A 144,179-nucleotide genomic window follows, 5' to 3' on the forward strand; every position below is an offset into this window, starting at 1 on the left:
AATGAATATGACACCTGCACAAAAGAATCCCATTAAAGGTGTCCTTGCTTTCATTTAATGGCAGGTGTGAGATACTTTTCCAATGATTTGTTCCTGTTATGCCCCATTTCAAGCCATTGTTATTTTTTTAGGAAGTGACATCCTGAACAATGGAGAGGTGTACATCAGTTATCTCTGTCATTAGATCATTCCAGAAATAATAATGATCGAGTGTTTTTTATTGGCTAAAGATTATTTTGCCCTAATACAGACGCCACACTAGCCATTGTTTTCTTCTAACTTCTCTAGACATTTTCTGCTAGCACATCAGTAGCAAATATCAAAATCAATATTGGATATACAATTAGAACTTGGATGTGGATTGTGACTGAGATCCACATGGGGTCCGAGAACCAGAACAGTTTTTCTTTAGCAAAACTGTTTTTTGCCCCTGTGGACATTTTCTTTTGTTTTTCTTTTGACAATGAGAGAGAGATTTAGGATTGTGGCAGAGAGAAGTGTTTTATTGGCTTTCTCCAATTGTTGGTATACTTAATGCGAGTGAGTACTGTGGGTTGTAAGCATGGGTTACAGGTTTGAGCTGCAGTAATAGTATGTGTTTGTGTAACAATCATTTAAACAAGCTTCTGACATGTCATAGCGAGATTTCAGAGGTTTGTATCAGTGGGGGTCCAGGTGCTGAGACCTCTACCAATTGCTAAAAAGAAGGGGCAGATGCACTCAGCAGCACGTGCTCTGCCCCTTCATCTCTGCCTTAAACAGCTATTACAATCAGCCTACAGAATAATGGGAGCCTATGGAACTTCCTAGAATTCCTGAAAGTACCAAAGGTTTCAATAATAATTCTGTAGGCTGCTCGTATTAGCAGTTTATAACAGAAATTAAGGAAAGGGCGTGTGCTGCTGAGTCCTTTTGTTCTAGCGATCGCTGGAGGTTCCAGAACCCGGGCCTCAAATGACACAAAGAAGTTTTTTTAAATAATAGTTACACTTAAAATTTGGCCAGACAAATGGTCTTTTGCCATCACAAAAGAATTCAATAGACCACTATTTGTCACAATTTAAAATGTAAAGGCCCTAATGCACAGGACGATTATCTGCCCAATCAGGCTGATTTGGGCAGATATCGCCCCATCTAATAAGGACAACAATCAGCTGAGCCAGGATCATTGGTTGATTGTTGTCTCTCAGCAGATTTAAAAATCATTGGCAGATGAAAGTGAAGAGAAAATAATAAAGCTATACTTTACCTTTCCAGGTTTCCCAATGTTCTTCCAGCTTCTTCCAGTTTGCTGCAGCCACTGCGGAAGCTTCTGAATCTGTCTTTGCAGTGACAGGTTGGTCAGCCAATGACTGGCCGCGGATCTGTTCAGTGAGCGATTTGTCACTTTAGAGGTGTCTTAGAAGTGCCAGTGGGGAATGTGTGGAGAAGACAGAAGGAAGACAGGAAGCAGAGAGGTAACGTTTTGCTTTAATATTTTCTGTATATGCTGCAAGACTGCACGGACATCGATAATGATGTCCGTGCAACCCTTGCTGCATGACTGCATCAAGCACTCGTCGAGCGCCGATCTAGCAGATTGCTACTCACTTACATAGAATATCAAGCCCTTACTCATGATATTAAAGAGGTTTTCCCACTATTACAGGTAATGGTACAACACAAGTATATGCTATCGGGTGTTGATCCTTATGAATCCATCTTCCAGGAACCTTACTTATCCTCAGAATGAAGAGGCTTGGGTAATAGAGTACTGCCACAGCTCCTCTGATATTTTTTCTAGCACAGTAGCGCTCCCTTGAATGAATCAGTGTTGCAGTTACCTGCATAGCATGGTTCTAGTAGTTCCATTATTCGGGAAAAAGAGGGTTCAATTTTAGGAGCAGTGATCATGAATATTTTTTTATGTGTATTCTTAGGCTTAATCATATGCAGGTACACAGTTACAGGGGGTGTATTCATAGCAGTGAACCCATATGGAATAATACCAGTTTCAAAAATGGCACCTGACCAAAGTGAAATTGTACTTTTGCCTCTAGAAGTAAAGAACAGAATAAAGCCCAGCAATACACATAACGCTGTGTAGTATAAATAATAAAGATGCCCTACTTAAAAACAGTTGGTCTTTCCTTTTTGGTAAAAAGGATTGTCTGTCAGCAGCTCCACTGCTGAATCCATTACTTTTTATCCACTCACCTGGACACTGCTTTGCTTCTGTCTTTTGTTACGATGTACTAAAGCTAAATGGTGTTCCTTTAACATTTCAATAAACTGACCTTTCACAGCTCCCCCTCTTATTCAATCAGCACCACTTAATGGAAAAAACTACTTATGAATGAATTCTTCTACAGGAACTCGTTCTGGGCAACATGCTGATTAACTCATTTGCTTTATAAAAGTTTTCAAGCCTTTCTAAGAGACATATTGCAGATAAATGGATTCTAGCCTGAGAGTGTTACCTAATCTACTTAACTGCAGGAGAATGGAGTATGTTTGCTTGCCACATAGTTAGAGTCTGGTTCACTGAAACTCTTTGCATCCATTAATTAAAGCATAAATTAAATGAATGCAGTTACTTTTGTCTTTCTTTTTAAACACACTTCTGAAACCAATTTTTTTTTTAGCTTGCTACCATGACAATAAGTCACTTAAAATCTAATGATTGGTTATTTGTATGATTTAAGAGTATTTTAGTTTAAAAAAAAAAATGGAAAAAGTGCTAAATCTAAAGGGGGTATCTAGCCGTTAAAAATTAATAGCCTATACTAGGATAGGCCACCAATATTACATAGGTGTGTCCAACGGCCGGCACCAATCAGCTCTTTAAAAAGCCATAGAATCTGTTTACTTGAAATTGATATCACAGAACGGCCAGTGTTACTGAAGATCATCCCCGCCGGTACTGCAGTACCAGCCGGATGATCTTCACTTCTGGTGAATTCAGACACGGGCGCACCCGTGTGCGCCCACATTTCAATTCACCGCTGCACACAATGGAGCGCGTGGCCGAAGCCGCACACTCCATTGTGTGAACTGACATCTTCTACGGACGCTATTCAATGAATAGCGGCCACAAAAAAAATGAAATATCAGTTTTTCGTGCTGCCTGACGGAATCCCAGCCGGAGCATATACAATGTGTATATGCTGCGTCCGGGATTCCATTCATTACAATACAAAATATGTGTTGAATAAATTTTGGTGAAATCATGAATCACACAGTCACTTGTGACTTGTTAACTATTCTCCTCTCTATTTGTTAATTTAAAATGCATTTGACTAAGGCAAACATGTAAATTAGTGGAGGAACTGTGACTGATCCAACAAATCTCAAATGTTAAAGGTGAAGCTTCACATTAAACATTGCTTATGCATTACATGTTATTTATGTACAACTGACTTGACAATAACTCCATTGACCTTTCTAGTGAATACAGTTCAATGTGCGTGTTAAAAGTTGTAGAAATAATGATGGCTCTGTACCCTACATAGCATGTCTATGTCTAAACATGTGGATTACCAGTAGTGTTGTGGACCTCTTAACACATGAATATATGAAAGGAAAGTGCTAATTGTTAAAGCAATGACTTGACAGTGGTAATTAATAGCAACGGGACAATCTATTGTGTGTGTGTTTATCCCAATCTAATTTACACCCATGATTGAATCAGTAGTGGTTAGTGCCCTATATTAAACAATTATTACTGTGTTACTAAGATAGTGTTAACCACTCACCGCCAAGAATAGCTGTGTTCCTTTAATTAAGGATTTTTAAAAAAATGAAATTTATCAACAGAGAATAGACAGGATCTTATGCATCTGGGAGTGAAAGATAATATGGAAACATCAAAACAGGTAAAGCCACATTTTAAAGGGAAAAATCAGAAATTTTGATTGTATCTTAGGGTTTTAGCCCAAATATTACTGTCATGAATAAGAAATGATGACATGATAGGACTTACCGCAGGTAGTAGTGTTGTGCTATCTTCTCACACTGAAAGGAGCCATTATAAAAACAGTGTACATCAACTGCACTAGGCTTTTATGCTTTGCACTCACATACTGCCTTCATGGGATCTATTGCAGATGAAGAACCATTTTCATCACTGTAACATAATTACTAGCATCAGCAGAAACTTGCTGACATACAGACCATGGTGCACACTTATCACTTGAATGGGGCGCTTATGATATCCTGACTGCTCTATAAAAATACTGTGTGAGCGTGTGCCTTGGCATTTGTGTTCTTCAGCATTTTATTTCTAATATTAAAATAATTGTCTTCATTATCCATAGGCTTTCTCCTCTAAATCTCATAGCAATTGATGACCTGGTTCTAGTCCAACAGTATTCACAGTGTTCCTAGATAATAATAGTTTATAAGCATTTCCTTCTAAAATTAAAGTTACTATAAATTCTCTTAGTTATTCTCTTCGGGTCAATATACTTCCATTACCCATAAGTAGGGATGTCACGATACCAGAATTTTAAGTTCGATACCGATACCAGCTTTCTTATTTCGATACTCGATACTAATTCGATACTAAATAAAGTTTGAAAAAAAAAAAAAAACATGTAAAAACAAATATACTGTAATTTCCCCCTGCCCAGACTGCGAATATGATGCCCCTATGTACAACATTTTTATTTATCTGACTTTTTGATCACTTTGGATACATTTTATAGTTCTGACAATTATGCATGCAATGGTTGCAAAATACATGTATGTTGCTTTTTTTTTATTTATTTTTTTTTACTTATTTTGAAATAAAAAAAGGGAAAAGGGAGATTTTTGGAACCTTTATTATTATTATTATTATTATAAAAAAAAAAAAAAAAAAAAACACTTTTTATTTCCCCTCTACCTCGCAGCATACCTCCCTATGCGCTACAATTCCCAGCATACCTTCTTATGCACTACAAGTACCAGCATACCTTCTTGTGGGGAGTTGTGCACAAGGAGGTATGCTGGGAGTTGTAGTACATAAGAAGGTAAGCTGGGAGTTGTAGTGCACAAGGAGGTATGCTGGGTGTTGTAGTGCATAGGGAGGTATGCTGGCATGTTGTGTCAGGAGGCTGCTGCACAACTGCAACTCCCAGCATACCTCTTTGTGCACTACAACTCCCAACCTACCTCCTTGTGCACTACAACTCCCCACAAGAAGGTATGCTGGGGGTTGCAGTTGTGCATTAGCAACCTCCTGACACAACAACTCCCAGCATACCTTCGTATGCACTAAAACCCCCACATACCTCCTTGTGTACTGCAACTCCCCACAAGAAGGTATGCTGGGAGTTGTAGTGGACACTGAGGTATGCTGGAACTTGTAGTGCACAAGGAGGCTGCTAATGCACAACTGCAACACCCAGCATACCTTCTTGTGGGGAGTTGTATTGCACAAGGAGATATGGTGGGAGTTTCAGTTGTGCAGCAGCAACCTCCTGGCACAACAATTCCCAGCAGCATACCACCTTGTGCACTACAACTCCCAGCATACTTCCTTGTGCACAAAGAGGTATGCTGTGGGTTGTACTAGTGCACAACGAGGTATGCTGCTGGGAGTTGTAGTGCAGCAGCAACCTCCTGACACAACTCCCAGCGTACCTCCTTGTGCACAACTCCCTACAAAAAGATATGCTGGGAGTTGTTCCACTGTGCCGGCGGGCCCTGGGGGGACGGCGACAGGATTGTGGAGGGACCCCACTGCAGCGGCAGGTCCTGGTGGGAGAGCTAAAGGGTGCAGGGAACCCCGCTGTATTAGTGGGTTCTGGAGTGTGCGGGAGACCCCCGGCTCCTGGAAGGTAGAGAACTGGAGGGTGCGGGGGACGCCGCTGCACCAGCCGGTCCCGGGGTGGGGAGACTGATAATGGTTAAATGACTGCCCCCGCGGGATCGCGGGCCGTAGTCATTAGCAGTGGGGGCCACTCCATATGCAGCAGACCTCTGCTGCATATGGAGCGGCTTGGGAGGGATTAAATGCCGCTGTCAGTTGTGACAGCGGCATGTACAAATAGCCGACACTAGCGATCGCTATGTGCCGGCTATTTGAATTCCGCGCCGTCGGGAGCTGAGAGCACGCGGGCGGAGGAGGGGACACCAGGGGGCAGTACCCAGAGAACATAGCCGGCGCTCAGTTAGTTGCCGGCCGTGTTCTCTGAACTACACTTCATGTTAAGTTGCGCTATTACGCAACTTAACATAAAGTTTCGATACCAGGAAATGCTGGTACCGAACCGTTTTTCTGCCCGAAATATCGATAGTAGTATCGATATTTCGGTGCATCGTGCATCACTACCCATAAGTAATCATTGAGTTTTCCTATAAAGAGAACAGCCTTGTCCTGTAATAAGATTCTATTTACCTTTGTTTGTATTGGGGGCCCTATTAATTGACACAAAGATTTTCCAAAAAGCGCTACAATGAATAAATTGTCATCCCTATAGAAGTACACAACTTGAAACCTATATTTACTGATGCTCTTTTTTTGTTTTCTGAGGGAGACCATTATTCCCACTGAATACACACTAGCGCAAAGGGCCATTAGCCCAAAGGGCCATTTGCTCTACACCTGAGGGGCGAAACTAGTTGTGGTGGCAGTGTGTTAGGTTTTAATCAGCTACTCCCAAAGTTCTCAGACCGAGTAGTCTGCAGCTATTCAGTAATAATACATAGTACCACCGGCTGGTGGACATAAACATATAAGTATTAGTGGACTCTGGGAGAGTGTTTTTAACTCTATCACAGTGTTTATATTTTTTAAGTATATACTAGTTTATTAAAAGTTGCGTTTTAATTGATTTACCAGGGGTGATCCGGGGCCCTTTGGGCTAATGGCCCTTTGCGCTAGTGTGTATTTTGTTTAAATGTACCCTGGACCCCCTAGGTTATTTTCGGCACCTTTGTTGTTTGTTTGCATTATTCCCACTGGACACATATATGGCATATCCACAGAATATTATAGAAAGGTCCCATGGATGAGGATCCTACCACTATTTGTCAGCTGTTTCTAGGTGATGTAGCCACTTGCTTGTCCTTTTCCATAGCCCCGATTGAAATGAATGGAAAGATCCCTTTCCATGGCCACATCTTCATTAATTCCTCACCTGTATGTAGCGTGGGGGTTGGGGGACTCCTGTTCTGCATATAGTGGTTGTTGCTTTATCCTGTGGATATGTCTTGAATGTCCGTAATGAAAATAACTCTTTAAATTATCTTTATTAAGTAAAGGTCCTATTACATGGGCCAATTAGCTATCAATAAGGCACATATTGCCATGTGTAATAGGGCCAACAATCACCCAACATGTCCAACATGACTAAAAATAATCTCCACATGTAATAGGGCATGCACAATTGTTCCCGCAGCTCTGGTCACATGGTTATCTAGCCGTGTAATAGGCTCTGAAAATGAGCCCCAATCTAAAAGCCCTATCACACCAAGCAATTATTGGATGTATTTCAGTTCCGACCGATAATCGTTGTAATAGCCCATGGTCTGCAGGCCATTGCTCCATGTAATAGGAGTGGCAACAACAGACCGCCGCTATATTCTATAGGCCATCTAAAGATCGGTCAGGTAGTCCCCCCCCTCCCTTCCCAGCTCCCCGCCCCGCCATGTAATAGGGCCCTAAGAGGTTGGCGCTCTTTTAAAGCGTGGCTTGGGACATCTAATACATTTAAACATTCAAAGACAGTTCAAACTGTGACTTGTTGGGCAAGTTTCTAATCACCACACTATAGTCACTGGCCTGTCCTCATTATTAAGTGGTGTTCCCGTTAGTCCATAGAAGTATAAAGCTTAGAAAGTCTATTGTTCAGTGTGTCAAACCTGTTTATGTAAACTAGAATATACAACTGCCAGACAATAGGCTCTTGTTCACTGCTTTAAGATGTGATAATCTGCAATACTAAGATAGCATCAAGCAGTTTACACATCTGAACATATACATGGACGTCCAAAGTCATATGTAGTTCCCACATTTGCATGTTCATGTACATCCTGGTGATTCTAGCTAGAGCTATGCGGGAACATTAGTACTGCAAATTTAACAGCCAAAGTGCAAATGTGATAAAGCTGCGTGACAGCGGCAGGCCAGTCACAAAAATTGATTGGATTTGAAGTTAAGTGACAAAAGTTGGTGTGTAGCCCTAGTCTAAACCTAAATTCCAGGCCATTTATTACCGCAAATATCACAATCAATGCCTATCTGTGTTAACACCATTAAAGGGGTAGTCCACCCAAAAAATTTTTCTTTCAAATCAACTGGTGCCATAAAGTGCCAGAGATTTGTAATTCACTTCTATTAAAAAATCTTAAGTCTTCCAGTACTTATCAGCTGCTGTGTGTCCAGCAGGAAGTGGTGTTTTCTTTCCTGTCTGACCCAGTGCTCTTTGTTGCCTCCTCTGTCCATGTCAGGAACTGTCCAAAGCAGCAGCAAATCCCCATAGAAAACCTCCCCTGCTCTCTAGACTGGAAATAATACAACTTCCTGTTGGGCATACAGCAGCTGATAAGTACTGGAAGACTTAAGATTTTTTAATAGAAGTGAATTACAAATCTGTGGCACTTTATGGCACCAGTTGATTTGAAAGAAAATTTTTTTTTGGTGGACTACCCTTTTAAATGGAAATCCAGTATAAGTATATGCAATTTAACTTGTCATGTAGTTGTTGTATTAATATTACTTTTATTAATATTATTATTAGTAATAACAACTTTAATTTCTTTTCTAACTATCCTATTTTTCTGCTTGTGAGAATTAGAATCTCCAGGAAGATTATGATAGTCTAAACATTTTAATTGCCCCTAGGGAGTCACGCTAAGTCACTGGAACATATTGCTCACAGCTGTGCAGAAATAGCCATCCATGAGCCTCCCAGTCCCTTAATTCTACTTCAATTAAATTGTTTAAGATAATTTAATTATTATTTACATGTCAAACCGTGACTATTTACATTCTGCAATTATCCCGATTAATTAGCCAAGCGGTAAATTGGTGTTTCACAAAATATAGTACTTCAGTTTATATTCCATAATGGGAAACGCTGTATAAGTATATGGTTTCAGAAAATAAAATTGATTTTGCAAAAAAGTACCATATCAAAAGATGATCTTGAACTATGATTTAAGGCTATAAATATAAGGGTTTATTTGAATAGGCGGCACACAGATCCCCTAGAGCTGCTGTATGACGTTTGGTTTGTATGCTTCAAAGCAAATAATAAGGCATCTGATTAATGTAAGAAAAAAAACACATCTGTGTAAAATTGAAGGCATACAGAGGTCGAGTATGGGCCCACAGAATTTTATGGGTGCCATATCACAGATCTGTACAAGACTAACTTGTAATGCAATTATGCACATGAGGCCTAAATCTTTAAGTCTCATTTAACTCTGCTGTAGCAGAAGGAGAGTTAAATTAACTACTACAAATTTAGACAAGTAAAATTCCTTCCAGACAGAAAAGTTTGTCGGCTGTGGGGGCTGCAAATAAGCTTTATCTGATGAGGGGAGAGAGTCTCCTGAAATGCATTATGGTGATGCTATACAATAAATTGTATAGTTTGCTTAAAGTACTGTCTGATGGACTCTTTGCGACAGTGCTGACTTTTGCTAGTACCTTTCTTTTTACTGTTAACTTTTACACATTATTAAACATTTCTAGCTCTCGTATTTTTAATAATAGTAATAATATTTATTTGTATAGCGCCAACAGATTCCACAGAGCTTTTTTATACATACTTTTTTATACATAATACACAGTTAAATAATTAGAATAAATAAAAATAAAATAAGAATACAAAGTGAATACGAGACCTGCTCGTTGGAGCTTACAGACTACAACTTGGGTCGACACCAGGCACAAGTGCTTTTTTTGTCCATGGTCCAGCCATTGTACATAGTTGGAAAAAGCAGGATGAGCCAGTAACAACGCCAATATCTGATTGCAAGTAAATATTTTTTTAAAGTCATGTCAAATAAACACCTACTTTATGTACCTACTTTAATTTCTATCATGTAAATAATAATAATTATTATTATTGTTTAGAAATGCAGTTTTGCAGTTGTCTGTGTCCAGAGTTGTTAGCAATATCTAATAAATTCCAAATTTAGGCTTTCTAAGGATAAGAAAGATTATTTAAAAGTTAAAAAAAAAACTTTTTTTAGCTGAATTCTTTAAAAGTAAAATATTTAAAGCCTTAGGCAACGTCTCACGAACAGTTCATATGGTTGTGTTTGTTGTAATCAGTGCACCGAAATTATGCATAATTTGCTCTCCATGGTTCTGAGTCTAAGATCACATAGAGTCAAGAATAATTACTGCCAAGTTGAGGATGTGTACATGCACCTTGGGATAGCAAACATGTAGTTATAACACAAGAAAAAAAAACATCTAAAATTACTAGGAAATTACTTAGCTACACTTTGTTTGCCTTGGAGGCATATAGATTAACAATGACTAATAGCAGGAACTCCTATAAAGAGCGTACAGAGGCTTTTGTTTAAAAGGCACATGGTATTGCCCAAAATAAGTTCCCCAACACACAATTCATATATTTAGCTGTTATTTAGTGGTATCAGTCATATTTTGACATTTCTGTAGTTAACCTAGAACATAACAGCAATACAGCCACCAGTTCTGAATTCACCTTTAAATGCCTGGAGAGAATTAAAAAAATGGGGGTTTGACAATAGAGATAAGGGAGCCATACCAAGGTCATAGACTGTATCCCTGTTTTCCAGGCAGGTTGTCTCCACCTTCCCCATGGAATCAGAAGACGGCGGGATTCAAATGCCAATGGTTCTGCTTTGTACAAATCCGAACCTCGGCACGGCTCGCTCATCTCTATTGACAACACTATGCACTGGTATAGATGACCATTTTACAGCTTCATACAATCTCTGAGCTATATGAAGCCATAATATGCCACCCATATATTTCTATGCAGCCGTACTGTATGTGAAGCATAGGAACTTCAGACAGTACCTGTAAAAAAAATGAATGGGATCAGTTCAAAGATGTGTTTCCCTTCAGCACTTTTCTACTGCGCCATAGGGAAACGCCACCGGATCCATGTAAACCCAGCCTTAGAAAATTACTACCTTCCCTACAACTGTACTTTCACTGCATACAGTGCTGCATGAGGGGCTCCAATATAACTCTAAAAGTACTAGACATTTTTCTCACCTGACAAGATGTTGAAAGAGGCAGCTTATCTGTTCTCTGTTATCTCTAAGTCACTTGCCCTTGCCAACAGTTCAGATAAAACAAGTTCACACATTCCTACAAAGCTACAAATGACACTTTCAGCAGTACTGTGCTCTGTTGTAGACCTCAAAAATGCAAACATCCTACTCTACTCTGGCATCATACGTTGGCCTAGTATTTTATTGTGTATATAGACTCTAAATTGGTCATGTATGTAAAGATTTTGTTGCTTCCTGTTTCACTTTCAGAACCATCAGCCATGATGGAGGTAACTAGATTTACATAATTATGTGATAAGATAAGGCTTCTTTGACAGATGTCACAGCAAGTCCTACCCTCTATTGTCACCATCATCATTGCAATGAGTGACATTAGTCTGGACACAAGGATTAAACAATTGCTGGTGGATCCATTGACTTCAGATAATATGTACAGCAATGATCCTAAACTTTATTCTACAGAAGTTAGTCTATATGTGAATATGTTTGATCCACTTTACAGCATTATATATTTTATTTGAGGGATAGAAAAGTAGGAAGTCCACATTTTTTGAGCCCCTAAATAACACATATACTAACACAACACAAAACAAACATAGTGACAAATAGACTACTTTTAGTTTGTTGAAATTTCTGGCTTTGCCATCGTATATGTTTGATTGCATTTTTGATGGTATTCCAACATATACACATTTTACAAGAACAATTATCAGCTAGCCACAGTATAGATGATGAGTGTTTGAATAGTTGAGCCCATCTGCTGTGTGTCCCAAGTTGGCCCAAGGTTTGTAGGTATTGTATATTTCCCTATTGACTTCCAGCTAACATCTGGATTGTAAGTGTCATTTCACGCACGGCAGAATCATTGTGCATTTTAAGTGCACAACACCAGATATGAGAGTTTAAAAATCTCCTCTACATGCAGAATTTGGGTACACAGAAACTGACCTACAACCATAGAAAATTGTCAGCAAAAAAACACCACTTGGTCCATCTAGTCTGTCTTAGTATTTCCCTTCTTACTATTTTAGGCTAGATATATGTTTATCCCAGGCAGGTTTACATTCTGTTATTGTAAATTTACCAACCACATTTGCTGAAGGTTTCTTCCAGGCAGCTACTACTCTTTCAGTAAAGTAATATTTTCTCATGCTACTTCTGATCTTACAACCAACTAACCTCAGATTGTTTACCCTTGTTCTTGTTTTTGGACCGATGGTGCTGATTTTACAATCTGCCTCACATCAATCGCTATTAAAGCTTTCCCCTGTTGACTTCACCTCTTCAATGTTTAGAGCTGAAATATGCTCTAAATCTGTGTGTACTTTTTTTGGTCTTGTTTGGCCAAGCAGTTGCCACTTTACACAAGACCACTTTTTATTTAAAAAAATAAAGAAATAAATAAAAAAACAACATTAATTGTTCATATGAACAATCCCATATGACTTAACCCCTTAGGGACCAAGCCTATTTGAGCCTTAATGACCAGGCTCATTTTTCAAAATCTGACCTGTCTCACTTTATGCGCTTATAGCTCAGTGGTGCTTTAACATATGCTAGCGATTCTGAGATTGTTTTTTTTGTTACATATGGTACTTTATATTAGTGGTAAAATTTGGTCACTATCTTTTGTGTTTTTTGTGAAAAACATAAAAATATCATGACAAATTTGAAAAATTTGCACTTTACAAACTTTGAAATTCTCTGCTTCTAAGAAAAGAAAGTTGTATCACATAAATTAGTTACTAGGTCACATTACCAATATGTCCTCTTTATTCTGGCATAATTTCGTAAACATATTTTACTTTTCTTCGGTGTTACGGGGCTTAGAAATTTATCAGCAAATTACCAATTTTTCATGAAATTTCCAAAACTAATTTTTCTAGGGACCAGTTCTTTTTTGAAGTGTGTTTAGGAGGCTTGTATACTTGACACCCCCATAAATGACCCCATTTTGGAAACTAGACACCTTAGAGAATTAATCGAGGGGTATAATGAGCATTTTAACCCTACAGGGGCTGGAGGAAAGTATTTACAATTAGGCCGGAAAAAAATGGAAAATAAAATAATATGTTCGTTCAGATTAAAGTATCTCATTTTCACAAGCAACAGGAGAGAAAAATCACCCCAAAATTTGTAACGCAGGTTCTCCTGAGTACAAAGGTACCCCATATGGGGGCGTAAACCACTGTATGGGCACACAGCATTTTCAGTGCAGATTTTGCTGTACAAGTTTTCATGCGCCAGGTGCGTTTGCAGAACCCTTGTAGTGCCAGGGAAGTGAAACCCCCCCAAAAGTCAGCCCATTTTGGAAAGATAACCCCTCAAAGAATACATCTTGGGGTGTGGTGAGCATTTTGACCCCACAGGTATTAGAGGAAAGTATTTAAACTTAGACAGTAAAAATGAAAAACTAGAATTTTTCCAATAATATGTATGTTTAGTTTGAAATTTCTCAATTTCACAAGGAACAGGAGAGAAAAGGCACCCCAAAATCTGTAAAACAGGTTCTTCCAAGTACAACGGTACCCCATATGTGGGCATAAACCACTGTATGGGCACACAGCAGGGCTCAGAAGGAAGGGAGCGCCAATTAGCATTTTCAGTGCAGATTTTGCTCTAGAAGTTTCTGAGCACCAGGTGCGGTTGCAGAGCCCCTGTAGTGTCAGCAGAGTGAAACCCCCCCATAAGTCACCCCATTTTGGAAAGTGCACCCCTCAAAGAATACATCTTGGTGTGCGTTTTGACCCCACAGGTATTAGAGGAAAGTATTCAAAATTAGACAGTAAAAATGAAAAACTAGAATTTTTCCAATAAAATGTTCCTTTAGTTTGAAATTTCTTAACTTCACAAGGAAAGGGAGAGAAAAAGCACCCCAAAATCTGTAACGCAGGTTCTCCTTAGTACAACGGTACCTCATATGTGGGCATAAACCACTGTATGGGCACACAGCGGGGCTCAGAAGGGAAGGAGCGCCAATTAGCATTTTCAGTGCAGATTTTGCTGAACAAGTTTCCGAGCGCCAGGTGCGTTTGCAGTGCCCCTGTAGTGTCCGCAGAAGAGAAACACCCCAAAAGTCACCCCATTTTGGAAAGGGCACCCCTCAAAGAAGTCATCTTGGGGTGCAGTGAGCATTTTGACCCCACAGGTATTAGAGGAAAGTATTCAAAATTAGACAGTAAAAATGAAAAACTAGAATTTTTCCAATAATATGTTTGTTTAGTTTGAAATTTCTCAACTTTACAAGGAAAGGGAGAGAAAGCGCACCCCAAAATCTGTAACCCAGGTTCTCTTGAGTACAACGGTACCCCATATGTGAGCATAAACCACTGTATGGGCACACAGCGGGGCTCAAAAGGGAAGGAGCGCCAATTAGCATTTGCAGTACAGATTTTTCTGAAGAAGTTTCCGAGCACCGGGTGCATTTGCAGAGCCCCTGTAGTGTCCGCAGAAGAGAAACCCCCCAAAAGTCACCCCATTTTGGAAAGGGCACCCCTCAAAGACGTCATCTTGGGGTGCAGTGAGCATTTTGACCCCACTGGTCTGATTCAAAATTAGAAAGTAAAAATGAAAAAAAAAATTTCAATAATATGTTTGTTTAGTTTGAAATTTCTCAATTTCACGAGAAACAGGAGAGAAAATGCACAGCAAAATTTGTAAAGCAGGTTCTCCTGAGTACAACGGTACCCCATATGTGGGCATAAACCACTGTATGGGCAAGCAGCAGGGCTCAGAAGGGAAGGAGCGTCATTTTGCTTGTGCAAAACCGCAGCTAGTATCGGTTATTAGAATAGCGCAGGTGCTAAAAAATTTTTTTTTTAAATGAGATTACAGGTAATCTGGGGTAGTGACTGGCAACCTGGGAGTGTTTACTTGCTATCTGGGGTGTTTATGGGCAATCTGGGGTGGTACGAGCAGTCTGTGGCAATCTGGGGTGTTTATGGGCAATCTGGGGGTGTTTACTGGCTATCTGGGTTGGTTACGGGCAATCTGGGGGTGTTTACTGGCTATCTGGGGGTGTTTACCGGCTATATGGGGTGGTAACGGACAATCTGGGGGTGTTTACTGGCTATATGGGGTGGTAACGGACAATCTGGGGGTGTTTACCGGCTATCTGGGGTGGTGACGGGCAATCTGGGGGGGTCACAGGCAAACTGGGGTGGTGATGGGCAATCTGGGGGAGGAGTGACAAGCATTCTGGGGTGGGTATGGGCAATCTGGGGTGGTTACGGGCAATCTGTGGTAATCTGTAGTGGTTATGGGTAGCCTGTGGCAATCTGGGGTGGTTACAGGCAAGCTGGGGGAGTTTACTGGCTATCTGGGGTGGTTACGGGTAATCTGAGCAGTTACAGGTAAACTGGAGTGGTTATGAATAATCTGGGGTGGTTACAGGTAATCTGGGGTGGTTACAGGTAATGCGGAGTGGTTACAGGTAATGCGGAGTGGTTACAGGTAATCTGGGGTGGTTAGAAGTAATGTGGGGTGGTTACAGGTAATCTGGGGTGGTTACAGGTAATGCGAGGTGGTTACAGGTAATCCGGAGCACTTGACTTTTTATCCTGTTACCAATGATTTTTGGTGACAGGACAAAAAGTGCCGGAAGCATTTGGAACAAGTGATCAGTGGTATATACCGCTGATCACTTTTACCAGGACCACATCGGCTAGTCCCTGATCATTGCCCCATGCTCTCCGCCACCTCTGGTGGTGGAGAGAATGAGAGTTTGATCTTTTTTTAAGGGTACAAACACACTTGTATCCGCAGCGAGTTTCTGGCTGCGTATTCGCAGTGAGACTCGCTGAGGATCCCAGCCATGTGTACTCAATGGCAGACAAACTCGCAGCAGGGATGTACATCCCTGCGGCGAGTTTGTCCGCAGCTCGCCCGGTTAACTCCCCGGCCGCCGGAGACTATACGTCACCTGATCCCGGCTACGAGGCTCCCGGCGTCTTCACTGCCCGTTCAGCCAATCAGTGCTGCGGTGGGGCAGCGCACTGATTGGCTGAGCGGGACGTGCCTGGAATCAGCGAAGGACCAGGTGATGTATAGTCGGGACCAGGTGATGTATAGTCTCCGGCGGCCGGGGGGTTAACGGGTCGGCCTTTGGACAAACTCCCAGGGATGTACATCCCTGCTGCGACTTTGTCTGCCATTGAGTACACAGGGCCGGGATCCTCAGCGAGTCTCGCTGCGAATACGCAGCGAGAAACTTGCTGCGGATACGGCAAGGGTGTTTGTACCCTAAGGAATTACTCACTGTGAACACTAAGGTTATTCCGGGGGGACAGGGGGGGGGGACATTCATCTCCTCTCACTGTGGATTAACGGTGAGAGGAGATGAAAGCATGAAACGTTACCGGTGGCTGCCGTTATACTGGTAATAACGGCGATAGTCGGTGCGGGGACTGGCCGGGACTGAGCCCACACTCTGCCACAACTTCTCAGCGACCTCCGGTAGCTGAGAGGAGGGGGCTGCGGGCATTACCGGCGCTGCTGCACTATTCTGCGCAATCGCCATAATAAAGAGCTGATGGCAGCAGAATAGAACCCATTAGTGATCGCCGTAAAAATCCGTAGCGGCGGTCACTAATAACATAATACATGTATTCTCGGGGTCACTACGGTTACGGCGATACCACATTTGTATAGGTTTTTTTAACTATTACCACTTTGGCGCAATAGAAACTATCTTCCTAGCAAAAACCCACAAAAACTGTCGCCACATTGCAAGATCCATAGCGTTCTCATCTTTTGCGCGACAAAGCTGGTTTTGGGCTTATTTTTTGCGGGAAGATCTGTAGTTTCTATTGATACCAAGTTTTATATGTATATGACTTTTTGATCTCTTTTATGGCGTATTTTCTAAAGCAGATTGATAAAATACTGCTATTCTGGTACTGTTTTTTTATTTATTTTTTTACAGCGTGTGTCGTGCGATATAATTATTGATATCGTTTTATAGATTGGGTCGTTACGGACGTAGCGATACCAAATATGTATAGGATTTGTGTTTTTGATCACTTTTATGTAATGTTTTATAGTGTATGGGGAATGTAATGCATTTTTATTATGGGGGAGGGGGGGGCTGGGGGGATTGTGTTTGGTGCTTTTTTTTTACTTTTTTACACTAGTGTACATTACTGTACACTAGTGTAACACTTAGATCACAGTATACAATACACTGTACTGCTTCTGCAGTACAGTGTATTGTGTCATGTGACCATCCTGCTGACAGGCAGTAGCACAGCCACCCCTGTCAGCAGGATGGCTTATCCATGGTAAGCCCGGGGGCCTTCATTAGGCCCCCGGAGTTACCATGGAGACGTCGGAGGGACCGGACGACGATGCGGGACCTCTGATCGCGTAAGTGGACCTGCGGCACCGTCCGGTACACACCGGAACCCGTTAGATGCCGCTGTCATGCTTTCACAGCGGCATTTAACGGGTTAAACTGCCCGGAGCGGAGAATCCTCCGCTCCGGGCAGTTACAGGAGGGTGTCAGCTGTCACACTGACCGCTGATCACCCGTCCTGCAGCCGCCGCCGGGCGGTAATTTATTCCGATGCGCCCGCCGTTCTCAGAACTTTTCTGAGAAGCCATGGGAGTGGCCTAAATTTAAAAAAAAAAGTCACATATTTTTTGCACAATGAAGTGACTGTGCAAAAATTTACGACTTTTCTATGTTAAAAGACATACGTAAAAAAATAATGATGAATTCCCCCTTGGTCTAAGGTTTGTCAAGGTGACCATACTGCAACTTATGACATTGTGCAGCAACAAGACAGTCACCCAAAATCTATCCAAAAAAATCTCATGTGCCTTTGCCATCACTGAGCTTGATTTAAGTCGTGTGTGACCTGTTTGTGACTTTTTTTTTACCATTCGGCTATTATTTTCACATTATGACTGTATTAATGTTGTGAGGCAGGAACTGACTGACAAATGACCCAAAGTTTTGGTTGCTGTTGTGTGTCTCTTTAGTGATAAAATCATATAACATCACATAGATTGTTCAGGCTAAGGCTATGTTCACACTACGAAACTCTACGGCCGTAGTTCTCGCCGCAGAACTACAGCCGTAGATTTGTGGAGTGGAACAAAGCATTATTTGCTATGGGATCCCGGCCAAAGCATACACACATCGTATACGCTCAGGCCGGTTCCCATACGGCGCCGCAAACAACTGACAGGTCCATTATTTGTGGACGAAATTCAGTGAATTCCACCCGCAGAAGGACCTGTCAGTTCACACAGTGAAGCGAGCGGCTCCGGCAGCTTGCTTTACTCTGTGCTATGGGAAGCTCTGATGCGGGCGAGTGTTCGTTTATCGTTAATCGTTAAAAATCGCTCAGTGTAATAGGACCCTAAGGCTGAAAAAACACTGGGCGGATCCCTGCCCTGTAATGCCTATGGAAAGCCATACTCGCAGTGGGATGGACTCGCTGCGAGTATGTCAGGAGACCGCTCCGTTAACCCCCGCCGGCCGGAGCATATACATTACCTGTTCCACGATCTGCTTCTGGGGTTCCTGGGTGCACATCCCGCTCAGCCAGTGTGCTGCCCCGATGCAGCACACTGATTGGCTGAGTGGGATGTCCAGCCAGGAACCCCCGAAGCAAGCCAGATCGTGGAGCAGGTAATGTATATGCTCAGGCCAGCAGGGGTTAACAGGGCAGTCTCCTGACATACTCGCTTCCCATAGACATTACAGAAGTTTGGCTTCCTATAGACATTACAGGGCAGGGATCAGCAGCGGATCTGCCCAGTGAGTTTGCAGCATAAATGTTATGAAAAAAAGTAAGCTAAAGTAAGCCTGATGTATAGCCTGGCGTGTGGCCGAAGGCCCTGTTGACTTGAGTGGAGATGATAGTCGTTTTGTGACTATGTTCTGTCGATTTCCCGGACATATAGTCTTCCTGCACAAAAGAAGTATATGTCCGTGAAATGGACAGAACATAGTCACAAAACAACAGTCCTCTCCATTCAAGTCAACAGGGCCTTCGGCCCCAAACCTGGTGCCACGTCGGGCTTAGTTCGGCATACTTATTTTCATGAAGTTATATTACTTTGTAATATAACTTCATGATGCTGAGTTTACACGGAACGATCCCTGCCCTGACATCGTTAATTGTACGATCGGGCCAATTATCGTTTCGTGTTAATGCAGCATTAGAGCAATGTATTAGCCAAAAAAAAACAACAACCTTCTGCTTTAACCCCTTAAGAACGGAGCCCAAAATGGCCTTAAGGACCGGGACAATTTTCAATTTAGCGTTTTTATTTCTTTTAGTTTCTCCAGCTACTGGACTGTGTGAGGCCCCCTTCACACGTCCGGAAAATCTGTCCGGATTTCCTATCAGGAAATCCGGACGGATTTCCGGACTCATAGACTAACATTAGACACGGACACCCTTCCGGATTTTTCCGGAAGGGTGTCCGTTCCGGAAAATAGGACCGGATTTTTTAGATCCTGTCCTATTTTCGTCCGGAAATCCGGCACGGACGCCCCCATAGAAGTCTATGGGAGCGCCGGAATCACGGGCATTTTCCTGATGTATATCAGGAAAGTGCCCGCGATTCCGGACTGGTAGAGAGCCAGCCCCGGCCGCCGTCCGATCACCCGCACACCCCCATCCCCCCCGCACCGCACCGCACACGCTGCCCGGCACTACAGATCCCCCCCCCCCCCGCCGCCGCCGCCGCCTAACCCCCAGTACCTCCGCCGCCCCCGTCCCCCCGCCCCAGCCCCCGCCGCCGCTGCCGCATCTGACCCTCTCCCCCCCCCCCCCCCCCCGGGAACTCACCACCGGGCCGCCCGCCGGATGCTCCGCACCTCCGACCGCCGCCGCTGCCCGGACCTCAGCACTGCACTCTGACCCGGACCCCAACCTCGCGGCCCCGACAGAGCAGGATCCGGGACAGGTGAGATTACCCCTTAGGACTACTACTCCCACCATGCTCTGCTGGCAGGCCATGATGGGAGTTGTAGTTCTGCAGCCTGTGGCCATCCAGGTTGCAGAAGTACAACTCCCATCATGGCTCTGCTGGCAGGCCATGATGGGAGTTGTAGTTCTGCAGCCTGTGGCCATCCAGGTTGCAGAAGTACAACTCCCATCATGGCTCTGCTGGCAGGCCATGATGGGAGTTGTAGTTCTGCAGCCTGTGGCCATCCAGGTTGCAGAAGTACAACTCCCATCATGGCTCTGCTGGCAGGCCATGATGGGAGTTGTAGTTCTGCAGTCTGTGGCCATCCAGGTTGCAGAAGTACAACTCCCATCATGGCTCTGCTGGTAGGCCATGATGGGAGTTGTAGTTCTGCAGCCTGTGGCCATCCAGGTACACGGGTACCTGTGATTTATGTTGGCATACTAGACAATATTATCTCATCAGGAAATCCTGAAGGTTTTTCCTGATGGTTTCCTGATGGTAAAAACGGATTACTGTCAGGAAATCCTGATACTATCCTGATGACATTTAAGGTCTCCTGATCAGGATTTCCTGACAGTAAAAACTGACACGGACGTGTGAAGGGGGCCTGAGGGCTTGCTTTTTTCAAGAACAGGTGTCAGTTTTTCCTGACAGTAATCCGTTTTTACCTTCAGGAAACCATCAGGAAAATCCTTCAGGATTTCCTGATGAGGAAAAAAAAAAAAAAAAGTTATTTCAATATGGTCCAATATGCCAACATACATCACAAGTACCCACACAGCCCCTGGTGTACCCTGCCACTGCGCCCCCCTCGTGTACCCTGCCACTGCCTCCCCCACGTGTACCTTGCCACTGCGCCCCCCTCGTGTACCCTGCCAATGCGTCCGTGTACCCTGCCACTGCCTCCCCCTCGTGTACCCTGCCACTGCGCCCCCCTTGTGTACCCTGCCACTGCGCCCCCCTCGTGTACCCTACCACTGCCTCCCCCCTCGTGTACCCTGCCACTGCGCCCCCCTCGTGTACCCTGCCACTGCCTCCCCCTCGTCTACCCTGCCACTGCCTCCCCCTCGTCTACCCTGCCACTGTTGCAGAACTACAACTCTCATTATGTGATGTAGTCCTGCATATTACCGCACAAACTATGATGGGAGATGTAGTTCTACTGTGCCACTGCCGCGGCCGCCTATACTGTGTAATCCTCTAATCTGTTGCAGAACTACATCTCCCATTATGAACTGCCAATAGGGAACGATAGGGGTTGTAGTTCTGTAATGGAGAGCAACAGGTTGCAAAACTACAACTCCCATGATGGACTGTCAGCAGGACATGATGGGAGTGGCAGTTCTGCAACCTGAATGACCACGTTGAAGAACTACAACTCCCATCATGGACTGTCAGCAGGGCATGATGGGAGTTGTACTCCTGCAGTCTGTGGCCATCCTGGTTGCAGAACTACAACTCCCATCATGCCTGGCTGACAGGGCATGATGGGAGTCATACTTCTGCAGCCTGTGGCCATCCAGGTTGCAGGGCTTGATGGGAGTTGTAGTTCTGAAACCTGGGTGGCCACAGACTGCATAAGTACAACTCCTATCATGGTCTGTCAGCAGGGCATGATGGGAGTTGTAGTTCTGCAACCTGGGTGGCCACAGACTGCAGAAGTACAACTCCCATCATGGTCTGTCAGCAGGGCATGATGGGAGTTGTACTTCTGCAACCTGGGTGGCCACAGACTGTAGAAGTACAACTCCCATCATGGTCTGTCAGCAGGGCATGATGGGAGTTGTACTTCTGCAACCAGGATGGCCACAGGCTGCAGAAGAGGGGGTTCGGGGGGTCTCTTGGGGTGCCGTGGCGCTGCTCAGGTTTAAGAGGGGAGGAGGCAGTGGAACTCCGGACGCTTTCCTGATGTGCATCAAGAAAGTGTCCGGGGCTCGGGCGCTCCCATAGACTTCTATGGGGGCATCCGGGCCGGAATTCCGGATGAAAATAGGACCGGTTCTAAAAAATCCTATTTTCCGGAACGGACACCCTGTCCGTGTAATGCAAGTCAATGCGTCCGGAAATCCGTCCAGATTTCCTGATAGGAAATCCAGGTGGTTTTTCCGGACGTGTGAAGGGGGCCTAAAGGCGCCTTTTGATCTACCATACCATGTACGACGGAACCCCCAAAATATCATTTATGGGGTGAAATTGGGGGGGAAAAAATACCATTCTGCAAATTGTTTTTTTTTTTTTCCCTGTTTACGTAATGCATTTTACATTCAAACTGACATTTTATCTTTATTCTAAAGGGCAGTCTGAATACAGCGATATGCATTTTACATAGCTTTCCTAATGTTTTACTATTTTCATTGACAGTAAAAAAATTTTTTGCAAATAAGTATGATTACAATGGACCTTTTTTTGACTCTTATAGTGTTTCTATTTTTTCACGTACGGGGGTGTATGGGATGTCATTTTTTGTGCCATAATCTCTAGTTTTTATTAATACCATATTTGTGTACATAGGATGTATTGATCAATTTTTATTCATTTTATTTTAAATAAAATTTAATAAAAATAATCAATCCTGGCGTTTTTTTTACCGCTTTTTGTTTACACCGTTCACCATGCGTGAACAATATTGATTTATTTTATTAGATCGGATTATGCACGCTACAGTATATTATATGTTTATTTATTTTTACGTGTTTTTTTTTTTTTTTTTTTTTTTACTTTTATTGGGGGAGGGGCTATAGTGTTTTTTTTAAACTTAAAAAAAATATATATATATTTTTTTTTACACTTTTTATGTCCCCTTTATGTGAGGCTCCCCGCTCCGGTCCCACTCAGCCAATCAGTGCTACCGTGCACTGATTGGCTAAGCAGGACCTAATGTATGCTCTCGGCGGCGGGGGGGTTAACTCACATACTCACAGCGGGATGTCAATCCTGTTGCGACTATGTGTTCTCATAGGGATGAATGGCACTGGACCCGAAGCGGCCTTCGCTGCGACTTCGCAGTGTGAAATCCGCTGCAGATCCGGTGCGTGTGAAAGCACCCTAAGAGGTTAAAGAGGACCTATCACCCCCCACCCCCAGTTCTGGGGTGACAGGCTCCAGACCCCCCGTTAAAGCCCCCTATACTCACCTGATCCCGCTTCCTGATCAGGTCGGGTCACGGAGATATCAGCGCCCGGCGCGCGCGCTCACAGGAGAGTCCGATGCCCATAGAGTATGACGGAGCATCGGACTCCCCATTCACTCTCTATGAGCGTTGGACTATTTTGTGAGCGCGTGCGCCGGGCGCTCATATCTCCGTGACCTGACCGGATCAGGAAGTGGGACCCGGCTGGATCAGGTGAGTATAGGGGGCTGTAACGGGGGGTCGGGAGCCCGGCACGGGGGGTGACAGGTCTCCTTTAACCCCTTTGTTTCCCATAGCAGCAGCTCTGGATAATCCAGCAAGAAGCCGCAGGAGCCAGTGAGTGGATGCGGCCACTGAGAGCACATGCCCTGAGTGGGACAACCCCTCTTAGCTTAGACTGATGAGGCGACAGCACAATGAGCTGCCCAGCACAAGTCTGGAATAGTATCAGTGGCTTCTGTATCAGAATGCTCAGGTTGTTCTGGGAGCAGTGGTGCCTCCTACAGCTCATCGAGGGTTAAATCCCTGGCACTACTGCTCCCAGAAGAACCTGGCATAGTGGGCAACTGATACCAAATGCAGTACATGTGCACATACCAAAAGGACATAAACATCTAAAACAAGTAGACACATAAATTACATACACAATATGCACAAACACACAGGGAACACAAATATTCTCACAGTTAAGTTTTATGCTGACAGCCCCATGGGGTCTACTTGTCTTCATTTCCCCTGTGCCCAGCCTGCAGCCCCCCCCCCACACACACATTGTATACAGGCTGTATACCATGTATACACAGCAGCAGAGGGCAGATGTCACTGAAGGGAGGAGGGGTCGGGAGAGAGAACTGCCGACAGGACCTGAGAACAGCAAGAAGTCTGCCTGATAGTTCCCTCCAGACAGCTCAGCAGCCCCCCTGCCCACCTTGTGTCCCTCAGCTCTGCAGCAGCTGCTATCCACAGAGCAAACACTGTGTGAGAAGGGGAAGGTGACTGCTCTGCCTGTATAGTACTGACTGCTCTGCCTGTATAGCACTGACTGCTCTGCCTGTATAGTACTGACTGCTCTGCCTGTATAGTACTGACTGCTCTGCCTGTATAGTACTGACTGCTCTGCCTGTATAGTACTGACTGCTCTGTCTGTATAGTACTGACTGCTCTGTAGCACTGACTGCTCTGCCTGTATAGCACTGACTGCTCTGCCTGTATAGTACTGACTGCTCTGTAGCACTGACTGCTCTGCCTGTATAGCACTGACTGCTCTGCCTGTATAGCACTGACTGCTCTGCCTGTATAGTACTGACTTCTCTGTCTGTATAGTACTGACTGCTCTGTAGCACTGACTGCTCTGCCTGTATAGCACTGACTGCTCTGTCTGTATAGTACTGACTGCTCTGCCTGTATAGTACTGACTGCTCTGCCTGTATAGTACTGACTGCTCTGTCTGTATAGTACTGACTGCTCTGCCTGTATAGCACTGACTGCTCTGTCTGTATAGTACTGACTGCTCTGCCTGTATAGTACTGACTGCTCTGTCTGTATAGTACTGACTGCTCTGTAGCACTGACTGCTCTGCCTGTATAGCACTGACTGCTCTGCCTGTATAGTACTGACTGCTCTGCCTGTATAGCACTGACTGCTCTGCCTGTATAGTACTGACTGCTCTGCCTGTATAGCACTGACTGCTCTGCCTGTATAGCACTGACTGCTCTGTTTCTATAGCACTGACTGCTCTGTCTGTATAGCACTGACTGCTCTGTCTCTATAGCACTGACTGCTCTGTTTCTATAGCACTGACTGCTCTGTCTGTATAGCACTGACTGCTCTGTCTCTATAGCACTGACTGCTCTGTCTCTATAGCACTGACTGCTCTGCCTGTATAGCACTGACTGCTCTGTCTCTATAGCACTGACTGCTCTGCTTGCTGCTAGCTGCCCCCCGGCTCTCCAGCTCAGGATGCAGCATGGTGAGAGTTGTAGTACTGCAGTAGTTGTGGAGCCATAGGATAGAGAGCACTGCTCTGCCGGCCCCTCCTCCCGCTCAGGGAAGCCCCGGAGCCCTGTGTGTAATCTGTGAGTGAGAGGTGTGAGGTGGAGGGCTGTAATCTCCACTCATCACTCTCCTCCCCTCCCCCACACACAGGACTTGTTTTCATCACAGAACAGGGGTAGTGCTGACCAATCAGAGCCGAGCCCCGCACCCTTCCTGGCCCGGCGGACAGGAAACTTTCCTCACACTAGTTGAGCTCTCCTTGTGCTCCCGGGCTCCGCGCTGCCACACTGCGGGCACCGTACGAGGTATGCCAGTCTACCGGCCTGGCCGAGCGACCTCCTGCTAGACACGTCTCTCCCCTGGATTAGTGCTGCTGCCCACCATGAGTGCCCGGAGGAGGGCGGCGCTCCTGCTCCTATTCCTGGGATGTGCGCTTGGATTGGGGACTGACCGGGGATCGTGCCCGGCTCCCTGCCGCTGTTTCGGGGATCTGCTGGATTGTAGCCGTGGGGATCTCCATACGGTGCCGGAGAACCTGCCGGGATGGGCGGTACAGCTGTAAGTATCTAGCCGAGCAGGAGCGGCGACGTGGATGCCTGAATAAGAGGGGGGAGCTGGGGCATGTAGCCGGGCATGGGGCATGTATCCGGGCATGGGGCTGTGCCAGGCTGGGCTGCATCTGACAAGGACTGTAGGGAGGGGGAGCAGAGGGGCAGCTGCCCCGGGCGCAGAGACCAGGGGGGCGCCAGAGAGCACTAAGTACTATACAGGCAGAGCAGTCAGTGCTATACAGGCAGAGCAGTCAGTGCTATACAGGCAGAGCAGTCAGTACTATACAGGCAGAGCAGTCAGTGCTATACAGGCAGAGCAGTCAGTGCTATACAGGCAGAGCAGTCAGTGCTATACAGGCAGAGCAGTCAGTGCTATACAGGCAGAGCAGTCAGTGCTATACAGGCAGAGCAGTCAGTGCTATACAGGCAGAGCAGTCAGTGCTATACAGGCAGAGCAGTCAGTGCTATACAGGCAGAGCAGTCACCTTCCCCTTCTCACACAGTGTTTGCTCTGTGGATAGCAGCTGCTGCAGAGCTGAGGGACACAAGGTGGGCAGGGGCGCTGCTGAGCTGTCTGGAGGAAACTATCAGGCAGACTTCTTGTTGTTCTCAGGTCCTGTCAGCAGTTGCTGCCCCTGCCTGGTGCCTGCACGGAGAGAAGGGTGGCAGGGGCTGGGCAGCCTGGACCTCTCTGTCAGTTTGGGGAGCCAGGGCTGGGACACCCCAGAGGGTGCAGGGGGAGAGCTCTGCCCCCAATGGGTTTAGTTAAGTAAAGGAGTGATCCTTGCTGCTGGCATGGGGCCCTTGTTTCTCTGAAGTAAAATCATGCAGCCCTCCCCTCCCCCTGCATGCTCTGTGGATCTGACTGAGCTCCAAGGCACCCACTATCCTGCCTGCTGCCACCCAGGGTGCCCCTCCACACAGGTGACAGACAGGAGGGGAGGAAAACAGCAGCAGCAGAAGGCCCCCTCCTCTCTCCTGACCCCCCTCCCATCAGTGACATCTGCCCTCTGCTGCTGTGTATACATGGTATGCAGCCTGTATACAGTGTGTGTGGGGGGGCTGCAGGCTGGGCACAGGGGAAATGAAGACAAGTAGAGCCCATGGAGCTTTCAGTCAGCATAAAAAGTGTGAGAATATTTGTGTTCCCTGTGTTTGTGCATATTGTGTATGTAATTTATGTGTCTACTTGTTTTAGATGTTTATGTCCTTTTGGTATGTGCACATGTACTGCATTTGGTATCAGTTGACCACTATGCCAGGTTGTTCTGGGAACAGTGGTGCCAGGGATTAAGCCCTTGATGAGCTGTAGGAGGCACCACTGCTCCCAGAACAACCTGAGCATTCTGATACAGAGGCCACTGATACTATTCCAGACTTGTGCTGGGCAGCTCATTGTGCTGTCGCCTCATCAGTCTAAGCTAAGAGGGGTTGTCCCACTCAGGGCATGTGCTCTCAGTGGCCGCATCCACTCACTGGCTCCTGCGGCTTTTTGCTGGATCATGCAGAGCTTTTTTGTTTTGGTTAATACATTGCTCTAATGAAGTTCTATTACAAAGTAATATAACTTCATTAAAATAAGTATGCCGGACTAAGCCCGACATGTAACCTGGTTTGGGGCAGATGGCCCTGTTGACTTCAATGGAGAGGACTGTCGTTTTGTGACTGTTCTGTCCATTTCATGGACATATACTTCTTTTGTGCAGGAAAACTACGTCCGCTCCATTCAAGTCAGCGGAGCCATCATCCACACACCAGGCTATACATCAGGCTTACTTCAGCATACTTTTTTTCTTAACATTTATGCTGCAAACAAACAGGGCAGATCGCTACAGATCCCTGCCCTGTAATGTCTATGGCAAGGGTCTCAAACTCGCGGCCCTCCAGCTGTTGCCAAACTACAATTCCCATCATGCCTGGACAGCCAAAGCTAAAGCTTTGGCTGTCCAGGCATGATGGGTATTGTAGTTTGGCAACAGCTGGAGGGCCGCGAGTTTGAGACCTCTGGTCTATGGGAAGCAAGTATGTCAGGAGACCACCCCATTAACCCCCGCTGGCTGGAGCACGTAAATTACCTGAGCCCCACGGTCCGGCTTGCTTCGGCGGTCCCTGGCTGGACGTCCCGCTCAGCCAAATAGTGTGCTGCGTCAGGGAAGCACACTAAATGGCTCAGCGGGACGTGCACCCGGAAACCCACAAAGCAAGTCGGATTGTGAAGCAGGTAATGTATATGTGGCCAGCCGGCTGCGAGTATTGTTTCTTATAGACATTACAAGGTAGGGATCTGCTGAGGATCCACCCTGTGTGTTTGGTTGATGGCAGAGGGACACTGAGGGACACAGGGCACTGGAGGGACACTGAGCATCCCCCAGCCATCATCCTCTCCAGCAGCCACAGCCCGCACAGCTTTGGGAGTCGGGTCGTGACATCACTATTTTATCCAGGATGTGAAGCCTTGATGCAGTAGTAAGTGCAGGGAAAAAAGCACTTTATGTGCATTTCCCGTAATAAGTATATATTGGTGATTTGTATAACTTTTGGGGGGCAATACAATACTTTAATAAAAAATTTTGCTGGACTTCTCCTTTAATTGCAAACCACACCTGAACTGGAGATAAGAGAGGGGGGAAAGTGGCCATGTTTTTGTAGCGCTGGATAACAACTTTAGGGTACAAACACACACACCGTATACGCAGCAAATATGCAGCAGATCTGCAGCAGATTTGATGCTGTGTTCAGTTATTTAGATCTAATCTGCTGCATATTTGCTGCGTATCGCAGCAGTAAATACGCTGCGTATAGTGTGTGTGTGTGTGTGTGTGTGTTTGTACCCTCAATCTGAAGGGCAGCATGAGGGTAAGGGCAAGTAGCCTCTAGAGATGGGACAGTTGCCCCCTGGCATATTTGCACTGTAGGTAGAGAATCTAGGCCTTTCACAATTTCTCTTTTGGGCAGCTGCTATTGCCATATTTTCCAGGATTTGACTAATACATTTTCATATGTCTCCTCGTTTTCATAGTTTTTGGGGAATAGATTTAATATAGCTTCATGTAAATCTGATGATTCTAGGTTTAGGAGTCCAGTGGGCAGCCTTAACTGTATAAGGGTAGCTTCACACGGGCGGGCTCGCAGCGAGATTCTCGCTGCGAGCCCGGCAGGTCCTGGCAGTTCCCATAAACTACATACTTGCTGCGGACCGCAGCGAGTATGTAATTGTACCGCGCTTAACTCCTTCTACTCCCGCCCGGCTCCCCCGCTGTAAGCAGCATACATTACCTGTCCTTGCTGCTCGGGTCCGGCGTCCTGCTCTCCCGTCCGGCCAATTAGTGTGTTGCCCAGCCGCAGCCACTGATTGGCCGGGCGGGAGAGCAGGACGCCGGACCCGTGCAGCAAGGAGAGGTAATGTATGCTGCTTACAGCGGGGGAGCCGGGCGGGAGTAGAAGGAGTTAAGCGCGGTACAATTACATACTCGCTGCGGTCCGCAGCAAGTATGTAGTTTATGGAAACTGACAGGACCTGCCGGGCTCGCAGCGAGAATCTCGCTGCGAGCCCGCCCGTGTGAAGCTACCCTAAGGCTGGGTTCACACTGCGTATATTTCAGTCAGTATTGTGGTCCTCATATTGCAACCAAAAGGAGTGGATTGAAAACACAGAAAGGATCTGTTCACACAATGTTGAAATTGAGTGGATGGCCGTCATATAACAGTAAACAACGGCCATTATTTCAATATAACAGCCGTTGTTTTAAAATAACAGCAAATATTTGCCATTAAATGACGGCCATCCACTCAATTTCAACATTGTGTGAACAGATCCTTTCTGTGTATTTAATCCACTCCTGGTTTTGGTTGCAATATGAGGACCACAATACGTAGTGTGAACCCAGCCTAAATGTGTGTACGGAGATGGCTTTAAAGGGGTTATCCAGTGCTACAAAAACATGGCCACTTTCTTTCAAAGACAACATGACTCTTGTCTCCAGCTCAGGTGTGGTTTGCAATTAAGCTCCATTCACTTCAATGGAACTGAGCAGGAAAACCCCACCCAAGCTGGTGACAAAAGTGGGGCTGTCTCTGGAAGAAAGTGGCCATGTTTTTGTAGCACTGGATAACCCCTTTTAAGTCGCTGAATAGGACTGCCTACTAGGCCCCTGAGCATAGAATACTCAGATTTATGTGAATAAAGTACAGGTTGTACTGAATACTTAAGGGTCCATTTAGACAATCTTTATCTGCCAAAGATTTGAAGCCAAAGCTAGAAACAGACTATAAACAGAGATCAGGCCATAAAGTAAAGCCTGAGATTTCTCCTCTTTTCAAATCCATTCCTGTCTTTGGCTTCAAATCTTTGGCAGATATTCTGTCAGATAATCTCTGTGTAAGTGGACCCTTATGGTGCGTTTACACAGGCAGATTTATCTGACAGATTTTGAAAGCCAAAGCCAGGAATGGATTTGAAAAGAGAAGAAATCTCAGTCTTTCCTATATGACCCATTCCCTGTTTATGGTCTGTTCCTGGCTTTGGCTTCCAAAATCTGTCAGATAAATCTGCCTGTGTAAACGCACCCTTAGGCTGTGTAATAAGATATATATTAAATGTGATTAGTTCCCCTTACGTTATTGGGGAGCTTCTCATTTGGCATGCCTTCTATATTTCTACTTGTCATTGTCTGGAGAACTCTGAACCTTAGTTCACTTTGTTTCAATGAGGAAAAAGTGTAAAGCTTCCTTTCATCAGTCTTGGACAATTGTCTAGGAGTTACAGTTATGGGGTTGGTATCATCAAGCTATATGCCGGGTATGAGCAGCTCTGTACTTTTTGTCACCCATATGGACATGTTTGAGAAAAAATAATGTTTCTTACGTAACGTGGAGCATTTTCTGTTATATGTATAATGCTAAAATGGCTGTGGTCGCAGCACAACAAAACCTTAGGCCTCGGTATTTGGGATTGCCTTGCCCCAGTTTTAAGGGTACAAACACACACACCGTATATGCAGCGTATTTACTGCTGCGATACGCAACAAATATGCAGCAGATTAGATCTAAGTAACTGAACACAGCATCAAATCTGCACCTGCAGATCTGCTGCGTATCTGCTGCGTATACGGTGTGTGTGTTTGTACCCTAAGACATCTTGAAAAGTCTGCCTCAACTCCTCAGGGATTCTGCTAAGGCTCCAAATCTATTAGAACAAACTTGACCATTCAAAGTAGAGAAGAAAAAAAAACCCCATTGGCCTAGCTCTTCTAGCTGTATGGTAATTTGTCAAGCAAAAGTCAAGCAAATTCTTACCACACCTTAATAATGTAACCCGATCTGGCCAGGCTGGGAGCGCAGCTTTGCCTCTGCACACATCTACAGCTGTGTTGTTATTTTCATGGAATGAAGTTCCAGATTGAGAAAGCAGATGTTTTCCTTTCCATGTGATACATTTTTGTTGTATTTACATTGCCTTCACATTACACACTTTCCTCAATATTATTCTTATTGAATATAAAGAGAGAGAGTCAGAACTTGTTGTACACCTCCCGATCTTGATCCCCAGGCACAGAAATAGTTTCTTTTCTTCTTGGTGACAAGACTGAAGTTTGGTGATTTTTATGAGGGTTTTTATTGTTGCTGAAACAAATGAAGGCTTCAGCTTTTACTAGCGGGACGTGTTTCTAGTGGTTTTCTGCCTTTAATTGGTTTATATATGTATAAAAAAAATACTTGTAAGACATGGTGTTGCTATGGTGGACATTCTGTACAATTTAGTTTTGTTATAAGAATTGTATTCCTCTGGTGTCAAGTATAGGATTTGCTACAAATGTTATCAGTAGACCTCAAGTGGATGTAGTAACTGGATTATGTTGTTACACTGTGTATAGTTTGTTACGCGTCATCTCAAATAGTAAAATGTAGATAAGGCCTGAAATGGGATGTGACCAATTGTGCCCAGTTCCATCATCTGGAGGCCATGCTGACTTCATCTGGATTGGCAACAGATGGAACAGAGCATTCCATGTCAATTGAATGATGAGGAGCTTAGATTGCGATGCAGTCCAAAGGGCAGGCAGCCTGTGCTGGCGTTTTTTTTCCTGTTCTAGAGCTTTATAAATAGGGAATACAGGCCTTGCTAAGTAACCTATAATAAGACAATTGCATATTCAACAGCTTGGTACAGTAAGGACAATGCCATATTGTGTATCTAGTTTTTTTTCTTTCTATTATGAATCTGAACAGAAATTTAGGAAATAATTGTCACGTTGTATCCCAGACATGTTACCCCCAGGAAGTGCCATACGGTTGCACAGAAAGCAATATGGAATATCTATACATTATGTGATTCCTACTCATGCAATTCCCTTATGCGACAAGGCTGAAAGCGGACATAAGGTGCAGGTAAAAAGATGAGGTCAGGAGTTCCATGGTCACAAGATGAATCTGAACAAGGTGGCAGCTGGGTAAGAACAGCCACAAAATAAGCTTTTTTTTTTTTTTTTTTTTTTTTTTTTTTTACATCTAGTCCTTTCCAGCAATAGAAACCCTCCCCCTCCCTGGCTGGGTGGTCAGGAACATGGCAGAGATGGCATATGACACAGCCAAAAGTGTAGTCAGTTTTTTTTGCCAGTAAAGTTTGGTGGCGACCTGCCTGTGTGCTGTGGAGAGCGCTCCCACAAACCCCAGCAGAACAGCCAGAAATGCTCTGGTTACTCCTGTCTTTCCTCGGCCTCTGATGGATGTTTTGCTCTGTGATCCGCCTCCCACTTAGATTTGTACTGTTATTACAATTCTCATTAGAGAATGCTTCTATATAGATTACACTCTCTTTTCCCTATGTTTGCTGGGGTTGTCAGACTGTGCCTCTGTAGTAACCAGTCTATTAAGGGATATGGGCAGAGCAGTGCATGGGGCTTGTATGGTTTCTTTAGTGCAGGGCTCCAGGGCATGTTGAAACGCTGTATGTATGAAGTCCAGAGGAGCTTTCCATCTTTTTTATTTGTTGAATCAGAATAGCGCTGTTATATTCTCTGTGAATCTCTACTAGTTTTGCCTGGCGAGGGAAATGCCTTCAGCCCTCCATTTTCTCTCAGGAAATGACTTCTAATTGCTCCCACATGTCTGTAACTAGGGAGTAGGCCCAGGTACAGGGAGGTACCTCCAAAACAGGGAAGTGTGTGCAGTTCTATTGATATGATACAATGATGCTGCGTTTACACGTAACGATTATTGGCCCGATCGTACGATTAGCGATGTCGGATATACGATTTCTTTTTTATAACGATCAGCGTTTAGACGGTACGATATATCGTACGAAAATTCGCACTGCGATCGTTTAAGCCTATCTCACACATTAGTTAAATCGGCGAACGACTGTTCACACGGAACGATTTGCGAATTTTTTGCGTACGATGAACGACGATTTGCTGACCTGATGAAAGATCACGATGTACGATTTATTGTGCGTCGTTCGATCGTTCGCTGCGTTTACACGTACGATTATCGTTCCAATTCGACCGTTATCGCGCAAATTCACACGATAATCGTTACGTGTAAACGCAGCATGAGGGGAGATAATCAAAACTGTCTGTTCCAGATATTCTGGTGCAATTTGAGCCACGTGTTCAATGACTTCTAGAATTTCTTGAAACCCTTTCGCCATCTACACGACTAGGGAGTTTGTCAAAAAGGGACGCAGCTTATTAGTGATACTGTCACCCCAGTTTTCCTTTTGTGCTGTTGGAAAATGTGAATGAACCACCTTTTGATGCATTCTTTTTTTTTTTTTTTTTTTTTTTTTTTTTTTTTTTTTTTTTTTGCACATTTTGGTTACCACTATGGGGAAGATTTATCAAACTGGTGTAAAGTAGAATTGTCTTAGGGTCCATTTACACAGAACGATTATCTGACAGATTATCTGCCAAAGATTTGAAGCCAAATCCAGGAATGGATTTTAAATGAGGAGAAATCTCAGGCCTTCCTTTATGACGTGTTCTGTTTATAGTCCGTTCCTGGCTTTGGCTTCAAATCTTTGGCAGACAATCTGTCAGATAATGTTTCCGTGTAAATGGACCTGAAGTTGCCCCTAGCAACCTGTCATATTCCATCTTTCATTTTTTAAAAGAATCTGTGAGGAATGAAAGGTGGAATCTGGTTGCTGGAGGCAACTAAGAAAATTCTACTTTACACCAGTTTGATAAATCTCCGGGCCCCCCCCCCCCCCCCCCCCCCCCCTAAAAAATATACACTGTGTATAAATTAGACAGTTTTTGATTATATCCCCCAATGTAATTTAATATCCCAGCAAGAGCTGCATACTGAGCAGATAAGTAAATGGGCAGTGCTTTGTCCACCTTCCCCTCAGCCCAATTCTAGCTTTTTTCTGACCTATGCTGGAACCTAATTGGTTAGGCCCCTTACATGTCCAATGGACAGGATTATGTGTATCCATAACTGTTCGCATTTGCACAGACCCACTCTTTGAATTAGTGATCTGTTGATGTGTATGGTGTGTACTATGACATTTTTTGCAGCGTGAATCACACATCTGTAACAATTACTGATGTGTTTATGGGGCCATAGAAATCAGTGGGAGGGTGCCTTCACACGTACCGTATCTCTGCGTATTTACCTCTGCGTATTTACTGCTGCGTTTTTGGTGCGATATATACTCACCGGCCACTTTATTAGGTACACCTGTCCAACTGCATGTTACCCCTTAATTTCTAATCAGCCAATCACATGGCGGCAACTCAGTGCATTTAGGCATGTAGACATGGTCAAGACAATCTCCTGCAGTTCAAACCGAGCATCAGTATGGGGAAGAAAGGTGATTTGAGTGCCTTTGAACGTGGCATGGTTGTTGGTGCCAGAAGGGCTGGTCTGAGTATTTCAGAAACTGCTGATCTACTGGGATTTTCACGCACAACCATCTCTAGGGCTTACAGAGAATGGTCCGAAAAAGAAAAAACATCCAGTGAGCGGCAGTTCTGTGGGCGGAAATGCCTTGTTGATGCCAAAGGTCAGAGGAGAATGGGCAGACTGGTTCGAGCTGATAGAAAGGCAACAGTGACTCGAAATAGCCAACCGTTACAACCAAGGTAGACAGAAGAGCATCTCTGAACGCACAGTACGTCCAACTTTGAGGCAGATGGGCTACAGCAGCAGAAGACCACACCGGGTGCCACTCCTTTCAGCTAAGAACAGGAAACTGAGGCTACAATTTGCACAAGCTCATCGAAATTTGACAGTAGAAGAATGGAAAAACGTTGCCTGGTCTGATGAGTCTCGATTTCTGCTGGACATTCGGATGGTAGGGTCAGAATTTGGCGTCAACAACATGAAAGCATAGATCCATCCTGCCTTGTATCCATGGTTCAGGCTGGTGGTGGTGGTGTCATGGTGTGGGGAATATTTTCTTGGTACCAATTGAGCATCGTTGCAACGCCACAGCCTACCTAAGTATTGTTGCTGACCATGTCCATCCCTTTATGACCACAATGTACCCAACATCTGATGGCTACTTTCAGCAGCATAATGCGCCATGTCATAAAGCTAGAATCATCTCAGACTGGTTTCTTGAACATGACAATGAGTTCACTGTACTCAAATGGCCTCCACAGTCACCAAATCTCAATCCAATAGAGCATCTTTGGGATGTGGTGGAACGGGAGATTCGCATCATGGATGTGCAGCCGACAAATCTGCGGCAACTGTGTGATGCCATCATGTCAATATGGACCAAAATATCTGAGGAATGCTTCCAGCACCTTGTTGTATCTATGCCACGAAGAATTGAGGCAGTTCTGAAGGCAAAAGGGGGTCCAACCTGTTACTAGCATGGTGTACCTAATAAAGTGGCCGGTGAGTGTGTGTGTGTATGTATGTATATATATATATATATATATATATATATATATATATATATATATATATATATATATATATATATATAAATTTTTTTTTTTTTTTTTTTTTTTTGATTTTTACATGAAAATCATGTTAAAATCAAAACTCGCATGTAAAAATCGCACCAAAAACGCAGCGTTAAATACGCAGCGATACGGTACATGTGAAGCTACCCGGCGTGTGAAATATGTGGGAGTGTGAAAGGGGGCCTTACTACATACTTACTACCAAGTTCTACATTTTTCCTGCGTTGTTTTTTGTTTCATTGTTTGTGAAATGAAAAAGAAATCTAGTCTGAAGGAAATGCAGCATGTTAAACTTAGGGCTCCTTCTACACGGCCTGCAAGTATGCAAGCGAGCACCAATCAGTGCGATTGCCACTTGTTTGTAGCGCCTTTTGGAAGGCATGATTTATTGCATAGGCGGGCCGCACGAATGATCTCTGTATTGTTCTTGTGGCCATTTTAATATATTGCTATTGCCGCACATCCCCTGTTTACACGGGGGCATGTGCGACCGATAGCTACACATTTTTAAGCCGTACAAAAGATGCTGATATCTTCCCATTTCTCGGCTAATCGCTGACACTTTACACAGGCCAATTATCGGCTGAATTGGTGTTTCTAGCAGTGCTCCTTGCCCATTATTGGCCTGTGAAAAAAGGGGCTTTAGTTTTGCAGCTTATTTTTGTGTAATCGAAGAAAATAGGGATTTCTTTTTGGTACTTCTTGCTTTGTTTCTAGCGGATTCAGCCTGCACGCTTTCTGTTTACTTAGCTGCAAACTTGAATATGTGTCAAATAAACACACATCTCACAAGGCAGATTCCGTTCTGTTGTTCTTTTCAAGTGAACATTCCTAAGATTCATTCAGGAACATTGCATCTGTGTAAATAAGGCCTGGGTAGAAGACAGACACCCCACTGTGTTTACTCAATTAACAGCTGTGACATTTGGCCCTGGAGTCATGGGGCTACATCTCTGTAGGTGTGAGGGACACATGTGGTCAAGCCACTCTCCAAATAGCCTTCACTTTGTCCTAAGAAATGTGTGTGCCTAACTTTCTGCGCAAATCGAATCTAGAAATCTGGACTTGCATTACTGTGTTGTTTGATCACTATCCTGAGGCAAGGGCTTCATTCTAGGCAACACTTATACATTAATCCCCTTTACCTGTGTCCACTGCAGTGAATTTCATAATGTGATGTTTTGTAATAAATGATTGTATATCTTCTTGCATTGTTTCTTCTTTAAAGGGGTTATCCAGCGCTACAAAAACATGGCCACTTTCCCCCTGCTGTTGTCTCTAGATTGGGTGTGGTTTTGAAACTCAATTCTATTGAAGTAAATGGAGCTTAATTGCAAACCACACCTGAACTGGAGACAACAGTAGGGGGAAAAGTGGCCATGTTTTTGTAGCGCTGGATAACCCTTTAAGGGTATAAACCCACACACCGTATATGCAGCGTATTTACTTCTGCGATACGCAGCAAACTCGCAGCAGATTAGATCTAAATAACTGAACACAGCATCAAATCTGCTGCATATTTGTTGCATATCTGCTGCGTATACGGTGTGTGGGTTTATACCCTAAAGGGTGCGTTCACTCGTACAGGATCTGCTGCAGATTTGATGGCCTAGAATTGATTTGCTTTGAATCTGCAGCTTCAAATCTGCTGCAGATCCTGTACATGTGAACGCACCCTAGGAGTTTTGAAAAGTTTAGACCTTTTTATCATATTGTGTTTTCAGTCAAAGGTGTATTTTTTTTGTTTTTGTTTTTTTTTATTGAAAATGGATTGCTAGGATTTTCTAGTGGTTGTGATGGTCATGATAGGTCTTGTAGTCCTTGTAGTTTTAGTTCCTATATGTGCTGAATCACCGAAGAATCAAGTTATTAATTTTCTGTCCTAAAAGAGTTTCATTTTATCAGTGTTTTACTGCTGAGGCCCCCACTGATCATGAGGACAAGTCGTGAAATCATGCATTTACATCTCATTTCCCAACTCTCAGCAATCCCCATCCAGTTAGGCAGGAAAGTGCAGTGTACTGTCGTGCACATCTCCCTGATCGGTGGGGGTCTGGGCCCCCCCCCCCACACACACACACACACACACATCAAAACTTGGATGATTTCAAAACACAGCAATCGCTGAGCTCAGGGAGATCAATGTAAAAAAAAAAAAATCCAATGAAGTACTTGCTGATATATTGCCCCTATAAATTTAAATATGCAAAAAAGGGTTATGTGGAGATGTTTCGGGGTATTGCCCCTCCTCAGTGTGGAGCAGTATTCTGGCTAACTGGATTTAGGGTGATTTGGTGATCTCCCCAGTGGGAGGCACCCCTTGGCAACAGGTTTTCCTTCCCTGGAGGAATATCTTGCTATTCCCTTGTTTTGAGACTCACAACAGAGGCTCTACGGACCCCTTTTTTTCTGGGATGATTTCAACCACAGCAATTGTTTGTTGGATGAAACATAACAATGGATTGATTTGGCCAGTCAACTGCAGTGTGTTACTGTATGTTTAACTGATAGTTTCGCGAAAGATCTTTCAGGAAATAATAATCTCAGAACTTTCCCAGAAAGATCGAGCATAACTGCTAACTTACTCATATTGGGAGCCTTCTCTGCAGCCCCACTCAGTAACAAAGTCACTTTGCTGTCGGGGACCGGGACTGAGCAGGGGCAGTCGGATAACAGAGCTTCTCTGTCCATACATGACTGCCTGTAGAGGAACATGTGATGGCACAGATCACTTTGCCTCCTCTATGACTGTATACATTGGATCGTTTTGTTTTGTTTTTTTACTCTGCAAAGCACTTACAGCCATGTTTTTTTTTCCTATGTTGTGACAATGCCAACGATATGAATTTTGTACTGTAAAGTGTTAAGGGTTCCATCGTTTCTGGACCTACAAAACCTACCTTTCAGGGTGGTTGTTCATGGAAAGTTAAAATCAGTTTATTTCCAATATGTGTAAATCCCATCTGCTGTCTAAGGGTTTTTTTTTCTCTGCTGCAGCTCATTTTTCAGGAAAAAAAAAAATATTTTCCCCTAGTACAGCCATTTGCCTTGCATTTATAGTTGACAGATTGTGGTTACAGCTGCTGGTATATTTAGAGGAATATGGCATAAAAATTGAAGTTGCAAAAACATGTGCTTGTGAGACCACCGCTGTTGGAGTCTTTTCAAATAATGACTTTTACAGATCCAGGTGCATTGTGAAGAGGGTGTCTGCTTCTCACAGACTCTACCAGCCATGCAAGTCGATAAGGGACTTAGTGGTGTGTGCGCTCATGTTCTGCAAGGATTGGGCTTTTTTTCTGTCTTGGTGTCCATGGCAAAAGGTTCATTTTAGCTCCCTAATTATGCACGGCTGTAAAACCTTTCTAGTGATCCCCTTTGTGTGTGCTTGATACATGTAAAAAAAAAACTAGGCTGTGCATATTTTCAGTGTTTAAAATACCGTAGTCTGTTTGATTCATGGTGGAAGTTGTTACGCTTGTGGCTGCAGTGATGGAATCCAGATGGATGGGGGTTTGAGCTGCGAGTGAAAGTGTCTGGCTCCGCTGTGGTCCATCATGCAGTACTTAAATAGTTTCTAAGCTCTACTCTTTTGTGCCTGGGCCTAATCCCATGAGAGCAGATTTTCTCACCTCTTCATGTGCCATGTGAATAGCAAAAGGTGTTTTTTATTATGTTTTCTTTCTTTTTCCTTTTTTTTAAGCAGTTGCTTACAATGTAGTGTTCCTATTCTTCTGTATTATAAAGTACTAAAGGGCTGTTAGCTCCTATCCATCCTTAGGAGTAAATTCACATGAGCTTGAAATTGTGTAGGTTTTACCAGTGGATTTGTGCAGTTATATTTCATAGAAAATTTCAGTACCAGAGACGTTTGTAATATATTTTTCGGATGACTTCTGTGTGGTAATTGACATGTGGTGTTGTGACTATTTCTATTGCAGATATGTAGCTAACCATAATAAAGGTGTAGCAGACTCGCATGTGGGTTCTGCTGTATGTACATCTATGCTTACACAAATTAGGCTTTCAGTATGCATAGGTTCAGACTAAAAAACTGCATAGTTTCCACCAAGTGTTGTTTTCTGAGCTTGGTGCTTGCATGTTTATTCAGTATAGAATCGGTATCTCTACAGCCTTCAGCCTACATGTAGGTTACGTGAAATCATGGACTCTGAGTATACTAATGTTTAAAGTGTACCTTTTATTTTGCCAACACAGCAGGATACGTTTTCAAGACGCCAGCAGGCTAGCCATTGTCTTCTGAAGAGCGCAATCAACGGAACTGCCGAGGCGCTGTAGACTGCACTGTAAGGGCCTTATTCCACGTACCGATCAATAATGTAAACAGCGCTTGTTTACTGGGCCTATTCCACGGCCTGATGATCGTTTAGTGAGGGCTGCAGGGACATCGTTACCGATGTACTTATAGCCCTTGCAGCATACATTACCTAGCATGGCTTCTCCTCCGCTCCATCTTCATCCCGGTCCCGCTCGCAGCATCAATTCTGGAGCGGCCGGACTGAGCTGTCAGGCCGCTCAGCTAATCACTGGCCGCGGCAGTCCCGGCCTGTGATTGGCTGAGCGGTCTGACAGCTCAGTCAGGCGGCACCGAAGCTGCTGCTGCGCATGGACCGGGATGAAGACTGAGCGCAGGAGAAGCCCTGCTAGGTAATGTATGCTGCTCAAAATGTCGGTCGCCCGCCGCGCATTGCTATTCCACACAGCAATGCCCGGTGGGTGACCGATGATTTTAGGTTTGAGCCTAAATAAACGATAACACTATCATCGGCTGATTGTTTTCTCTATTCCACCTAGTGATAATTCGGACAGTTATCGCTCTGTGGAATAGGCCTCTTAGTGTATTACAATGCAGTTCTATGGCAATTCTTTTAGCAATTTTATCAGCTGCACGCTTCAGAAGAGAATGGCGTACCTGCTGACATTTTAAAAACCATATCCTGCTGCATCGGCAAAATGATAGGGATGCTTAAATCTGTCTGAGTTCATAAACTAGTGTTCCCAAAGCAAGCAATGGCAGCACTGCTTTCATTTCTCAAAGTGCTTTGCTGAAATGGAAGCGGAGCTGTGATCGGTTATGTTTACACTTACACCTCCTCCCTTGCTGCATCCTTCTGTCCACACATCAGGCCAGCAGGATGTATGTCGGTGAAAGGTTTTGGCAATGAAATCTTGGTGTGAGATCGATCACCCACCCATCCATAGTGCTTGTTTTGTGTTATTGTTTGTACAGATTGAACATTTAGGCCCAGATGTTAAACCTGAGCTGTGATAGCTGTGGGGAAAAAAAAGAACACAGTGGGTTAAAGACATGATAAATCAGGCACATAATCTACTAAAGACAGTATGTTTAGATTGACCAATCTTTTTCATAGTTCTTCACACTGAACTGGTGCTAGACTTCTAGTAGTCTTTCCTGCAGCTTTGTAATGGAGCATAACTGCATCCTTTAGTTTATAACTTTTTATGCCGTATAATGTATTTGATATAAACCCAATGTTGAGAAAAGAGACAAGAAAGAAACATGACTATCTGTGGAATTAATAACTGCTGGGAAGTGAGGCACAATACCCCAATGATTGTTCATATTGTGGAAAATAGCACTTTATGCATGACCCTTTCCCAAAGAATTTCCCAGGTGCGAATTATTGTATTCATTTTTAGGTCAATAGTTTTTCTTCTTTTAGTTGCACTTTGAAAACTACTCTTCTAGTTCTCAGCATGCGTATAACCATTGTTTTATTTCTTTATCTTTTAAGAGACCTAAGCCAGAACAGACTTTCTTCAATCAAAGCCAGCTCAATGAGTAACCTCCATAATTTACGTGAACTGTAAGTTTTTGTTCTTCATATGGCCAAGTAAAGACTTCCATGTCCTTGTAGATTTTTTGTACTCTTAGATAGATGCTTTGAAATTGATCATTTTATGTTTTTCTTTAAACAGGAGGTTAAATAGAAATGACTTGAAGAGGATACCCAGTCTGGGCCATTTGTCAGTAAATATTACACTCCTTTCCTTGTAAGTATGCTAGAAGGAGCAGGTAATATGTCATATGTTTAACTTAAAAAGGCAGCAATATATTATTGGACAAGTGTAGAAATCATTGAACTTTGGTTATACAATAGTCATGGCCTTGGGTTACTACTAGGTCTAAACATAAGATCAGGTGACAAATCTGCTTTGTAGTTCCAGCACTTGGCTTTTTCTGGTGACTCCATAAAGAATAATAGGACAAGTGAGTTTAAGGGTACAACACACACACACCGTATACGCAGCAGATCTGCAGTAGATTTGATGGTGCAGATTTGATGCTGTGTTCAGATATTTAGATCTAATCTGCTGCGTATTTGTTGCGTATCCCAGCAGTATGCGGTGTGTGTGTTTTGTACCCTTTATTGGCAAACCCCTTTAAGATGGCCATACACGTTTAATAACTGACTGCCAAGCATTTTTGCTCTCTATGGGGAGTGGCAACCAGCAGCTTATTTCTCCAAGATCAAAGGGGTCGGGCTGTGATTTTTCCATCATGCCCAACCCCTGTCTCCACCAACCTCATCTGTCAGTGAACCTCATCTTGTTACTGAAGAAGATAACTGCACAGACTGAAGGCCTGGGCATTTAGTAATTGCTACTTGGATGCTTGGCCTGCAGGTTTACTTATAAATATATACATTCAGCTGTTTAAGCTACATATTCTTTTATGATTGCTGAGAAGGGTAAGTTGTTGGTCTTTTGTTTTTGTTTTTCATAAATCTAAGATTTAATTTAAGCACATTAGGCCATATTAATGTTTTGTGATACAGAATCCATTATTCACTCAGCCATAAGAAATATAATGAATGCTGTGCACAAAGGCATCACTGTGCAGCAGCCTGGATTACAGCTGAACACTTTCAGGCTGCAATTTAGAGGGTGTGCAGTTCAGGAAATTGCTGGCCCCAGCCGTAACAAGCCGTGCTGCAAAGCAGAGTTTATCACTCAAGTAATTTATGGGTTTAACACCTTGTCAGTAATTACCTTCTTAATAAACCAGTATTGTGCCCCGCTGCTTTTGCACGTTACTTTTTTGAGAAGCTACACCTGTATCATTTATTACAGTTCTGGATGCCAAAATTGGTCGTAATTATGGTGTTAAAATAATAGCAATACACCATCTGTATCATTTTGCTTTTTCCTAAACTCCATGCTGAATTTTAAGTAAAGGTTTAGGAGAAATGAAGTCACAGTCAAATGTTTCCATTCTAAATAAGAATTACTTAATGCACAGCTGCTTTGGCCAGATGTGCCCCTTTAAGAAGTTTAAAAGGGATCTTTGTAGTTTATATTTAGCCGCACCTTTTTTGAGGTGTGTCTTTTGGACCTCTCAGTTTCTTGTACAATGGATAGGGGATTTGGAAAGATTTTCCTTTAACGTTTTTGGAACTTATCCCCTCCCCCCTCTTTATTTTATTTTCAGAACAAACAACAAGATTGATTCTGTATTGCCTGAGCACCTGGAACCGTACCAATCTCTGGAAACCTTGGATTTAAGTAATAATTTTATTACAGAGCTGAAAACACCATCGTTTCCTGTATTGAGGCTCAAATACCTGTAAGTTATTCAAACTGGCAACAAAAATTCAGCATACTTCTAGCATGTTTCAAAATTTCTGTAATTTACGATATCAACACTTTGGTTTCCGATTGTATTTAATAATCACATGTCATACTGTGTTCACATGTGTTTAACCAGCATGTTACAGCTATTGGTCAGAATCCCACCAACAAAAAGGATGCCTACGTGTAAAGTGACTACATTCGGGCTATGCCTGCTCATATATACTAATTTACTGTGACTTGGTAGTATGGTTGCTGCACTGCTGTGTGTCAATAAATTACCATGTACCTTTGTTAAAGTGACCAGACTGTACACTTATACCTGTTCATATTTAAAGCCATTTCATCTTACTTTGCCCTATAGGTACATCAATAAAAACCTAATAACATCAATGGAAGCTGGTGCATTTGATAGCTTATCTGCTACATTGCAAGTGCTAAAGCTCAACAAGAATCGGATTGGCTACATACCTCCAAAAATGTTTAAACTTTCTAATCTCCAGCATCTGTAAGTATAGATCAGCCTTAATAGAGTCCTGTTTTGTGTTCATACCGAAAATTTCACGTAAAATGTTCAGGGTTTTTTTACGCTTATATATTACTATTCTCACTTTTCTGGTATAAAACACCACCTTTGTGGGGGGGGGGGGGGGGTTCCCCCGTAAATATATTCCCTTTTAGATGATATTCAGTAAAGTTTGCCTACTTTTTATATTCAGTTTTGTGGACCTAAGCATTACTATTCCAGAATTGTATTGTAATGGTCACTTGCTGTGTTATGTTGCAGGGAGCTGAAGCGCAACCGGATAAAACATATAGATGGACTTACTTTTCAGGGTCTTGATGCCTTAAAATATCTGAATATTCAGAGAAATGGAATCACACGGCTTATGGATGGAGCCTTTTGGGGATTAAGTAACATGGAAGTTTTGTAAGTCTTTAGCCTTCATTATTTCTGTTGTACTTTACCATGGTGACCTATAACTTAGTTGTCTGTGGCTAAACGCTTGCACATAAGTAGGTTTGGTTACTTGTGATTGGCTGAAGAATTGTATCTGACAAGTAGAACAGGGCCCCTGTCTACCCTGCATAGTTTGCATGTGCACTATAAAAAATGTATTTATTAATTTTTATTTGGGGGGAGGGGGGGGGGCTTGCATAAAGATTAAAATATAAATGAAAGCAGTATTCCCATCTTATGAGAGAGGACACAGTGACACTGATCACTTCTTTAAAACCTGGGTTTACATAAATCAGGCAGTCCATTATAACCTAAGGAAGGGGGTTGGCGCGGCGGATGAGTGAGCAGAGAGAGGGGACAAGTAGCCCTGCCATTTGGAGACTGGGCATATATAACGCTGGATTTAGAGGTCAGTCTGGTCTGGGAACTTGGCAACATAAGATTGCCGGATGTTGTGCTGTGCAGGGCTGCCTTTTCTCCTCTCCATGCTCACTCATGCCTTTCAGCCCCTTCATAGACCATAATGGACATAGAAAGATGCTGCTTCTTTTGAAGTGAGGGGGGAGGCTGCAAAACAGCCTTTTGAGTACAGAAGGAAACTCTTTTGCTAAATCAAACTTATTACATAGCTTCTAAAAATCGCTTGTACTATTGATATATATTGATTTCTGTAAAGTGACATTTAAATCACTGGTACACTGTAAGCAATGCAATAGGCTTTTTAAACGAGCACCAGTCTACAGTCTGACCATGTAACACCACCCTCAGACTGTAGGTACATCAGATTAATCACACTTTCTCCACCATCAGAATACAGGCACAGGTAACAACATGTTGTCATAGGTGAATAGACCATCATGCTGCCACAGAAAATTATATATATATGATATATAGTGTGTGTTTGTTTTTTTTAATAAGACTTCTCCAAAAAAAAGAGTACAGCACTCTGTGATCAGAACAAATTGTTTACCCGATACTGTCTTGCCATGATAAAGCATTGTATTGTTTTTCTTGTGGTTTTTTTGTTTTAAATTTTGAAGTATTTGTGTGTTTACATTAGCATTTTTTTCATCTTTGTAGGCTGTTGGATCATAACAATCTCACAGAGATTAGTCGAGGCTGGTTGTATGGCTTGCTTATGTTGCAGCACCTCCATCTCAGCCAGAACGCCATCAGCAGGATCAGCCCTGATGCCTGGGAGTTTTGCCAAAAACTCAGTGAGCTGTAAGTTGCTTTTATTTAGCTCCAATTTTTAGTACAGATTCAATGCCAAAACATGAGTTTCTTACCACAGATTTGTACTTTTTTCAGAACAGCGTTGCTTAGGCATTTTTTCATTCTGACTTCACGTACACTTATTTGTTATTCAGTCTCCTTTATGAGACATGTTGTTTTAATTAAGACTGTCTTGCTTTAAATAAAAAAAAAAACATCAAATCGTTGGTGCAATTTCAGTTTTCACACCAAGTAACACTTTTTTTTCCCTTTAATTTTACAGAGATTTAACCTTCAATGAACTAACCAAATTAGATGAGTCAAGTTTTATGGGATTAAGCCTGCTTGGTAGACTATTTATAGGCAACAACCAAATTAGTAATATTGCTGATGGTGCCTTTCATGGACTGTCCAGTTTGAGTACATTGTAAGTAACTGTGTATACCTCCAAAACATGTATTGACACCTATCTCTGTTTTCCCAATTTTGGTATGTTGGTTACTTTCGTTCTTGTTAAAATGCATTTTAGTAATTTCATGGGTGCCTTCATAGTGTGTAGTAGCTTTGTGTTCACTAACAATAGCTGCTTAGAAGTATTGGCTACTGTAGAGGCCAGTGATCAATGAAAAGCTCCTGGGGTCAGCTTTTTCATTTTAAAGTACAGTGCCCTTATTTACATCTAAATCAGTATGGACACCCACCAGTGTCCTTCATGTAAATGGTTAATGTATTGAACTAGAATACATAGAATAGAAAGTATTTACAACCAGTGTATCTGCCTCGCTCTTACCCTTATAGTTCATACTATTTTAGTAGTCTTATGTTTTGTACCCAACTTTGTGACCTACTGAGACATGTCTATTGTGGGGTTAATATAAAAAATGCCAGCCTCTACCCCAAGAGAGCTGCTTGAGTTCCTCTAGAGATTTACATAAATGAAGGGAATAAGTACATGATTTGTTATAATGGTTTGACTCTATTGTTTGAGACCACTAGTACCCATAAATGATATTCTCATGTGAGATCATTCAGCTGTGGGCTGACCATAGAGGGTCAAATGGAATCTTTCCTACAAATGATGGTGCCAGAGACACACTGGGTTGACAGATCAATGTCAGTAAGCTTACACACAGTGGTGAATGATTGGGCCATTATGCCTAGCAATTTTATTATTGTTGTTTTGTTACAGCTTCAGTCGGCTAAAGAATATGTTATACAACAAATCAAATATTTGGCAGACAAGTCTTCTGTCTGCCATTGTGAACTTTGATTTTTGCATTATTTACAGGCAATAGTTGTCTGAAATGGCTAAAATGGGCCATTTTGGCCCACTGTATCTTGCGATTAGGGCTAGCCTAAAACCCATATAAAGCCTTTAAAAAAAAAAAAAGAAAAAAAAAAAAAGGAGGCAAGTCTTCCCATATTCGTATAACGCTAGAGAAGTAGGGTAATCTTATCTAATACTTTTTTAACATGTTACTTAACTTTGCATGTAGGCTTCACCTATCTCTCTGTGAGGTGCCAGGCTTTAAAATCCATTTAGAATTTCCATAAGGTTCAAAGCAGGTTGATCCCTCATTTACTTCTTTATGCATTCGGTTCTTACAGAGAAGCTGAAAAAGTTTGTAAAGTACTAGAAAATCATCATTGTCCTATAGCCCCAAAGAACTCGCCAGGGGAGAGAGCCATCAGCAGTATCAATTGTTATGACTAGCAGGTCATCTGCAGGCTAACGCTGGCCTTCCTAGGGCTGATTGTTATCGGTGCCTTAGGGTATGCAACCTCCTCTCTCCTAGTTGGAAAACAAGAGTTGAGGATTTAGTTCCACAAAACACTTACAACATAGTAAAGAGATGCGTTCCCGACCTATTTTTGCGATTTTAAATCTGTAAACTTTTTTACAGGGATCTAAAGAATAATGAAATTTCTTGGACTATTGAAGATATGAATGGAGCATTTTCTGGGCTTGAAAAATTAAAAAGACTGTAAGTATATTTTTTTTACTAATTTATTTATTAGGGAGTCCTCCACATTCTTAGGAGGCTTTTTCACATATATTTTTCACGCTTAGGGTGGTATTACACGGGCCAAGCAGGGCCCGATAATACCTGTAAACGAGCAGCGATCTGCTAGATCGTTGCTCGTTGCTCGTTTACTGGACCTATTACACGGCCCGATAATCGTTTGACAAGAGCTGCAAGGACATCGTTACCGATGTCCTTGCAGCCCTTGCTAAACTGGCATACATTACCCATCCACGTTCCAGGGCTGCTCCTGCGTCCGCTTCTCCCGGGGGTCCCGCGCGCTCTCTAGTGTCACAGCAGCCTGTCAGCTGGTAGGCCGCTCAGCCAATCATAGGCCGGGACCGCCGCGGCCTGTGATTGGCTGAGCGGCCTATCAGCTGACAGGCCGCTGTGACGCTAGAGCGCGCGCGGGACGCAAGGAGAAGCGGACAGCAGGAGCAGCCCTGGAACGTGGATGGGTAATGTATATTGTTAGTCGCCGGCCACGCACCGCTATTACACGCAGCGGTGCGCGGTCGGCGCCCGACGAAAATAGGTTCTAAATTATATCAACGATCAGCCGATGATCGTTGTCATCGGCTGATCGTTGCATTTATTACACGGAGCGATAATCGGCCGAATCGAGCCAATTCGGCCGATTATCGTTCCGTGTAATACCACCCTTAATCTACAACAGCATTCACCAATCTCTGTGTCTTCAGCTTAAACTGATAAATTTATCTTGTAGGATGCTACAGGGCAATCGCATAGGATCGATTACAAAAAAGGCCTTTTCATGGTTGGAAGCACTTGAATTCTTGTAAGTACATTGTGTTGTAGCTCTTTAGTAGTTGTGGGTGGTTGTTTTTTTCCCTAACAGAAAAGTCAACACTATTTTATTAGTTTAACACTTTTTCTGTTTTGTTTTATTTTATTGATTTATACCATATTTACTTTTCTTTCTCTTTCATTTTTAGGGATCTGAGTAACAATGCCATTGTTTCAATGCAGAGTAATGCATTCTCACAGATGAAGAGGCTGCAGCAATTGTAAGTTTTTTTTTTTTTTTGTTTTTTTTTAATGACTTCTCACTGGATGCCATTTTTATGTTACCTTAGCCCGAAGTGGTTTAAATATATATTTGTAACCTGCATTTAATCTTTTGTGACACAGGCATCTGAACACCTCAAGCCTTTTGTGTGATTGTCAGCTGAAGTGGCTCCCTCAGTGGTTAACTGAAAATAAGCTGCAAACGTTCGTAAATGCAAACTGTGCACATCCCCAAAGCCTAAAAGGCAAAAGCATCTTCTCCGTCAGCACTGATGGCTTTGTGTGTGGTAAGTTTTTATAGAGTCCATTTGTCTTCGTTTTCCTTTTTTTGTTTTTTTTGTTCAGAGACATGTAATTAATACTTTATACTACTTTTTCTTGTATCTACTCCTGATCTTGATCTTGACTTTATTGGGTTTTAAAATATCTCATGGCCTATGCTTATGGCCCCGTACACTTCGATGACATAGACTTGGAAGTGGCTGAGCAATGTATCTATCGAAGCCCTGTCCCAGTTGTCAGCTACTAATGTGCAGGTGTATGGGCCATATAGACAATGATGAAGCTGCAGCCCTTGGTGCGCTGATCCGCCCTCTACCTCTTCACGAATATTGAAGGCACTCTGCAGTGACCTCACTTCAGCTGTTTATTACTGAAGAGCTCCAGAAGAATATTCTTGAAGACAGGCGAGTGGATTGGAGCTGTAGTCCTGCCCCCAGTGCACCAGATGACCTGATTAGCACATTAATAACATGCAGGATAGCGGTGAAAATGATGAGTAATAAAACTAACTTCTTCCTCAGTGTCTCCTGCCCTGTGTGAACATTCCCTTTTCATTTTATACCTAGTATTGGCTATTTGATTTAGACAGCTGTATAATAACCTTTTTTTCCCCCCCCCCCTTATTTTATATAGATGATTTTCCAAAACCCCAGATTACTGTGCAACCTGAAACGCAGTCTGCAATAAAAGGTTCCAATGTGACCTTTATATGTTCAGCAGCCAGTAGCAGTGACTCCCCTATGACTTTTTCTTGGAAAAAAGATAATGAAATTCTGCAGGATTCAGAAATGGAAAGTTACGGCCACCAGAGAATACAAGATGGGGATGTGATGGAGTACACCACTATCCTCAGGCTGAGCAATGTAGAGTTTGTCAGTGAAGGAAAGTACCAGTGTGTCATCTCCAATCATTTTGGAACCACATATTCTGTCAAGGCCCGGTTAACTGTTAACAGTATGTATCAATTAATTTAAGTTTTCTGATAAGTGGGTGTTTATAAACCTGAATGCTTAAAACCCTTTTGTCTTTTATTTCAGTGCTTCCCTCATTCACGAAGATGCCCACAGACCTTACTATTCGTGCTGGATCTACTGCTCGACTTGAATGTGCTGCAGTGGGTCACCCAACACCACAGATAGCTTGGCAGAAAAATGGTGGCACAGATTTTCCTGCAGCTCGAGAGAGAAGGATGCATGTAATGCCAGAAGACGACGTGTTCTTTATTGTAAATGCCAAAATTGGAGACACTGGGGTGTATAGCTGCACAGCCCAGAATAGCGCAGGCAGCATTTCAGCTAATGCTACACTGACTGTGCTAGGTAAGAAGACAATTGTAAAATGTTTTCCCTTCTCTAATGATATAAAATACTGTAGCTGTAGGGTGGTTTCAGTCTGTTTTCTTGGAATGTTAATATTAAGATGACTTTTTTTTTTTTTTTCTTCTGTGACATTGCACTTTTGAAGAACCATGCCATTTGGAAAGTCCAATGGTGCCTCTTTAGTCTGTGGTAGAGCATATTCTATAGATGAGGCTGTAGAAATTGTGTAAGATGGAAAACAGATTATCTTTGGCAGAAAATTTGTGTAGGTAGAATGTGGCAGTGTTTCCAGAATTAATTCTATTCTTTCTCAACAACAGAAACACCGTCATTTCTGCGACCTTTACTAGATCGAACTGTATCAAAAGGAGAAACTACAGTCCTGCAGTGCATAGCAGGGGGAAACCCTACACCAAGAGTAAACTGGACCAAAGATGACAAACCATTGATTGTAACAGAGAGACATTTTTTCGCTGCTGGAAATCAACTTCTTATTCTTGTGGACACAGACTTTGAAGATGCTGGAAAATATACTTGTGAGATGTCCAATATTCTTGGAACTGAGAGGGGCAATATACATCTTTCTGTAATTCCTAATCCAACATGTGATTCCCCTGCGAATGCCACACCATCACTGGAGGATGATGGATGGGCCACAGTTGGTGTGGTGATTATAGCCGTGGTTTGCTGTGTGGTAGGAACCTCCCTTGTATGGGTGGTCATCATATACCACACACGAAGAAGGAATGAGGATTGCAGTGTTACTAACACAGGTGGGTAAGACTGTAATGCAAGCCAAGAAATAAAAGCTTTTCCATTTTGGTTAATCAAATTGCCATTCATCAGGGGTACATACAGAGCTAAAGAACATCTGTTACACAGTGAGCTTCATTTGGCAGAAAAACTCTATGGTTTCTGGAAGCCTGTCTTTTTCTTTAAGTATACCCCAGTTTAGAACAAATATTTCTTAACCTCAGGATATTCTACATGTATATTTTGACAAGTATTTGATTTTAAGTACACAATGAAACTTTAAATTTTTTCTATTCAGTTATTTCATACACTCAGATATTTGAACTGTTGTGAATGGTTTTCTTCTACATTATTCTTACATCTTCAACCCTATCATTTTACAGATGAGACAAACCTACCAGTGGATACTCCAAGCTACTTGTCCTCCCAAGGAACCCTTGCTGAGAGACAAGAGGGATACATCTCCTCCGAAAATGGAAGCCATCATTTAATAACTTCTTCCATGAGTGGATATTTCTTGCAACAGAGAGACACTAATGGTATATTAAAGTAAATTTTTCTTACGCTTCTTGACTTATAAATCCTATGTCATAGGATTTGTTTTGTTTGTGCAGTTTACTTGAATTACACAGCCCCATCTGACTCCTCAGATAAGGGACACCACTAATCTTGCTGGCAGCAGGATATGCAGTCAAAATTTTGCCACCGTGATCTCTGTGCAGGCGCGAGCTGGAGACTGAATTTTTCCAGCAGTGCCATTAACTGCATTGTATGCAACAGTGCTACCTGAAGAATTTTGTCTTTGTTGCGTGCCTGCACAGAAAGCGCGGTGGCAAGATTTTGATAGCATATCCTCCGCCAGCAAAAGATGATAGTTACACTTTTAAGGCTGCTTTCTTTCAGAAACTGCAACACTCTAGTTGTCAGTTTGGGTGCGGTTTTGCAGCTTAGTTCTATTGAAATAAATGGAGCTGGATTGTAGTACCACACACAACCTGAGGATAACCTTTTTAATGTATACAAAATTTACAGGAAGTTACAGAACTTACAAAATTCCTTCACTGTCTTAATAAAAAATCCTATATTTTCTTTATATTTTAGGCATTTGCCATTTGGATAATGGAAGTGAAGCTGACTTAGAAACAGGAAATGATCCACTACACTATCACTACATAGGCCAGCATAGCTCGTTGTATTTGAAAGGAAGCCAATACAACCCTGATGGATGTGAAGTCTTTCATGCAGGTCAGTGGAAATATCAGCAAACCACCTTCTTATGTTTTAGATTTTATTTAATGCAAATATTAAGGGATTTATGTATTTATTTTTCCTAAAAGGCTACAATTCCGATCAAAGATCTACAAATCTCAGTGCCTATGAACCAGATTATTTAACACAGAAAGATGAACACTTATGCAATAATTCAGATGTCCGTGGAACGTTTCCTGTCATTTATGCTTTTCCTGGCTCTGTCTGTGATCAAATCGAAGATAATAGAGTTAGAACTGATTCGGAGATGGATCTTTGTAGCTTCAAGAACAATCCAGATAAAACATTGCACATGGGTAAGATACCTGCTTGACTAATGATTACTGTTATAACTGTGTATATGTTTTTTGATGTGTTTATTGCCATAGAACAAAAAAGAAATATTTAAGTTAATATGTCGGCAAAATGATGGTTTGACCACCCCCATGGTAGAAGACATGGGTCTCCAAACTGCGGCCTTCCAGCTGTTGCGAAACCACAACTTCCATCATGCCTGGACAGCTAAAGCATTGGATTTGGCTGTCCAGGCATGATGGGAAATGTAGTTTTGCAACAGCTGGAGGGCCGCAGTTTGGAGACCCATGGTTTAAGAGAAGCCTTTTCTTTTAAATTTTGACTTTTTGATGGAAAACAAATGGCTCTAAAAAAAAAAATTTCCCCTTGTAATTTCCAGGAACGTTTGGAAAGTCTGTATGGAAGCCCCAACTTGAACCTTTCCAGAAGACAGTTGGATATGTGACCTCACATAGTAATGATAGTTCCTCATTGGATATACATTTAGACTGTGATAAAGAACAATCCTCAAATATTGCTTTTAAAGAGGAGGCTGGTATAGAATTTTTCAAGCAAAAGATTTCTGACAATCACAGGACTCCTATGTTTTATTGCTATGATCTAGACACATAGCAACTTGACAACGTTTCCACTTTATAATCCAAAGACTTTAACTTTCTACCTCAACGACAAACTTTACTCAAAGGGGAAAAAATAATGAACTTGAGTGCATGCAAAGTGAAGAGGAGCTCAGAAACACAGACTCTGAAGAAAGAAACTTTGGTTAAAATATCTGCTTATTTTAGAGCTTTGTTTTATATAAAGGTTCAGCCGTAATTTAAAACCCTGTAAATAGTGATTTTATAAATATTTTTGTATTTTTATATCAGATTTTCTATGGAAAATGAATGTATTGTAAAGAAGTTGCCAAATATTTTTGGCTCTTTTGAGCGTATTGTACATTTGCACAGTATGATAAATAAAATAGTTCTCTAATATGTCATTACAGTTGAGAATGGTGACCTTATTTGGCAACTTATTATGCTGGTGGCTGATTAATTTGTGAATGAACATGTGCCCATTTAGGCCTCTTTTAATACAAGTGATTTTTTTTGCACCCATGTAACAGATGCAACCCACCGCTCTCTTTGAAAACACTTAACCCTTAGGGTACTATCACACGGAACGATAGTCGGCCGAATCAGGCCGATTATCGCTCCATGTAATAAATACAACGATCAGCCGATGACCACGATCATCGGCTGATCGTTGATATAGGTTTGGACCCATTTTCATCAGGCGCCGACTGCGCACCGCTACGTGTAATAGTGGTGGGCGACTGGCGATATACATTACCTATCCACGTTCCAGGGCTGCTGCTGCAGTCTTCTTCTCCCCGGGTCCTGCGCGCTCTAGCTTCAGAGTGGCCTGTCAGCTGACAGGCCGCCCGGTAACTATGTTCCTGCAGCCCTTGTTTAACGATTAATGGGTCCAGTAAACAAATGACAATCTAGCAGATCGCTGCTCGTTTACAGGTATTATCGGGCCCCATCGGCCTGTGTAATACCACCCTTAGAGGACCGGGCCAATTTAAAATTTTTACATTTTCGTTTTTTCCTCCTTGTGCTTAAAAGGCCATATCACTTGCATTTTTTCACCTAGAAACCCACATGATCCCTTATTTTTTGCGCCACTAACTGTACTTTGCAATGACAGGCTGAATTTTTTCATAAAGGACACTGCAAAACCAGAAAAAAATTCAATGTGTGGTGAAATATGAAACATGTATAACTTTTATTGTATCTGATGGCTTGTAAAAAATTCAAAGCATTGTTAACAAATATATGTTCCTTAAAATTGCTCTATTCCCAGGCTTATAGTGCTTTTATCCTTTGGTCTATGGGGCTGTGTGAGGTGTCATTTTTTGTGCTATATTGTGTTCTTTCTATCGGTACCTTGATTGCGCATATGCGACTTTTTGATCGCTTTTTATTACAATTTTTCTGGATTTGATGCGACTACAAATGTGCAATTTTGCACTTTGGGATTTTTTTACACTTACAACATTTACCGTGAGAGATGAGGAACATGATAAATTAATAGTTCGGGGGATTACGCACGCGGCAATAACAAACATGTTTATTATTATTTATAACATGGGAAAAGGGGGGTGATTCAGACTTTTATTAGGGGAGGGGGCTTTTTATTAACACTTTTTTTTCTTTTTTTTTTTTTTTACTTTTACACTTATACTAGAAGCCCCCCTGGGGGACTTCTAGTATAGGCACTCTGATCTCTCATTGAGATCTGTCCTGTATACTAATACAGGATAGATCGATGAGATGCTGCAGCAGCCGGAAGCAATCGAGTACCGAGCCGGGATCAGTGCCATTGCGGCGCTGAGCCCTGCAGCAGCAGGATGTGTGAATCGCTCTTCCGGGACAACATCCCGGAGGAGCGATCCACCCCACTAGACACCAGGGAGGGCTGCATTCAAGTAATCGGATGCAGCTGTCAACTTTGACAGCTGCATCCGATTACTTTATTAGCGCACACAGCGATCGGACCGTGACCGCTAATAGCCGCAGTCCCGGGCTACATGCAGCACCTAGGACCGCGGCGGTTCAGAGCGTGGCCCCATTCTGAACACACGTAGGCAGCCCTGGACGTACGGGTACGTCCAGGGTCGCCTAAGGGTTAAAGTGAATGTACCATCAGGTTTATTCCCTTTTTAAGTGTTGCATATAAATAGAAAGGCACCGGTGCCGCTGTACTTTTTTTGAACCGCGGCACAGGCCCAGGCTAACACACTGGAGGCGGACTGGCCTGCGCCCAGTGGGTGGAACCCCAGCCCCTCTACGACGTGGCTCTATTGATTTTAATAGAGCCACGTCATCGAGGGGGGAGGGGTGCTCCAGTGCTCCAGCCTGGGACAGTGCTCACTACATTCGCTTTAAAGAAGCACTGCAGCGTTTTTTGTGTGGCCTATATAACGCACACTTGCCACCATTATTCCTGCTGCATCACCTGGTTCATTGCAGCGCTGCTGTATCTACACATTTTCAGTACTGTATCTTGGTCATGTGACCTCTGATCAGCCACCATCTTGACTTTTAGATTGCAAACTGCATCTTCTAACTTCTAAATCTATCAATCCCATGATGCATCAGCACAGAATCACCTGGACAGCTAGAAACAGTACCATCTCTGCCCGCTGAGAGGTCATTGTATTAATTCTTCACTCTATATAAATCTCTAAATCGCTAAGAGACTATAAGTGTTAAGCTAGGGAACTGTCAGCTTGTATGGAACAGTCCTTACAGCTTAAAGAGGTTGTCCAACTTTTTTTCTTATTGGAAATGTGAATAATTTGTAATCTGTCCCTTTCCCTTAGTGGTTTTCTCTAACCTTTTCTCACCTCTGTGTCCCTGGTTTCTGCCTCCTCTCTTACTGCTTTTTGGATTTGTGTGTTTACATAAAGAACTTCCAGGTCACAGGGATCAGCAGTGACATCACAGCTCTGCAAGCCTATAGCTCCACCCCCTCTCAATCTAGCTCCACCCACTCTACCCATAGGCAGGAAATGTCTGTCTTCCTACAAGTGTCTTTTAAGCGGTATGGTGGCTCAGTGTCTCACAATTATTTTATTATCAAATCAACTAGTTGTTTTTTTCACTTTCTGATGTAGGACTACAAATCCCAGCACACATGTACATGTTAGAGTTGTAGTCCTGGATTACAGATACACTACAGTATCAATACTACAGGTGGGTGGGGTTTCAATGAGGCAGGATTTTGTTACAAGTTTACCTCAGCAAGAAATAGATAGAATGGTGACTGGTATAAGGTGAAGTATCCTCTCTCCTCTCCATATTACAGATAGCAGCAGCACTGCCCTAACAATGTACATATTTACACTACAATAGTAACACTATTGGGTGACATTAATCAAAGTCTGTGCAAGGGAGCAGATTGCTTCTTTCATTTTTAAAAAGGAGTTGAAAAATGAAACCTAGAATCTGACTAGCTGATATGGGCAACTGCTTCCCTGCGCGGCCCAGCTCTGAACCACCCGTAGGTGATCCTGGATGTACAGGTACGCCCAGGGTCCTCTACGGGTTAAGAGCAACTTTGGTACTTCCCTTTTAGAAGCGACTTTGGTACCTCTGCTACTTTACTGATTCTGCTCTGCTACGTAGTGTGGGTATCAGCTCTGCTACATGGCTGGCTCAGCTCTATCTAGTGCGGTTATTGGCTCTGCTACATGACTGGCTCGGTTACCATGACAATCTTACTCATGTCAGTGAGACAAAATCATTAAGGACCTTACATCTTCTATTGGCCAATAGTGGACATGAGACTGTGGATGTTGTGAGGCATTGACTGACAAGACCTTAGAATTTCTATTGGCTGCTATATTTCAGCTATTTGCATACGTGCTTTGATTCGCTGTTAGCGTTTACATTGTGGCCATTATTTCAAATAAGCCATTATTTTCTATGGGAAATTAGAGGTCTTTAAACGTAAATATCTTAAACGACAGATCCAATAGAAACCAAAAATAGCACTTTGAAATCCGCTGCGAGTTTCCGGCGAAATCCGCTGCGGATGCTGGTATAATGAAGACCTATTGGGTCAATTTTCATTCTGCTACACATGTGACCTGGCCCCTTTAACCCCTAGCCCGGAACATACATTACCTGCTGTGCGAAGCTCCCTGGCTCCCCTCGCTTCTCATCAGCAAATCAGTGCTGCCCTGCACGGATTGGTTGATGAGGAGCGAGGGGAGCCGGGCAGGTAATGTATGCTCTGGGCCGAGGGCAGCCCTGAAGCATACATGACCTGCTTTAGGTGATGTATTCTCCAAGCTGGGGGCGGCGGGGGGTTAAAGGGGCCTGGGTTACATATCCGCAGCGGAATGAAAATTCCCCTACGGATATGTAACCCCATATATAACATGTCAGAAGTTTTTGAAATGACAGGTACACTTTAAGATTAAAAAAAAAAAAAAAGGTGGAGATCAATTAGAATCTTATTTAAACACTGAATAAGTAGCATAAGTGGGCAAAAAAACATTGTCCTACAACATTACGAGCAGGAGAAACTAATCGAGGCAGTAATTTTGATTTAACACCTTTTGATCTTTAATTTTGTGAATAGAAAAGGCATTTATTGTTGTCGGTAATAACTTCTCCAGGAAATGGATAAATGTAATAACTAGGGATGAGCAAATTTAGAGTAAGAACCAAGTGAAGCGCTTTGTTCCTATCTGTATTCTGGTCATCGGGCTGCAGGGCTTTGAAGTCTGTTTCGCTCCCTGCCGCTCCTTCCTGGGTGCTGAATAAAAGATGGATCTTAGTTTCCCAGGACAGGGTCCACTTTTCCCAGCACCTGGGTAGGAGTGACATGGAGCGAAGCAGACTTCAAAGCCCGCAGCATGATCAGATTTGCTCATCCCTAGTAATATTAATAAGGACATGTGATTTAGTTGTTTTTGTGATTTAGAAGTGCTTCGTTATTTCTGCAATCTGCTCATCAGCCTGCTGCCCTTTAACTGCTCTGTGCTGCTCCTCCCTGGGTGCTGGGAAAAGCTGTATCCAGTCCTGGGAAACTAGGAAAAGTGATCCTTTTAAAGCGTAACTGTAATTTTTCTAAAAAATCAATAAATATCAATAGTATAAGCGATTTTGAGAAACTCTTTAATAGGTTTTATTTAGCAAAAGAGTTTCCTTTTGTACTCAAATAGCTGTTTTCCTAGCTCCCCCCTCACTTCAGAAGAAGCAGGATTTCTGTGTCCATTATGCTCTATGGAGAGGTGAGGGGCTGAGAGGAGTGAGTGTGCATGGAGGAGAGAAATATAAGTCCTGCACAGCACAACACCCTGCAATCTTCTCTCAGCAAGTTCTTAGATAACCCCTGACCTTTCTGACCCCTGAATCCAGCGTTTTAGGTGTCCAGACAGTCTACAAACAGCTGACCTTCATGTCTCCTCTTCCTGCTCGGTCATCTCCCTCGGCCCCTCCCCCTCCATAGGGATATAATGGAGACAGCAGAACCCGTCTTCACTGGCTTCTCTGTAATGAAGACGGATTTGCCTGATAATGCACAGATAAGAAGTGAGGGGGGGGGGGCTGGGAGATTGCTTCTTGAGTACAGAAGGAGGCTTTTTTGCCTAATAAAAACCTATTATAGAGTTTCTTAAAATTGCCTATACTACTGTTTTGTGCAATAAAAAAAAAAAAATTGACAGTTACGCTTTAACAATTTTATTTTTTTGGGCTATAGGGCTGTAATATTTACGTAATTTTTTTGTAACCTGTAACTACTTGTAAAATATATATATATATATATATATATATATATATATATATATATATATATATATATATATATATATATTGTGGGAGATTAGCTCTGTAGAGCCGGGCAGACAGCAGGATTGGCAGTCAGAGACAGGGACACAAACTTGTATAAAACAGAGATTCTCTTGTTTGTTTATTGAAACCAAAAGAAATTCAGCCTTACATACAGGCACAAAGTAAAATAAATCCTGCTCGTCTGAGCTCTAACTAACACAGCAAATCCTAGCTATACAGGTGACTTGCTACCAGTCACCCAACATAAAACAACAACAGTTGGTACAATACCAGTGTGGCTCAAAGTCCCAGCAGAAGCTTTAGCAGCCCTGACCCTCTCCACAGCCAGGAGAGACCTCCATGCACAGCCACAACTCTATACACTCTGTGCCTCCTCCACAACTTCCCCACGTATGTTATCTACCCTGTACAGTAGATCTTGGGTGACTGCCATGTGTGGGTACATCTTGTTGGCCCCTGGAAGTTGTGACACCCGATTTATCGCGGTAACATTCTCTCTGGCCTTTATCAAGGTGGGATCCCTGAGCTGAGCAGTGCCAAAGTTATCACGTGACACTTCCAAGTCAGGCATATCAGGAACTTCCTCCTGGACTTCACCCTCACCAGCCAGTACAGCTAAGGGAACATTGTCACTTTCTGTGGTCACCCCTACGGCTGGTACCTCAGCATCTGGGTCAAATGGAACCGGGGTTATCTCATGACATACATTATCAATAGTAACATTCTCAGTGTAAGTTACCTGTTTTCCCCGCCACAAGTCCCAAAATAGGGGAAAGTCTCTTCCCAGTATCACATTATACATTAGAGACTTAACCACACCCACTTCATGAGACGCTATCCCACAAGTAGTCGTTATTGGGACCACAGCGGTAGGATACTCTCTGGTTTCACCATGTATGCACAAGACCCCGACAGTATGTCCACTGTGTGTTCCAGGGTCTATTAGAGAGCCATGCACTAAAGTCACCAAGCTCCCAGAGTCCAGCAGAGCTAGTACTGCATAACCTCCAATTGACACAGTACACATTTGAGGTTCAGTCTCTGACATAGTCTCTGCAGCAAGAACAGGTCGTGCAAATAAGGAGATACGTCTGGAGGTGTTGCATTCCATGGGCTCAGTCGTCAGGGGACAATTAGCAGCTATATGCCCCAGTTCATGGCACCGCCAACACTGTATACGGCCCTGGTCTCGACCTTGAGACCATGGTCGTTGACCAAATGTCCCACTGTTCCTGGGCCCAACCGCTAGGTCCCCCCCTGAGCCACCTCCCCTTGAGACCTTTTGCACCCCTTTAGTAACTGGAACAGACTTACCAGCTGGCTTCAATGGCTTGTCCCTGGAGCTGGCATGTCTTGGAGACACCTGAAGTAGCTCCTCAGTGGCGCTGTACCTCTCGACAAGATTCACAAGCTGGTCAGCATCTGTAGGCCCAGCTTGTCCAACCCAGCGCTGGATCCTTGGAGGAAGGGAACGGATGAACTTGTCCAGGACCACTCTCTCCACAATTTGACCAGGGGTAGTTTCCTCAGGCTGTAGCCACTTCTTAACAAGATGGATCAGGTCATGCATCTGTGACCGTGGTGGTGAGCTTTCAGAAAAAGTCCAGTTGTGCACCCGGCCTGCTCGCACATGCATATTGACCCCAAGTCTGGCAAGGATCTCACCTTTGAGCTTCTGATAGTCTCTGGAGTCTTGCTCACTCAAGTCATAGTACGCCTTCTGGGATTCTCCAGTCAGAAATGGCGCCACAACATCTGCCCACTGGTCAGCCGGTAACTTCTCACGCTCTGCAACTCTTTCAAAGACCATGAGATAGGCTTCCACATCATCTGTGGGTGTCATCTTTTGGAGTGATGCCTGTACAGTGGCCCTTGCAGATGGCTGTGGACCCTGAGTCCCTTGCAGTACATAGCTGTTTCCTGCAGTTCGCCGAGCTGAGATTGCCTCGGCCATTTTCTCCACCACTAGCCTGTGTGCCTCATTTTGCTGCTGAAGCATAGCCCGGGTTTCTTGCTGTTGCTTCAGCATGGCCTGGGTAAAAGCTTGCTGCTGCTTCTCAGCTTGCATCATGACTTGTTTCATAAAGTCCTCCATTGCAGCAGCCTTCTTTTTCAGCTCTCCTGCAGCTTTTATCCAAGACATAAACAGGTATCTCTGTACAAAGTCCTTTCAGTGTGTATGTCTCTTTAAGACTGCATTTTTATGCCCGCATCCTCCACCATATGTGGGAGATTAGCTCTGTAGAGCCGGGCAGACAGCAGGATTGGCAGTCAGAGACAGGGACACAAACTTTTATAAAACAGCGATGCTCCTGTTTGTTTATTGAAACCAAAAGAAATTCAGCCTTACATACAGGCACAAAGTAAAATAAATCCTGCTCGTCTGAGCTCTAACTAACACAGCAATTCCTAGCTATACAGGTGACTTGCTACCAGTCACCCAACATAAAACAACAACAATTGGTACAATACCAGTGTGGCTCAAAGTCCCAGCAGAAGCTTTAGCAGCCCTGACCCTCTCCACAGCCAGGAGAGACCTCCATGCACAGCCACAACTCTATACACTCTGTGCCTCCTCTTATGAGAACTGTGATCAGTGGCCTCCAGCACCTGGGCTGACTTGGCCAGATAGAAAAACCTGGACTGGCCAGAAAGGGAATGACAGGCCCTTTTTCAGCAACTAAAAACAGTCCCATAGCAAGTAGTTTGCTATGGGTTTTAACTTTCCTGGATTCCTCCATATCTCACCCAGCTTTCCCTGGATGAGGTATGGACTTTCTGGAACCTAGTGTTCACATATGACAGGTACCTCGGGGAGATATAGCGATTCCCAACCACAATCCCTGTCACTGTCTCACAATATATATAGTACAGACCAAATGTGTGGACACAACTTCTCATTCAAAGAGTTTTCTGTATTTTCATGTCTATGAAACTTGTGGATTGTAGCGGCATGCTATTCCATCCGGTTTGCATTTAGTTGGACCATCATTTATTTTTTAACAGGACAATAACCCCAAACACACCTCCAGGCTGTGTAAGGGCTATTTGACCAGGAAGGAGACCTGACCAGACCTGAGCCCAATTGCGATGGTTTGGGGTGAGCTGGACCGCAGAGTGAAGGTAAAAGGGACAACAAGTGCTGAGCATCTCTGGGAACTCCTTCAAGACTGTTGGAAGACCATTTCAGGTCTTCACCAAGACCGATTTATCAAGAGAATGCCAAGAGTGTGCAAATCAGTAATCAAAGCAAAAGGTGGCTACTTTGAAGAACCTAGACTATAAGACATACTGTATTTTCGGTTGTTCACACTTTTTTGTATATCTATACAGTAATTCCACATGTGTTAATTCATAGTTTTGATGCCTTCAGTGTGAATCTAAAATTTTCATAATCATGAAAATACAGACAACTCTTTTAATGACAAGGAGTGTCAAAACTTTTAGTCTGTTCTGTACATATATATATATATATATATATATATATATATATAATTTTTTTATTTTTTTATTTTTTTTTAACTCTATCCCTCCTCTTCCTATGGTGTAACTGTATGGTTTGTGTAACTATACACAGATGAGAGAGAGATACTTTTCTTACTCCAGGTTTAATTCCTACAAGAGTCTACTCAATGTAAATTTGCTTAAGCTAAGTGTTTCAGCTATCTTGCTGTACATGTGTTATATCATGGATTTTTTATATTTTTTTTTACTATTGATGTAGATGAAATGTTTCTGCATTCAAGGTGTAAATTTATAGCTGTTGCTGTTCTACCGACCAGTAAATGACAAACAGCTGTTGTAATAGCGTAGGTGGTGGACAGTTTCTGATGATAGAATGTGGGCAAAAGTTATTTTCTTGTTGAACCAAGTAAAGGTCTTATGTTTGTGGTTAGAAGGCCTTTGGCCACTGGCTAATGTGCGCAGACGATTAATGTTCAGATTCTGCAACGTTCTTTAAACATGAATGTTCGGCATTTGATTCCCAGTTGCTGGAGAGGTTGGATGCCACCCTAGGGAGTGCTTAAAAACATGAATATAGCCATATGCCATGTTCACACAACGTAAAAAAATAAGGGCAAAATGTGTCCGTATTTGGATAATTATTTCAGGCTGTATTCATCCAAATATGGCTGTATTTACATATTACATATTGTAGCATGCGAAATGCAATATATTAAAAATTTACATTATTGTTCCAGCACAGTCAACAGGGTAATATAAAAAATAAAATAAAAAACACCAGTATTGCTGATTTTTTTAAAAAACTAATTAATAAAAAGCGATCCAATTTTTTTTTTTATACCAATATGATACTAATATAAACTAGAGATCATGGCGCAAAAAATGACACCCCAACAAGCCGTTTAGGTAGAAAAATAAAAGCGCTATGGCTCTTAGAAGGCGAGGAGGAACATTGCATTAATTTGAACCGGGCACCAATGACAGCAAAAATGCAGTGTGGCCTTAGCTTAAACTGTAGATGTCACTACAGTGCATTTTTATTATGCTTACAAAGTGTATATGGTTTGACGTTTGGAATTTGTGCACTCAATGTACGCTGCTCAAAAAAATAAAGGGAACACTTAAACAACAAAATATAACAATATAAACTCAATTGCACCTTAATGAAATAACCATGTCCAGTTATGAAGCAACACTGATGGTGAATCAATTTTTCCTGCTTTTGTGCAAATGAACAAGTAGAAATAATCGGCAAATTGCAGGACAACCCCTATAAAGGAGAGATTCTGCAGGTGGTGACCACAGACCATTTCTTTGTCCTCCACCCTTTTGGCTGTTTTTTTGTCACTTTTGCATTTTGTCATTGCTCTCACCCATAGAGGTGACATGGGGAGGTGTCTACAACCCACAGAAGATGTTCAGGTAGTGCAGCTCATCCAGGATGGCACATCAGTGCTACCTGTAACAAGAAGGTTTGCTGTGTCTGTCAGCGTCCAGAGCATGGAGCAGATACCTGGAGATAGGCCAGTACACCAGGAGACATGGAGGGGGGCGAAGGAAGGCAACAACCCAGCAGCAGCATTGCTATCTTTGTACCAGAGCCCTGTAAAATGACCTCCAGCAGCCACTAATATCCATATCTCTGCTCAAACTGTTAGAAACCAACGCCATAAGGGTGGAATGAGTGCCCAACTTCCACAAGTTGGTGTTGTGCTTACAGCCCAACACTGGATAGGGTGATTGGCATTTACCAGAGAACACCACTGGTGCCCTGTGCTCTTGACAGATGAAAGCAGGTTCACACTGAGCACATGTGACAGAGTCTGTAGATGCAGTGGAGAGTGATCTGCTGGCTGCAACATCCTTCAGCATCGGTAATGGGTCAGTAATGATGTGGGGTGGCATTTGTTTGGAGGGCCGCACAGCCCTCCATGTGCTCACCAGAGGTAGCCTGACTGCTATTAGGTACCGAGATGAGATCCTTAGACCCCTTGTGAGACCATATTCTGGTGCGGTTGGCCCTGGGTTCCTCCTAATGAAGAACAATGCTAGACCTCATGTGGCAGGAGTGTGTCAGCAGCTTCTGCAAGATGAAGGCATTGAAGCTATGGACTGGCCCATCTGCTCCCCAGACCTGAATCTGATTGAGCACATCTGGGACATCATGTCTCGTTCCATCCACCAACCACAGACTGTCCACGAGTTGGCGGATGCTTTAGTCCAGGTCTGGGAGGAGATTCCTCAGGAGCACATTCAGCTTTGTACAAAACAAAGTATTCAATGAGAATATTTTATTCATTCAGCTCTAGGATGTGTTATTTGTTTCCTCTATTTTTTTTATTTTTTTTTTAACAGTGTATTTCTAACTCCTATATATATTTACATATATTTACATAGATAATTTTCTGATTGTCAAAGATTAGAGAAGTGTATGTTAGACAACCCCTCTAAGCTATAGAACATCAATTCAAAACATTATCAATTACATATAGTTTTTGTTTTGTTGGTAGCATGTGAAAATAAGCAAAGGGAGATGTCAAAATGTTTCTTTCTGACCAGTAGAACACTAGGCCGATTGAGATTTATATTCCCTTAGTATGAAACAAAAACAGAAACTCTATCTTTTTTTTTTTTATACACTAATGCAGTGTTCAATAAGTCACTCGTCTCCCTTTTGCCAATAAAAGAAGGCTGCTTTCAGGCTCTGTGCACATCCTGCTGACTGCTGCTCATCAAAGTAAGAGTTCTTCTAGTTCTGAAAACAAAATGCTAATATGTTGACAGTACGACTTCAAAAGGATAGCTTCTTTGTTTCCTATTTCATGATTTCTCTTTGCTTTTTCTCTTTAAAGATCATTTTCACTGTTCTATAATATACATAAATCAAAATGCTACGTTATTCAGACTGAAATGTCAGAGCAGAGAATCGTCATAACTCATTATGTATACAATTTACAAAGTTAGCATTGGGTTGATATCACACATATTGTAAACATGGAAAACCTAGTGACATAAGTAAATATTTAAAAAATTTTTACACCCCTTTGCATTCCTAGTTGTGGTGTAAAATGATGCAAGAATGAATCCATAATATGCTTGTGTGCAGATGATTAGGTACATTTACAGTTACAAGTGGTGTTCCACAGAGGGGTTGTACTGGGTCCACTCCTTTCCAATATGTATACAGTGGTACCTTGGTTTAAGAGTAACTTGGTTTAAGAGCGTTTTGGTTTAAGAGCTCACAGTTTTTCAAAATTGTGACTTGGTATAAGAGCATTGCTTTGGTTTAAGAGCTCCCTGTACTGGGTGGGAGGGGGAGTGGAGGAGGGGTATGGCCTGCATAGCGGGATCTACAGCCCTTTACTCTGACCAGGAAGTCTCCCTCACCTTCCAAATCATAACAGATCCACTTCAGGCTGGGGCTTACATCATGGGACAGGACTGTGGAGGTAATCTCTCCATAGCTGTAACCCCTCTCTCCCCGGAGAGAGAGCGCTGCATGTATGTGCCCACATCTGCCCTGCTCATTCCTTCATGCCCCCTGCAGTCTCTGTCAGCCCTTGTGTTTCCCATCCTCTCCATTACTGTACAGTAACTTATCACATATTCTGCTCTTTCTAAATGTTTGTTTCATTTGTTTTACATCTTATTAGGAATAATAAGGGGGGGGAAGGGAAGGGAAATCATATCTTTATTCTATTTTTGCAGAGATCCACGGTCCCCAAATTTTATATAATCTGTTTGTTCTTTTCGGAGATATCTGTTGTGCCCAATATTCCTCATATTGTTGTACTCTATTCACCAAACAGATCCATTCCTCCATTGCTGTAGCCCCAGAGCCAAACCATCTCCTGGAAATAATGATCAGTTTAGAGAGATCAGTTTATTTAATAGAGAGATCAGTTTATTTAATAATGACCCTGCTCCACCATCATTCTTATATCCTTCCAATAAAAATCTAGGGATTTCCTCTCCAACCACCAGACCTACATCTCTTACAATCCGCTTCTTCACTTCCATTTAAAATGTTTGAACCACCAGACATTCCCACAAAAGATGGAAGAAGTCGGCATCCATCATAAAGCACTTTGGGCACTCGGAGGAGGATCGACACCCTCTCCTAAGTTAATTCATTGGTGACAGGTAAAGTCTATAAAGAATTTTTAATTGTATCAACCTGTGTGCAGGGTTAATGGTACTGTACGTGATCCAGCACATCCATCCACAGGTCTTCTGAGACAATCCCAATTCTAAGCTCCCATTTCTCTCTAGATTTTGCCAACAAACCCATATCCCTCTCCTTTAAAAGTCTAGCATAAATGTCCGTCAGATATTTTGTACCCTGCATAGGAGATCTAAGATAATCAAAAAAAATGTGAGTGTGTACCTGAAATAATTCTCTATTAGAAGAGGCATTAAACGCATGTCTCAATTGTAAGTACCGAAATCTGTGTACATCTGTAATGTGATACTCTCTCTTACAGTCCGTGAATGAAATAAAATCCCCATTCACAAAAATCTGTGCAATGTACTTAATTCCCCGCCGTGTAAAGAATTTGGGATCTTGCGTTTTCCCGAATTCCATAAATCTAGAATTCCCCTAAATAGGTGAAAATTGAAAACATCCTTTAATTTTATATAATTTTTTAAGTGCATTCCATACCCTAAGGCAGCGTTTCCCAACCGGGGTGCCGCGGCACACAGGTGTGTCGGGAGAACCCGCCAGGGGTGCCGCGGGACCCCGGTGGGAAATGTGCGCTGTCACTTTAAGCATCCTGAGAAGCTGCGGCCGCGCAGCTTCTCAGGATGCACATATCGCTTTAATGTTCCGCCCGCACAATGAGCAGGCGGAACATTAAAGTAAGCAGAATATAGGAGCAGGAAGTGTCAGCATCCTGCTCCTATATTTACTCCCATAGGCCGCCGGCACTTCATACCAGCAGCCTATGGGAGGCCGGGACGTGACCTCTCCGGCAGGCGTGATGACGTCCCGTCCCCGCGGCTCGCAAGATGGAGCCCGAAGAGGAGGAGGAGAGCTTCTGCCTGCAGCCACAGCGCGGATTAGGTGAGTAGGATGTTTGTTTTTTTTAGGGGCAGAGCAGGGGGCATTATTAGTTCATGGGGGGCACCTCTGGGGGCATTATTAGTATATGGGGGCACCTCTGGGGAAATTATTAGTATATGGGGCACCTCTGGGGGCATTATTAGTTCATGGGGGGCACCTCTGGGAGCATTATTAGTATATGGGGGCACCTCTGGGGGCATTATTAGTATATGGGGGCACCTCTGGGGGCATTATTAGTATATGGGGGCACCTCTGGGGGTATTATTAGTATATGGGGGCACCTCTGGGGGCATTATTAGCTCATGTGGGCACCTCTGGGGGCATTATTAGTTCATGGGGGCACCTCTGGGGGCATTATTAGTTCAAGTGGGCACCTCTGGGGGCATTATTAGTTCATGGGGGCACCTCTGGGGGCATTATTAGCTCATGGGGGCATCTCTGGGGGCATTATTAGCTCATGGGACACCTCTGGGGGCATTATTAGTTCATGGGGGCACCTCTGGGGCATTATTAGCTCATGGGGGCACCTCTGGGGGCATTATTAGTATATGGAGGCCACCCCTGGGGCATTATTAGTATATGGGGGCACCTCTGGAGGCATTATTAGTTCATGGGAGCACCTCTGGGGGCATTATTAGTTTATGGGGGCACCTCTGGGGGCATTATTAGTTCATGGGGGCACCTCTGGGGGCATTATTAGTTCATAGGGGCACCTCTAGGGGCATTATTAGTTCATGGGGGCACCTCTGGGGGCATTATTAGTTCATCACAGCAGGGGATCCTACATACAGGGGGCATCCCACATTCCTACTCGCTTTACTGCACATAACACCACACAGCGCAGTTACTTTGGGAGCCTACAGGAGGGAGAAAGGATAGGAAGTTGCTAGAAATGTGCGGAGCCTAAATTTTTTGTCTTGCAGGTTCTGAAGAGATGAAAAGTAGCTGGAAGAAATCATCATGGCGGATGGAGAGGAAAAGGAAAAGTGACTCCTCAGATCAAAGAAGACGTCACCTGTGAGTCACTGTATGACGGTTTTCTTATTTTGTAGAACATTATTTAGTAGGGGTGCCCCAAGGAATTTTTTTTTCCAAGGTGTGCCTCGAGGTGGAAAAGGTTGGGAAGCACTGCACTAAGGTATAATTCTATGTGGGTTAGCCCCTTTAAACCTCCAAAACCACCCTCCAAACCCATAAATATTTTCTCATAGTGACAATTAGTGGATTGTAACATAAACTGCAAAATAGGGGACTTTCTCCATCTCCTCAGTAACTGAGATACCATTGCAAAAAAGTACAAACGAAAATGGGGCAATGCCATACCTCCTTCCCCTAAACCCTGAGTCCAATTATAATATTTGATCCTGGGTCTTTGTTTCCCCCAAATAAAAGAATTGAGGAGAACAGAGAGTCTTTGGAACCAGGATTCCTTAATCCATACTGGTGCAGCATATAGAACATATAGTACCTGTGGTAATATCACCATCTTGATTATGCCCATCCGGTCAGCCATGGAAAGAGGAAGTCCCCCCCCCCCAAGATTTATTTTCTTTCTGATCTTTAAGAGGAGTGGGTGTAAGTTCAGAGATAGATATTTATCAACTCTAGAGGATAGCTTAATTCCCAGATAATCAATAGATTCATCTGACCCCACTGTATGCACCAACGACCCGGAGACCCCGGTCCCCTGACCGATTGGCAACAACGATGACTTGCCCCAGTTAATACGAAGTCCTGAGTAACTCCCATATTTGGAGACTATGTCAATAACAGACTGGAGAGTTCTCCCCCCCCCCTCAAAAAAAGAATATCATCCGCATACAGAAGTATGGGCCCGCAAAGCCAAACCCTTCCACCTCTCTAGCTTCTTTAATTCTCCTAGCCAAAGGCTCGATAAAAAACACAAAAAGAAGGGGAGACAGGGGACATCCCTGTCTCGTCCCTCTACCCAATCTAAACTGGTCAGTAACAGAATTATTAAATGACACATAAGCAACCAGGAGGGTATATAAGAGCTTAACCCATGATGTAAACTGCGTTCCCTGCCCAAAGGCTGCCAATACTTTCCATAAAAACCCCCATTCCACCCTGTCGAAGGCCTTCATCGCGTCCAGCGACAGGATGGAACGAGGGACATCTGGCTCAAGCTGAATATTCGCCAGGGTTCTGGAAATATTTTCAAAAATCACAAATCCTGTCTGCTCTTCACCAATAAGTTCCAGGGCTACCCTGCCAAGTATAAGCGCAAATACTTTTGCTAGAATTTCAGTCGCAATTAAGCAAAGAAATAGGTCTATATGACTCAATGCAAAAGGGATCTTTCTGTTTCTTACCAATAAGGATAATACTAGCCTCTCTCATAGAGGGGGGGAAGAGCCCCTCCCACCCAGGATTCATGAAAAGTCTCCAGTAACCACGGAAGCAAGATATCAGAGAATTCCTTATACACTGCGAACGGCAAACCGTCCGTTCCCGGCACAGATTGTCCCCTGAAACTATCTAAAGCTCTTTTTAGATGTTCTAATGTAATAAGTGCATTTAGCTCATCATGTTGTTCATGTTCGAGCTTCGGAAGTGCCAATCGGCAAAGGAACTCCAGGGTCACCCCCTCATCCACCTTACCCTCTGAAGAATATAACTCAGAATAAAACTCATAAATAACCTGACCAATCTCTCTCTGGGATCTAACCAGCACCCCATCACAATTCTGCAAAGCAGTTATTGGGACTCTCGACTCTAAGGGATCTATAATTCTGGCCAAGAATTTCCCTGGTTTGCCAGATTCAATAAAGGATCTGCGACCTTTAACCCCTTAACGACATCGGGCGTAAATTTACGCCCTGATGCCGGTAAGGAAGTTCAGAGCGGGGCCGCGCGGCGACCCCGCTCTGAACCGCGCCGCTCCCGGGTGCCGCGAGTAGCCCGGGACCGTAGGTATTAGCGGGCACGGTCCGATCGCCGTGCCCGCTAATACAGTAATCAGATGCAGCTGTCAAACATGACAGCTGCATCCGATTACCGGATTCAGCCGTTCCCTGGGGTCTAGTGGGGGAGATCGCTCCTCCGGGATGTTGTCCCGGAGGAGCGATCTCCGTAACTGAAGCCGGCCGGGGACGCGTCCAATATGGCGCCGTCCTCGGCTCGGCACTCGTTTGTTTCCGGCTGCAGCAGCCGAAAGCAAACGAGTGCCGATCTCATGGATCTCTGCAGCATATCTATGCTGCAGAGATCTCAATGAGAGATCAAAGCACTTATACTAGAAGTCCCCCAGGGGGGCTTCTAGTATAAGTGTAAAAGTAAAAAAAAAAGTGTTGTTAATAGTAAAAAGCCCCCTCCCCTAATAAAAGTCTGAATCACCCCCCTTTTCCCAGGTTATAAATAAAAGTAAATAAATAAATACATAAACAAACATGTTTGCTATCGCCGCGTGCGTAATCGCCCGAACTATTAATTAATCACATTCCTGATCTCACACGGTAAACGGCGTCAGCGCAAAAAAATCCCAAAGTGCAAAATTGCGCATTTTTGGTCGCATCAAATCCAGAAAAATTTTAATAAAAAGCGATCAAAAAGTCGTATATGCGCAATCAAGGTACCGATAGAAAGTAAACATCATGGCGCAAAAAATGACACCTCACACAGCCCCATAGACCAAAGGATAAAAGCGCTATAAGCCTGGGAATGGAGCGATTTTAAGTGACGTATATTTGTTGACAATGGTTTAAATTTTTTACAGGCCATCCGATACAATAAAAGTTATACATGTTACATATCGTTTTAATCGTAACGACTTGAGGAACATATATAACAAGTCAGTTTTACCCCAGGGCGAATGGCGTAAAAACACATTTCCCCCAAATAAACAAAATGCGTTTTTTTTTTCAATTTCCCCACACTTTGAATTTTTTTCTGGTTTCGCAGTGTACTTTATGCAAAAATTCAGCCTGTCATTGCAAAGTACAATTAGTGATGCAAAAAATAAGGGCTCATGTGGGTCGCTAGGTGGAAAAATGCAAGTGCTATGGCCTTTTAAGCACAAGGAGGAAAAACCGAAAACGCAAAAATCGAAATTGGCTCTGTCCTTAAAGGGTTAAAGAAAGGCTTATGTTGTGCCTTACTAATCAGAAATGCGGAGTATGCATTTTGTGCTGTCCTGAGTGCTCCTCCATTATCAGCAGATGGGAGGCAAGCAAATCTTCCCTCCGCCAACATTACTTCCCATTTTTACTTATTCTCTTGGGCCATAAACAATTTTAAGATTTACCTCTCTGAACAGAATACCCCGCAGATAGGCCTTTAGAGTATCCCATACTATTGTAAGGGGACCCGTAAGAGATTTTGCGAATCCAGCTCAACATCTTCACATCACATAAGGCAAGATCTATACGGGATGCAGTCATATGAGTGGTGCTAAAGCATGAAAAAACTTGCTCCTCACCATAAAGTGAGCGCCAAACATCCTTCCAACCAGCATCTTCGATAAATCTTGCCAGAGGAGTGATATGTGTCCCAGTCCCCTGAGAGCCTCCCTTTTTATCCATGCTCTTATCCAGAACACAGTTCAAGTCCCCACAAATAAACAGAGGGGGATCACCTCTATCTACTGCAAATCGGAATAGCTCATTTAATATCTGTGAGGAAAATGGGGGAGGCACATAAAGGCACGCCAAAATCATTTCAGATTCATATACCTTCCAATGAAGAAACACAAATCTTCCACTGCAATCTATCTTTTTCATAATCAAACTAAAGGGAATTTTGTTATTCCCTTTATCTCTAGTTTGGGTGGGGTTTTGCAACACTGTTCAATTGAAGTGAATGGAGCTTAATTGCAAACCACGCCTGAACTGAAAACAAGAGTGGTGTTGTCTCTGAAAGTGGCCATGTTTTTCTAATGCTGGATAAACCCTTTAAGTTTAATGTAGACAAAAGTACAGTTATGCACTTAGGCATTATAAATAAATTGTACAATTATGTGCTAAATAATAGAACACTGGGTGCATCTGCTACAGAAAAAGATTTGGGGGTATTGTTGGGCAATAAATGCTAATGAAATCATGGGATGCATAAAAAGAGAAATCACAATGGTGTGCAAAAGTATTCACCCCTATTTTTTGTGTTATGCTGCTTCACAATCTGGAGTTAAAGGGATCCAGTTAGCAAGATTGTGCTGATATGGCTCCCAGCTGCATGCTACAGATCTAGAGATGCAGCTCCCCTAGCATACGAGCCGCACTTGCAGGGGTAACTTTATACCGGGGGGAAAGTGTTTTACTGTGGGGCGTGAGGCCGGTAGAGGGATGGCAACTAGTCATCTGGGCGGGGAGCTAGTCACGGCTCTTTGCCTGTTCACACTGTATACACTGCAGCCGGGATTCCGTGGATTCCTAAGTGTAGGAAGAAAAACAGAGGGAGGTTAGGGACAGAGAGGGCATTCTAGGGATAGGTCCCATTGTTGGGCCACCCTTCAAAAGGCATCTACCCTACTTGCCAAGAAGGGTTCACTAGGATTAGATGCTAATCATAGATACCTCCTTTATTTGATATCCCTCATTCACATGTACACAATATTTTGGATTTTATGTATTGTAAAGCTGATTTTACTACAATTTTTTTATATAACATAAGTGGCATCTCACCAAGTTTAAGCTAATAATCTAAATATAGGTTACATTTTGTTAGGAGTAATTCAGCTGAATGTACTGATAATTTATAAATTGAGAAATATACTGTCCTACAGAAATGTCCACAATTTTGATCAACTGAGGTCCCAGTACTGAGACTCCCAATACCTCTAGATATACTGTATGGCTCCATTGCTTTGACTTATTGCATGAGACAGGCTCCATTATAAGTATATGGAGCCTGACTCCTGCAATCAGTCAGACTGTGCTTGTCCTTTGCTTCGCCCTGGCTATATCTAGAGTGTGTGTGTGTGTGGGGGGGGGGGGGGGGGGGGGGGGGGGGGGGGGGGGGTCTTAGTGCTAAGACCGCCAGTGATTAAAACTTTTGACATGTGAAATGACATGACAGTAAAATAACAGTAACACTTTTAAATTATTGTTCAATTTCTTAAGAAAAGATAAAGAAAAAATAAGTAGCCATTTACCTGAAATGTTCTTTTTTTCTTTTGATGCGTTAAAATACTCCTGACAGGTGATAACTCTAAAATTCATCACAGTTATGTGAAATACAAAGACTGAGAAAATAGTTTCTTGTACATTTAAGGAAATCTTGCTCGCAGCTGCAGTTTTTCAAAAACAACGTAGAAAAGTCAAAAGAGGCAAAGCTGGAATAGGGAACGATGAAATTTTAACTTTCAAGTAAAGAACTTTACAATACAGTTGAAAATAATGTCTGTAGATGAAAAGCTTTTATGAAACCTAATCTTAGGAATAAATATAAATTCATGTACTGAAACACCAGCCTATGGGCTTTCATAAATATATCAATCCAACCAATCCTCTTTTCTTTTTGTAGCTTCTGTGTGGCTAATACTAGCCAGTATTTTACATCATTTTTTAAACTGTGTTTGCTATATCAATTTATACAATTTTCAGATGTAGCATTAGAATTCGCTCAAGAGAAGTAACTGGACACAATTAGCATATGTAACAGGCACTAAAGATTGATGTGACCAGTCAAGTCAACAAATCAGCATGGAAAGCAAAAAATCTAACTAATAAATTGGTGTTAAAGAGACTATTAGTTTTCGATCCTACTAAGTGCATTGTCTATGTGGTTGGCATGTTCTGCCATGTTTGTTTGGGGTACACCTGGATTCTCCAGATACTATATACAGTCGAAAAGCTTAGCGTGGTCTTCTCCTGGCTCGTTCTCACAATCGGTACAGATCTGAACACTCAAACCCGGACTGATCGAAACTTTTCTCTGTCTCTATTAATGACCTTGAACACAGATGATTGCTAGTTACACTACAGCTAACAGACCATCTAAACTCAGCACAGACTTTCAGTAGTCTTTAGTTGATATAACATTTTTATTTTGCACAGTGCATTTCGGCTCTATATTCAAACAGGGACTTCTTCAGGCATAAACAATACACATAAAACAAATACAAAAACCTGTTGTTTAATCACTTCCGGGTCATAGGACATAATTATAATATCAGAATAGAACAGTCTTTTAAATAGCATATTTGCCTTAAATTCATGATAATACATCTTAGTCCAAAGATCAATAAAAAAATCCAAAAACTACATAGTCTCTGAACATAACCACTAAACATCTCTTCCATGTATGTAAGAAGTCATACACTGTTATAAAAGTGTTCTTCATAAATTATTATTACATAAAAACCATTATAAGGTCATAAATACTTATAAAAAGCTAATAATTAAAAAAGCCTCAGAATACTAAAAAGCCACAACTAATCAAACTTCCTGTCCATGATGGGTAGAGTAGTTTATGCACATCTGCTTCAAAACAAAACTTGACATGTCAATTTTTTGAGCGGAGAGAGGAGGAAGCGGAGATGTGCGCGTATTCCCATACAGACACTGTGGGACACTGAGGCCCCCGATTTTACTCAGTGTGAACTGGCCCTTACAGAACAATTTGTAGTGACACATTATAGTATATTGGTATCTTCCTTGAAATCATACTAATATAAAAGAAGACTCCTATAGAGGTAATTCCTCCTATTGAGCTAACTTTTGATGGCAGATAGCATGATATAATAATGCCTATATAGGAAAAAATAGAGACCATCTCTTTGAAATTAATGTAAGGAAGTAGAAGTGTAAATTCTGTGAGTGCTAGAGTTAGCAGAATAAAACAAAGTCCACAGTGCAAACATTGACTTAAAGTGTCACTGTTGTTATAACTTTCAAAATCTAAATCAACAGTAGATGTGATATAAAGCAAGTTTGCAATTTACATTCATTATTATATTTTTTTAATTATCATGGAAAACACAGTACTTCCTGTTTTCTGAGTCTTTTTTTCTCCAAAAACAGGAAACTGTCAGAAAACAGAAAGTCCAGTGTATCCCAGACCATCTGAGTGCTCACAAAGAGAAGGCAGTCATGTGACTGATGGACACATTGAACTGTGACTCTCTGTACTAGCCGAAATTCCTGTGTTAAGTCTGTTTTTTTCAACCAGCACCAGTCAGAAAATTTGCCTTCAGATAACTGGACCTGGATTTCTGGTAAGTTCAGTTATGTTTTACAGCAGGATAACAACAACAAAATAATGAATGTATATTGCAAACTTGCTTCATTTCACATCTACTGTTGATTTAGATTTTGAAAGTTATAACGACAGTGACACTTTAAAGTTTACACAGCAAGTGCTGGAATTCCCGGAATAGCAAAAGGTATGTAGGTAACACAAGCAGTAAGGTCAATTCTGGTTTGGACTACGGTAACTTTTTTAAAATTAGTGTTTATAAGCTTATGATCACTTGAATGTGATAATAAAGGTCGCGTACAAAAGAAATTATGCAATTTGGCGTTTGGATTTCTTATGGTTTTTTGGACTACGATGTATTATGATGAATTTGTGGCAAATATGCTTCTTTTAAAAGATTGTTTAGTTAATGATAATATAATTATGAGCTTTGATGCAGAAGAGATTAATGGACATTGGAGGATCTTGTTGTTATTTTTTTTTTTATACATTTTATGTTTTAAGCCCCTGTTAAACAGGGCAATGGCATGTTTGACAGCTGTATTTAAAGGGGTATTCCAGGATATTTTGACATTTACTCTACAGATTAGTCTTGTAATAAAATTAATTTGTCTCATTAGTTTCTATTACGAATTTTGTCTCTTTCTCGCAATTTTTACATGAGTCACGTGGTCCTGTGACGTCACCGAACCGGAAGAGTACTGACTTGCCGACTCAGCCGGCCTCTAGTTAGTTATTCACTTAGCAGGCTTCAGAGCCTTGCAAACGGCCCTCCCTGAGCACGGGACGTCACATGACGCCCTGTTCCAGAGCTGGCCTGTCAGTGTAATCACCTCAATCCTCCCGGCCCCCCTCCCTGTGTAATGATTGTGGACCCCCCGGCCGCGCCCCCCCTCTCTCTGTAAATCATTGCGGACCCCCCGGCCGCGCCCCCCCCCCCCCCCTCTGTAATGATTGCGGACCCCTCCCGGCCGCGTCCCCCATCCCTGTGTAAACATTACGATATACAAATCACTCACCCCCTGGTGTAAGCCTGTTGCATCGCTGGACCCGATTTCGGCGCCTTTTTCAAGCAGCTATCCTCAGCTGACAGGCGCTCTGTGTGAGGCAGGAGAGATTCCTTTCCTGCTCCGTACAGAGCGCCTGTCAGCTGAGTTGTATCGGACAAACTATAGGCGATCTGTACGGAGCAGGAAAGGAATCTCTCCTGCCTCACACAGAGCGCCTGTCAGCTGAGGATAGCTGCTTGAAAAAGGCGCCGAAATCGGGTCCAGCGATGCAACAGGCTTACACCAGGGGGTGAGTGATTTGTATATCGTAATGTTTACACAGGGATGGGGGACGCGGCCGGGAGGGGTCCGCAATCATTACAGAGGGGGGGGGGGCGCGGCCGGGGGGTCCGCAATGATTTACAGAGAGAGGGGGGGCGCGGCCGGGGGGTCCACAATCATTACACAGGGAGGGGGGCCGGGAGGATTGAGGTGATTACACTGACAGGCCAGCTCTGGAACAGGGCGTCATGTGACGTCCCGTGCTCAGGGAGGGCCGTTTGCAAGGCTCTGAAGCCTGCTAAGTGAATAACTAACTAGAGGCCGGCTGAGTCGGCAAGTCAGTACTCTTCCGGTTCGGTGACGTCACAGGACCACGTGACTCATGTAAAAATTGCGAGAAAGAGACAAAATTCGTAATAGAAACTAATGAGACAAATTAATTTTATTACAAGACTAATCTGTAGAGTAAATGTCAAAATATCCTGGAATACCCCTTTAACTGTCCTACTTAGCGGGTGTGGCGATCGCCCGCATCTGCTAATAGCCGTGGTCCTGGGCTGCATGCAGAAATCAGCAGGTCGCAACCCCTCTCTGAACCTCCCCTGCCGCAACAGAACATGCCAGTACGTCCTTCTTTGGGAAGGGGTTAACATATACATTTTATGTAAAGAAAAAAAAAAAGGATGTGTACACAAAAATGTGGTCAAGAGTAACCATTTAAAAACGTATACCTTAAACTGACTGCAAAAACGCAGTATGAACCCAGCCTTATAAAATTGTTAAGTAATACATAGAGAAGACAGAGTAACATGTTAATAAGAATATTCTCAAAGCTCATTTACAAAGGTATAAACACTTATCTAAAACGAACATTCAGACATTTCCAAAATCAATCATTCCAGAAAGGGCACATAAATGAGCTAACTTCATGAAAATAAACAGATTCAGTGCTTGGTGTTGAACTAAAATACTGAACATATTGATGAAGTAAGGCATCTTGGCTCAATTTAGTGAACAAATGCTAATGAAGAGATGTTTTGTATATTATTCTACACCTGGGAGGCAGGCATGATTTTGTGGTTTACCAAGGTAAAGCCTAATAAAGAAATTTTCCTCTCGTAATGAATTTACTTGGTGTGTGAATGCAGTGCTTGTGAAACACACCAGGTTATGGATTATGGAAAGTAATCTGTAATAAATACATCATGGGAAGTCTAGGCTGTAATATCTCACACATTAACTACAGTTTTGGCAGTGTAGCCCCAGAATGCTCTGCTAAGTTATACCTCAGTCAGGAGACTCTTGGATATAGTGAAGCAATATATGTTGCCAGATTACATTTATAATTATGAGCAATAGTTTTGTCTTGTAGCAGAAGTATAAAAATGCTTTTGCAGTGTTTTCACGTTATCTATTTTTATTTTTTTTAAAGAATAAGATAATGCAATGTTAAAACCTGTTAAAAGGATTAGTCGTGAGCAAGAAAATAAAAATAAAAAATAATCTGGAAATTATAGTCATTGTCTGATATGTTTCAAGTACAATGGAGTTGCAGCATAGTCACAATAATTTATTTCTAAAACCTGATTGGTCACACTACATAGCACACTACATGTTTTCCTGGCAGCTTTATAAATATATATGCTCCGGGAAGGGTTAACTACTAGAGATGAGCGAACTGGGTTCGGGTTCGAGTCGATCCGAACCCGAACGTTCGTTTTTGATTAGCTGGGGCTGCTGAACTTGGGTAAAGCTCTAAGGTTGTCTGGAAAACATGGATACAGCCAATGACTATATCCATGTTTTCCACATAGCCTTAGGGCTTTATCCCAGTTGAGCAGCCCTCGCTAATCAAATGCCGAAAGTTCGGGTTCGGATGGACTCGAGCATGCTCCAGGTTCGCTCATCTCTATTAACTACTAATATAAAGAACAGACACTTACCTCAGCTTCCTTGCTTCTGTCAAGTTGCTAGGATCTCTGAGCTCCAGTCCCTGCTGTGGGGTGCTTGTCAGTTTATGGATTTGTAATATCACAGGCCTGCTTAGCCAATCAGTGGCTGAGGCACGTTGCTGCTGCAGCCGCTGATTGGCTGAGTGGGCCTGCGATATCACGTCCATGAAATCAGAAAAGCTACACAGCAGGGACCAGTGCTTATTAATATCGGCAGTGCAGAGGCAAGAAAGGTAAATATGTGTTATTTATTTTAGTGACCCCCTTCCTGAGCATTTATACTGCAGAGTTTATGCCTTATTATTAAATGCTGCATGCATCAGACCTCTAAATCAATCAGACTACAAACTAGAACAAAATTAGACCATTGTTAACAAATATGTGTTCCTTAAAATCGCTCCATTCCCAGGCTTATAACGCTTTTATCCTTTAGTCTATGAGGCTGTGTCAGGTGTCATTTTTTGCGCCATGATATGTTCTTTCTATCGGTACCTTGATTGCCCATATGTGACTTTTTGATCACTTTTTATTACAATTTTTCTGGATTTGATGCGACCAAAAATGCGCAATTTTGCACTTTGTGATTTTTTTGCGCTTACGCCATTTACCGTGCGAGATCAGTAATGTGATTAATTAATAGTTTGGGCGATTATGCACACAGCGATACCAAACATGTTTGTTTATTTATTTTTATTTATAACATGGGAAAAGGGGGTGATTCTGACTTTTATTAGGGGAGGGGGCTTTTTATTGATAATAACACTTTTTTTTTCTTTTACACTTATACTAGAAGCCCCCATGGGGGACTTCTAGTATAAGCACACTGATATGCAGCATAGATCGATGAGATCGGCACATTGATTGCTTCCGGCTGCTGCACCTTGTAGTAAAATTAGGTGCCACTTTGTAGTAAAATTGCTTAATGTACAGTATTAGTAAGTGTACTCACTGTATGAACTGACAGCAGCTCCCTGTGTGCCTCATAGAGCTAAAATCAATCTCCCCTCATCCAGGCTGCACTGCCCTGCTCTGTGGTGTTTCTGTCCTTAAAGGAAAAGTCCGGCCAAAAGTATTTTTTAATATGTTATTACTTATGGAAAGTTAGACAAATTTCTAATGTACATTAATTATGGGAAATGCACATATACTGCTATTTCCCTTAATTTATTAGATCATGGAGTGTTAGAATTCTCTCAGAAACCTTGACCTCACAACAAAGGGTGTAATTCATATGGAGTGTCCAGCAGGGGGCGCACTATAAATAGAAGTCAATGAGTACCATTGACTTCTATATATAGTGCGCCCCTGCTGGACACTCTATTGAATCAATGGATGTGTATGTAAAAATCTTATATACAGTACGTTTTGATTGAATACATTTATGGAATTTTTTGAGGGGCAAGTGTCCTTGCTCCCCAAAGTGTCCCATAAATGTATTCAATGAATACATTTGGAGGGCACCGAGCAGGGAGGGAGAAAGGTGCCTGTGCATCTACCTCCCCCCTCCCTCCCTGCTCGGTGCTGGACATATACACAGTACTACTCCTCCCATTATCTGCTCATAGTATGAGAAGATAATGGGGGAGTAGTACCTGTGCTATCCCCGTCACATCGCCGCTGCCGCTCGCGCCGCTCCTCTATCCCGTCGCTGACTCCCCGCCGCTGGCCGCCGCTCTCTGCTCCTACATACCGGCTGCATGCCGGCCACGTCAGCCCTCCCCCACCCCGCAGGGAGCACAGCGCTCCCGGTGCTTCCTGGTGTCCCCAGCCTCCCTTCAGGGTGGGGGGGGGGCTGACACGGCCGGCATGCAGTGCAGACCGTGAGCTGGTATGTAGGAGCAGAGAGCGGCGGCCAGCGGTGGGAAGTCAGTGGCGGGATAGTGTGAGGAGCGGCACGGGCGGCGGCAATGTGACAGGGATAGCACAGGTACTACTCCCCCATTATCTTCTCATACTACGAGCATCTGATGGGAGGAGTAGTACTGTGTATATGTGCCCAGCACCGAGCAAAGCGGGAGGGGGGAGGTAGATGCACAGGCACTTCTCTCCCTCCCTGCTCGGTGCTCTCCAAATGTATTCATTGACTTCTATATATAGTGCGCCCCCTGCTGGACACTCCATAGGAATTACACCCTTCGTAGTGACGTCACGGTTTTTGAGAGAATTCTAACACTCCATAATCTAATAAATTAGGGGAAATAGCAGTATATGTGCATTTCCCATAATTAATGTACATTAGAAATTTGTCTAACTTTCCATAAGTAATAACATATTAAAAAATACTTTTGGCTGGACTTCTCCTTTAAGATGGCTGATCTAGAGGAGCATGTAACCATGCCCTGCCCCCCAGTGTCCATCATAGGCATATACAGGCTCAGTGGTGGACACTGGGGGGCGAAGCACGGTCACATGCTCCTCCATGACAGCCATCTTATTGACAGAAACCCCACAGAGCAGGTCAGTGCAGCCTGGAGGAGAGGAGTATGATTTTACCTCTGTGAGGTACACAGGGAGCTCCTGTCAGTATAAACAGTTAGTACACTTACTAAAACTATTCACTAAGCAATTTTACTATAAAGTGGCCAACCCCTTTAAATAATTTCAGACCCCAGACCAGACATTTAAGGGCAAATAATGGTTTTTAGTTCAAAACAACTGCCGTTTTATGCCATTAAATGACAGCCATCCACTCAATTTCAACAGGATCAACAAGATGCAAAACACTGACCAAAATACTAAGCAAAAATATTATGTGTGAACATGGCCTTCAAATATACTCTTAGAGCTCTGGAAACTTTACATCTGGATGCTCACTCTTCAGCATTAGTCAGTAGTCAGAAAACCTGCAAACTACAATGTTTTGGGTCTATAGATGAGTGAACCTGGCTGAGGTTCGGGTTCATATAAACCTGAACCATCTGCCTTTGACTCCCGTTGTCTTCCCATTCTGTGGGAAAGGTGAAGACAGCCCAAGTCCCACCTGGAAAACAGGAATACAGCCTAGGTCTTCACCTTCCCCATGGAACAGGAAGACAGCGGTTCGCTCATCTCTATTTGGGTCTGTTTGAATGAAGGAACAGCCTAAAATTATTTATTTAGTTCTGACTTATTTAATGACTATACCTATGCTTCAGAAACATAGGGTATTTTTGTGTAAGAGATGACCAATCAAAACTCTGATTTACTGTAACCCTTGTTTTCCAGACTATAATCTGCCATACAGCAAGTACTCAGCCATACATCTACTCTAGGGTTTTTGGTAATAATCTGTTGTTCCCATCTCATTATTTTCTTTCAGCAAATAATCATTTCTTTTGATGTTTTTAGTTTTATGCTGATGAGAAATCAGGCTAGGTCACAGCATGCTGATATCTACTTTATAGCTATTTAGTACATGCATTAGCAATTATTTTATTTTACTTTGGCTAAAATGATTGCTTGTAAGTCTATTCTTGCAGGTACTACATTAATAATTATCTGTAAAATAACTTTAAAGAAATTACTTAGTAAATGGACGTGATATAAAACAAACTAGGATCTATACAAAAGTTAGAAATGTATTTAAAGGGGTATTCTGGCAGTCTTATTGAGTCTGGGTGCTGTAAAAATGAAAAAATAAAAGGTTCATATTTAATTTTTAGTGCACCTCAAACCAATCATATATATATATTTTTTGCTGCACAGTTTATTCTAAGATGACCATAATAACTAAGGAAAACAAGTTAAAGGGGTTATCCAGCGCTACAAAAACATGGCCACTTTTGCCCCACTCTTGTCTCCATTTCAGGTGTTGTTTGCAATTAAGCTTCATTTACTTCAATGGAACTGAGTTTGAAACCCCACACAATATGGAGACAACAGAGGGGGAAAAGTGGCCATGTTTTTTAGCACTGGATAATTCTTTTAAGCCCCTAATACGCGGAGCGACGAGAGGGAGCAAGCGAGCACCGACCTGTCAGATCATTACTCGCTTGCTCCTCGTTCCCCACTCGCTGCCTGGCTATTACACGCATCAGCAGCAAGCAGGTAAGAGCCAGGGGAGGGGCTGTCCGGGTGATTGCTGGATCGTCCGGGCAGCCCATAGGAGATAGTGGCGGTCTGCCGCCACCACTCCTATTACACAGTGATTTCAGATGTCTCACTCCTGAGACCACCGCATCCGCAAGATACAAGCTAAAAGGAGGTAGCCCCCCCCCCCCCACACACACACACACACAAAACATAAAAAATGTGAAAAAGAAAAAAAAAATTGCCAGAACTCCACTAACGCTGCCGTGGCCAACATGCAGACAAAAACGAACAAAAAAATGCTGCAGCAACCTGCAAGTGTCTGGACTCTCCGCATATACTCCTTCCGTCGTACACACATGATAACCTGTTCTAAATTACTTTTTTTTTTTTTAAATTAGGTTCTGAATAAACCATTTAGTTTAGTTCAGGGATGTCAAACTCAGGCCCTCCAGCTGTTGCAAAACTACAAGTCCCATCATGCCTGGACAGCTAAAGCTTTAGCTTTGGCTGTCCAGGCATGATGGAAATTGTAGTTTTAAAACATCTGGAGGGCCTGAGTTTGACACGTCTGGTTTAGTTGGATCCTCTATGCCCAGTTTAAAGACTTCGAGAGAGGCCATTGCTAGTATAGGGGACCACATCTCTTAGGTTGTAACCAAAGACCCATGGCTGCAAGCTGTTGAGGTTCACCTTTACGTGGTTAGATGGCATATTGTGTTTGATCAAATGGTTTGCAAAGAACCTCATTTAAATAAAAAAAAATCTTTAGAACAGGTTTTTATCATGTGTACGATTTTTTTTCTGTTTTTGTCTATGTTAGCCACAGCAATGTGCAAACTGCACAGTGTGAACAAGTGTTTTTTTTTTCTTTTTTTTACTTCTTGTGTTACATGTGGGGGATGTGACTGCCTTCTTGTATCTCTCGAGGGTAAAGGTCCTCATTATTGGCAAAATATCTAAGCAAACAATACTTGTGAGCACATCCAATAAACACATAATGTAGCTCAAACATTGCTCCATACCAAACATGATATCAGTTTATTCAAAGTAAAATAACACTATTATAATTAGTAGTCATGATGATAGCAACTGATGATACAGACATAACACAGAACATAGGGATGCAGCCATCACGCTGAGAAACTATATGATATCAAGTAAAACAAACTGCAGGAGATGAGGAATACAAAACTCTTGCTTTGGTTCATGTCGGGAAAGGGGGTGTCCTATGGTCTTTGCTATATTTCTTATATTGTAGCTCACTGTTCCAGAATTAATTATTTGGTTTAGAAAAAAACCTTTGCAACATTAAACTAAATAGCATTTACATCAAGAGCAAATGTTCAAGAAAATAATCACAAATTCATCTAAATATCATAGGAAGAAAAATACAGTTACACATTAACCCCTTAACAACCCATGACGTATCTCATACATCATGGCATCGTTAGGGGGGTTCAGAGAGGGGCCGCGCCGCGACCCCGCTCTGAACTGCCGCGATCCCGGATGCTATGTGTAGTCCGAGACCGCAGCCATTAGCTAATAGGTCATTTAAATGCAGCTGTCAGACATGACAGCTGCATTTAAAAGCCATGCAGAGCGCCATCCCTGGTGTCTCGTGGCGGGATCTCCCCTCCATGATGTGATCACAAAGGGGAGATCCCTTCTTCTAAACTGGCCAGGCTCAGCGTCGGACTGACGCTGATCCTAGCTCGGCAATCCATGCATCTGGTCTGCTACAGACCAGAGCAATACAGCACCGATCTGGTGGATCGGTGCTGTATAATGCATACTACACTGATCTCTATGGGAGATCAGTGTAGTTGTACCAGAAGTCCCCCAGGGGGACTTTCAATTATTGTGTATGTGTGATGTCCCACCACGGGTGTTTTTAGTCTTTACACCCCTCGAAAAAGTCTGTACTTTAAAGTAAAAGTGGTAATGAAGTAATACCTAAGTTTTGCCACTAGATGTCGCTAGTATGTATATTGTGTACCTAAGTATTGCACAGCTGGATGTAACTAAAGGGTTATTGCTTTAGGATCTGTGCACCATGAGTTCTTTCTCTTTTCTACCTATCTCTACCCTTCTCTTTCTATTGCACTATTATTCTCACCCACTCACAACACACCTTACAAATGCTGTAAAAGGAAGTCACATGGGGAGAGGAAGTGTAGCCACACCTTAGTGAGTCTTACTCTGGCTGTGGTAAAGAAAGGACGCAAGCCAGAAAGGTCCCTGTAGTAGCTAAGGAGGGCCCTGGCTTATGCCAGGTCCCCTGTGGACAGTTGTTGGTTGGTCTCTGTAGAGAACGGATGCACATGAGACACCTTAGCACTTGTTTCTTGAAAGCAGCACTTCCACACACTATGCAGTGCTGAACGCATACTTAGAGAGGACCACTCAGGGATCACCCCAACCCACGCTGAGAACCAGTCTAAAAGTGCAGGACAGTATGCAACAGAAGAAAGGAACTGATCCAGATAGAGCAAAATTGTTAGAAGCCTACGTACTCTATCTTGCAGCATGGGTGTCATCAGAGAACTAAGACCACTCTGCTCAACCCAGGTAACAAGGTCTGGGGCATGTGTCACTCTCTAGGATGGGTCACCTAACACTGGTGGGCAATAGGTGGTGCAAAGACCAAAGAGTCAAAACAGGGCACAAGTATTCTCTCTACTCTCAAGTACTCTACTTATTCTCCTTCTAAAGTTCTGGCAGAGCACATTTCTACCCTGGATTGTAAGTCTCTCGACATCCTCCTCTCTACTTCTCTGAACCTCTTCTACCTCTCATCACGTAACTCAGTAAGCACAACTATACCTCTCTCTAAACTCAAAGCACAGATCAGGTCACTAAAGATTCAAAGATATTATCAAGTCAAGATCCTACTGTATATCACTGTATTAAGCCTTCCTGTAGTAAAGAAGACATTTATTTATTCTAATTGGACTATTGGTTATTCACTAAGCACCTACACAGCCATTGCATCCTCCTTGGGTCATCTTCCCTTTCTGTGGGTGGCGGTACCAATAGTCCGGGTGGGTCACGACTCCACTCCCGACCACCGTGATAAGTACCCAAGGGACCCCCAAACAGCCCGGCAGGTTACCGACCACAGGGGAAAGGGTATAGCCAGCCTTTATCTAAAATAAAAGCAGGTTTGCCACCATACCTGCGGCGTTGCAACAACCTAACATCTGGCTAAGCTATATTCCGACCAACCACCATAGAAGTGGCATCACACGTTACCAGCTAGCAAGTGACCGGTCGAGTCAAAAAGTTTTTTTTTATTAATAGAAAAATCCCCTCTCCTAATAAAAGTCTAAATCACCCCCCTTTTACCATTTAATAAATAAAAATAAATAAATAATAAAAATTTGGTATCGCCGCATGCATAATCACGGGGGCTCGGTTCACACGTTGTAACAGTGCGGCTGTATTTGCGGCTGTAATTGTGCGGCGGTATTTTTGGTGGTTCGTGTGTATGCTTGGAAGTATAGGATATGCGGCTGCACAGTGCACACTATGTCTGAATCTACGGCCCTATCGTAAACGGACCCGTGAAAAATGAACAAGACCATTGTTTGCGGCTGAACATGCGGCCGAGGATTGACAGGCGGTCCGTACGGAGTACTTCAAAAATAGCCGGCAATGATGCCGAATGCCGATGCCTCTAATAGTTAATATATTAAATTACTAAAACACATTTTCTTTGTAATCAAGACACTTTCGTTGGTCAATAATTTATTTCTAACAAATCCATCATTTTGCAATTAAATATACTGTTAAAAAAAATAGATATATAAATAAATGTATATTTATCTATATATTTATTTTTTGACAGTATATTGAATTGCACAATGATGGATTCGTTAGAATTAAATTATTGACCAACGAAACAGAATTTATTTCCACGAAAATGTGTTTTATTCATTAAATATTAATTAGTACAGGAAGCTCCATAAGCCGTTAATTCATATTGCCGGCAATAGAGCATTCTGTACTAATCATCACTTTACTTTAATTAAAACATCAAATGTTTCTTCTAATTATGTTATGACAATAGCATTATTAGAAGAAACATTTAGAATTATATGTGCGCTCAGCTGATTGGCTGTTCGGCTGAGCGCACATATAATGAGCCGGTCCGCAGCACAGTAACTTCATTGTGCTGCGGACCAGCGAAGAGACAACATCGGGACATCGGATGGTGAGTATAGAGCTCTCCCCACCCCCTCCCCGGCACTGCACCCCTCCCAGCAAGGAAGGGGGGGTCAGTTAACCCCTTCCTTGCTGGGATGGGTGCAGTCTGACATCAGTCTGGCCCCCAGGGGGTTAAGGGGGATGCAATACATCCTCCCTTAACCCCTTGGGGGTCAGACTGTAAGCAGCGATCTGTAAAGATGCTGCATACTGTAAGGAGCACAACACCGCTCACAATGATGGGTGTTGTGCTCCTGTTTGTGTGTTTTTTGTGTGTTTCTCCCTTTTTGTTTTTCAGATATCGGTATCCTGGGGATTACGTCGGATTCCATGGACTACGTCGATGACCAGCGGTTGTTCTTTGAATTTTTTTAATAAAATGGTCAATGAGGGGTGTGGGGGTGTTTTTATTTGAATAAAAAAATATTTTAAACTTGTGTCTTGTCTTTATTTCTTTACTTTATAGACTTAGTAGTGGAAGCCGTCTAATAGACGGAATCCATTACTAAGTTGGGGCCTAGTGTTAGCCGGTATAAAATGGCTAACACTAACCCCCTATTATTACCCCAGTACCCAATGCCACCAGGGGTACTGGGAAGAGCCGGGTGCCAGTGGTCCTGGAGCGTCAATATTGGCGCTCCTGGACCGGGCGGCAGCAGGCTGGTAAGATTTAGGCTGGGGAGGGCCTAAACCAATGGCTCTTCCCACCCTGGTGTTACCAGGCTGCTGTCGTTTGGTTTTTAACCCGGCTGGTTATGAAAATAGGGGGGACCCTATGCGGTTTTTTTTTAAATAAATAAATAATTAAAAAAAAACACATAGGGTCCCCCCTATTTTTATAACCAGCCGGGTTAAAAACCAAACGACAGCAGCCTGGTAACACCAGGGTGGGAAGAGCCATTGGTTTAGGCCCTCCCCAGCCTAAATCTTACCAGCCTGCTGCCGCCCGGTCCAGGAGCGCCAATATTGACGCTCCGGGACCACTGGCACCCGGCTCTTCCCAGTACCCCTGGTGGCATTGGGTACTGGGGTAATAATAGGGGGTTAGTGTTAGCCATTTTATACCGGCTAACACTAGGCCCCAACTTAGTAATGGATTCCGTCTATTAGACGGCTTCCACTACTAAGTCTATAAAGTAAAGAAATAAAGACAAGACACAAGTTTAAAATATTTTTTATTCAAATAAAAACACCCCCACACCCCTCATTGACCATTTTATTAAAAAAATTCAAAGAACAACCGCTGGTCATCGACGTAGTCCATGGAATCCGACGTAATCCCCAGGATACCGATATCTGAAAAACAAAAAGGGAGAAACACACAAAAAACACACAAACAGGAGCACAACACCCATCATTGTGAGCGGTGTTGTGCTCCTTACAGTATGCAGCATCTTTACAGATCGCTGCTTACAGTCTGACCCCCAAGGGGTTAAGGGAGGATGTATTGCATCCCCCTTAACCCCCTGGGGGCCAGACTGATGTCAGACTGCACCCATCCCAGCAAGGAAGGGGTTAAGTGACCCCCCTTCCTTGCTGGGAGGGGTGCAGTGCCGGGGAGGGGGTGGGGAGAGCTCTATACTCACCATCCGATGTCCCGATGTGTCCTCTTCGCTGGTCCGCAGCACAATGAAGTCACTGTACTGCGGACCGGCTCATTATATGTGCGCTCAGCCGAACAGCCAATCAGCTGAGCGCACATATAATTCTAAATGTTTCTTCTAATAATGCTATTGTCACAACATAATTAGAAGAAACATTTGATGTTTTCATTAAAGTAAAGTGATGATTAGTACAGAATGCTCTATTGCCGGCATATGAATTAACGGCTTATGGAGCTTCCTGTACTAATTAATATTTAATTAATAAAACACATTTTCGTTGAAATAAATACAGTTTCTTTGTTCAATAATTTAATTCTAACGAATCCATCATTGTGCAATTAAATATACTGTCAAAAAATAAATATATATATAAATATACATTTATTTATATATATATTTATTTTAACAGTATATTTAATTGCAAAATGATGGAATCGTTTACATTTAATTATTGAACAATAAAAGGGACTTTATTAGACAGAAAATGTGTTTTATTAATTCAATATATTAACAATGAGAGACATCGGCTATAGTGCAGAGGATCGCAAACCCCGGTAATAGCGATTCATGTAAACTGTGTTCCCTGCTTTCCCAGATGCATCCAGAGGTGTTTCCATCACTTTCTTAACATTTTATTTGTTATTTTTAGTTGAACCAGATTTCCAAGTAAATGACCGTATGTTTTGAGCCGCATGTCTATTTTTTCCCACGGCCGGAGTTTCACCCGCACATTTACAGCCGCATAAAAAATACAGCCGCACAGTTACAGCGTGTGAACCCAGCCTTAAGCTATTAAATTAGCACAACATCCCAATCACGTCATCACAATTATCAGAACATGCGAGTTTGATAAATCTCCCCCTAAATGTTTTAAGTGGTTTTCAAGTCAAAATTATAGCCTATACTCATGGGGGGCTACCCCCTTTGATCAGCTGTTTTTCAGAGCCAATGATCTGGCACATAAATAAAGATACTCCTGGTCTGGAGCAGTAGCAGGCTAGTATTATTAGCCTGTGAAGGTCCAAAATAAATGGCCCTTCCTACCCTGCTGTTACTATGCTGCTGCTGTTTGGTTTTCACCTGGCTGGTTCTTGAATAAAGCGGCGGCTCTACTTGCTTTTTTGTCAAATAAATATTTTTTCCTACTCCGTAAAGTGAGCAATCCGACATAGTCCTCAGGTTCAGGATACCCGTATATGAAAAATAAAAAAGAGAAAAGTGATGAGTCCCAACTGAGAAATAGAACACCCATCATTTGGACTGGTACTCTGCTCTACTACAGTAAGCAGAAAATTATACCCCGCCACTGACAAGACAGACACACACAAAAGAAGTATCAGCAATCCAAGGTCACAACTAGAGGACAACCAAGGTGCAAAGGTCAGAATCAAATAGAATAGTCGGATCACAAGCCGGCAAGCAGAAAACCAGCATAGTCAGATGCAGAAAGCCAGGGTTAGATAAATCCAAGGACGACACAGGAGATAATCACAGGGAGTACTGGATAAGCTAGTAAACTAGACTTAATAGCCAGCTTCATGGGACTGGCATGGAGACACTTTATAGGAGGTCAGAAGTCCGGTCCAAAGAATGATTGACTGGCTCTCTGATCCTCCACCTACATACGTGTCCAGCTGACTGGCAGGAACACAAGCCAGTCAAATGTCAGAGGATGCAACACAGCTGCTACTTTGCCTAGCACCCAAGCCAGTGACACGGGCCTGCAGTGTCACTGGTAAGCAGGGACGCTGTTGGGTATCTGTTATGTCACCCAGCAGGCACAGTAGAGGCCTGGAAACAGAAACGTTCCTTTAGAGTAAAGCTGTCAGGTCGGGTCCCTGAGAGTCCAGCTACTAACATGGCAGGTTAATACTCTTTCCTTTTATTTTGAAAGCATTATAAGTGCACCCTAAGACCTTCTAGTGGGAGGGAATTCCCTCCGCTGTATGACGCGGCTCCATTGATTCTAACGGAGCCGCGTCATACAGGGGAGGGAGTTCCCTACCACTGGGGGCGGGCCGGCCCACCTCCAATGCATGAGCATCAGCCCGGGACCTGTGGATAGAACGGCGCTGTACACGGGAACCGGGCCGCAGATCGAAAAGCGTACTGCGGCACTGGCTTCCCCGTGACGCCGCCGTTCAATCCCTGTGTCAGATTAAAGAGGATGTACCTGGTGGTACATCCTCTTTAACCCCTTAAGGACAGAGCCTGAAATGGCCTTAAGGACAGAGACAAATTTTACGAATATGACCTGTGTCACTTTATTCATCAATAACTTCGGGATGCTTTTACCTATCCGGCTGATTCTGAGAGTGTTTTCTTGTGACATATGGTACTTTACATTTCTGGTAAATTGGAGTCGATACTTCTAACGAATCTTTATGAAAAAAAACAAAATAACGTGAAAAAATGCATTTTTCCAACTTTGGAACTTTTCTGCTTATACAGAAAAAGGTTATGCCACATAAATTATATATCAAATAGCATTAGCAACATGTCTTCTTTATGTTGGCAGCATTTATTAAACTATCTTTCATTTTTTTTAGACAATAGAAAGCTTAAAACATTAGCAGCAAATTTCCAAATTTTCAGTAAAATTTCAAAATCAGATATTTTAAGGGACCTTTTCAGGTTTAGGCTATGTTCACACTCTGTATGTGTGCGGCTGTATTTTTTATGCGGCTGGAAATGTGCGCTGAAACTACGGCCGTGGGAAAAAATAGACATGCGGCTGAAAACATACGGTCATTTACTTGGAAATCTGGTTCAACTAAAAATAACAAATAAAATCTTAAGAAAGTGATGCAAACACCTCTGGGAAAGCAGGGAAACAGTTTACATGAATTGCTATTACCTGGGTTTGCGATCCTCTGCAGTAATGCCGATGCCGATGTCTCTCATGGTAAATATATTGAATTAATAAAACACATTTTCGTTGTAATAAAGTCTCTTTCATTGTTCAATAATTTAATTTAAACGATTCCATCATTTTGCAATTAAATATACTGTTAAATATATATATAAATAAATGTATATTTATATATATATTTATTTTTTGACAGTATATTTAATTGCAGAATAATGGATTCGTTTAAATTAAATTATTGAACAATGAAACTGATTTTATTACAACGAAAATGTGTTTTATTAATTAAATATTAATTAGTACAGGAAGCTCCAGTAAGCCGTTAATTCATATTGCCGGCAATAGAGCATTCTGTACTAATCATCACTTTACTTTAATTAAAACATCAAATGTTTCTTCTAATTATGTTATCACAATAGCATTATTAGAAGAAACATTTAGAATTATATGTGCGCTCAGCTGATTGGCTGATCGGCTGAGCGCACATATAATTAGCGGGTCCGCAGTACAGTGACTTCATTGTGCTGCGGACCAGCGAAGAGGACACATCGGGGTGAGTATACAGCTCTCTCCACCCCCTCCCCAGCACTGCACCCCTCCCAGCAAGGAAGGGGGGTCACTTAACCCCTTCCTTGCTGGGATGGGTGCAGTCTGACATCAGTCTGGCCCCGAAGGGGTTAAGGGAGATGCAATACATCCTCCCTTAACCCCTTGGGGGCCAGACTGTAAGCAGCAATCTGTAAAGATGCTGCATACTGTAAGGTGCACAACACCGCTCACAATGATGGGTGTTGTGCTCCTGTTTGTGTGTTTTTTGTGTGTTTCTCCCTTTTTGTTTTTCAGATATCGGTATCCTGTGGATTACGTCGGATTCCGTGGACTACGTTGATGACCAGCGGTTGTTTGTTGTTGTTTTTTTAATAAAATGGTCAATGAGGGGTGTGAGGGTGTTTTTATTTGAATTAAAAAAAATTTCACTTGTGTGTTGTCTTTATTTCTTTACTTTATAGACTTAGTAGTGGAAGCCGTCTAATAGACGGAATCCATTACTAAGTCGGGGCCTATAAATGGCTAACACTAACCCCCATTTTTACCCCAGTACCCAATGCCACCAGGGGTACTGGGAAGAGCCGGGTGCCAGTGGTCCCGGAGCGTCAAAATTGGCGCTCCTGGACCGGGCGGCAGCAGGCTGGTAAGATTTAGGCTGGGGAGGGCCTAAACCAATGGCTCTTCCCACCCTGGTGTTACCAGGCTGCTGTCGTTTGGTTTTTAACCCGGCTGGTTATAAAAATAGGGGGGACCCTATGCGATTTTTAAAAATTATTTATTTATTTATTAAAAAAAAAAAAACCGCATAGGGTCCCCCCTATTTTTACAACCAGCCGGGTTAAAAACCAAACAACAGCAGCCTGGTAACACCAGGGTGGGAAGAGCCATTGGTTTAGGCCCTCCCCAGCCTAAATCTTACCAGCCTGCTGCCGCCCGGTCCAGGAGCGCCAATTTTGACGCTCCGGGACCACTGGCACCTGGCTCTTTCCAGTACCCCTGGTGGCATTGGGTACTGGGGTAATAATGGGGAGTTAGTGTTAGCCATTTTATACCGGCTAACACTAGGCCCCGACTTAGTAATGGATTCCGTCTATTAGATGGCTTCCACTACTAAGTCTATAAAGTAAAGAAATAAAGACAAGACACAAGTTAAAAAAATATTTTATTCAAATAAAAACACCCTCACACCCCTCATTGACCATTTTAACCCCTTAAGGACAGAGCCTGAAATGGCCTTAAGGACCGGAGCAAATTTTATGAATTTGACCAGTGTCACTTTATTCATTAATAACTTCGGGATGCTTTTACCTATCCGGCTGATTCTGAGATTGTTTTCTCGTGACATATTGTACTTCACATTTCTTGTAAATTGGAGTCGATACTTATAACGAATCTTTATGAAAAAACCCAAAATAGCGTGAAAAATTGTGAAAAAATGCATTTTTCCAACTTTAAAACTTTTCTGCTTATACAGAAAATGGTTATACCACATAAATTATATATTAAATAGCATTAGCAACATGTCTACTTTATGTTGGCGGCATTTATTAAACTATATTTCATTTTTTTTAGACAATAGGAAGCTTAAAACATTAGCAGCAAATTTCCAAATTTTCAGTAAAATTTCAAAATCAGATATTTTTAGGGAACTGTTCAGGTTTAAAGTGTATTTGAGGGGACTGTGTGTTAGAAAGCCTCACGAAGCACCCCATTTCAGAAACTGCACCCCCTAAACTCTGCAAAAGCACATCCAGAAAGTTTTTTAACCCTTTAGGGGAGTCACAGAAATAAAAGCTAAGTGTGTAAGAAATTTGAAAATTTTAATTTTCTGTGCAGAGATTTTATTGTAATCCAATATTTTTCATAATTATAAACCTATTACCAGAGAAATGCACCCCAATAATTATTGCCCCATTTCTGCAGTTTATAGAAATACCCCATATGTGGCCCTATTGCGCTATTTGACGCAACCACAAGCCTCAGATATAAGGGAGCGCCTAGTGAATTTCAATGGCTCCGTTATTTTTGGTCATTTTTGACTGTACCACTTCAGGTTGGCAGAGGCTCTGGGGTGCCAAAACCTAAAAAACACCCCTAAAGGGACACCATTTAGAAAACTACACCCCTCAAGGAATGTAACAAGGGGTGCGGTGAGCATCTGGACCCCACAGGTGCTTCACAGATTTTCCAAACAATATGGCTTGAAAAAAGACTAAAGTATTTTTTACACTAAAATGTTGTTCTAGCCTTCAATTTTTCATTTTCACAAAGGGATAAAAGGAAAAAAAAAAACACAAAACATGTAGCGCAGTTTCTCCCGAGTACGGAAATACCCCACATGTGGACATAAAGTGCCAAGCGGGCGCAGGACGAGCCTCCAAAGGGAAGGAGCGCCAATTGGCTTTTGGAAGCTGGATTTCACTGGAATGGATTTCAAGGGCCATGTCGCATTTACAGAGCCCTCGTGCTGCCAAGACACTGGAAACCCCCCACAAGTGACCCCATTCTGGAAACTACACCCCTCAAGGAATCTAACAAGGGGTGCAGTGAGCATATGGACCCCACTGGTGACGGGCACAAATGTGGAAAAATGTGACGTGAAAGTGAAAATTTTCATTTTTTCACTTTCATGGCACAAATGTGCCCGTCATCCAGGGGTCCATATCCTCACTGCACCCCTTGTTAGATTCCTTGAGGGGTGTAGTTTCCAGAATGGGGTCACTTGTGGGGGGTTTACAGTGTTTAGGCAGCACAAGGGCTCTGTAAATGCGACATGGCGTTCATCATCCATTCTAGCCAAATCCAACCTCTAAAATCCAAATGGCGCTCCTTCCCTTCGGAGGCTTGCCCTGCACCCACATGGCGCTTTATGTCCACATGTGGGGTATTTACGGACTCGGGGGAAATTGCTCTACACATTTTGTGTGTTTTTTTCTCTTTTAACCCCTTGTGAAAATGATAAATTCAAGGCTAGACCAACATTATAGTGTAAAAAATTTAATATTTCATTTTCACGCCACATTGTTCCACATTTGTGCCCGTCACCAGTGGGGTCCATATGCTCACTACACCCCTTGTTACATTCCCTGAGGGTTGTAGTTTCCATAATGGGGTCACTTGTGGGGGGTTTAACTGTCTTGGCAACACAGGGGCCTTTTGAATGCAACATGGCCCCTCGAAATCCATTCCATCCAAATCCAGCCTTCAAAAACCAAATGGCGCACCTTCCCTTTGGAGGCTTACCCTGCACCCGCATGGCGCTTTATGTCCACATGTGGGGTATTTCCGTACTCAGGGGAAATTGCTCTACACATTGTGTTTTTTTTTATCTTTTAACCCCTTGTGAAAATGAAAAAATCAAGACAAGATCAATGATTTAGAGTAAAAATTTTAAAAAAATTACACTAAATGTTGGTCTAGCCTTGATTTTTTTCCATTTCCACAAGGGGTTAAAAAAGAAAATGAACACAAAACGTGTAGGGTAGTTTCCCCTGAGTACGAAAATACCCCACATGTGGACATAATTTGCCATATGGGCACAGGGCAAGTCACCAAAAGGACAGAGCGCCATTTAGAGGCTGGAATGGGGGATGGAGGCCATGTCGCAATTACAAAGCTCCTGTGCTGCCAGAACAGTAGAAACCCCCGACAAGTGACCCAATTCTGGAAACTACACCCCATAAGGAATCTAACAAGGGGTGCAGTGAGCATATGGACCCCACTAGTGATGGGCACATGTGTAGGACATGTGCCGTGAAAATAAAAAATACCATTTTTTTCATTTTCACGTCCCAAATGTGGCCGTCACCAGGGGGCCATATACCCGCTGCCCCACTTGTTAGATTCCTTATGGGGTGTAGTTTCCAGAATGGGGTCACTTGTGGGGGGTTTCTACTGTCCTGGCCGCACAGAGGCTTTGTAATTGCATCATGGCCTCCTCTAATGGGAATGGCGGCCATACCTACATAGCTGGGAAAAAGGGACAATTCTAATTTATTTGGGGGTATTAGGGCAATTATTAGTTTATAAGGTTGGAAATGACAGGTGTCCATCAAATTCAACCTGTGTTGATCCAGAGGAAGGCAAAAACCCCTCGTGAGGCAGACGACAGTAGCCTCATCACAGGGGAAAAATTCCTTCCCGACTCCATATTGGCGATCAGAATAATCCCTGGATCAACGTGACCCCTGAAATAGGAATAAGGGACAGAATTTAGATAATGTAGAACTCCAGTGACGTGTGGTGCGCCTTGGAGCGATCCAGTATGCAGAGGCCGGGGTGATCAGGACAGGTGTCACACGGGAAAATGGCGTCCTTCCTGATCCCCCTGTTACACCACACTCTGCACTTCTTCTGGGGTCTCCTGTTCTCCAGTGTGGGGGACGTCACCTGGAAAATGTTGTCCTGGTGCGATACGGGGTCCCACATATCCAGAAGCGCTGGGTCCGCTCCATGGCTGCTAAATATTAGGGCGCTATTACTGCTTCTGATATTTACGGATCGTGCCGCAAGCTACAGTAGCTCGGGCAGCGAGGGAGCGGAAGAGGGGGTGCTGGTATAAAGGTTATCCCCGTACAGGTGGTGACCTTTATCCAGCAGTGGGATGATCAGTTCCCGGACGATCTTCCCACTTGTTCCGAGGATGGGGGGGGGGGGCATCTGGGGGCTGGATTCGGGTGTCCCTTCCTACATACACTGTAAGGGTACGTGCACACTGCGGAATCGCGAAGGATAACCCTTTGTGCATTCCGCAGTTGGCACCCGCCGGCGGACTGATGCAGGCGCACGTCTCCGTCCGTGTCGTAGACTCCATTCTATGCACGGGCGGATTCCGCTCTGCGTCCAACGTGTTGATGGAATGACGGATGATGGAATCCGCCCATGCATAGGATAGAGTCTATGACACAGGCGGAGACGCGCCCCTGCATCAGTCCGCCGGCGGGTGCCAGCTGCGGAATGCACAAAGGGTTATCCTTCGCCATTCCGCAGTGTGCACGTACCCTAAATCTGTAAGTGTACCCTGAGGTACTCTCACAGAGTTTGTAGAATTTCACGCCATACCGTCATCTCTTATTGGGACGGTACTGGCAGAAAAGACGTGTCTGGGGGGTAGCGTACGCTACGCTACTCCCAGACACGTCACTGGATGATGAGGAGGATGAGGATGAATGGAGGAAAGAAGGACCCCCCATTCATCCTCACTGGCTGTTTCGGTGTCGGAGGCAATAATAATGTATGCGTCCGACACCGAAAACACCCTGGGGGCCATCTTTATATGGGGATTGGTATATGGGGTATGTAGTGGTGTAGTGTAAAACTTTATTCAATGTAGTGTGGTGTAATGTAGTGTTTTTTTACGTGTTTTTTACAGTAAGTATACAAAAAAAAACCTACGCCAAAAATGGTGTTGCTGATGAATGCCGCACTTATGTTCGGCACTTATCAGCAGACCGTGGCAGTAGGATATAAAAAAAAAACACCCTACGCCAAAAAGGAGGAGTTGCTGATTAGCAGCGCACTTTCGTGCGATGCTGATCAACACTCAGCGGCGATAGGGTGCGGAAAATAGAAAAAAAAAAAATTGGGAAAAAATTTTTTTTTTTACTACATTCTGAACATCCCTGTAGTGGCTGATACGTGTATTACACTTATCAGCCGCTAGGGGGCAGCAGAGCGCAAGATCCGAAAATAGACGACGCTGGAGCCGGAAAAATACGAAAATAGACGACGCTGGAGCCGGAAAGAGACGATCGGGACTCACGGAAGAAGCCGAAGATGAAGAGGACGCCGGGAACCCGGAAGACGCCGATCAGGACCCCGGGACAGGTGAGTAATGTACAAATACCTGCTCTGGACCCCTCAGCTACCTAGCTGAGGGGTCCGGAGCAGGTATTTATTACTTGTGGGGACTTTGATCGCCGTGAACGGCCGGCCGGCTGGCCGGCCGTTCACGGCGATCGGGACGGTGGTACCGTGACCACCATTACTTTTTACAGTAATGGCGGTCGGTGCCGTCCTCGGACAGCACCGACCGCCATTTTTTTCCGGGTCATCGGGCCACCGATGGCCCGGAAAGGTTCCGATCGCCGCTATGGGCTTATCAGCCAATAGCGGCGATCGTCGGCATGGGGGGGGTTAACAACCCTCCATGCCGACAGGGAGAGATGGCCTGCTATGTATTATAGCAGGCTATCTCCCCCGATCGGGACCCGGCCGGCCGCGGCGCCCGTTTAAAGGGATGACGTACCGGCACGTCATGGGTCCTTAAGTGACAGTGATCCATGACGTGCCGGTACGTCATGGGTCCTTAAGAGGTTAAAAAAAAAAAAAAAACAACAACAAACAACCGCTGGTCATCAACGTAGTCCACGTAATCCGACGTAATCCACAGGATACTGATATCTGAAAAACAAAAAGGGAGAAACACACAAAAAACACACAAACAGGAGCACAACACCCATCATTGTGAGCGGTGTTGTGCACCTTACAGTATGCAGCATCTTTACAGATCGCTGCTTACAGTCTGGCCCCCAAGGGGTTAAGGGAGGATGTATTTCATCCCCTTAACCCCTTGGGGGCCAGACTAATGTCAGACTGCACCCATCCCAGCAAGGAAGGGGTTAAGTGACCCCCCTTCCTTGCTAGGAGGGGTGCAGTGCTGTGGAGGGGGGGGGAGAACTCTATACTCACCCCGATGTTGCCTCTTCGCTGGTCCGCAGCACAATGAAGTCACTGTGCTGCGGACCCGCTAATTATATGTGCGCTGAGCCGATCAGCCAATCAGCTGAGCGCACATATAATTCTAAATGTTTCTTCTAATAATGCTATTGTGATAACATAATTAGAAGAAACATTTGATGTTTTCATTAAAGTAAAGTGATGATTACTACAGAATGCTCAATTGCCGGCAATATGAATTAACGGCTTACTGGAGCTTCCTGTACTAATTAATATTTAATTAATAAAACACATTTTCGTTGAAATAAAATCAGTTTAGTTGTTCAATAATTTAATTTAAACGAATCCATCATTGTGCAATTAAATATACTGTCAAAAAATAAATATATATATAAATATACATTTATTTATATATATTTATTTTAACAGTATATTTAATTGCACAATGATGGATTCGTTAGAATTAAATTATTGAACAACGAAAGGGACTTTATTACAAAGAAAATGTGTTTTATTAATTTAATATATTAACTATTAGAGGCATCGGCATTCGGCATCATTGCCGGCTATTTTTGAAGTACTCCGTACGGACCACCTATCAATCCACGGCCGCATTTCCAGCCGCAAACAATGGTCTTGTTCATTTTTTACGGGTCCGTTTACGATCAGGCCGTAGATTCATACATAGTGTGCACTGTGCAGCCGTATATCGTATACTTTCCAGCGTACGCATGAACCGGAAAAATCCGGCCGATGATTTACCGCCCGCAATACAGCCGCACAGATACAGAGTGTGAACCTAGCCTAAAAGTGTATTTGAGGGGACTGTATGTTAGAAAGCCCCACAAAGCACCCCATTTCAGAAACTGCACCCCCCAAACTCTGCAAAAGCACACCCAGAACATTTTTTAACCCTTTAGGAGAGTCACAGAAATAAAAGCTAAGGCTGCATTCACACGTTCCGGGAAGTTGTCCGTGCTCACGGATCCGTGCGCACAGACAATTTTACAGCCCATTGCTTTCTATGGGGCTATTCAGATGTTCCGTGATTTCACGGATCCGTGACCCGTTCCGTTAAAAATTACTCGGAACGGTTTAACGGAAAGGATTCCCTATAGAAATCAATGAGATCCGTGTTTTTCACGGATGTACACGGATGTGACATCCGTGTTCATCCGTGAAAAACACAGATGTGATGTAATCAATGTCATTTAAAATGCTGTAAGACAGATCCGTGAAAAAAACGGACACGGATACAAAACGGATGCAAAACGGACTGTTTTGCACGGATCACGGAGGTAGCTGCCGGACCACAATCACGGACCGGGAAAATCACTGTACGTGTGAATGCAGCCTAATTAGTGTGTAAGAAATTTGAAAATTGTAATTTTCTGTGCAGAGATTTTATTGTAATCCAATATTTTTCATAATTATAAACCTATTACCAGAGAAATGCACCCCAATATTGATTGCCCCGTTTCTGCAGTTTATAGAAATACCCCATATGTGGCCCTAATGTGTTATTTGACGCAACCACAAGCCTCAGATATAAAGGAGCGCCTAGTGAATTTCAACTTTTCCGTTATACTTGGTCATTTTTGACTGTACCACTTGAGGTTGGCAGAGGCTCTGGGGTGCCAAAACATAAAAAAAACTCTAAAGGGACACCATTTAGAAAACTACACCCCTCAAGGAATATAACAAGGGGTGCAGTAAGCATTTGGACCCCACAGGTGCTTCACAGATTTTCAGAACAATGTGGTGTAAAAAAGGAAAAATGTAATTTTTTCCACTAAAATGTTGTTCTAGCCTTGAATATTTTATTTTTACAAGGGGATAAAAGAAAAAAAAAATCACCAAACGTGTAGTGCAGTACGGAAATACCCCACATGTGGACATAAAGTGCCAAGTGGGCGCAGGACAAGCCTCTAAAAGGAAAGGGGTGCCAATTGGCTTTTGTAGCTGGATTTCACTGGAATGGATTTCAAGGGCCATGTCGCATTTACAGAGCCCTTGTGCTGCCAAAACACTGGAAACCCCCTACAAGTGACCCCATTCTGGAAACAACACCCCTCAAGGAATCTAACAAGGGGTGCACTGAGCATATGGACCCCACTGGTGACGGGCACAAATGTAGAACAATGTGACGTGAAAGGGAAAATTTTCATTTTTTCACTTTCACGGTACAAATGTGCCTGTCATCAAGGGGTCCATATCCTTATTACACCCCTTGATAGGTTCCTTGAGGGGTCTAGTTTCCAGAGTGGGGTCACTTGTGAGGGGTTTTCACTGTCTTGGCAGCACGACGGTTCTGTAAATGCGACATGGCATTCATCATCCATTCTGGCCAAATCCAGCCTCCAAAATCCAAATGGCGCTCCTTCCCTTCGGAGGCTTGCCCTGCACCCACATGGCGCTTTATGTCCACATGTGGGGTATTTACGGACTCAGGGGAAATTGCTCTACACATTTTTTTTTTTCTCTTTTAACCCTTGTGAAAATGTCAAATTTAAGGCTAAACCAACATTATAGTGTAAAAAATTTAATATTTCATTTTCACGCCACATTGTTCCACATTTTTGCCCATCGCCAGTGGGGTCCATATGCTCACGAAACCCCTTGTTACATTCCCTGAGGGGTGTAGTTTCCATAATGGGGTCACTTGTGGGGGGGTTCAACTGTCTTGGTAACACAAGGGCCTTTTAAATGCAACAAGGCCCTCGAAATCCATTCCAGCCAAATCCAGCCTCCAAAAGCCAAATGGCGCTCCTTCCCTTTGGAGGCTTAACCTGCACCCGCATGGCGCTTGAATCTAACAAGGGGTGCAGTGAGCATATGGACCCCACTGGTGACGGGCACATATGTAGAAACAGTTCTAGGGAACAGCACAGGCCACAGTAAAAAGTAGAAATAGTACATGATGGTGCACGTCTCACCGGAAAGGACCCCTCCGTCCAGATGATAATCCACAAGATTCAACAGGAGACAGCACTTCAAAGTGAAAAACGTGATGCTTTTATTCACATCCTACTTCCACAATGTTTCGGCTGGTTCTCAACCTTTCTCAAGCGTGAGAAAGGCTGAGAACCAGCCGAAACATTGCGGAAGTAGGATGTGAATAAAAGCATCACGTTGTTCACTTTGAAGTGCTGTCTCCTGTTGAATCTTGGGGCACATATGTAGAACATGTGCCGTGAAAATAAAAAATACCATTTTTTTCATTTTCACGGCAGAAATGTGCGCGTCACCAGGGGGCCATATTCCCGCTGCCCCCCTTGTTAGATTCCTTATGGGGTGTAGTTTCCAGAATGGGGTCTCTGGAGGGTTTCTACTGTCCTGGCAGCACAGAGGCTTTGTAATTGCAACATGGCATCCTCTAATGGGAATGGCGGCCATACCTATTTAGCTGGGGAAAAGGGACAATTTTAATTAATTTGGGGGTATTAGGCCAATTATTAGTTTATAAGGTTGAAAAGGACAGGTGTCCATCAAATTCAACCTGTGTTGTGCCAGAGGAAGGCAAAAACCCTCGTAAGGCAGACGACAGTAGCCTCATCACAGGGAAAAAATTCCTTCCTGACTCCATAATGGCAATCAGAATAATCCCTGGATCAACGTGATCCCTGAAATAGGAATAAGGGACAGAATTTAGAAAAGGTAGAACACCAATGACGTGTGGTACGCCTTGAAGCAATCCTGTATGCAGAGGCCGGGGTGATCAGGACAGGTGTCACACTGGAAAATGGTGTCCTTCCTGATACCCCTGTTACGCCACACTCTGCACTTCTTCTGGGGTCTCCCGTTCTCCAGTGGGCGGGACGTCAGCTGGAAAATGTTGTCCTGGTGCGATATGGGGTCCCTCATATCCAGAAGTGTTGGGTCCGCTCCATGGCTGCTAAATATTAGGGCTCTATTACTGCTTCTGATATTTTCGGATCATGCCGCAAGCAACAGTAGCTCGGGCAGCGAGGGACCGGAAGAGGGGGTGCTGGTATAAAAGTTATCCCCATACAGGTGGTAACCTTTATCCAGCAGTGGTAAGATCAGTTTCTGAATGATCTTCCCACTAACTCGAATGATGGGGGGGGGCATCTGGGGGCTGGATTCGGGTGTCCCTTCCTTCATACACTGTAATGGTACATGCACACTGCGGAATGGTGAAGGATAACCCTTTGTGCATTCCGCAGCTGGCACCCGCCGGCGGACTGATGCAGTATAGTATATACTAGTATTTGGGGTATGTAAATGTGTAGTGGTGTAGTGTAAAACTTTATTTTGTGTAGTGTTTTTTACGTTTTTTTTTAACAGTAAGGGAAAAAACTATGCCAAAAAAGGAGTTGCTGATAAATGCCGCACTTATGTGTGGCACTTATCAGCAGCCAGTGGCGGTAGGATATAGGGGGAAAAAACGCCCCTACGCCAAAAAGGAGGAGTTGTTGATCACCGGCGCACTTACGTGCGATGCTGATCAGCACTCGGCGGCGTTAGGGCGCATAAAAAGAAAAAATAAATAGAAAAAAAAACCCCGGAAAAGCCCAAAGAGCCGAGGATTTCCAACGAAGACCGGCGAAGAACGAACGAACCCGGAAGTGGCGGCGACGAGGGGAAGAGGACACGCAGGATCGCGGATCTTCGTTCCAGACGCCGGGATCAGGTGCTAGCTAAGGGGTGCAGAACCCGGCCGGACACTTTTTAACTGTTAGATCGCCGTGATGAGCTGGCCAGTACTGGTCGGCCTATCACGGCGATCGTGGCGGTGGCACCGGCACCATCTTTCCCCAGGTCACTAATGGCGATTGCCATGACCAATCGCCATTGCTTTATTCTGCTGCTATCGGCTGATCTGTATTGATCAGCCGATAGCAGCGATCGTCGGGGGGGGGGGGGGGTTGAACACCCCCCGTGCCAACGAGCAGAGATGGCCTGCGATCGGGGAAACATCGGGCGTAACTTTACGTCCATTTGCGCGAAGTACCAGGGCGCGGGGGCGTAAATTTACGCCCAATGTCGTTAAGGGGTTAAGAACTGAGTTCTTTTTGGTGTTAAGAAAGCTATAACATTTTTAATTTATTGCAAGATGAATCGTGTTTTTGAAAAACACTTTTTTAGTACATATAACTTATTGGTTAAATACTGTCCAGAGAATACTCTCCAAAAAGCTTCAAAGCCTCTCTGACTTTTGACAAACATCAACATTTTGGAACAAAGAACAGGCACATTTAAAGTGGCAGCACTTTTTCTGGGCTTATGGCACATCATTTTATCAGAAATAGTTTAAGCTGAGAACCATGGTAACTAGTGTTAAGGCGAGTATGCTCGGTCAAGCATAGTGCTCAATAAACCACCAGGTTCCTTGATCGAGCTTGATGCTTGACCAAGCAACTTGTGGTGCTTGGGTGCTTTTTAAACAATTGTACTACTGTAATGACATGTGTCAGTTTCAGAACCAGCCATACTTACTTGTTCATGCTCCTCCTGATGCTGTCGGCTTTAGTTCCCCACTTAGTGACAGCCCGCTCAGCCAATCACTGGTTGCGGCGGGACAGCAAATTGATTGGCTGAGCGAGCTGTCACTGAGTGGGGGACCAGACCTGGCGCCAGAGGGCATCAGGAGGAGCGTGGACAGATAAGTATGGCTACCTATTGCATTTTTTTTCTCTTCAAAATTTTTTACATTGATTTCAATAAGGGGTGTTACTCAAGTGGAGTTTTCGAGCATTGACTTGAGTAACAAGCATTTAGGTGCTTGCTCAGCAATAACTGTATGCCTCATTCTGGTATAACTATATACAAATCATTAAACAGCAGGGGCGTTGCTAGGGTCCTAAAACATCCGGGGCACAGGCCCTCTGAGTGCTGTCATAAGCGGATAGTGAAGGAGCCCAGTGCAGAAGCTAGTAAGCCCAGGCTATTACCCCAGCTCAATTGCAGGCAGTAGGGGAACTTAATTGCAGGCAGGAGGGAAACTTTTACTATGGCACAGCCGCATTATTACTATAGGGGGCACAGCAGAGGGGGCATTGTTACTATATGGGGGCACAGCAGGCACATTATTACTATATAGGGAGCATTATTACTTTATGGGGCACAGCAGGAGACATTATTACTATATGGGGGCACAACAAGGGGCATTATAACTATATGGGGCACAGCAGGGAACATTATTACTATATGGGGGCATAGCAGAGGATCCTACATACAGGGGCAACACACTTACCTACCTACTACACCAAGCAGTATAATTACTACTGTATGGGAGCCTATAGGAGTGAAAGATGTCTGTGTTGCAGATTCTGAAGAGATGAATTGTAGCTGGAAGAAATCATCATGGTGGTCTGGGCCGGATGGAGAGGAAAAGGGAAAGAGAACATCTCAGATCAAAGAAGACGTCACCAGTGAGTCACTGTATGAGGATTTTGTATTTTGTAGAATGTTATCTGGTAGGAGTTCCCTGAGGTAGAAAAGGTTGGGAGACACTGGCCTAGAGGATAGGAGCTAGGGCAGACCTCCCAGAGGCTGTGTGTACAGGGGGAGCTGTGAAGGAGCTGACTGGGCAGTGGAGTGCACCACTACTAATGACAGGAGCCCAGGGTGGCTCACCTGTGGCCTCACCCATCTCCCCTTCAGCCTCCCCCCTGTCTCCCCTTCGGCCTCCCCCCTGTCTCCCCCTCGGCCTCCCCCCTGTCTCACCTGCGGCCTCCCCCGTCTCCCCTCCGGCCTCCCCCCTGTCTCAACTGTGGCCTCCCCTCGTCTCACCTGCGGCCTCCCCTCTGTCTCACCTGCGGCCTCCCCCCTGTTTCACCTGTGGCCACCTCACCTCCACCTTGAGCTGGGCGCCGCAATGGCAGCAGCGGCAGCCTCACATACCGCCCCCCGATGTAGCGCCTGGACGTGCTCCTCCAATGAAATCAGCGCAAGGAGGGAGCGTGGAGCCGCTGCCGTGCTGCAGGCAGACAATCAACGTGTGCGCCACGGCCGCAGTGGCTCCACGCTCCCTTCCTGCGCTGATTTCATTGGAGGAGCACATCCGGGCGCTACGTCAGGTGGGCGTTGTGTGAGGCAGAGGGGCAGCCGCGGTAACCTGCGAGTCCGATGCGGCCATCAAAAGAGCCGCATCTGGCTCGCAAGATGCTGGGGCAAAAAAAGATTCGGAGCAGCAGGCATTTTATCCAGGGCATGAGCCCCGAATAAAACTGCCTAGCGACGCCACTGTTACACAGTTTTAAAAATTTCAAAGAAAGATACCAAATTAATTTCTGTAATTGAACCTGAGGGGGCCTGTGAGCATGAGGTGAGAGATCCATATTGTCTGTCTCTCTGCTGCAGGCTATTATGACCATTGCCTCTTTTCCTAGGAACATTGATTCTTTGAAGTCCAGCAAACCTCATTACACTGGAGTCACTATTACTTTCCTTACATTACTTATAAGTCTGTCCTGATATAATTGTAATGCTTTCTGAATCTCACATAGAGCTGGCATATCTTTTTCCTAACATAATAATGTCCACATGGACAAACTATGGCATATACCCCATACTGTATATAGTCTTACATGTAATAAATTGTTCTACTCTACTTATATTGCCTCCTAGGCTCAGATACTCAGCTCAGACTTGTTATATTCTGCTTTCAATGGAAACATTACTGCTGGCACGTCCTATAGCTGTACAATGTCTCTTCGACAATGGCATATTTCCAGGAAGGAAGGTGAGACCTTTTCTGCCCCTTTTATGAGTAGTTGTGTATAAACATTAAATATTAAAATATATCTCAATGTATGTACTATAAAAGTGTTTATTTACAGATGTAATACTCTCATTAAATTATCTTACAGGGAAATGCTAGATGGGCAGCACAGTGGCTCAGTGGTTAGCAATGTAGTCTTGTTCAAATCCCACCAAGGGCAACATCTGCAAAGAGTTTGTATGTTCTCTCTGTGTTTGCGTGGGTTTCCTTCCACACCCAAAAACATACAGATAGGTGAATTAGGATTGTGAGCCCTATTGGGGACAGGGAGCAATAATTGTCAAAAAAAACTATGTGAAGTGCTGTGTAATCTGTGTGCACTATACAAATAAAAGCATTATTATTAGGTTTTCTAACATGTTTTCAACTTTCTAATTGCTACTAGGCTATGTATAAAATAGTTTGTAAAATTTGAGCTAGTGCATAAAAATATAAAAATTATGCACACCATGATTAATTTATTATAGTGCTTGAAAAAGCACTATATTGTAATCCGTATTCTTCTTTCGCTTCTTCTTCTTCTTCTTCCAGCTATTCTTCTGCGATTAATACAGCCCGAACCGCTTTGCGCACAGACTCCATTCAAACTGCATTTCAAAGCCCTGGGCGGTGACAGGGGTGCAGTCTATTTTTTGTTTTGATCGGATTTGTCATTTTAAAGAAATTTACGTTTAAAGACCCCTAATTTCTTATAGGAAATAATGGCCCATTGGAAATAATGGCCACACTGTAAATGCTAACAGCCAATCACAGCACATATGCAAATAGCTGAAATATAGCAACCAATAGAAATTTTAAGGTCTTGTCAGTCAATGCCTGACAACATCCAAACAGTCACATGTCGAATATTGGCCAATAGAAGATGGAAGGTCCTTAACAATTTTGTCTCACTGATATGAGTAAAATTGTCATGGTAACCTAGCAATGCTCTTTACCATTATAAGTAGCAGAGTTTGGTCAGTAAAGTAGCAGAGCTGAGACAGCCGTTTAGCAGAGCCGATACCCAAACTACATAGCAGAGCTGAGCCAGCCGTGTAACAGAGCCGATATCCGCACTACATAGCAGAGCTGAGCCAGCCATGTAGCAGAGCCAATATCCTGGGACGGCCGTTTCGGGGACACACCCACCTGGTCGACAAAGGGGTTGTGTCCCCGAAACGGCCGTCCCAGGACGCGTCTGCACCCAATACCTCCCCTCCCTGCTCTCGTGGATATAATAAAGATGCCAGCTGATTACAACGGGTGAGTGCTACTACGTGTTTCTTCTTTACACACAAACAAATATTTATGCCACATCATATGTGCTGCAAAATTTTACATGAAAAAATTAGTGACAGGATTGTTGTTTTTTCCCATTACCCCAAGAATCAGTAATTAAGAAGTTATATGTACCTTACATTGTTTGCATTGCAAATTACAACTTATCTCATGGCTACATGGCTCCATCAGTGTAAAAATAAGAATGGCTTTCAGAATGCAACTATGAAAATTTTAAATCACTGTGTCCTTATGGGGTTAAACCATGAAAAAATGAGGATGCTACTCATGGTTTCAGCCAGATATTTATAGTGATTTTGGATGACTGTTTTAGAACACACATGCAAATGTACTACTTACCGTAAATGCAGAAATATATTTCATGTGTACAGTATTATGTGCATAAACTTTGATGTGGTTAATGTACCAGCTAGTGTATGTAAAATGAAGCAGTTTTTATGCCAGGTCTGTAGTGCCACCTTCTGTACACAATCTGTACTACAACATATGGTAGCATCTCAAACTTGTAACTGAGGGATTTAAACTGAAATATATTGTATCAAGTCACATAATGATTTTACCCTAGATTACCATGAACACTGTAGTCAACAACATAAAATCTAACATCTTTGTTGGAGTTTTTACTTACATTGAAACCTTCCTGAAAAGACCACCCCTCTAGAAGACCACTTTCCAATCCAATTTGGGGGTGCTTTCCTTAACCCCTTCAGGACTGGACTGATTTTGGCCGTCAGGACCAGAGACCATTTTTTAAAAGCCAACCTGTCTCACTTTATGTGGTTGTAGCTACGTGATGCTATAACTTTTCCTTCTGATTTTGAGAGTTTTTTTTGTGACATATTGTACTTTAGGTTAGTGGTAAATGTTGGCTGATATGCAAAAAAATTTTTGTGGAAAAATGCAATTTTTTCATGAAAAAAAAATGGCTTAATTTTTCAATTTTCTGCAATCACTGCACTGGTTTAATCATGTAATAATTTTATTGCCAGCGTCTTACGCACAGAGGGATAGTAAATTTGTGTACTTTTTTATTATTATTTTTTTTTTATCCCAACATTTATTATTGTATTGGGGGCTATGGGGATTATATGTTATTTTTAATTTATTATTAATATTTTTTGCATGTTTTTTTTTTTACACTTTATCTTATTGTCCCACCATGGGGACTTCACTGTGTAATTGCCTGATTACAGGCATATTGCTTTGCAGTGCTGATCAGCACTGCAATGCAATATGCCTGCAATAGGCAAAGCTTAGACTCGGTCTTAGGGCCCTTTTCCACGGGCCGATCAATAATGTAAACGAGCGCCGATCTGCTATATGGGCGCTCGTTTACTGGGCCTATTCCATGGCCCGATGATCGTTTAGCAAAGACTGCATGGACATCGTTTCCGATGTCCTTGCAGCATACATTACCTAGCAGGGCTTCTCCTCCGCTCCATCGTCATCCCGGTCCTGCTTGCAGCATCAACTCTGGAGCGGCCTAAGCTGTCAGATCGCTCAATCACTGGCCACGGCGGTCTCGGCCTGTGATTGGCTGAGCGGTCTGACAGCTCAGTCATGCGGCACAAAAGCTGCTGCTGCGCATGGGACCGGGATGAAGACAGAGTGGAGGAGAAGCCCTGCTAGGTAATGCATGCTGCTTGAATTGTCGGTCGCCCGCTGCGCATCGCTATTTCACGCAGCGATGCGCGGTGGGTGACCAATGATTTTAGGTTTGGGCCTAAATAAACGATCACCCGATGACACGATCATCGGCTGATCGTTTTCTCTATTCCACCAAGTGATAATCGGCCAAATCGGGCCGATTATCGCTCTTTGGAATAGGCCCCTTAGGCTGAGCCTGATCAGCCACCATAGCTGTAACACAGGAGGCTTCGGGAAAGCCTTCTGACGTCACAGCAACCATCAGAGCTGTGCGGTCTTACCGCACAGCCCTATAGGTAGGATTAACTGCCAAGATCCAGGCTACGCCCAGATCTCGGCAGTTGTGGCGGGTGCCCGACTAACACTGAGAGCAGGGCCCCTCCGCGGATGACACCGGCGTCATCCCTGTGACGTACCGGCACGTCCGTCTGCTGGCATGTTAAGCAGATTTGGACGTGCCAGTACGTCCATCTGCGGAAGGGGTTAAAGAGTAGGGATGAGCGAACCGGGTTCGGGTTCGAGTCGATCCCGAACGTTCGGTATTTGATTAGCTGGGGCTGCTGAACTTGGATAAAGTTTTAAGGTTGTCTGGAAAACATGGATACGGCCAATGACTATATCCATGTTTTCCAGCCTTAGGGCTTTATCCAAGTTCAGCAGCCCCCGCTAATCAAATACCAAATGTTCGGGTTCGGATCGACTCGAGCATGCTCGAGGTTCGCTCATCTCTATTAAAGAGGTTTCATTGTTTGCTATGTAAACATTGTGTGCAAAATATTATTTTGCTACATGGAAACTATGAATACGTAGGCTAGCTGTTGTTTTCACATATTATTTTTATTTTAACTTCTGTTTATGTAAATACACAGGACAGTCATTTTCTTTTATGTCAATGCTTATGCCCACTAATGTATGATCTAAATAATCTCGTCAACACAGGCCTCCCTTCAGACAGCTGTATTACAGATCCATCAAATCCATAACATGGTGTTCATAGACAACTATGGGCCTTTATTATACCTCCATGAAATTCTGAGATTTTATACTCACAGATTTATACAGAATGCATTAGAAAAAATGTGACTTGCAGGTGTTTTTCTGTATTAGCATTGCTTCTGAAGGAAAATGTGGTATAGATTTTCTGTTGGATTCAGATCAGGTGACTGGTTAGGCCAATCTAGCAGCTTTATTTTCTTTCTCTCAAACTAATTGACAGTTTCCTTGGCTGTGTGTTTGGGATTATTGTCTTGCGGAAATGTCCACCCTTGTTTCATCTTCATCATCCTTGTACATGGTAGCAAACTTCTTATCAAGAATGTCACCCTTTTTTTCACTTAAATGAAGTTTGCCAGTGCCAAATACTGAAAAACAGCCCCGCACTATGATATTCCCACCTCCAAACTTCACTGTTGGCATGATGCTTTTGGAGTGATATGCAGTGCCCTTTGGCCACCAAACATGGTGAGCATTACTATATGGTAACATGGTAAGCAAACTTTAAACAAGCCTAAACATGCTTTTTGTTCAGCAAAGGAGTCTTGTGTGGTGAGCATGCATACAGGCCATGGAGGTTGAGAGCATTATTATTTTCTCTCAAATAATTGTACCCGATGACTTCAGGTCTTTCTGTATATCTCCACAGGTGCTATTTGGCTCTTGGACAACTCTTTTCCTGTGTCATTATTACACGTTATTTATGGACATCAATGTTTTTGTTCTTTGCCTGTGTGGATTGGATGGGTTGTTATTAGAGATGAGCGAACCGGGTTCGGGTTCGAGTCCATCCGAACCCGAACTTTCGGCATTTGATTAGCTGGGGTTGTTGAAGTTGGATAAAGTTCTAAGGTTGTCTGGAAAACATGGATACAGCCAATGACTATATCCATGATTTCCACGTAGCCTTAGGGCTTTATCCAAGCTCAGCAGCCACTGCTAATCAAATGCCGAAAGTTCGGGTTCGGATGGACTCGAGCATGCTCCAGGTTCACTCATCTCTAGTTATTATTGATATCTGGTGAGCATTTCATGTCAATAGCACCTTAGAAATATATTTACTTAGAAGATTGGTGACTTATTTCACCCGCTGAATGGTCTTATTGTCTTTAATATGGCATTATTAAATACTGCCCCCTGAGCACTCTTTATGACTATTTTATCCCACCCTTTATTTCCTTACACCCACATTTCCTTGAAATCTCTAAAATCCAAAACTTTGATTGCAGTATAGAAATGCTCACAGTCAGTTTGTATGACAAACCATAAACACTGCTGGTCACTGAAACCGAAATTTTCTTCTACTTTAACCTCAGACACCCAATTCCCATTAGTAAATACTAACTCTAGAATGTTCTCTCTTCTGGTTGGTGACTTAAAGGGAATGTACCATCAGGCCCGGGCTGAAGCACTGGAGGCAGGCCGACCCACCCCCAGTAGGAGGAAACCCTACTAGACCCCATTAGAATCAATGGAGCCGTATCATAGAGGGGCTTGGGTTTCCTCCCACTGGGGGTGGGTCGGCCCGCCTCCAGTGCTAAGCTCGAGCCTGATGGTACATTCCCTTTAATATGCTGTTTTATAGTTGCCCCTATAAGGGGATCTATTACATTCTTGAAATTTCACCCACCATATATAGCTCTCACTCCATTTGTGACCTACTTCTTTATTAAAAAAAAAAACAAAAAACAAAGTTGCTTTTACTATTTATTGATGCATTGGAGAGGTCTAGCATCAGATACTATTGAAAATACAGGTATGAGCCACCAATAAATCTCTTACCAAAATGTTCAGTGATAAGATACTATGTAGTATTCTAGTATGTTGGAACTTTTATGACTAGCATGTTACTTATATGATATTAATGTGGAGCATGATGAATTGGTAGACCTCTTATCCTCCCATTAATGTGTACATTTTTTACATTAGAAAACCATTGCAGTGATATCAAGTGCTCTCACTGATCGAACAACCTTTATAATTGTCATCTGTTATACTTTGCATACAATCCTTGATTTCTCAGGATATGTATTTTTGTTGTTTTGTTGAAACATTTAATCTACTTTAGAGAAATTATTTCAATCTCCCCTTAACAACATTTCATTATTAAAGTTTTAATATTTGATTATTATAAATGCAAATGATTTCTACTTGAGAGCGTAAATGAATATCATATTTATTTTATATTAAACTCATTACAGGGCTTGAAGAGAAACATGGAAAATTAAAAGAAAATAGAAAATAAAAAGGTCACATTGCTCATTTCAGGAAATGATAAAGAAAAAAATCGATTAAATCCAGACTTTCCCTCTTCCCAAAGGTGATATGAAACATAATTGTCTATAAATATTAGATAGAATCTACTTTTAGATACTTAAAACCAAATAACCTTAGAGACTAGAAAGCCACTTTGCCAATAGATTGAAGAGTCCAATGGGATTGCAAGTCATACATACGATGAACATTTTCATAATAGTTGTATTACTTAGTGTTTTCAGGGACACTGATAAATAAAAGCTTGCTTCCCTTGAAATTCACACAGAAGAAAGAGCATTAAATGTACAATTACTACAAAAAGTATAAAGTGGATTACATCTAAAAAATGCATTTATTCACTTAATATGGTAAAATCAGAAATTAGACAAATATTTTGTTTACTATAAAATTAGTTAACCAGGGAGAAGGCAAGTATTACTCCTGGTCTGCATTGGCTCAGTGCCAGCTTGCTGTCTTCTCAGCCGTGTACCTTCTTACCTGGCTTTTTGGGAGTGGTGGAGCAGTAGCACCTTGGGCTCAGAAAGATGATTGCAGCATCTAAGCCGAGCTTGTGATCATAGATTTCATATAAGGGACCATTAATATCTTGTTTTTTGCAGATCTCACAGGTATATGTCTGTAGCTCAGTGGGTCCACACAGTTCAATAGTGTCCTCATTTGGTCCATTCCCTGAGTGTATACTCTTTCTTGCAGTCTTCAAAAACGTGCTGTGCTTTTGAGCCCTCACAAAGTACCCAATCAGAAAATTATAAATAAGAGGGTAGGGGGGCACCACTTATGAATAAACAAATCTGAAAATGGTGCTATGTGTGCCTATAGAACAAACTGTAAGAGAAAAAGAAGAAAAGAACAGGTACCATGAATTGAGCACTCCACAGTAAAGTAGGAAAAATCTTTATTATACCAAACCACATTTATACATAGCACAACCTTGTAGAGTGTGCAAAATTCCTGCCCTAATGCAAAAACATACAGAGGTCCCAAAGAGCACGATATTTAGAAGGGGTGAAGTTCCAAATGAATAAATAATACAATGTGTTTGCCACAATCAAAAGTAAAACGTGCATGGATTAGACACCCCTATCTCTTTATATATCTTGCAAGTTGGTTATGGGTGTCAGCAGCACTGTAAGGTATCAGGAAAAATGAATTATAGTGCTTAAATTTCGTATTCTTTTTATAATGCTTGTAATTCGTATTCTTTTTATAGTGCTTGAAAAAGCACTAAATTGTAATTCGTATTCTCTTTCTTCTTCTTAAATCTAATTTTCTGCACTTAATACAGCCTGAACCGCTTTGCGCACAGACTCCATTCAAACTGCATTTTGAAGCCCTTGGCGGTGACAGGTGTGCTAAGTATTTTCTGTTTCGATTGGATTTGTCATTTTTAAGAACTTTTTTAAGTACTTTTAAAGACCCCAAATTTCCTATAGGAATTAATGGCAGAATGTTCATCACAGCACAAACAGCACACAGCACAGCACTAACCAGCCAATTATAGCACATAGCTGAAACGTAGCAGCCAATAAAAAATCACAAGTCTTTCACTCAATGCTTGACAACATCCATGTAGTCACATGTTCCCTATTGGCCAGTAGAAGATGGCAGGTCCTCAACCATTTTGCCTCACTGACATACAGATTTCCACAAGATTGTCATGGTAACCAAGCAATGTTCTTTACCATTATAAGGCTTCTGTGGATGTCACTGTTAAAGCGAATGTACCATCAGGTACATTGCTTTAAGATTTTTACATCAATAGACTGGTGATGGCACGGGGATGACTATGCCACAGTCCTTTCTTTGAATCATGGCCTGGCTCCCATGCAGAGTGCCGGTGTATTCCTGGAATTAGAATTAATGAAGCTGTGTCACAGAGGGGGTGGATGGGCCCGCCTCCGTGCTTCAGGCTGGGTTGTACCCAGGAATAGACCACGGTTGTGTGCGGGAACTGAGTTGCAGGTCAGAAAAAGGACCACGGCACTGGCATCCTCACGCTAGCGCCAGTCTATTGATCTTAAAGCAGTACTTTCGCTTTAAGGAGTTGGTATTAAAGTCATTCTTAAAGAGCCAGTACCGAATTCTCTCTTAAAGGGATGACACCAAAGTCTCTCTTAATGGGACGCTCTTAAAGGGGCAGTACCAAAGTTGCTCTTAAAGGGGCAGTACCAAAAATGCATTTAAAGGGATGGTACCAAAACCAGTCTGAAAGGGACAGTACATAAGTATCTCCTAAAGATACGGCACAAAAGTCGCTCTTAAAGGGAGGTTATCAAGGGTTAAAGTTTCTCTTCAATGGAAATCACTGTTAGGGTGCGTTCACACCTACAGGATCTGCAGCAGATCTGCAGCAGATTTGATGCTGTGTTCAGTTATTTAAATGAAATCTGCTGCAGAAAATCAGCTGCAGATCCTGTAGGTGTGAATGCACCATTAAAGGGGGCTTTTTTCAAGCACTATGGGGAAGATTTTTCAAACTGGTGTAAAGTAGAATTGTCTCAGTTGCCCCTAGCAACCAATCAGATTCCACCTTTCATTCCTCACAGACTCTTTGAAAAATGAAGGGTGGAATCTGATTGGTTGTTAGGGGCAACTAAGACCATTCTACTTTACACCAGTTTGATAAATCTCCCCCTATGTATTTTCTTCTAGAAAAGCACATCTAGTTTACCAGTACTGTCTTCAAACCTGTCACGGCCGCGGCGGCGTCCCGTGTTCCGGGCCGCCGCCGCGACCTCCTCCTGCCCCATGCAGCCGCCGGGCTCCTTGTGCAGGGACCCGGCGCTGCTGCTAGTTCGGCCCCTGGGGGCGCCTCACCTCTCCTCCGCTCCTGTCTCTCACTGTGCCGGCCGGCGTGCGCGTCCCCGCCTCCTAGGGCGCGCGAGCGCCTGCTGTCTCAGATTTAAAGGGCCAGTCCGCCCCTAATTGGTGTATGCACACAATCACTCCCTATAAATTCCAGCCCTGCCCCACTACAGGGGTTGGAGCCTCTACATTCTTCCCATAGCGTTTGGCCCAGCTCCCTGTGGTTCCTGTTTCCTATCCGCTACCTGTTCCCTAGTCCTTGTTCCTGATTCCTATCCGCTACCTGGTCCCTAGTCCTTGTTCCTGGTTCCTGCTCCCCTGTCACACCATTGCTCCTGTGTTCAGCCTGACTCCTCCGGTTACGCCTACAGGCCTCTGCCAGCACCATCTCCTGCCTACTGCTCCTGCCACGCCTCGCCCGCCATCACTAGCAACCAAGCCAGGGGTAGCGACCTGGGGGTCGCCTGCCGCAGCAAGTCCATCCCACCTTGCGGCGGGCTCTGGTGAAAACCAGCGGCCCCTTAGACTCCGCTCCCTGGTGAGGTTAGTGCCATCGCTGGTGACGGTCCAGTGGATCCACTACTCCAGGCGTTACAAAACCAAAAGACCATTATGATTTTTAGTTGCCAAAAGTCAGATATTTTTGCCACATATTGCCCTGTCAATACTGAAAAGTATGAAAAAAGAATTTGGTATTAAGAAATGGTACAAATGAGGCCTAACATCAGTCCTGGTCCATTTCAGTTTTCTTCAGAAGAAGATATAGTTATAGTACCTGAAGAAGGGTCTAATTATTTTTATTTTATGGTGATAGACTTAACAGAACAACTCTATATATAAACTATAAAGTGGTTTCCAACGGTGAACCTATTGCCCATTTTTGTGTGCATTTTAACCAAGTGTATTTTAGTAATGACAAACATAACATAAAGCTTTTCATCCATATATTTGGATTTTGCAGCTGTGAAAATTACAGTTAATTCCTCCTGATTTTCACATAGGTTGTAATTACGTGTCACCCTCATTTTTCAGTATTATGCCTTCGTTTTATAAATAATTATGTCAATATTTTTACACAATAATTCTTAGTGGTGCTGAGAACACTAGTGCAGCATTGATTTAATCAAGTGATTTTACAATCAGCTTGAGATGAGTAATATTAAAAGCAGCCCAGAAATGATGCACTATTAAATCAGACAACTGATTAAACTGGAGGCAGCTTCCTGTAATGATGCCGTCTGTTATTTCTTAATTGACTCACAGCTAAATATTTTATAGGGCATAACAATATGCAGCACCATTGTGATTTTCCAATAATCACAAAACAGAAATGCCAGGAATATCTATTGATTGACAGTAATTAATTGCCCTATACTCCACCGATAAAGGTACATATTTTTCTATCCTTGAAAGAAAAACAGGATGCAAAAATGTGATATGAAAAACCCCTTACATCACCATTAGAGATGAGCGAACCTCGAGCATGCTTGAGTCCATCTGAACCGGATCATTCGGCATTTGATTAGCGGTGGCTGCTAAAGTTGGATAAAGCTCTAAGGTTGTCTGGAAAACATGGATACAGCCAATGACTATATCCATGTTTTCCACATAGCCTTAGGGCTTTATCCAAGTTCAGCAGCCACTGCTAATCAAATGCCGAAAGTTCGGGTTCGGATGAACTCGGCAAACTGACAATTACCACGTTGCAAAACTATGGCAAACTGCAGAAACCCCCTGCCGGCCGGTACATATGTTACCTATCCCGTGCTCCAGCTCACTTCGGGGTCTCCCAGCGTCTGGGCGTCCTGCTCAGCCAATCAGTCACTGCGGTGGGCAGCACACTGATTAGTTGAGCAGGATGTCCAGCCGGGAACCCCCAAAGCAAGCCGTGGCGCAGAGCAGGTAATGTATGTACCGGCCGGCTGGGGGTTAAGTGGATTTTGCTGCAAATTTGCAGCGTTAAATCTGCTGCGGATCCAGTGTGTGTGTTTCTACCCTTAATGGCACCACAACATTACTTGTGGCCATCATTTCCAATAGATGGCTATCTTTTTGTGCTAAAATGACGACTATCCAGTCGTCATTTTCCTATTCACAAAAGAAACATTTTTTAAAAGTACACAAATAGATTATGGGTGGAAGTTTATAAATACAGCATGTTATGCACTGATGAGAGTCATGTAATTTACTGCCATATATAGAAGGTATTTCAGATGTACACTTCATCAACTAAATTTATCTAGTATCCATTTGGCTAGTATACACTGTGAAGGGATATGAGAGACATAGTTTATACATAGAGAGAAGGGGTATAATCAGCTTCTATCAATGTCTCATATATGGTTGTAATCTTTATTCCTTTATACAGTATATGAACAAAAGTATCTCAAATGGCTATGGCATGAAATAAAATATAATACTTTTAGTTACATTGAAGCCTAGCATCTGCTAGGGTGTAAGTTGCACAGATTGCATGTTATCTAGCTGGAATGCTATTAGTAGAATCTATCTTCTGGTTTATGAAGGCTAAACAATTAGTGTAGTGCATTGAATAGAGTAAAGCTACTGAATTTTGTAAGATATTTATCACTGCAAAGCTTGTAATGTCAGAAAAGTAGCAGCTGGACCCATAAACAGGGCTTCAGGAATGTAATGAAATTAAACATCAAAATGTATAAATGTTATTAATAAATTACTTCTAATGATGTCTTTCCCTAAGTGGGACATTGAGTGGTACTCCGACCTCTGTACCCCTGGCGATCTCCATATCAGCCTTCTGTATTATGAATACGGCATGTGACCCATGGCTCTATTCATTCCTATGGAGCCGACAGATAGAGGCGAGTACATCGCTCTTCCAGCTTGCTCGGAAACCAGTATATGTAATACAGTAAATACTGTTCCCTGATGATGTTTTTAACCCCTTTTTCAGTCATAATAGAAAGGATATGGATCACACAAATTCTGCATAGAACCTGAACTACTTATCTGAATTATTAGATTTTGTGTATAGTCAGGGTTTAATAAAGTGCAGCACAGCCATAATACACACATTTGTGTTCCCCTATTACAGCCACAACAACCGGGCTTCCCACTGTTTATCTGAACCACACACAGACCACAATTTAGACATCTATGGTGTTCTATGTTCATTCAGATGAATTGCAGGAAGTGTAGTCATTATTACACTAATACACAAAATGTATTACAGCCACATAGAAGGTGCCTAACTGTACATTTGTCACTATAAATATAAATGACTAATGAGATTATGGGTGTATCTAATCTAGCAGTAGGGTGGCCTACTAATACATGATGCAGTATGGGTATCTGTAGTTTCCCCTCTTTTCTTATTTGGTACACAGAGAGGCTGTTAGAAAGCCATTTTCTTAACTAGTTAGCTTAGATATTTACATTTTATTTCTACATTAATTGTAGCGGAATCTTTCCTATGACATTTTTATTCCTGTGTTCACATAATACGTTGAATTTATTCTTGGTGATAGATTAGAATCCTCTAAGCCAAATTGTGATGTGTTTGTAAAATGTACCACTTTCATTGCTTTGTACTGTTACTTTCTGCATGTCCAGAGCTGATGGTTTATTAATTTATTTTTAATGCTTCATTTCTAATGGATATTTTTTTCTTGATGCTGCATTTCTTGTTGAGGGAAGAATCAATAACAATTAAATAATTGAGTTGCTGGTAGAATGCATTACCCACTAATGGCACAAAGTCTAAATGAAGTACGAAATGGGCAGTGATTTAAATTTAAAGCTGGGAACATGATAAGATATAAAAATGCATAAGCATTATCAATGTTTAGAAATGACAAACCTAAACAGAGCATTAGTAGCACGGATTGGATAAATACTGGATTCATCCACAAACATTGGTCAGGATTTTGAAGCCTTTGTGTCCCATCTGATTTTATTATTATACCCTTTTACTATGTATGAGACATTTCAGGTGACTTAGTAAAGAATAAGGAAGAGAGCTCTGCAAACACTTTCTACAGCTCATTGGTGTCACAAAAGATTTGGCTCTTTGGCCTTTACTTTATATTTGATATTTCTGTTGACTTGTTTCTCTCTTTGAACCAGATTAAGGTCAAGCACTTGTCCTTTACTTTAATTTGCTCTGATTGTTCCACTCACATTACATTACATAAATGTCTTATTACCATACAGAAAAACAATGTTACTGTCAAAATGCAGATCCTGTTCTGAATAAAATATGCCACTTGTATGCGATTAACTTAAACATGTTAATTGTATTTCACACATAACCTTTAACTGCTGCAATAAAGACAACCACATTCAGTAGAAGCTGCAAAGAACCTCTTCAGGGTAAACTTTTTTTTCTCGGATTCTAGGGCAATTCTACGATAAATTAGCAATTTTGTTCTTTTTATCTCTAGTATAGTCCCTCTAAAGGTCAGTTTGACTTTCAGGGTGTTTAAATTATGGTATATCAAAATGCAGGTTTTGTACAAATTATTTGAGAATGATTTATTAAATTTATATTGTGCTATTTAAAGGTAGATTTTATTCAAATAACTTACATTGTGATCTTCCGGTTTTAATTTAATTTTTCAATTTTCTAATAAAAGTAGATGCTTATTAGAGGGTCACTAAAGGTTTCACCCCCTGAGGGCATAGCTTAAAAATATAATGTGTAGTAAAACTTTAATCAAAATATGTTGTCATATTTAAAGGGCAACTCAGGCACTGGAAAAAAAAGACTGCAACACTTACTTATATTCGCCATCCCTCCTGACTCGATCGCCGTTTGAATTTCCCTCTGGCCGTAATCCCTGTCAGCTCCAGTTGGCATCTTCAGTTGTTTTTCACTTCTGGATTCTTCTGCACTGAATTGGAAAGAAAAGGCCACCGGCAGCCTTTTCATTGGCTGGACCACATAACATGGCTTCCAACTCACTTAGCCAATCAGGGCTGTTTAGCTAAAGAAAAGGGTACTGGAGTCCATGTGCATGAGTAGCTTTTTCTCTCCCATTCATTTAAGCAGAAAAGGAGGAAGACCAGACCTGCCCCCAGGCTCGTGACGACATTGACAAAAAATGGCGCTGGGGCAAGAGGACGTTGTCGAAAGTATATTTGTATACAGGTGAAGTGGCTCCAGGCAGCTTATTAGAACACATTACAAAAAAAAACACCGGAGTTGTCCTTTAAGTGCTGCAAATTATAAGCGGTCCCAGGCTGCATATAGCACCAGGGATCGCAGTTTAGAGCGGGGTTGCTGTGCGACACCCCCCCCCCCCCCCCCCCCCCCCTCTGAACTCCCCTAGCGGCACCAGGACATTCATTAATGTCCTGGTGCAGCTAGGGGTTAATAATTGCAATTAAAAAACTGTGTGAAAACACCCTGAATTGTACCATACAATACTTCAGTGTAACTTAAAGTAAAGTAAATTTATCAGGCAGTAGGAGGTATGAGCAATAAAATACCTTATAGTTTTTTACTACACATCATTTGCCTGTACACAAAGTAACAGATCCTTATTATCTATATGTGGATAAGTACTACAAATAAAGTATAGTTAGCACTTTAGGGTATGTCAGCATGTTTTTTTTCTTAGCATCATTGACATTAATGTTACTATTGTGCCAGCTTCCTGCTAGGGCCTAGCTTTGCTTATTTTTCAAAGTGAGGTCTATGCCATCCCACATATATCTATATCCAGTTTATTTAATTGTGTGTCCAGCTTCAAACAGCAATAGCGTATATGTATTTTTTATTATTTCTATAAAGTTGTGGCATGCTTTCTCTTTTTATTTGTTTCTAAGTGGTAGCTTTGATAAAAGTTAATAAACCCTATATTAATAAAATGAGTGTCCATTGACTCTTTTTGGTTTTGCCGTACAGTGTCAAAACACATGTCAGCTATGCAAGGCTGCCCTCAGAACTGCTGCCCTGTATTGCACAGCCTATTCTTTACCTCAGAATATATACACCATATGGACATGCTAGCAAGACTTTTTATAGCTCCACTGATTAATAAATTAAAGTGTACCTCTCATTGAAAATAAAGTTTTGACCAGTTATAAAGTCATTTCAAATGTTTTCATCAGTCAGGGTGTAAGTGTTAAAGGGGAACTCCAGGTGAAGGTTAAAAAAAAAAAAACTTCTGCAGAAGCATATAGCATTACTTACCTGTCTATCCCAGTTTTGAAACTACCAAAAATCCATTTGTTTGAGGGGGTTTGTTCTGTATTGTGTATCTGTCCTTCCTGGTTGAGCAGTTCCCAGAATGCAACTCTTTCCCGCAGCTGATCATCAGAGTCCCCCACCCATCACAATCAGTAAAATTAGTGCTGCACCTGCTTCTGGCCATTCAGAGATGGTGGATCACTCAGGGGATTGGGGGATCCAGCCAAGCCTCCTGTGACATCACGCCCTGCCCCCTGTCTGCATCATCAGCAAACATACACAATGAGTGAGCTGCTGCTAGTTTAGTGTTTAATTGGTTATTATTGTGAATCACTTAAACCTATCCCAGTTTTGAAACTACCAAAAATCCATTTGTTTTGGGGGGTTTTTGTTCTGCATTGTGTTTCTGTACTTTCTGATTGAGCAGTTCCCAGAATGCAGTACTGGTTCTAGAATGCAATGCTTTCCCTCAGCTGTTCATCACAGTCCACAGTCCTTGCTGCACCTGCTTCTGGATGGTCAAAGATGGTTAATCACTCAGGAGTTTGGGGGATCCAGCCAAGCCTCCTGTGACATCACGCCCTGCCCCCTGTCTGCATCATCAGCCTGTCCTCAGCAAACACAGACAATGTGAGACTGAGGCATGTGATATTTGTCTCCTAAGGGGGGATAGCAGAAGGAGCAGGAGACAATGTGAATTGGCACAGAGGCCATTTTTCTTCACTTTCTGGATTTCTATCAGCTACCAGTGTGGCAGAACCGCACAGATATGGTAATACATTATATAGACACATCTATATAACTTTTAATGTACTTTTAATAGAAAACGTAAGTAACAAATCCCCATAGAAAACCTCTCCTGGTCTGGACAGTTCCTGTCACAGACGGAGGTGGCAGCAGAGAGCACTGTGTCAGACTGGAAAAAATACATCACTCCCTACAGGACATACAGCAGCTGGTAAGTACGTAAGTAAGTGGAATTCTTGAGTCTTTTTAATAGAAGTAAATAACAAATCTCTGACACTTTGGGATGCCAGTTCATTTAAATTTTTTTTTTTGGGGCTGAACTACTCTTTTAAATTAAAATATATGCAAAAACTTGCAAATGTGTAGAAGATTTGGCATTAAAGCTTTGCAAAAAAAAAAAAAAAGGAATGGTTTGCTGGAAGACAGTAGCTATCTTTCCTAAATCTATCCCAAGACAGTATGGTGTGCAATTAACACTACACTCGATTATTTATCCTAAATGAAGGACATGTGGACACAAAGGGCCCGATGCTTTGTGGGATTAGCCATGTGACATATTTAACCAGTCGATAATACTGCACTTCTACTGATGTTACATACATCTCTATGCTCCTATATAAGCCCCCAATGCATGCATTTGACCCTTTCCTGATTATCAATAGCTATTCCAGGATACTGTTTTAACCCACGTATGAGTTTTTTTCTGTCTTCGGGTCTGTTCACACGTACAGACTCTGCGTAAAACTCGCACAGACCTCGCATCAAACTCGCATGAAAGTAGCTGCGTTTTTTGTGGTGTTGAACTCACCTGTGAAAATCATGTGAAAATCAAAACTCGCAGGTAAAAATCGCACCAAACACGCAGCGAGAATACACATACATTGACCTGATAGCAATCAGTATCGCTGTGAATTTATGTGCGAGAAACTCACAGCGATAAATACGCAGCGTGTACGTGTACGTGTGAACAGACCCTTCCTGTGTTTAATGCAGTTATTATGTTGGCCTCTTGCTTGCTATCCCCTTGGATTTGTCTCTTTTTGCTTGCCTCTCTAGATTAAGCTTGGGCTGGACTTCTGACTATTACATGGGTCAATAACGGTCTGAACAGGCCAACATCACCCTGTGTAATAGTGTCAAAGACCAGCCAATTGGTAAGCATACACAATGAATAGGGATGTGTGGACCCACAAAGAACTACATCAGGGTTGGGGAACCTTCATCCCTCCAGCTGTTACAAAACTACAATGCCAATCATACCTGGTCAGACAAAGCTTTGGCTGTCCAGGCATGATGGGCATTGTAGTTTTGCAACAGCTGGAGGGCCAAAGGTTACCCATCCCTGGACTACATGAATGATCAAGCCTTGTGAAGGCTCTGTAAAGGAACACCAATCACTTTACTGATGCACTAGGGCCAGTCTGCCATCCCGTTGTATTGTTCCAGTTGGCATTATTGGAAGTGCTAAAGAGACTGTTTACATTATATTACATTACATTATATTGAAAAAAATAATTATGTGTGTGTCATTGTGGCTGCAGTGGTAAAATTTGCTGCATTTCGTCCAGTAAGGAAGAAATTAACTTCCTTTTGTTTTTTAACCATTTGCCAACACCTTAATGATACATGGTATAAATCAGCTTTTAATATAATAGGTATATAAAACAAGAAAAAGAAAGAAGTTGATTGTAAAAGTTCTGTAGATTCCCGTTAGAATAACATTTTTCATTTTGTTTCAGATGTTAGAGCTCAAACTGATAAAAATGCAATTCCAACAACCACATGCTTGAAAATTCACCATAATATAAAGGGATATTGTTTTAGCATGCCCATCCTCAGTTTCAAGGTTTTCATTTTCCTCCCTACCGAGAGCAGAGATAGTTGTGTATCTAGAATAGAATAATGAAAAGCTATATTTGCACTTTGTAGAATGGGGTATGCAATGTTATTGAGTGGTACGCAATGCTACATAAATTATATAAACACAATTGTTAACTTTTTCCTGTATTACTGCCCTAGTTAACTGTTTATTGTCTTAGGAGCATTAAACTTCTGTTTGCGCTTTTAATTGTATGCTACTTCGCTTTTCACTACCATTTAGACATTTTATTTCCCAAAGAAAATGTAAGAAAACAAATTGACGAACATTTTGAAAATCCAATAAAATTGCTACATTTAGGCTGGGTTCACACTACGTATATTTTAGTCAGTATTGTGGTCCTCATATTGCAACCAAAACCAGGAGTGGATTAAAAACACAGAACAGCTCTGTTCACACAATGTTGAAATTGAGTGGATGGCCGCCATATAACAGTAAATAACGGCCATTATTTCAATATAACAGCCGTTGTTTTAAAATAACAGCAAATATTTGCCATTAAATGGCGGCCACCCACTCAATTTCAACATTGTGTGAACATAGCCTTTCTGTGTTTTTAATCCACTCCTGGTTTTGGTTGCAATATGAGGACCACAATACTGACTGAAATATACGTAGTGTGAACCCAGCCTTAGAATGGTTTACTTATTGTGAACAACTTTTTACAATATTATGCGCCTCCAAGTTTTGAAAATGTCAGACATATAGACATACAGTATCTACTGTATTTTTATCTGTGAAGAAGTGTGTGCCAAGAAGTGTTAGAAAAGAGATGCCTGATGGTTGACCATTTTATTATTATAAAATCCACTATAAAGACAAAAGTAATTCCTAGGCAGTCACTATAGTGCAGTAACAACCAGTGACTCACAGGGGGCATCTTCTCTGCATGAATCTTTGTCTAGCTCAGGCCATTATGAAGACTTATCCTGCCACAACTTGATATGTCCCATATAGTATTTAGGCCACTCTGTGCCACAATATAGTAGTTGGGTCCCTCTAGCCAGACCCAATAGTTAGCATCCCCTATGTAGGCATCCCCTCAGTAGGTAATCCTTTGGTAGAAGGTCCTCTCAGTAAATTGTATCCCTGTGTCTGTAATCTTCCTGCAGTAAGCCCCCTGGAGGAATTCCCCCCATGTAGGTTACTAACCCCATGTTGGCACCCCATTTGTAATCTGATTTGAATAACTTGGCAAACCCCTTTAATCATTTTAATAGATTAACATACCTCTATGAATCCTGAATGCAATTATTGTGCAGATAAATTAAAATTCTGCAATACTTTACTCCATTGGATTACTGGATATATGTTATGTCTCCTTAATTTTGTAACAAATTATAGTAAATGTATTTATATTTGCTTTGACTGAGTAACAGCTTTTCATTATTCTTGAAAAAACAAACAAAAAAAAACGTCGTGTTCTCACAATATCTGCTTCAGTTTGAACACATTTTTCCAGGCGCACACGATTTAGCCACAGTACGAGAAATAGAGGGCTTTGAAAACCAAGTTGATATCTTGAAGCAAGATAGGTAATAGAACATAGCAGGTCCGTTTATGCAAATATCGTGTCATTAAAATGCATGAAACCTAACCTATTTCAATATGACTTTCATTTAGCATAATCAATGAAACAGAGGTCAAAACAGTCTCCTTAGTATTCCTACTGAAGTATCACTTCAAACAAAAGATTGTTTTAAAGTGCTACATTTCCACATTTGTCTCACAATGTCCTGCATCATGATTTCCATTTACACACAGATTGGTAAAGGCTTCAAGAAGCAGTTTAACAGACCATTATCAACATAGGTTACCTATTAAACTCAGAATAAGGGTATATTCCCATAACGTCAGTCCACATGGTGGAATCCACTTGAAGTTCTACCTGTCCCATAGAGTGATATTCTTAAGCTCAATCCACTATCCACCCAAAGAATTTAAATTCCTCTGCACATTCTATAGAGGGAACCCTAACGCTGGTATGAGCATTGTGGCATGAGGGCGGTAGGGCAAAGGGGTATAGTTTAAAAAATGCAATAGTTTAAAGCTTGCAAGAGTATAGTAACAGCAGGAGATTCTTTGGATTTGGTAAGTACCTTTTTTCACTAGTTCTTAAAAGATGTCTTGTTTAGTGCAATGTCATACTGCTGTTTTCCATAGCACCATTTGGGACATTAAAAGCTCTACAGTTTGCATGTAGATTTGTAGTTTATCTTGTGACATTGCTAGGCTACAGTCCTTAAGGCCCTATTACACGACTCGATTATTGGCCGTATTCGGCCGATTATCGTCCTGTGTAATCGAACACAACGATCAGCCGACATGAACGACGACTGAAGACAAACGACTCATATAGCAACAATCTGCTGCTGTCGCTTTGCAGAACAGGAGCGGCGACTACAGACCACTGCTAACTGCTATGGGCTGCCCGGACGATTTAGCGATCACCTGGGCAGCCCCAGGAACGAGGAGCAAATGAGCGCTGACAGCGCTTGTTTGCTCCTCACAGTCGCCTCGTGTAATAGGGGCTCTAGTCTGTACACTTCAATCTCATATGATGAGACTATGGCCATGTTCACACAACGTCAAAAATAGTGAAAAGGCGGTCGATTTTGAAAGTTAAAATAACGTCCGTTATTACCGCATTTTAACTGACTGCTATGGCAATGCTTTGAAGTCAATGGAAAGACGGACGTCCAATGTACACAATGCATTGAATAATAGACGTTATTACAGCGTACATCAAAATAATGAACATGATCATTATTTTCGGCCGTCTTTTGCAAACAGTGGACGTTTTTTATTAGTTGTTTACACACAGTTTTTCTTTTTTTCTTTTCTATTTTTTGTGCCACTAATTGTACTTTGCAATGACAGGCTGATTTTTTTATAAAGTACACTGCAAAAGCAGGAAAAAATTCAATGTGTGGTGAAATTGAAAAAAAAAAAGCATTTCTTTTATTTGGAGGGTATTTTTTTTATGCCATTAGCCCTGGGGTAAAACTGTCCTTATATATGTTCCTCAAGTTGTTATGATTACAACGATATATAACATGTATAACTTTTATATTATGTGATGGCTTGTAAAAAATTCAAACCATTGTTAACAAATATACGTTCCTTAAAATCGCTCCATTCCCAGGCTTATAGCGCTTTTATCCTTTGGTCTATGGGGCTGTGTGAGGTGTCATTTTTTGCGCCATGATGTTTACTTTCTATTGGTACCTTGATAAATGACTTTTTGATTGCTTTTTATTAAAATTTTTCTGGATTTGATGCGACCTAAAATGCGTAATTTAGCACTTCAGGATTTTTTTGCGCTTGCGCTGTTTACCGTGCGAGATCAGGAATGTGATTAATTAATAGTTCGGGTGATTACGCACGCGGCGATGCAAAACATGTTTATTTATTTATTTTAATTTTTAACATGGGAAAAGGGGGGTGATTCAAACTTTTATTAGGTGAGAGGGCTTTTTATCAATAATGACACTTTTTTTTCTTTTAAACTTATAGTAGAAGCCCCTCCGGTGGACTACTAGTATAAGCACACTGATCTCTCATTGAGATCTATGCTGTATAGTTATACAGCATAGATAAATGAGATAGGCACTCAATTGCTTCCGGCTGCATAAGGTAATCTGATGCAGCTGTTAACTTTGACAGCTGCATCCGATTACTTAATTAGTGGGCACGGCGATCGGACCGTGCGTGCTAATAGTCCCGGGCTACATGCGGCACCCTGGACCGCGGTGGTTCAGAGCGTGGCCGCGCTCTGAACACTCGTAGGCGGCCCTGGACGTGCCTGTACGTCCAGGGTTGTCTAGGGGTTAAAGTGAGCTAAAAAAAACATTCTGTGAACATAGCCTATACCAGTCAGGTATTGCTGAGAAACCCTGTTAACAGCAACTATCGGGACTTGATATTATAGCCCAGTAAAGTCCACAGAAAGCAACTGAACACAAGAACAAGGGAAGACAGTTAGTTAGGTTAGTTGGGAAAAAGATCAGAAGCAACATGAGAAAATATTACTTTACTGAAGAGTAGTAGATGCTTGGAACAAACTTCCAGCAGATGTGGTAGGTAAAGGAACGATAACTGAATTTAAACATGCCTGGGATAAACATAAATCTATCCTAGGATAATAAAAAACAAAATACTAATACGATGACCCAGTGGTCTTTTTCTGCCGACAATCTTCTATGTTGATGTATGTTTTTGTAGGACAAGCTGTAGTTTTCATTAGTTCTATTATGGGGCATAGGAACGCTTGATCAAATTTTATACCACTTTTTTAAGAGATTAAAAAAAAAAAATTTTAATCTTTTATGCATGTTTTTATTTTTTTTTATAGTGTTCAGTGTGTCATAACTGATTGCAGTATAAAAATAATTTTATTCAGCGGGTCAATACAATTACAGGGATACCTAATCTATACAGATTTGTTGTTTTTCTTCCTTTGCATAATATATTTAATTTAAAAATAAAATACAAACTTATTTGTGTACCCATATTATAGCAACCATAACTTTTTTATTTTTTGGCAGACAATTTGTACTACATGCAAACTTTTGAACATTAAGATAACCAAAATGAGCAATTCTGGCATTTTTTTCTGGTATTTATCAAACGGGATAAAAATTATTATAGTTTTATGGTATAGATTGTTACGAATGTCACAATGCACTAAACATTCTCAATTACATACTGACAAGCCTGTGAGAGCCATCCTGTAGGGTATGTCATGGTGCACTAAGGGCTTAATCTTGCCCTGCCCTGGTTTGATTTGTCTCTGTCTTGTGACAGTGTTGTTTTAACTACATTTTAAAAATATTTATTGAGCATTTGAAATCCTTTTGACAAAAAAAATAAAAACGGACAAACGGACAAAGCGTGTACACAAGAAAGAACAGTAAACAAGGCGGCTATTAGTATGTGCCACTCATTAAAAAGATTCCCTTTGGGTCAGCAGTTCTCTTAGCCTAGTAGGTAGCGTTATCCAGCAATGTATTTATAAAGTGTGGCATGGCTTTCGGCAAAACTGCGTATCTGGATGACACTTTATGTCACTTTTGAACTTCGCCTTGGCATCTATAAAACTACATTTTCATCATATTGAAAGATCAAGCTCTCTGTTGTGACTCACATGGGTCAACATTTTGCAAATGACTGGATTTACCACTTGAACCTTAAACCCTTTGTGAATAATTTTGTGCATTGATGTTTGATAGCCGGGGGCAGAAATGTTAATTTCGAAACAAGGGAAGAAGTGTCAAAGCATAATGAATTTTCTTTATGCATACTAAATATTCCAAGCCTCAGTGCTAGTTCCTGTTGTTCTGCTTCAAGAACTGAGAAATCCATTCACGTGTCATAGATTGTTAACACTGGAAATAAAATTTTATAAGATGTGAATATGTGATTTGTGTTTCTATTATTGTATGGTAGAAATGGCAATGATAGAAGTCTGTGCACTCACCTGGAAAATACATTACAGTACAAAATCAGTTATATGGCATATTTCTGAAAGCTAGTATTCTAGTTAAAGTCTTTTTATTGTTTTGAATAAAGGTAATACAATATACAAAGTAGAAGTGTCATTGTTATGATATTACATTTTTTATCAAAATGCATCCTGGTTAACATGAAACAGTAAATAGCAAAATATTAACACAGTTTAGTTCAACCAAGATGGAATGGATTGACCATTAAATGGCCAATGGTATGACCTGGACTTATAGTGAAAGGGTCAATAGTATTAGAGATTGTAATCAGAGACTTAACATGGAACCGAGGGGCTCTAATGCAAAATCCATCACAGTGCACCCTAACCAACAATGCTCCATTATCAGTACTCACATTTTCATATGGGGAACAGAGACTAATGGGCCCCCTCAGGCTCCTTGGCCTGGGTGTAACTGCACCCCTAAGGCTATGCCCCTGGTTTTCATTGTTGCTTGCAGCAGGAATTGTGAGGTTACAGTAGCAAACTAGAGAGGAGCAAATTTATAGTACTAGCAAAGTAAAGCAATTCACTAGGCTCACCCATTGGCAGGTCAGTCTGCTGCCTTGGAACTCTGTGCCGCTCTGCTCCTTGAAAATCTGAATCTAGACCTGTTCATCTGTACAACACCCCCCCCATATAAAACAGAAATATTGCATTTGCAACAATAATAAGGAAAAGTTGTGGAATCATAGAAATGAATAGACACATTAATAATATGTAAATGTTAAAATATGGAAAAAGTATTCAAAACATCTTAAATTATTCAGTGTTGAGTATAAGAATAATAATTATATATTGTTGCACTAGGCAACGATTACTGGTTTCCCTATGGAATTAAAACTTAACTTTTATTTATTCATTGAAACTTAGTAACTACAACAAAGTGCTAATATTTACAGTGCTATATATAAAAATAGGTAGCAGCTATGGGTTCAGCCGAAGTATAGTGATCAATTATTAGATCTGTATAGGCGCTGTTCACATGCGCGCAATATGCGATAGTTCAGCATAGACAGCGCTGGTTGGGTCACTTTCCAGACTTGGAGAAAGTGCAGTGTCCCCTTATATATATAGAGGTATATTTGCAATAGAGTGTTGCGAATGAGAAGTTATGCGATCTCAAACTGATCGCGGTAGGTGGACGGGAGGACAGCGCCCTATATACATTACACTCAATTTGGAGCTACTGTGGAAAATAATATGCTAAGACCGCCGGCCAGTCTTACATTGAATCAGTGCTCATGTGATGCGGTGTTAATGTATTTAGTAATGCGCATACAGCAGTATGAAGGGGCATATGCACCTATATCGCAGCAGTTGAGAACAATAGCACAGGCAGATATCAGTGCTATGCTATCTGCATGAGGTCTGCAGGACTGAGTATCAGAGGGCTATGATGCCGTAAGTGTTAACTGAAGGATGCTGTATGCGTGACACTTCAGATACAGATGGCTGTCTAAAGTGTGCAGCTATAGAGCGTTACAGCGCTGTGCCGTATCGATCACCGTCGGCATAAGCTGTCCGCGGTGTCTAGGCTGCAGCTGTATACTCTCTTGATCAAAGTACTGTAATCACATATACTAATATGTTAAGTAATCACAGCCGTGATTTGTAGTATGATAGAAATCGGTTATCACATAGCGCTAACTATAGTTAAAAATCATGCCGGAGAAGCCTGACTAGTTTCGCCAGACACGCTGGCGTTATCAAAGGTGGCATCAAGGGGGGTGGAGCTAAAGATGGTTTATATACATTCAGCTTGTAGAATGACCCCCAGGTCAAAACAGTGTCAACCTATGTAGGAAGGATATCGTATCGAGGCTTGGATGTTATCGGCGTTTGTAGCCTCTGATTGGTTAGAATGATTTCTATTCAAACATGGCTGGCGCGAAGGAGTGAAGACTACGCCCTCTAGCCGTTGTTTGACAGCTCAGATGCTAGTGCGCATGTGCTTGCACTTAGATGTCAGAGTACTATCGCGTGTGGTTTGCGCATGTCAGAGGACTTAGACTCAGATGTCCAGTGGTTTGCGCATATTAGACAGTTTGCGCATGTCAAAGGACTTAGGCTCAGATGTCAACATATGGGTGGACGTCCGCGCATGTCAGTGGACTTAGTCTGAATCTAGAGGTACTTGTGGGAGATAAGCGCATCTTATTTGCGCTGCGCACGGCAAAGAACTAGATCATATTGAAATAATGGAAGAAGGGCTTTAGGACGATATCCAAGTGGAACTAGTGCTGTGAATCACAGTCGAATCGGTGAAGTATATTAGATGGAATAATTATGCCATCATAAGGTTTAAAGAATAGTTATACATTTTACAGCATTAGGTCTTCAATAGTTGAAGGCTAAAGATGATTACAATAACAAATAAAGTTCCATAAGGGTTTTAGAGCTATATGTTAGGCTAGAATCAATTTTGTAATATGATATTACACAAATTATGAATTGAAAACAAATTGGAAGAATTAATTTTTAAAAAACACTGTTTGACCTAAAAATAGAACTGTATCAGTAATTTTATTGTTTGTTTGTTTATTTATAAGAACGGTGTGAATGTGAATCCCTCATTTAGCCCATTTGGGGACATTGTCTTTAGTCTGAAGATCCATTTGGCTTCAGCTTGGAGAAGCTTCTGATCAAGATTGCCTCTTCGTGGTCCCAGAGTGATCTTTTGGATGCCCCAAAAGGTAAGTCCCTTGGTATTGCCCCCATGGGCTGAGTTCATATGTCGAGCAATACTCGTGTCAGTTTTAGTTCGTATATTGCTCAGATGTGAGCCTATACGGTTTCGGAATTGTTGGATCGTTTTTCCTATATATAAAAGTGAACAGGGACATTTAGCAGCATAAATTAGTCCTTGCGTTTGGCAATTAATGAACTCCCTGATGTGATACTCATGATTGTCAGAAGGGTTGAGGAAGGACTTAGTTCTCGGTAGAAATTTACAATAGGTACAAGTACCACATGGGTATGATCCCTGGATTTTGGACTTAAGCCAAGTGCCTGATTGCATGGTGCTGGTCTCTGTAAAGTGACTGTGCACCAAAAAGTCCTTTAGATTTTTGCCTCTGCGGTAGGTAATTGTAGGTGTGTCGGTAATTATTTCTCTTAAGTCAGGGTCTGCCTGGAGGATTGGCCAATATTGTGTCAGGGTCTGACGGATTTCATGGTGTGCTACATCATATGTTCCAATACAACGGATCAGTCGTTTTGAGGTATTGGTGGCCCGAGGGTTGAGTAATTCGGTCCGATCCGTGGTTCTAGCCCTATGAAAGGCGCGGTGAAGTACACGTTTAGGGTAGCCTCTGCTGCGGAATTTCTCGTACAGTGTGTCGCATTCTTTGAGAAAAGTTTCCTCCGTGGAACAGTTCCTGCGTGCTCGAAGATATTGGCCAATCGGAATTCCTCGTTTCAAAGGGGCAGGATGATAGCTATTCCAGTTTAAAAAACTGGTGGTGGCCGTGGGTTTTCGGTAAATGTTGGTTGTGATATTGCCATTAGGATCTTTGCCTATTGTTAGGTCCAGGAAATTAATTGAATCGTCATGGATTTCGCTTGTTAGTAAGAGATTAATGTGATTGTTATTTAACGCTTTGACAAAGTTATTGAAGGACGCTACATCTCCATCCCAAAGAATCAGGATGTCATCGATGTAGCGTCCCCAAAAGATGACATGGTCGGTGTATTCTTGCATTTCTTCCGTGAATACAAACGTGGCCTCCCACCAACCAAGATAGAGGTTGGCATATGTGGGTGCACAGCTGGTGCCCATAGCTGTGCCATTTTTCTGTAGATAAAATCGTTTATTGAAAACGAAATAATTATGTGTCAAAAGGAATTGCAATAATTTTTGAACAAAATGATTGTGGGGAGAGAAAGAGTTCCCTCGGGAGGAGAGGTAATATTCGACTGCTCTTAGGCCAAATTCGTGCTTGATACTGGTGTAAAGGGCCTCTACGTCAAGACTGGCTAGCTTGACATTATTAGGCACTGAGACGTCCTGTAGTTTGGTGACTGTTGAAGTGGTGTCCTTGAGAAATGATGGCAAAGTCTCTACAAATGGAAATAGTATTTGGTCGATATACTGGCTGACTGTCTCAGTGAGATTACCATTTCCAGACACTATCGGTCGTCCCGGGATCGGTGATTTTTGTTTATGTATCTTCGGCAGAGAATAAAAGGTTGCAAGGGTAGGAGTCGGGTTGTATAGGACCTTAAACTCTGCATCCGTAATTAATAGTGATGTTTTGGCCTCCAAGAGAATCTCTCGAAGTTGTAATTGGTACATCTTGGTAGGGTCTTGTTTTAGTACTTCATAGGTATTAGTGTCATTCAGCAGTCTCATACACATTTGTTTATAGTCGGGGGTGTCCATAATTACGAGGTTACCTCCTTTGTCGGAGGGTTTAATGACAATTTCCTCATTGGTTGTTAAGTTCCTGAGGGCTTTATTCTCTTGATGTGTCAAATTTTGATTGAATCTGGACACTTTTACATTGATTTTTTCAATGTCATTACAGACAAGGTTCACAAATTTGTCAATGTTATGTAAGGTGACCAAAGGAGGAGTGAAAAGTGATTTGGGTTTCAACGTGGAGGCAGGAGCAGAGAACAAATATGTGCCTGTTTGGTTTTCGGATTCGAGTGCCATTAACGCCTCAAGGGCTTCTCTTTCACGGCTGGATAAAGTTCCCGGATTCTGTTGTTTATTTTTGAAAAATTTATGTAGCGCAAGTTTGCGAGCAAATAGATTAATATCTTTAATCCACGTGAACTTATCGAAGTGGGGAGTTGGTGTGAAAGTCAGTCCTTTCTCCAATAGTTGAAGTTCGTGAGTCAATAAAGTGATTTTAGAGAGATTCAATATTTGTGGTTGGTTGGCTGGTTCCTTTGCTTGTAGGCCCATTGACTCCTGTCCCGTAGTTGTGCTGGTCCTAAAAAAAGAGGTGGTTGGATCATTTGTGGGCCAGTGGAAGGTAGTGGATGTTGTTGAGGTGGTAAATACTGGGCTTGAGGAGTGGGGGCCATAGTGGTAGGTGCTGGTGTTTGGGTCAGGGCAGGAGATGTGTTGTAGGGTAAGGATGGTAATGAAGATCCAAGAGATTGTGTGATTGGTTGTGCTGTAGGCCATTGTTGAGGTGGTGGTGCTTGGTGACTACGTGGGTTTTGTGTACGTGGTCTCCTTTGAAAATGCCTGTTCCTAGATTTTGATCTCTGGCGGGTCGAACTGCCTTGTTGGAAGTTATTTACGGGTGTCGGATACTCGTCAGTACCCGAATAGTCAGATTCTGATTGATCGGAGAAAAGAGGTCTTTGGGGGTACGTGTGTGTGGTCCTGTAGATATCCCCAGAATCGAAATCTTTCTTATCTCGTATATATTTACGATGTTTACGTTCTTTTAGTTCGGACTGGTAGATGTCGAGGTGTCTTTGAAGACGAGTTTCGTAATTTGTAAATTCAGGGTTGCTGCTAAAGAATTTTATTTGTTCCAATTGTATTTCTAATTGAGTATTGAGTTTGGAGAAAACGGTCCGTTCGTGTTTTAGGAGATATTCTAGCATAAGTATAGAATTGCTGGTCATTAGTTCATACCATCCCTTCATGAACTCAGTGTCTTCTTGATGGGAGTTCGGTTTTAGGTTAATCCGTAGTCCTCTATAGACCAGTTTTTGCTGAATATATGTCTCCAAGCTACTGATCTCCCACCACGATCGGATATAATTCTTATAAGTTTTTTGTAACTCCTTAAAGGCAGTGTTGATGTCAACACTGTTTAAGGGTAAGTCGCCCAGGGAGAAAACTTGTGTTGCCGCACTTAGGAGGGATTCATGAGTCAATTTGTTTGCTAGGAAGTTTGCCATTACACACTTAATGGTTAATAAAGGAAACTTATCCCAGATTTGTTTCTGGGGATAGGATCGGAAGTGAGAGGGATAACTCTCTTTTAGGATTCGGGTACGTGATCCCTATCCCAGTAGGCAGTAATTTAATAGTAATTATATATTGTTGCACTAGGCAACGATTACTGGTTTCCCTATGGAATTAAAACTTAACTTTTATTTATTCATTGAAACTTAGTAACTACAACAAAGTGCTGATATTTACAGTGCTATATATAAAAATAGGTAGCAGCTATGGGTTCAGCCGAAGTATAGTGATCAATTATTAGATCTGTATAGGCGCTGTTCACATGCGCGCAATATGCGATAGTTCAGCATAGACAGCGCTGGTTGGGTCACTTTCCAGACTTGGAGAAAGTGCAGTGTCCCCTTATGTATATAGAGGTATATTTGCAATAGAGTGTTGCGAATGAGAAGTTATGCGATCTCAAACTGATCGCGGTAGGTGGACGGGAGAACAGCGCCCTATATACATTACACTCAATTTGGAGCTACTGTGGAAAATAATATGCTAAGACCGCCGGCCAGTCTTACATTGAATCAGTGCTCATGTGATGCGGTGTTAATGTATTTAGTAATGCGCATACAGCAGTATGAAGGGGCATATGCACCTATATCGCAGCAGTTGAGAACAATAGCACAGGCAGATATCAGTGCTATGCTATCTGCATGAGGTCTGCAGGACTGAGTATCAGAGGGCTATGATGCCGTAAGTGTTAACTGAAGGATGCTGTATGCGTGACACTTCAGATACAGATGGCTGTCTAAAGTGTGCAGCTATAGAGCGTTACAGCGCTGTGCCGTATCGATCACCGTCGGCATAAGCTGTCCGCGGTGTCAAGGCTGCAGCTGTATACTCTCTTGATCAAAGTACTGTAATCACATATACTAATATGTTAAGTAATCACAGCCGTGATTTGTAGTATGATAGAAATCGGTTATCACATAGCGCTAACTATAGTTAAAAATCATGCCGGAGAAGCCTGACTAGTTTCGCCAGACACGCTGGCGTTATCAAAGGTGGCATCAAGGGGGGTGGAGCTAAAGATGGTTTATATACATTCAGCTTGTAGAATGACCCCCAGGTCAAAACAGTGTCAACCTATGCTGGGAGGATATCGTATCGAGGCTTGGATGTTATCGGCGTTTGTAGCCTCTGATTGGTTAGAATGATTTCTATTCAAACATGGCTGGCGCGAAGGAGTGAAGACTACGCCCTCTAGCCGTTGTTTGACAGCTCATGCGCTAGTGCGCATGTTCCCGCACTTAGATGTCAGAGTACTATCGCGTGTGGTTTGCGCATGTCAGAGGACTTAGACTCAGATGTCCAGTGGTTTGCGCATATTAGACAGTTTGCGCATGTCAAAGGACTTAGGCTCAGATGTCAACATATGGGTGGACGTCCGCGCATGTCAGTGGACTTAGTCTGAATCTAGAGGTACTTGTGGGAGATAAGCGCATCTTATTTGCGCTGCGCACGGCAAAGAACTAGATCATATTGAAATAATGGGAGAAGGGCTTTAGGACGATATCCAAGTGGAACTAGTGCTGTGAATCACAGTCGAATCGGTGAAGTATATTAGATGGAATAATTATGCCATCATAAAGTTTTAAAGAATAGTTATACATTTTACAGCATTAGGTCTTCAATAGTTGAAGGCTAAAGATGATTACAATAACAAATAAAGTTCCATAAGGGTTTTAGAGCTATATGTTAGGCTAGAATCAATTTTGTAATATGATATTACACAAATTATGAATTGAAAACAAATTGGAAGAATTAATTTTTAAAAAACACTGTTTGACCTAAAAATAGAACTGTATCAGTAATTTTATTGTTTGTTTGTTTATTTATAAGAACGGTGTGAATGTGAATCCCTCATTTAGCCCATTTGGGGACATTGTCTTTAGTCTGAAGATCCATTTGGCTTCAGCTTGGAGAAGCTTCTGATCAAGATTGCCTCTTCGTGGTCCCAGAGTGATCTTTTGGATGCCCCAAAAGGTAAGTCCCTTGGTATTGCCCCCATGGGCTGAGTTCATATGTCGAGCAATACTCGTGTCAGTTTTAGTTCGTATATTGCTCAGATGTGAGCCTATACGGTTTCGGAATTGTTGGATCGTTTTTCCTATATATAAAAGTGAACAGGGACATTTAGCAGCATAAATTAGTCCTTGCGTTTGGCAATTAATGAACTCCCTGATGTGATACTCATGATTGTCAGAAGGGTTGAGGAAGGACTTAGTTCTCGGTAGAAATTTACAATAGGTACAAGTACCACATGGGTATGATCCCTGGATTTTGGACTTAAGCCAAGTGCCTGATTGCATGGTGCTGGTCTCTGTAAAGTGACTGTGCACCAAAAAGTCCTTTAGATTTTTGCCTCTGCGGTAGGTAATTGTAGGTGTGTCAGTAATTATTTCTCTTAAGTCAGGGTCTGCCTGGAGGATTGGCCAATATTGTGTCAGGGTCTGACGGATTTCATGGTGTGCTACATCATATGTTCCAATACAACGGATCAGTCGTTTTGAGGTATTGGTGGCCCGAGGGTTGAGTAATTCGGTCCGATCCGTGGTTCTAGCCCTATGAAAGGCGCGGTGAAGTACACGTTTAGGGTAGCCTCTGCTGCGGAATTTCTCGTACAGTGTGTCGCATTCTTTGAGAAAAGTTTCCTCCGTGGAACAGTTCCTGCGTGCTCGAAGATATTGGCCAAACGGAATTCCTCGTTTCAAAGGGGCAGGATGATAGCTATTCCAGTTTAAAAAACTGGTGGTGGCCGTGGGTTTTCGGTAAATGTTGGTTGTAATATTGCCATTAGGATCTTTGCCTATTGTTAGGTCCAGGAAATTAATTGAATCGTCATGGATTTCGCTTGTTAGTAAGAGATTAATGTGATTGTTATTTAACGCTTTGACAAAGTTATTGAAGGACGCTACATCTCCATCCCAAAGAATCAGGATGTCATCGATGTAGCGTCCCCAAAAGATGACATGGTCGGTGTATTCTTGCATTTCTTCCGTGAATACAAACGTGGCCTCCCACCAACCAAGATAGAGGTTGGCATATGTGGGTGCACAGCTGGTGCCCATAGCTGTGCCATTTTTCTGTAGATAAAATCGTTTATTGAAAACGAAATAATTATGTGTCAAAAGGAATTGCAATAATTTTTGAACAAAATGATTGTGGGGAGAGAAAGAGTTCCCTCGGGAGGAGAGGTAATATTCGACTGCTCTTAGGCCAAATTCGTGCTTGATACTGGTGTAAAGGGCCTCTACGTCAAGACTGGCTAGCTTGACATTATTAGGCACTGAGACGTCCTGTAGTTTGGTGACTGTTGAAGTGGTGTCCTTGAGAAATGATGGCAAAGTCTCTACAAATGGAAATAGTATTTGGTCGATATACTGGCTGACTGTCTCAGTGAGATTACCATTTCCAGACACTATCGGTCGTCCCGGGATCGGTAATTTTTGTTTATGTATCTTCGGCAGAGAATAAAAGGTTGCAAGGGTAGGAGTCGGGTTGTATAGGACCTTGAACTCTGCATCCGTAATTAATAGTGATGTTTTGGCCTCCAAGAGAATCTCTCGAAGTTGTAATTGGTACATCTTGGTAGGGTCTTGTTTTAGTACTTCATAGGTATTAGTGTCATTCAGCAGTCTCATACACATTTGTTTATAGTCGGGGGTGTCCATAATTACGAGGTTACCTCCTTTGTCGGAGGGTTTAATGACAATTTCCTCATTGGTTGTTAAGTTCCTGAGGGCTTTATTCTCTTGATGTGTCAAATTTTGATTGAATCTGGACACTTTTACATTGATTTTTTCAATGTCATTACAGACAAGGTTCACAAATTTGTCAATGTTATGTAAGGTGACCAAAGGAGGAGTGAAAAGTGATTTGGGTTTCAACGTGGAGGCAGGAGCAGAGAACAAATATGTGCCTGTTTGGTTTTCGGATTCGAGTGCCATTAACGCCTCAAGGGCTTCTCTTTCACGGCTGGATAAAGTTCCCGGATTCTGTTGTTTATTTTTGAAAAATTTATGTAGCGCAAGTTTGCGAGCAAATAGATTAATATCTTTAATCCACGTGAACTTATCGAAGTGGGGAGTTGGTGTGAAAGTCAGTCCTTTCTCCAATAGTTGAAGTTCGTGAGTCAATAAAGTGATTTTAGAGAGATTCAATATTTGTGGTTGGTTGGCTGGTTCCTTTGCTTGTAGGCCCATTGACTCCTGTCCCGTAGTTGTGCTGGTCCTAAAAAAAGAGGTGGTTGGATCATTTGTGGACCAGTGGAAGGTAGTGGATGTTGTTGAGGTGGTAAATACTGGGCTTGAGGAGTGGGGGCCATAGTGGTAGGTGCTGGTGTTTGGGTCAGGGCAGGAGATGTGTTGTAGGGTAAGGATGGTAATGAAGATCCAAGAGATTGTGTGATTGGTTGTGCTGTAGGCCATTGTTGAGGTGGTGGTGCTTGGTGACTACGTGGGTTTTGTGTACGTGGTCTCCTTTGAAAATGCCTGTTCCTAGATTTTGATCTCTGGCGGGTCGAACTGCCTTGTTGGAAGTTATTTACGGGTGTCGGATACTCGTCAGTACCCGAATAGTCAGATTCTGATTGATCGGAGAAAAGAGGTCTTTGGGGGTACGTGTGGGTGGTCCTGTAGATATCCCCAGAGTCGAAATCTTTCTTATCTCGTATATATTTACGATGTTTACGTTCTTTTAGTTCGGACTGGTAGATGTCGAGGTGTCTTTGAAGACGAGTTTCGTAATTTGTAAATTCAGGGTTGCTGCTAAAGAATTTTATTTGTTCCAATTGTATTTCTAATTGAGTATTGAGTTTGGAGAAAACGGTCCGTTCGTGTTTTAGGAGATATTCTAGCATAAGTATAGAATTGCTGGTCATTAGTTCATACCATCCCTTCATGAACTCAGTGTCTTCTTGATGGGAGTTCGGTTTTAGGTTAATCCGTAGTCCTCTATAGACCAGTTTTTGCTGAATATATGTCTCCAAGCTACTGATCTCCCACCACGATCGGATATAATTCTTATAAGTTTTTTGTAACTCCTTAAAGGCAGTGTTGATGTCAACACTGTTTAAGGGTAAGTCGCCCAGGGAGAAAACTTGTGTTGCCGCACTTAGGAGGGATTCATGAGTCAATTTGTTTGCTAGGAAGTTTGCCATTACACACTTAATGGTTAATAAAGGAAACTTATCCCAGATTTGTTTCTGGGGATAGGATCGGAAGTGAGAGGGATAACTCTCTTTTAGGATTCGGGTACGTGATCCCTATCCCAATAGGCAGTAATTTAATAGTAATTATATATTGTTGCACTAGGCAACGATTACTGGTTTCCCTATGGAATTAAAACTTAACTTTTATTTATTCATTGAAACTTAGTAACTACAACAAAGTGCTAATATTTACAGTGCTATATATAAAAATAGGTAGCAGCTATGGGTTCAGCCGAAGTATAGTGATCAATTATTAGATCTGTATAGGCGCTGTTCACATGCGCGCAATATGCGATAGTTCAGCATAGACAGCGCTGGTTGGGTCACTTTCCAGACTTGGAGAAAGTGCAGTGTCCCCTTATATATATAGAGGTATATTTGCAATAGAGTGTTGCGAATGAGAAGTTATGCGATCTCAAACTGATCGCGGTAGGTGGACGGGAGGACAGCGCCCTATATACATTACACTCAATTTGGAGCTACTGTGGAAAATAATATGCTAAGACCGCCGGCCAGTCTTACATTGAATCAGTGCTCATGTGATGCGGTGTTAATGTATTTAGTAATGCGCATACAGCAGTATGAAGGGGCATATGCACCTATATCGCAGCAGTTGAGAACAATAGCACAGGCAGATATCAGTGCTATGCTATCTGCATGAGGTCTGCAGGACTGAGTATCAGAGGGCTATGATGCCGTAAGTGTTAACTGAAGGATGCTGTATGCGTGACACTTCAGATACAGATGGCTGTCTAAAGTGTGCAGCTATAGAGCGTTACAGCGCTGTGCCGTATCGATCACCGTCGGCATAAGCTGTCCGCGGTGTCAAGGCTGCAGCTGTATACTCTCTTGATCAAAGTACTGTAATCACATATACTAATATGTTAAGTAATCACAGCCGTGATTTGTAGTATGATAGAAATCGGTTATCACATAGCGCTAACTATAGTTAAAAATCATGCCGGAGAAGCCTGACTAGTTTCGCCAGACACGCTGGCGTTATCAAAGGTGGCATCAAGGGGGGGTGGAGCTAAAGATGGTTTATATACATTCTGCTTGTAGAATGACCCCCAGGTCAGAACAGTGTTAACCTATGCTGGGTTGATATCGTATCGAGGCTTGGATGTTATCACCGTACATGGCCTCTGATTGGTTAGTGTGAATTCCATTCAAACACGGCCGGCGCGAAAACTGAAAAAGACGCCCTCTAGCCGTTGTTTGACAGCTCAGATGCTAGTGCGCATGTGCTTGCACTTAGATGTCAGAGTACTATCGCGTGTGGTTTGCGCATGTCAGAGGACTTAGACTCAGATGTCCAGTGGTTTGCGCATATTAGACAGTTTGCGCATGTCAAAGGACTTAGGCTCAGATGTCAACATATGGGTGGACGTCCGCGCATGTCAGTGGACTTAGTCTGAATCTAGAGGTACTTGTGGGAGATAAGCGCATCTTATTTGCGCTGCGCACGGCAAAGAACTAGATCATATTGAAATAATGGAAGAAGGGCTTTAGGACGATATCCAAGTGGAACTAGTGCTGTGAATCACAGTCGAATCGGTGAAGTATATTAGATGGAATAATTATGCCATCATAAGGTTTAAAGAATAGTTATACATTTTACAGCATTAGGTCTTCAATAGTTGAAGGCTAAAGATGATTACAATAACAAATAAAGTTCCATAAGGGTTTTAGAGCTATATGTTAGGCTAGAATCAATTTTGTAATATGATATTACACAAATTATGAATTGAAAACAAATTGGAAGAATTAATTTTTAAAAAACACTGTTTGACCTAAAAATAGAACTGTATCAGTAATTTTATTGTTTGTTTGTTTATTTATAAGAACGGTGTGAATGTGAATCCCTCATTTAGCCCGTTTGGGGACATTGTCTTTAGTCTGAAGATCCATTTGGCTTCAGCTTGGAGAAGCTTCTGATCAAGATTGCCTCTTCGTGGTCCCAGAGTGATCTTTTGGATGCCCCAAAAGGTAAGTCCCTTGGTATTGCCCCCATGGGCTGAGTTCATATGTCGAGCAATACTCGTGTCAGTTTTAGTTCGTATATTGCTCAGATGTGAGCCTATACGGTTTCGGAATTGTTGGATCGTTTTTCCTATATATAAAAGTGAACAGGGACATTTAGCAGCATAAATTAGTCCTTGCGTTTGGCAATTAATGAACTCCCTGATGTGATACTCATGATTGTCAGAAGGGTTGAGGAAGGACTTAGTTCTCGGTAGAAATTTACAATAGGTACAAGTACCACATGGGTATGATCCCTGGATTTTGGACTTAAGCCAAGTGCCTGATTGCATGGTGCTGGTCTCTGTAAAGTGACTGTGCACCAAAAAGTCCTTTAGATTTTTGCCTCTGCGGTAGGTAATTGTAGGTGTGTCAGTAATTATTTCTCTTAAGTCAGGGTCTGCCTGGAGGATTGGCCAATATTGTGTCAGGGTCTGACGGATTTCATGGTGTGCTACATCATATGTTCCAATACAACGGATCAGTCGTTTTGAGGTATTGGTGGCCCGAGGGTTGAGTAATTCGGTCCGATCCGTGGTTCTAGCCCTATGAAAGGCGCGGTGAAGTACACGTTTAGGGTAGCCTCTGCTGCGGAATTTCTCGTACAGTGTGTCGCATTCTTTGAGAAAAGTTTCCTCCGTGGAACAGTTCCTGCGTGCTCGAAGATATTGGCCAAACGGAATTCCTCGTTTCAAAGGGGCAGGATGATAGCTATTCCAGTTTAAAAAACTGGTGGTGGCCGTGGGTTTTCGGTAAATGTTGGTTGTAATATTGCCATTAGGATCTTTGCCTATTGTTAGGTCCAGGAAATTAATTGAATCGTCATGGATTTCGCTTGTTAGTAAGAGATTAATGTGATTGTTATTTAACGCTTTGACAAAGTTATTGAAGGACGCTACATCTCCATCCCAAAGAATCAGGATGTCATCGATGTAGCGTCCCCAAAAGATGACATGGTCGGTGTATTCTTGCATTTCTTCCGTGAATACAAACGTGGCCTCCCACCAACCAAGATAGAGGTTGGCATATGTGGGTGCACAGCTGGTGCCCATAGCTGTGCCATTTTTCTGTAGATAAAATCGTTTATTGAAAACGAAATAATTATGTGTCAAAAGGAATTGCAATAATTTTTGAACAAAATGATTGTGGGGAGAGAAAGAGTTCCCTCGGGAGGAGAGGTAATATTCGACTGCTCTTAGGCCAAATTCGTGCTTGATACTGGTGTAAAGGGCCTCTACGTCAAGACTGGCTAGCTTGACATTATTAGGCACTGAGACGTCCTGTAGTTTGGTGACTGTT

At 42.5% G+C, this 144,179-nt stretch overlaps 1 protein-coding gene across 2 annotated transcripts; it reads left to right on the forward strand.

Moving 5' to 3' along the window:
- Nucleotides 1-17,412: 17,412 nt before the first annotated feature.
- LRIG3 (leucine rich repeats and immunoglobulin like domains 3) lies at nt 17,413-54,292 on the forward strand. Of its 2 annotated transcripts, none has more exons than XM_069975823.1 (19): nt 17,413-17,571; nt 41,510-41,581; nt 41,694-41,768; nt 43,207-43,341; nt 43,711-43,854; nt 44,134-44,277; nt 45,388-45,531; nt 45,806-45,949; nt 47,427-47,507; nt 48,274-48,345; nt 48,503-48,574; nt 48,699-48,862; nt 49,491-49,811; nt 49,895-50,176; nt 50,497-50,949; nt 51,313-51,468; nt 52,031-52,174; nt 52,267-52,494; nt 52,872-54,292. In XM_069975823.1, the coding sequence occupies exons 1-19, from the start codon at nt 17,525-17,527 to the stop codon at nt 53,102-53,104; spliced, it is 3,111 nt and encodes a 1,036-aa protein (XP_069831924.1). In that variant the 5' UTR covers nt 17,413-17,524; the 3' UTR covers nt 53,105-54,292. The 2 variants fall into 2 exon arrangements, with proteins under 2 accessions (XP_069831924.1, XP_069831916.1); XM_069975815.1 differs by lacking the exon at nt 17,413-17,571 and adding an exon at nt 25,439-25,819.
- Nucleotides 54,293-144,179: the final 89,887 nt, after the last annotated feature.

Source organism: Dendropsophus ebraccatus, chromosome 1 (assembly GCF_027789765.1).
Source record: "Dendropsophus ebraccatus isolate aDenEbr1 chromosome 1, aDenEbr1.pat, whole genome shotgun sequence".
Taxonomy (NCBI): domain Eukaryota; kingdom Metazoa; phylum Chordata; class Amphibia; order Anura; family Hylidae; genus Dendropsophus; species Dendropsophus ebraccatus.

Coding starts and splice junctions, on each gene's coding strand:
- LRIG3 (XM_069975815.1), top strand. CDS start 25,644: ATGAGTGCCCGGAGGAGGGCGGCGCTCCTGCTCCTATTCCTGGGATGT. Junction 45,950..47,426: donor CTGTCCAGTTTGAGTACATT/GTAAGTAACTGT, acceptor ACTTTTTTACAG/GGATCTAAAGAATAATGAAA. Junction 52,495..52,871: donor AGATAAAACATTGCACATGG/GTAAGATACCTG, acceptor TGTAATTTCCAG/GAACGTTTGGAAAGTCTGTA.